This window comes from Podarcis melisellensis, assembly GCF_964234715.1.
Source record: "Podarcis melisellensis genome assembly, chromosome: Z".
Lineage (NCBI taxonomy): Eukaryota > Metazoa > Chordata > Lepidosauria > Squamata > Lacertidae > Podarcis > Podarcis melisellensis.
Window position 1 is genome coordinate 3,218,070 of NC_138547.1, and position 143,106 is coordinate 3,361,175.

General features: G+C 46.3%; 2 protein-coding genes across 7 annotated transcripts in view; one reads left to right on the forward strand and one right to left on the reverse strand.

Moving 5' to 3' along the window:
* Positions 1 to 998: 998 nt before the first annotated feature.
* Positions 999 to 103,379, forward strand: ABCA2 (ATP binding cassette subfamily A member 2). Of its 2 annotated transcripts, none has more exons than XM_081896236.1 (49): positions 999 to 1,552; positions 29,767 to 29,860; positions 35,172 to 35,283; positions 36,517 to 36,683; positions 38,124 to 38,251; positions 39,918 to 40,016; positions 40,729 to 40,914; positions 43,192 to 43,410; positions 45,458 to 45,786; positions 48,588 to 48,747; positions 49,407 to 49,535; positions 50,807 to 50,974; positions 52,372 to 52,468; positions 54,088 to 54,261; positions 55,316 to 55,418; positions 56,541 to 56,655; positions 60,021 to 60,211; positions 61,576 to 61,726; positions 62,532 to 62,736; positions 63,508 to 63,672; positions 64,279 to 64,459; positions 65,630 to 65,842; positions 66,718 to 66,914; positions 67,940 to 68,122; positions 69,369 to 69,553; positions 71,575 to 71,695; positions 72,313 to 72,603; positions 75,985 to 76,197; positions 77,214 to 77,316; positions 77,842 to 78,170; positions 78,906 to 79,119; positions 79,746 to 79,851; positions 80,776 to 80,887; positions 81,468 to 81,528; positions 83,486 to 83,660; positions 84,973 to 85,088; positions 85,746 to 85,893; positions 86,390 to 86,513; positions 87,732 to 87,864; positions 89,387 to 89,504; positions 91,111 to 91,289; positions 93,393 to 93,534; positions 94,257 to 94,391; positions 94,803 to 94,906; positions 95,122 to 95,214; positions 95,848 to 95,950; positions 96,789 to 96,926; positions 98,685 to 98,891; positions 100,243 to 103,379. In XM_081896236.1, the coding sequence occupies exons 1-49, from the start codon at positions 1,487 to 1,489 to the stop codon at positions 100,276 to 100,278; spliced, it is 7,518 nt and encodes a 2,505-aa protein (XP_081752362.1). In that variant the 5' UTR covers positions 999 to 1,486; the 3' UTR covers positions 100,279 to 103,379. The 2 variants fall into 2 exon arrangements, with proteins under 2 accessions (XP_081752362.1, XP_081752363.1); XM_081896237.1 differs by having other exon boundaries at positions 72,313 to 72,522.
* A 13,514-nt stretch (positions 103,380 to 116,893) lies between these two features.
* Positions 116,894 to 143,106, reverse strand: part of ODF2 (outer dense fiber of sperm tails 2) — a 35,872-nt gene continuing 9,659 nt past the window's right edge. For all 5 annotated transcript variants that reach the window (XM_081896385.1, XM_081896387.1, XM_081896386.1 and 2 more), the window contains 16 exons: positions 141,933 to 142,123; positions 140,631 to 140,760; positions 137,124 to 137,255; positions 134,719 to 134,793; positions 133,599 to 133,670; positions 133,287 to 133,403; positions 131,236 to 131,421; positions 130,297 to 130,406; positions 128,281 to 128,416; positions 127,581 to 127,691; positions 125,604 to 125,708; positions 124,250 to 124,408; positions 121,963 to 122,063; positions 119,875 to 120,037; positions 118,165 to 118,290; positions 116,894 to 117,837 (listed from right to left, as the gene is read on the reverse strand). In XM_081896385.1, coding sequence (XP_081752511.1) covers positions 117,664 to 117,837; positions 118,165 to 118,290; positions 119,875 to 120,037; positions 121,963 to 122,063; positions 124,250 to 124,408; positions 125,604 to 125,708; positions 127,581 to 127,691; positions 128,281 to 128,416; positions 130,297 to 130,406; positions 131,236 to 131,421; positions 133,287 to 133,403; positions 133,599 to 133,670; positions 134,719 to 134,793; positions 137,124 to 137,255; positions 140,631 to 140,760; positions 141,933 to 142,123 — 2,088 coding nt within the window. In that variant the 3' untranslated portion in view covers positions 116,894 to 117,663. The remainder of the gene's footprint in view (positions 117,838 to 118,164; positions 118,291 to 119,874; positions 120,038 to 121,962; positions 122,064 to 124,249; positions 124,409 to 125,603; positions 125,709 to 127,580; positions 127,692 to 128,280; positions 128,417 to 130,296; positions 130,407 to 131,235; positions 131,422 to 133,286; positions 133,404 to 133,598; positions 133,671 to 134,718; positions 134,794 to 137,123; positions 137,256 to 140,630; positions 140,761 to 141,932; positions 142,124 to 143,106) is intronic.

Below are 143,106 nucleotides of genomic sequence, written 5' to 3' on the forward strand. Positions count from 1 at the left end.
CTTTCAAGTCTCTTTCTGAAATTATTTTGTCCTAAGAACCCCAAGTGAATCATGCACATTCAATGGGTCTACTCTGAGCAACACTATCATGTAACACACACCCAAACCTGCACAGAAGCTTAAATATGGATCTGCACATTAAATTCAAAGCACAAGTCTCTGCTACCCCCCCCCCCGCAAACCTGGAAACTGTACAGTGGTACCTCGGGTTAAGAACTTAATACGTTCTGGAGGTCTGTTCTTAACCTGAAACTGTTCTTAACCTGAAGCACCACTTCAGCTAATGGGGCCTCCCGCTGCCGCCGCGCCGCCAGAGCTCGATTTCTGTTCTCATCCTGAAGCAAAGTTCTTAACCGGAGGTACTATTCATGGGTTAGCGGAGTCTGTAACCTGAAGCATCTGTAACCCGAGGTACCACTGTATGTGCTTCGTTAAGGATGTTGGGAATTGTAGCTCTGTGGATGGAGAAACTAGAGTTCCCAGGATTCTTTGGAAGGCGATGAGCAGTCCTGGTACTATATACAGGGGCCGTGGTTCTACCTCAACAACAACCTAAAAAGGTTCTAGCACCTTAAATGCGAACTCATTCCCTATTAGGGTAGAAGCTTCCTTGTGCAGCATCCCACGCCATCAGAAGCAGGATGGGTTATTTAATTAGCAGATTAATTGTGACATATAATCTTTCAGGAGAGAGGGAGAAGCGGGCGGCGGAGCAGCGGGTATCTGCAGGAAAATGCTTTTTAAACAGGGCTGCAGAGTGAGAGTCAATCTGTTCCTCTCCCGCCACCAGGTCTTTGTCGGGGCGGAGGGGGGTGACGCCGGCTGGTAATCCATTCGGTGATCCAGGAGCGCAAATCTTCCTTTATCCCTCTCCCAGAGTCCGTGCCCCCACCCAGATGAGCCGGAGCTGCTGCTGCCTCTTTAAGAGGCCGGGGCCTGGCGCTGGGATAGGGGCGGGCTAAGAGGCTCGCAAGGCAATGCAGCAGCAGCAGCAGCAACAGCAGAAAACCGGAGACTGGCAGGCACAGGCAGGCAGATGTGTGCTCGGTAATGAAAAGGGGAGATAGCCGGGGCCCCGCTTCCTTGCAAAGCGAAATGGACCGGCAGTTTCTCAATTGCATGTTAGCGGGGTCGTCTGTTTGGGTTGTTGTTGCTGCTGCTGGTGCTGCCTTGCACCGGGTTGCAAAAGACTGATTCCCAGTCCTCCCAGCCCCGCTCCGTTTTTTTAAAAAAGGGTGCCTGATAATATCCGCTTTCCTTCCCACCCCTGATCTGCAAGAGACAAAGCCGAAAGCTCGCCAGGCCGCCGCTATTGCCGCTGAATCAAAAGCCGGCTTTTATTTCAATTTCGGGCGGGGGGAGCCGGGGAGCGTCGGCTCAGAAGACCTCTCGGTAGGCCGGGCTGTGCCCCCCAACTTCTCTCCCCACCGATTTGCCTCCGCTGCCCGCAATGCTTTGCAGCTGATGCCTCGCCGGAGCAGCCAAGATGGGTTTTTTGCACCAGTTGTATCTCTTGCTATGGAAGAATGTTACCCTCAAGCGACGGAGTCCGGTTAGTAGAAGGGGGGGCCCGGGGGGGTTGTGCGGGTGGAGTTGGCTGAAGGGTTTTCTTTTAGGGGGGGGGAAGAGTTATCTTCAAAGACCTGGGACTCGAATGCTGGTGGGAGTGGGCGGGCAGGATTGGAACTCACCCCCCGCAACACCGTTCCTTTTATTTTAAAGCACCGGGGCTGCAAGGCCCCCGGAGGACCGGGCAGGCTGTGAGCACGTATGGTTTGCTTTTTTCTTTAAAAAAGACAATTTTCTACTGGGGTTAGGAAAGACCCCTTCCCCTAAAAAAGCCACAACTCTATTAAGGCCGCAAGTGGGGTAATGGGGTGCTGAGAGAAAGCCACCCCTTCTTGATTAGCCTGTGTTTGGGACAGGGGTCTCTCACCTTCCGCCGCCCCCCCCGCCCCCCCCAATTCTGGTTTGACTACAAGAAATGAAATTTGTAATGATGCTTCCATCTCCACGCTGCTTTGGCTGCTCTTGTTTTAAAATGAGAGGGGGTGATGTGATAGGGGAAGGACCCCCCCCCTTAATTGGGAGGTGGTTAGGAGCTCAGTGCTGTTTTGGGTGTTCTGGGGGGGGGCTCCTTGTTTCCTCAATAGACCCTGCCTCTCCCCCCCCCCCACTAATTTTTAGTTATTTCTTGCAGTTGTGGATTAACCTGCAAAAGGTTGGTGAGGTTGAATCTTCCAGTTTCGGAATGTGGTCATTCAACATTGCATCCGCATTTGGGGTGTGATTTCTCCTTGCTTCTCCCCCCCCCCACACACACTTTTCACCTCCTAAATGTGAGGCAGAAAGGTGAACAGGGCTGAAGAAGGCATTTCCTTGCACCACACATTGTTAGCCTGTGGAACAGCTTGCCCTGTGTTGCTTACGGGGCTCAAAAGAAGGGATAGATGGGGTTGTTTTAGGGAGGGGTATCTACTAACAGCACAGTTCAAAATGTATCTCTCTTAAAATATTTGTGGGTTAAAAAAAAAATAAACATCGTATCCAACCATTTTTACCCCACTCTCCTGTGTAAAAGGTATGAGAAGCATGTAATGGGTGCATTCCAGTTACTTAGCTCAGTTGGTTAGAGCGTGGTTCTGATGATGCCAAGGTTGTAGGTTTGATCCTCATATGGGAAAGCTGCATATTCCTGCATTATGGGGTTGGACTAAATGATCCTCGGCATCCCTTCCAAATCTAGAAATCTTATTTTTTGGGCAGTGCCACCCCCTGTGTGTGTGGTGAGAAGTTTTAATTTTTTAGGAAGGCTGTAGGGCTGCCCTATAACATTTTGCCTCCTTAAAGAGTCTGGCAGTGTCTGAATGGGGCTCTTTGGGTCCCTTATATTGTCTTGAAGAATACTGGGGTGCACCATTCAGATAGTTTCACTGACACCTTTAAAAGTTGGGTCATTTTAGGAGGATGGAGGCTAAGGTGAGATTTAAATCCAGTTTCCCCCCTGGACTGGGTCTATATTTAGACTCGCTGGCATGCAGAACTCCTTGCCACAGGAAATCTTGATTGCTTGTAAAATTCATGTGCCTCTTTAAATAAAGGTTAAAAGGAATAGTCATATCAGCAGCTGCTGGTTATGATAACCTTCCAGTCTCCTTTACCAGAGAGAGTAAATTTTTTTAGTTACTAGTTGCTGGGCATCAACAGCAGCATGGGATAGATATTCCCATCATGCTTTGCTTGTGAGCCTCCCTGGGGCATTTGATTGGCCAGTGTCTGTTGGCAGAATACCGATCAGATGGACTGCTGATCTGGCTTAAGAGTGCCTTTTTTTTAATGAGGGATATATAATTCTCCCTCTTTCGTTTACAACTCAGAGTTGCCTGGCCTTCTAAAAATAAAAAATTATAAAAATATGGAGGCATAGGTTCTGTGGTTTCCTTTCCAAAAGTGAAGCACAACCAGCCCAGATCCCAGGCAGTTGCCCTGTCCCTAGACAGAGCAGGATAGCGCAAGGCTATGGAAATTTTCCTGTGGCATGCCATGGCCGCCTTGGTTGAGATTTTGGCTGCGATCTGTTTCCCTCCCTCTGACGGCACAGCGGCCTGGTGGCTGCTTGGCCTCCAAAGCCCGTCAGGTGGTCTATTTATAAACAATATAGGATAAAGAGTGGGGGCAGGGAGGCTGCTATCACCCATCCATCCATCCCAGTCTTCTGTGGGCACCACCTTTGCAAAAAAGCTCCTGAAGCTCTCACCTGTGCATAGCCATGGTGCAAGTGTGCCCCTCCTCAGATTTATCAACATCCTCTTCCATATGTTGTTTGGAGAGAAATTCTTTCTGTTGCTGCACAGATCGGGCTGGCCGTTACCAGCTGCGGGTCCCTGCTCTGGGGTGCCTCTTAACTGACTCATCTCCCACGTGCCACCTGCCCAAGCAGCCAGGTCTCATTGCTCCGCCGCCCCCCCCCCCCAAATTCCCTGACTGTGACAATCTTATGTGGGTCAGGTCTGTCTCCCTCCCTCCCTTTCCATTTATTTTTTAAAGTCTCTTCTTTCCCTACTTGTCAAACCATCCAGTGCAGCTTTGCTTGATGTTATATATGAGAAAGATTGGGGGGTGGGAAATGAGTGGGGCTTTATCCTGACCCTTGCTAGGTTCCTCCTTCCTTTCGCCCCCACACCGCCAAGTGTATGGATTCATTTTGGGAAGGGGGGGGGGAGAATCTGTCTTGTCCCACAATACTTTAGTCGGCAACCAGATTTGCTGGTAGGCTGTATTGAGAAGTGGGGATTGTGGGAAGTGGGGTGGGGGAGACGAGGGACAAAGCCCTTCTCAAACAGCCCCCTGGCAAAAGTAGCCTGCCACTTTTCATACTTACGTTGATACCTCTGAGTTGGCGCCACCAACGTCTTTTAAAGGGGCTGGATTTGTCTGAAGAGTTTGTGACCTTTCATTTGATCCGAAGTATAGGGGTCTCGGGTTAGGAAGAAGAGCTCTGTGCATCTGCACTGGGCACTCGAATAACAGGGCAGGGCTCAGCCTTGGTATTTAAAAAGATTCTAAAGCTCAGGTGTTGGCCTTTCTTCCAGTGGTTTCTACCTGCGTCCTGTCTGAGTCTGGGGTATTGCCACATTTCCTAGTTCAGCTCTCTTGTCACTGCGCTGGAATGCTCTGCTGAAGCAAGGCAGCAAGGGGCATTGATTTTCCTTTCTTCCCTTTAATATATGTGCATTCTAATGAAGGACTTTTGCAGGATGAACCCAGATCTTCCTAGGTAGCCAGTGCAATATTTTGCTTCTGGGGTGATTAACTCTGCGGAGAGCTTGTTAACAAAACAAAAGTAGACTGGGGCCAGGCCCTCAGGGTTGGAATCTGTTTCTGGGGCCTGGGTGGTACAGAGAAAGTACCTCTGAGCATGTTCTGAGTACCTCCTTGGTTTTGTCGTTGAATAACTCCACACAGCTAGAATGTGGAAATGGTGCTTGTGAGTCTGACTGCGGCTTCTAGGAGGGTTTGATCATAGAATTGTAGAGTTGGAAGGGACCATGAGGGCAATCTAGGCCAACCCACAGCAATGCAGGAATCTTTTTGTCCCATGTGGGGCTCAAACCCACGACCCTGATACCAAGTCTCATGCTCCGCTGACTGAACTATTCCCATAATTTATTCTCTTGGAATAAACCAGTGGTCATAATTGCCCAGTGATGTTCAAGCTTGCCCATGTTGTTAGATAAAGAGGCATTATCACCGAAAGAGGTTCAGTTTCTGCTTCAGCTAAGAATACATGGTGGCCTTGTTGCCCAGAGATCTGATTTCTTATGATTTTTGACTTCTTCATAAATGATCCAGAGTTAGGGGTGAGCAGTGCAGTGGCCAGGTTTCCTGGTGGTACCAAATAGTTCGTGGTGGTTAAAGCAAAAAGGAATTGTGAGGTGGTCTTATCTCTCCAAACTGGATGAATGAGTCGTAGAATGGCAAATGCAATTCATTGTAAGGCAAGTGTAAAATGATGCACATTAAGACACACAAAAAATCCCTAATTTCACTTACACACTTGTGGGGTCTGAACTGGTGGTGACTGACCAGGAACGAGACCTGCCAGTATCAGAATTATATAAATCTAAATAATTGCACTTGGAATGCTGCATACAGTTCTGGTTGCCCTGCATCAAAAATGAGATTGTAGGAAAGAGCGAGCAAAATGATTCAGGGGAATGTTTGACACTTTTCGGTTTAGGTGTGGGGTGTAGAATGTTGAGTAAGCCTGCGGTGGAAGGTTGGAGGTGCATGATGTAAGTAAAACGATGCGTTGTGTGGAGAAAGCCAAGAGGGATAATATTAAAACCTAGCTGGGGCATCAATGAAATCAATTAGCAGTCAATTCAGGACAGGTGAGAGGAAGTTCCTCTTCACACAACACATAACTACAACTACAAGTAGAATGCGAAGATGCCCTTTTGCCCACATTGTGTGTTTTTGTGTGTGTGGCAAGGTGTATTTACCAGCGTTAGCTGCAGTGTAGAAATTGAGCCTTCCTGTGCAACACATTGCCATTGTGCAACACATTGCAGGTGGCCTACTGCTATATTGGGTTTTCTGCCTATTGGTAGGTTTTTATTCTGTTTGCTGACTCGGTGCGTTATTGCATCTGTGAGAGGTGGTGCGCTCTCCTTCCGTGGAGGTTTTTAAGCAGAGGTTGGATGGCCACCTGCCATGCAAAATCAAGTCGAGATTTCTGCATTGCAGGGGGTTGGAACTGATGACCCTCAGGGTACCTTCCAACTCTACAGTTCTGTGGTTCTGTTCTTCCTCCCTCCTGCAGTTTCCAGGAACTGGCATTCAGAAACACTACTGCAGGGGTCAGCAAACTTTTTCAGCAGGGGGGCGGTCCACTGTCCCTCAGACCTTGTGGGGGGCCGGACTATATTTTTTTGGGGGGGAATGAAGGAATTCAAATGCCCCACAAATAACCCAGAGGTGCATTTTAAATAAAAGGACACATTCTACTCATGTAAAAACACACTGACCATCTGCAGGCTGGACTTAGAAGGCAGTTGGGTCGGATCTGGCCACTGGGCCTTAGGTTGCCTACCCATGTGCTACTGCCTCTGACTTCAGAGGCAGAGCACAGCTATTGTGGCTAGAAGCCATGGCTAGCCTTCTCAGTGAAATTGTGCGATCCTCTCTTACAACCATCTGAATTGGTGGCCTTCACTGCTTCCTGTGGGAGTTCCATCATTTAACTATGTGCTGCGTAAAGAAGTCCTTTCTTTTGCATGTCCAAGATTCAGTTGCTTCATTAGTTGTCCCTGAGTTCCAGCGTTAGGAGAGATGGACAAAAACTCCTTTCTAGCTCCCCACTTTTTCATACAAATGCTTATCTGTATTCATCTCTCTCGTGCTTTCTACCCCTGGCTTTGCTTGCTTGATTTTCCCTTAGCTAAAAAGGCCCAAATTTTGTAACCTTTCCTCATCGGGGAGTTATTTCTGCCCCTCATATCATTTGGGCTGCCCTTTTCTGCACCTTTTTCAGCTCTATGATGTCTACAAATCCAGCTAATTGTGTGTGTGTGTTTGCAGTTTGGTTTAGGTGCTAATTAATTTCTGTGTGAGATATTTTCGCTAGCAAACATGTATAGTGGAGTTAGCATTGCAGGGTTGGGCACTAGCCAAGTAACAGCTACACCCCAGCAGGGGGGCCTTTTTTGCAAGAGTCCCTGGGATCTGCTTTAAAGAGCGCACTGACCCCCTGAGAGACAACACTGACCCCCAGGGAGTGGGATCTCTCGCAGGGGTCCTCCAAGCATGAGTGAACAGTGTTATGCAGCAGCAAAAAAGCCAGTGCTATTCAAGGCATCATTAATAGAAGTCTAGCACCCAGGACAAGGGAAGTAATAGCACTGCTCTATTTTGCCTTGGCCGGATCACACCTGGAGTCCTGTGTCCAGTTCTGGGCGCCACAGTTTAAGAAGGATATTGACAAGCTGGAATATGGGCAGAGGAGGGAGGCCAGGATAACCAAGGGTCTGGAAACCAAGCCTGAAGACCCACGGTTGAGGGAGTTGGATTTTGTTTAGCCTGGAAAAGAGGAGACCAATAGGTTGAGAGGATAGCCATCTTCAAATACCTGAAGGACTGTCACATAGATGATGGAGCAAGCCTGTTTTGTTTTGCTACAGAGTGTAGGACCTGAACCAGTGGATTCAAGTTAGAAGAAAGGCAATTCTGGTTAATCAGTAGGAAGAACCTTACTACAGTAAGAGCTGTTTGACTGTGTACTCCCTTGGAAGCTAGTGGCCTCGTCTTCATGGGAGGTTGTCAGTGATTCTTTGACTGTGAATCCATCGCAAGGGGTTGGACTAGATGACTCTGTGGGTGCTGTCCAACTCTACACGTCTGTATGGAATGCTGGAGCCGCCACTGGAAAAGATCCAGTATGCCCTGAGAGCAGGTGAATGTGATGGGGGCCCTCCCGAGAGAGTGCCTGGTTGCAGCAGGGCGGGGGGGGGGAGTCCAGCCTGTGCTTCTGATGCCTTTTGAAGGGAGCACCTAGGGCCTTGCCCAGCCTGGCCCTGCACCCCAGAGGTGAGATGGCTGTGACCTTGCTGTGCTGTCACTGTTTGTGCTGCCTCCTCTCCCAGAAGGACCCTGGGGCTCACTCCACGGTGGATTCAGTCACGCATCCTGCTGCAACAGCCGTGTCCTCTCTCTCTCCTCCAGCACCGAGGTGCAGCACTGAATGCATCAGGACAGGACAGGCTGCAGCAGCAACAGCCAGGCCACACGAAAGCATCAGCTTGGAGACTTTTCAGGGGTTTCCTCATACTTGAGAAACCAGGGAGTCAGGACGCCTGATTTAAGTGCAAGAAGAAGATGTAGTAGTAGCAGTAACAGTAACGGAATAATATTTTTTAAAAGAATTTTTATATTGCTGTTTCGGAAAATACCAAAGAAGTTTACATTACAGCAGCAAAAAAGTTCAAATAAAAGCAAAAGGTCTTAATAACACCAAGGGTGATGGCAGAGGTTGGGTGGCCATCTGCCAGGGATTCTTTAGTTGTGGTTCCTGCATTGCAGAAGGTTGGGCAAGATGGCCCTTTGGGTCCCTCCCAACGCTACGATTCTGTGATTTTAGGAGCCTGCAGCAGTGGGTCAAGGGGAAGAACACTGGTTGAATAGAGGAGGTTTTAGTGGGTGGCTAAACACCCAGCTGTTGGTGCTGGCTGAATCCCAGTATGGAGTGTTTTCTATGTTGCAGGGGCCACAGAAGACAAGGCCCTTCTCCAGCTTCCCACCCAGTGGACATCTGCTTAGGCGCAGTCAGGGAGGGCACCTGCAGACCGTAGTGGGTAATTTAGTCTTCCCCTCCCTCGCTGTTCCTACTCTCCAGAGATCCATAGCATCATGCAGAAAAAGCAGGGGCGTGCTGAGAGGTGTCCCTGGAGACCAGAGAGCGACTGGAGGCTCAGGGAGCTTAGTGGGGCTACGCTCAGTTTGGTCTGGAGGCTGTAGCAGCTGGTACAAAATACAGAGGCAAGGTTGATTGTGGGGCCCTACTATCACCAGCATAATAAACCATTGCTTGTGGATTTTCAATGGCTGCCAATTTGCGACCAGGCCAAGTTCAGGGTGTTGTTACTAACATACAAGGCCCTAAACAAATCAGTTTGCTTGAGAGAGAGCCTTATCCCTTTATGCACCCAGTGAATGGCTGTGGTCTGTGGGAGAGTCTCTCCTGCAAGCTCCAAAGACCTCAGGAGCCAACTCTGCAGTAACTCGGAGCAGGGCTTTTAGTGTGGCTGCCCCTGTCCTGTGGAACGGCATTCCTGTTTGAGATACTGCAGGTGCCCACTATCTGCACTCGCTAGAAAAAGTGGGACAGATTTTTGTTCCATCAGGTTTTCATCCCAACTGCTTTTAATAATCCCATGTGTTAATTCAGGCATGTCCTAATCTGGCCCACCAGTCTAGCCCCCGTGGCAGTCTACCTCCTGGGGTAAAATTCTAAAAAAAAGCTTAAGAACTTTGGTCGGCCCTCATGCATGTTCACTTCATCAAATCTGGCCCTCTTTGAAAAAAGTTTGGGCACCCCTGTGTTAATTACATTGAGAAGTTTAGAAAGCCATTATTAAATTAATTGTAATAATAGCTTTTAACAGGAGCTACAAGGAATGGCAGATGTGCCTTCCTGACTCTTAAAATCCCTTTCTCTCCATAAAAATAGTAATCAGCTATATCCCTGACCTTGCCAATGGCCCCACACACTCCCACTTTTAAAGTGGGGGGCGGCACTATGAAAAGATACGTATTTCAAACTCTAAGATTAAGGAGTTTCTGCACCATCTGCTTTTGCCTTTGATAGGGGAAGCTGAGAGCAGGGTCTTGGTACAAACAGCCCCTCCACCCCACTCAGTGTTCTCCTCCTTCTTCTTCTGTTCTTACAAAGCCTGTTTTTATTCCAATAGTCAGAGTTTGGTCAGCTGGTGCTAGATGTTTAATAAGCTTGGGACCCAGGACCATGACACAGATTGGTTTTGTAAATGTGCATTTGCTGGTTTAGATGAAAAAATAGGTTGAATTTTGGGGAGGGGGATAAAACCAAGATGCCAAGAGGATTTTCTGGCCCCAGTATGCTGTATGTGGTGGATTGGGCCCCCTGCCCCGCAGTCACTATTTTAGCCAGAACTACTAGTTACGTCTACAGACTTCCTCTGGGCAATCCAGAGGTCTCAATGGGCATCACTTTTCGTTTGCAATGCATCTAGTTACCCTGGAAGCATCTCACAGATGCCCACCCAACCTCTGTTCAAAATCTTCTAATGAGGGAGAGTTCACCACCTTCAAAGCACCAGAAGGTTCTTTCTAACATTTAGTCAGAATCTCTTTTCTTGTAATTTGAATCCATTGGTTCTGGTCATACCCACCAGAGCAGCAGGAAACTAGCTTTCTCCATCTTCCATGTGACAACCCTTCAGATATCACCTCTCAGTCTCCCATTTTCTTGGCTAAACAGACCCAGCTGCCTTGACTGTTCCTCTTAAGACTTTTTCTCCAGACCCTTGATCATCTTGGTTGCCTTCCTCTGCACGCCTTGCAGCTTGTCAATATCCTCCTTAAACTGTGGTGCTCAGAACCAGACACAGGACTGCAGGTGGGCCTGACCAAGGTGGAAGAAGGTGGTACTATTTCTTACCTTGAAAGTATTTGCTTCCTACCTGAACGTACTTAAGGATTAAACCTGGGGTTCTTTGCATGCAAATTGTATGCTCTTACAATGCACTTGGGCCCTTCTACGTCCATGTATCTTGCACTTTGGCCCTTGCACGTCCATGTATGTTATGTGTTGCTGTTTTGCATGCAACCTCTGAAAAGTGCCCTAGAAATAAATAGCAAAGATGGTAGAGATTTGAAAGTATTCAGCAGCTTGAAATGAGTCCCTTTGTTTGGTTATTGTTTTTATGAAGGTGTGTGTGCGGGTGTTTGCTAAAGTTGGCTTGGCAGCAAGGACAAAAGTGGATTTGTTTTTACTTGAAGCAGCAGTAACTGCGGCAGTGGGTCCTGCCCAGTTCTGCCAGGGCAGCTCGTGTGGGTTGTTAAAGGCACACTGTGTGTTTGTTCCGTGGGCTCTCTTCCCAGTCAGAAAGCCGAAAGCATGAGGCTTTGAAGCCATTAAGTGGAGTTCCTCTGTGTGGTCGCTGCCTGGTGAATTGTTATTTATTTAAGGGGTGTTCGAAATTAGCCAGCGCCAGGTGCATTTGCGACAAAGTGAAGATGCCTGGGTGTCAGGATGGTGCCTGACATCTCCACCATCTGGGGATCATTGGATCTGGACTGTTTCCAAACACTAGCGACACATGCTGTAGAATTCTACCAGTTCTGTTTTATCTGCACAATCAGAATGAATTTTTGGAACCAAAATGCTTTTTCCATGCAGCCTGAGCAAGAGCAATCACCATTAAGAAAAAGAGGTCGAAATAGGCCAATATATATATGCAGACTGGCCCTGGGTCAAGTGACTTTTCTTTAAGTTCTCAAAGTTCTCAGCCTAGCTCAAGGTTGTCATCTGAACTAGCCAAGTGTTTAACTCAGTACACCGAGCATCAGAAACAGCTCTCTGCCCTGAGGAGCATCCAATCTAAGCTCTGGTTTGAGGTGGGGGCGGGTGGGGCAAGTGCAAAGTCATGTTTCATCTGAGGGTGATGAATATGGGGTTAATTCATTGGTCCCCTAACTTTTTCAGGCCATCAGCCTCTTGGTTCCATGAACTCATCCCTAATGTCCCCTACTTTATAAAAAGCGTTGTTCAGAATACAGTCGTACATTGGTTGATGAACACCTAGCGACTCAAACGTTTTGGCTCCTGAACGCCGCAAACCCAGAAGCGAGTGTTCCAGTTTGCGAACTTTCTTTGGAACCCGAACGTCTGACACGTTGGTTTCGAAACGTTTTGGAAGTTGAACGGACTTCCGGAACAGATTCCGTTCGACCTCCGAGGTACGACCTTGCCTCTTAGCCCCTCACCCCCCCCCCAATTATTCCCCTGTCCACTTTGGAAAGCACTGGATTAACATATGTACAGTAACTGTCTTTAACCAGATCAAGCCAATTCACTTCTTTAGCCTGGTATTTTGTACCCTGACTGGCTGTGACTTTCCAGGACCACAGGCAAAGAAGGGTCTCTTCCTCCCCCGCAATCTTTTTACCTGGAGTTGCCAGGAATTGAAACAGGGACCGTCTGCTTGCACAACAGGTGCTCTGCCACTGAGCTAAAGCCAACTTCCTTACGACCACATTTAAAAGGTGGGGGGTTTTGAAGCAGGACAAACAGTGGCGAACCATTTCTGGTCAGTTCACAACTGGGGCAGATAGCTGGTTCATTCTCTCTTTCCCCCTGCAACCCGCTTCCCCAATTGCAGGAGCAAGTCACACCAGCGCTGGGCCCTATTGCCGTCTGAATGGTTTGACTTCCCTTGCTGGTAATGAACCTAAAGGTTGAAGGCAGTTTTAAAAACAAACAAAGGAATTTATTTATAACTCTTGGAGAGCTGATTGTGACAATACTTGGTCCCTGTGAAATAGAGGCACTGATTTCTGTGTGGCATACGTGTGTGATGTCACACATGCAACATGTGTGATGTCACACACATCAGAAGGAGGTTGTGAGGCCCAACAAGTCCCTCTGCTGCAGCGGGAAGGCCCGACAGGACCCGGCACCTCAAAATTTGGGGTGGTCTCAGCCCTGTCCCCACATACTGGGGGGGACAGATGGACTGAGCTGTCCTCAGCCCCATAGGGTTGTCCTGTATGCTGTGAAATATCCTTAGGGCTCCAACTGAACTTGCTTTATTAAATTGCTAGTGACACCCTTCTTGAGGTCAGCTGAAGTTGGTAGTCAGATGGGTTAGAGAACATTTCCTGGATGGTTTTGAAGACTGGAAAGCAGTGCGCAGGGCTGACTTGTGGGCTCTGGAGCAGGGGAAACTGCCTTATACCAAGTCTGACAATAGTTTACAGTGTGCACCGACTGCCGGTGATTCTTAAAAGGTTTCAGGCAGGGTTCTCTCCCAGCCTGGAAATGACTGGGGTTGAAGCTGTAACCTCCTGCATGCAAAGCAAATGTTCTACCACTGTACCACCGAGCTGCAGCTCAGGTTTTGGGTTACTGGGCAGGCAGCTGGAGGCGCTGTTTTGGAAGAGAAAATCCTTAAGCTGCATTTCCCCACCGGGGTCTACTTCTCACAAAACCTTTGTTTAGGCTGAATTATTCTTGGGACATGCAGCACCACCACATACACAAGAATCCTTGCATGTAGAAAATTAGCCTTTAAGAGGAAATGGATTGCGTCCAGTGTTAGTCCTCCGAGTAGACCCATTGGAGTTTATGGATGTGACTAACCGAGGTTCATTAATTTCAGTGGTTCTACTCTGAGTCGAGAACTTAGTTGGAGACAACGGAATGTTTTTGTTATTTTTTATGTATATGAAGAATTATTTAGTTGTGTGAACCTCCACCTAAGAACACAGCCTGGCTGAATCAAGCCAAAAGGGGTCTATCTAGATCAGTGTTTCCCAACCGGTGTTCCGCGGCACATTACTGTGCCGTCAGACATTGGCTGGTGTGCCGTGGGAGGGAGGCGGGCGAGTCGGGCGGTGAGAGGCGGCGGCGGCGAGGATCCGCGTCGAGCCGGGGGCGGCTCCGCGGTGGTGGTGCCGAGCGGCGGGGCAGCGCGTGCAAAAGGGAGGAGCGCGAGACAGCGGAGGAGGAGGAGGCCGGCATGTCCGGGCAGCAGCAGCAACAACAGCAGCAGCAACTCCCGGCGACGGCTCCTCAAGCCCCGCCGCCGCCCCCTCCTCCGCCCGCTATCGCCGCCACCACCACAACAGCCGCCGCCACCTCAGTTACCGCCGTCCCTCAGTCCCTCGCTCTGCTGCCTCCTCCCACCCCCAAAGCTTGGAGGTTCCCCGGCAAGGGGGAGGGAAAAAACTTTCACTTTCGTGCGTCCCTCCCGGCGTGACGCTGCGCGCTGACGTCACGGGGCGGGGCTTTAATGGTGGTGTGCCGTGAGATTTTTTTTCAGTAAACAGGTGTGCCGTTGCCCAAAAAAGTTTGGGAAACACTGATCTAGATGAGTATCTTGTTCCCCCAGTGGCTAACCAGATGTCCCAATGGCAAGCCCACAAGCAGGACCTGAGTGGGACAACAGTGCACTTCCCACTGATGTCCATTCCCTGTCTGCAGTCTGAAATGGTGCGACTCAGGCCACATTCACACCATGTACATAATTCACTATGTTGCCCCTTTAAACAGCCATGGCTTCTCCCCAAGAATTTTGGGAGCTGTAGTTTGTTGAGAGTGCTGAGAGTTCTTGGGCGACACCTGTTCTGTTCCCAGAACTACACTTTCAAAGTTACCCATGAAGAGAGATTGATACACTATTCTTCCAAACTGGAGTTACCAAACAACTCTCAGCACCCTTAACAAACTGCAGTTCCCAAAATTCTTTGGGAGAAACCATGGCTGTTTAAAGTGGTATCATAATGCTTTGTGAATGTGGTCCCAGAGGGGAGTATAGTCAACTGAGTGCTGCTCATTGAAATTTAATGGATCTAAGTTGGCCATGCCCATTACTCAAGAGGTTTGCTCTTGAGTAGGACTCGCACTGTTTGAGCCAACCGCTTTCTGCTTTCGCACAAAAGAGCCATTAACTTTTATTACCGTATTGGCCCGAATATAAGCTGCACCCGAATATAAGCTGCACCTTTAAAATTGCGGGTGGGGAGGGGGCGGGAAGAAAAAATATCCAAACTCCTGGTGCTGTTTGCCCCATACTCCTAGCTGCATACTGTAAGGTTGCGAATATAAGCTGCATTTTAACTTTCCATGGTTGGAATTTGGGGGGAAAGTGAGGCTATAAGCCAGGACAATACAGTACTTTAAAAACCCAAACTGTTTCTAGGTCGGGGTTCCAGCTAAAAGGCATTGAACACCTGACTTGTTTAGAGGAACAGGTGGCCTAGGGTGGGCACCAATCTCCCCATGCTGTTCCCATGGTGATGTGAGAGGGAGTTTTGGAAAAAAAACTGTCACTTATTAGATGTCCATCTCTTCTCCTCCTCCCATCTGTGTGGGAGCTTTGAAACCATTTCCGCACCTCACAACAAAAGTGGAACAGGTGCTGACTCTGGGCGTTGGTTGAGGGAGCAAAGGTGATGTTGTTTTGATAGGAGGGGGGTTTTCCCTGGGCGTGAACTGGCTTAGGAACAAGGAAGGGAATGTTTATCACAGCCCTGTCTGCAAGCGAAACGGGGTGAAAAGGCATGCTCATATTGCAAAAGGGCGACCTTTCTCCGAGTAGAGGTGACATATTGAAAATCAGGCCTTTGCCTTTGCCATGCATGTAACATCCACTAGAAAATACTTAAACGGAAACAAAAACCACTCAGCTGAATGAGACCAGCATATCTTGTTTCTCACTGCTATGAACTTTGAACCTCTGGGGAGCCCAGAAGCAGAGCAAAAAGGCATCGTCTCTTTTCTTGCTGTTACCCTTCTGCAGCTGGCATTCTGAAGTAGACCACCTCTGAACCTGGAAGTCTCATTTTCTCATCACAGCTATTTTCTCGTCTGTATCATTCTTTATTGAATTTATATCTCACCTTTGCTCCTCTTGAAGGCACACAACTATTACAAAGCAAAGACAAAGCAAAATCATTCTAAAACAGATCAAGAGGTTCTAAAAACAGTTACAGATATCAGGGTTGGCTGGAACACGCTTTTTCAGCTACCAAATGCCTGGGAGTGTTTTTAACACTCTACTCCTGGAAGTTAATAATGATGGAGACAGACGCGCAGACCTCACTAGGGGAGGGCATTCCACAACTAGGGAGCCACCACTGAACAGGCCCTGCCATGGGCCAGTGACAACCTGGCAGCCTCCAGTGGTACCTCCACCAACAAAGCCTCATCTGCTGATTGAAGGGTCCAAGGCGGTTGGTATTGAGAAAAGTGCTCTTTTAGGTATCGCTACAGATAAAGACTTCCTCCTCGGTTTGAATGCGTCCTGCACCTTTGCCAAAGCAGTGTGTTCCGTAAGAGAATTGACTGGAAAGGCCTTTCTCTTGGTTTGCCCTAAATCTACTGCAGGTAAATCTTGCTGGTGCTGAGCCACTAGTTAGAGTATTACAAGTTTCCCCAGGTGGATCTGTCTGGACCTTGATGGGGGACGAATGCAGAGCTAGATGAGCTTTTGTTTTAATTCCAGTGAATTACAGTACTACTATTATTATTTAACCACAGAGCCACCCTACCTCCTGTAGCCTCAGAAGGGGAGGTGGAGGCAGAGGAAATATCCCAAATCCTGCTATTTTCCTCCCCACCTTTCATTTTTTGTTTTGTCTTCAGAAATAGAATCCTGTCTAGAAGGGTTTCATCCTGCACCACCTATAGGGTTGACAACTTTTTACTGGCCACTGCTCCTCTGTAATTAATCAGCACCTCCATCTACAGCCATTATCCAGGCATGGTGGCATCTCTCTATGTGCCAAGAACAGCTTCACCTGATTTTGCACAATTCAAGCAGCTGTTGCAGGCACAAGAACAAGCCTGGTCAGTAATTCTTTTGGTCAGTTGGCAACCATGCCCACCTCTCTTTTCTGCCCTCCTTTTTTTGCCTTATAGATTTTTTTGGTAGTCTAATACCAACTTGACACACCATGTGATTTTGTGCGTGTGTGTGGTTGTGTTGTTGGTGATGAGTGTTGTGTGCTTGTGTGCTGCTTGCAAGTCTAAACCGGATTCTGTTGCTATGGAAACGCAGCAAAGAATATCTTCTTTATAAGGCTGGGGCTTGTTTTGCAGTGGGAGCCAGCAAGAAAAAGGGACGGGTGGGGGGGGGGGAGAGACTGGTGGGATGGGGAAGAAAACAGGGTCAAGAGTTGCTGTGACCTGAAACAGACACTTTTTTTTGTCTGGAAGGTGTATTTGTGTCCATTTCCTGCCAAAACAGTTTCACTTGAACATAGACAGCAATTATCAAAGTTAATCAATAAGATGATGGAAAATTCTTAGCTTTGGGTTTATGCAAAGCTCTACTTTTTCACATTTAAAAAAAAAATATGAAAAAGTTTCCATTCTCCCCCCTGGTTTGGGTCCTTGTAGTGCAGTTTTTTTTTGGGGGGGGGGTCAAAGAAGCCCAATTCCAAACAAACAAACAAACCCCCGACTAGACAAAGATCCCAAACACATCTAAATTCTAAAAACACACCTTATGTGTTTGTTTTTAGAAGTAAAATATTTATGGAAAGAACTGCACAATGTGGTGTTTTTCTTTTGTTAAAGCAGCCTTTATGAAAACTTGACACACATTTTGAGGTTGGCCTACTTGTTCTCTCTTTTGGTGCAGTGAAATGGCCTTTGTGGAGAACTGACATGTTTTCAAACATGGGTCCTAAACTGGTGATCTTTCCATGTAGATTTATGGGGTGGGTGGGTATTTGTACATATGCGTGTATCCACAAGTCCAGTTTTACCACATGGCTCTTGAAGGCTGGATTTGCCTCAAGGTTGGGAATGTGGTTGGGAACGATTGCTCCTCTTCACAGTTTTTTTTCTTCTCCCCATCAATGGTTGTGATAAGCCAGCCCTCAGGCATCCATTTTAAGGTGTAAAAATCATGTGAAATTAAACACATTCATGAGCTGCGACACGGTTTCCACATCCTGTGGAAATATTGCCTTGTGGTTTCTTCGCTGTTTTGGTTGCCACTTCAAAAATCGTACCTGAATCCTCCGCATTAAGAATGCCACAGATTTAAAACTGATTTAATAGTCATTTCTTCTTCTGTGAGAACTGTAGCTTTTTGGGGGGAGTGGGGGAGAGAGATTTCTGCCAGAAGAGTCTCAGCAGCCTCATCACCAGGGTTGCCTTTTACATTCCCAGAATCCTTTGGGGTGGAAGCCATGTTTTCCTCCCTCTTTTTATTTGTTTGACACATAGAGACATTGCTTTATGAGGGATCCCATAAATATGAAAAGTGCCATTGGAGCTGGCAAGGCATCTTTTGTGACCATTTTAGCAACTTGTTTTTCACTGCCCATGGCAGCCATTTCGTGCTGGCACCCACACCACTTTTATCAATACATGAGTACTGGCATCTCAAACCCCGACTCCCCCCAAAAAGCATAGGGAGCCTAGTATAAAAAGTACCAGCTGCACATAACTTTACCCATAACCACTACTTGTATTTTAATAGTTTTGTTTGTGCCTAGTACTTTGCCAGCAGAATTTTATCATGTGCTCGTTAAAGGGTTGACATAGTAAAAGCGGGAAATGCTGTATCAATATATTTAGTTATATATGGACAGGGTCAGATAACAAAGTTGTTGTGAAGAAGACAGAAATGATATTGGGAAATGTGAACCATAAATAGCTTTCTGTATAAACTGTTGCTTCATATAAACATTGTTTAAATTACTCATGCATCTGTGCTTAACAAATCTCCCCATAGTCGTTAGATCCAGCAAATTGTCATCTATATTTTTCTTTTCTTCCTGTATTGGGGGGGGGGGGGGTAAGCGATAAAAGCTTAAATTGTTTTAATTCTCTAGATGTGTTAAATTTTTCCTTCTCTGAACCTCGGATAAATTATGTCAGTCCTAAGCACTTCATTTCTCTTTTCACTTCCATGTAACTGGAATTTTTCAAGTACTGAGTTGATATTATTAAATGCTCAGCTTGGTTATCTCTGTTCCTTGCTAGGATGTTGCAAGGAATAGAGATATGTGATATGAGGCCATGATTATCCCCATATCACAGCTGAAGCTGACCCAAGAGGGGTTTGTGCCAGCAAACACACAGATTCAAGGCCTTTGCAGGTCATACTGCTTTGCAACTCCAGCTCTGGGGAAGCAGATCAAACCTTGCTTGCCACGTTGCAGTATATGGCAGATGACCCCATGGGGACTGTAACTACGTACACTCTCGGAAGTGTGCAGTTGGTTTGTTGATTTTGTTTATACCCCACCTTTTCCCAAGAACCAGGTCTCAAGGAGGCTTACAAAGAATTAAAACGAGCATGGCTAAAACGCAGAAAGCCAGAAACATATAAAAGATGGTCGTTTAAAAGTAATTAAGCTACAGTGGAAGTAACATAACGTAAAGCCTTCCCCCACAAATATATTAAAATACAGATAATAAAAACAAGTGGTGGACATTGCTTTAGTGACCATCTGCAACAACCAAAATAATCCCCTCCAGATGAATGTTTATTTATTTATTATTTATTCATTGCATTTATAACCCCCCTCTTTCTCCAAGGAGCTCAAGTTGGCGTACATGGTCCTTCCCCTCCTTGTTTAATCCCCCAACAACCCTGTGAGGTGAGTTAGACTGAGAGGTGGTGGCCAGCCCAAGGCTACCCAGTCAGCTTCATGGCTGAGTGGGGATTCGAACCCTGACCTCTCCCAGGCCCTATTCCAACACTCTTAACAACTACACCACACTGGGCTACAACTCCCATTAACCCCAGCCATTATGATCAATGGTTGTTGGGGGGGGGGGGAGTTGTAGACCGCTGAAACTTTCTCTGTCCTTCCAATATCATTTCCGTGTCCAGATTATGGTTCCTTGTGGGAGTGTTGCTGGGTGCTTTCAAGACATGGGAGCAACATGCCTGTGGCGTATTCTAGTTTATACGAGAAGGTGCAAGTTTCGGCTGAACCTTCTATTTATTTTTATTCCATAAAATTTATATACGAATTGATTATAACACACGCAAACACCGACCGCTGCCAAAGAAAACGCAGAGTGGTTTATGGAAAGAATTTTCGTGAGAAAGAAAATGAGAAACCCTGGCTTGTTGCTACCAACACATACCATTCAGTGGGAGGTGCTTTCAGGATTTTCTAGGTACACTGTAGTGGATTGGGCCCTCTCCCTCACCCACAATTTGTTGACAATAACCTGTTCCTTATGCACAAGTTAAAGCTGGAAGTCTTGCCTGGCATCTTAGCATGGTGCTTTAAAAGTTGAGGGGCAAAGGGACAGGATATCCAGAGCTCCACACAAAAGAATGGGGCTCTCCCTGCATTGGCCCTGTCTCCCTGCATCTTGTGACTGTGTAGTGAATTGGCTCTTCTTCCTCATACACCTGCCTGGACCCTTAAAGCCAAAGAAGGTAGGAGGTGAGGGAGGGCCTTTTCAGTAGTGGCCCATGGTTACAGGGTGGCCTCCCCAGAGACACTTGCTTGGTGTTCACATTGTTGTCTTTTGGGTGCCTGGTGAAGATCTTTGTATCCCACCAGACATTTTACTGAGGGTTTTTAAAAATTATTTGCACTGTTCTTGTTTTCTGTTTTAAGATTTCACAGGGAACCTTTTGTTAATGAGTAATGAATAACAGTGGGTAGGAAGAAAAACCTCTTCGGTCAGTGAATGAGGCTGTCCTTACGTGACTAATCACAGATGCAGCCACTGTATTATAAAGGATGGTGTTTGCAGTTCTGGTGACTAGGGGTAACCTTTTCCCAGTTATTCTGTGCTCTCTGTCTGTAAAATATTGGTCTGCCTCACAGGCTTGTGGATAAGTTGTTATCATTATTAGTCTTGGTGAAACCTTCTTTCTTGCTTTTTCAAAAGCTAGAGCAGAAATGCTAGTGACATCTCTGAAATCTCAAAGCAAAACAAGTTTACCCCACCCTGAACTTGACACTGCCTGGCAGAAGCTGGCAAAGAAAATGGGTGTTAATGTTTCATGGCACAGAGTGGCAATTGTCAGAGAACTCTCCCCTCCAACAACAAGTAAACAAGGGGAGGGGCAACCTCCAAGAACAATGGTTGACACCCAAGCTGGGCTGGTTGCAGAGAGGAGCAGATTCTGCTTCCCTGGAGGAGACTTTGGAAGGAGTTTGCCTCTTAGGATGAAGGCCAGTTTAACAATTATGCCAACCAATCTGCATGACTTCTGAGTACAGTTTGCTCCAAAACTAACATAATGAACACCAATAGGTACAAATGTAAGGTTCTATGTTTAGGCAGGAATAACCGGCTGCAGAAATATAAGATGAGGGACACCTGGCTTGACACCAGTGTGTGTGAAAAGGATCTAGGGGTCTTCACAGGTCACAGTCTTGACCTGAGTCAACAATGTGATGCAGCAGCAGAAAAAGCTGATGCTATTCTAGCTGCATCAACAGAAGTCTAGTGTCCAAATCAAGGGAAGGAATAGTATCACTCTCTTCTCCCTTGTTCAGACCACACCTGGAGTCCTGTGTCCAGTTCTGGGTACTGTAATTTAAGAAGGATGTTGACAAGCTGGAAGGTGTGCAGAGGAGGGCAACCAAGATGATCAAAGGTCTGGAGACAAAGTCTTAAGAGGCATATAAGATGGGGGAACACCTGGCTTGTCAGTTGTACATGAGAGAAGGATCTAGGGGTCTTGGTGGACCACAAGCTTAACATGAATCAACAGTGTGATGCTGTAGCAAAAAAACCCATGCTGTTCTAGTCTGCATCAACAAAAGTATAGTGTCCATATCAAAGAAAGTAATACTACCCCTCTATTCTGGTCAGACCACACCTGGAGTCATGTGTCCAGTTCTGGGCACCACAGTTTAAAAGGATACTGACAAGATGGAAGGTGTGCAGAGGAGGGAGGCCAGGATAATCAAGGGTCTGGAAACCAAGCCTTATGAGGAATGGTTGAGGGAGTTGAGGATGTTTAGCCTGGAGAAGAGAGGACTGAGTGGGGATATGATAGCCATCTTCAAAACTGAAAGGCAATCCCATGAAAGATGGAACAAGTTTGTTTTCTGCTGCTCTGCGGGGTAGGACCCAAGCCAATGGATTCAAATGAAAAGAGAGGAGATTTCAGCTAAACATTAGGAAGAACTCTCTGATAGTAAGAGCTATTCAGCAGTGGAACAGACTATCTTGGAAGACTTTCCTTAATTGGAGGTTTTTAAGTAGATGTTGGATGGGCAGCTCTCGTGGATTCTTTAGATGCAATTCCTGCATTGCAGGGGGTTGGACTAGAATAGTTTTGGTATCCCTTCCAGCTTTACAATTCTATAATCATATTCTATAATTATTCTATAAATATATTCTCCATGCACACATCTACTTTGTAATCTCCTGGATGTACAAAACATTTCCTCAGAGATGAATCAGGAAGAGATGGCTTTCTTGCGGCATTCTGCCCTTGCCTGTGCCCCTGCCCTTGCCCTCTGGCTGAACCTCACAATGATTGCATCGGCGTGGAGGGCAGCATATAAGATAATGCATCCCTTCCAGGCAGGCCAGGGAAATCTCCACCTGTGCGTTGCATCTGCACATGGGAGTACGAGGTCAGGGCAAGGAACAAAGTCACACGCAAAGATTCCACTAGCTGCTAATCTGGCAGATGTTTCAGAAGAAGCATGCAAGGGTTTCTGGTAATTTATCTTCCTGCCTCTGGCAAAGTCCTCTCAGATAAGAGATCACAGCACTTCTGTTGTCTTCCAGGACGGATAATTCCTTTACTCCCTCACAAGTACTGACTCAGAGGATGGGCAATGTGGTTTCCTGTGCCAGCTGTGTCATCAGTGGGAGGCTATATTGTTGGACACCTGCCTTTCTTTACCGTCCATCTTAACAAGTGCCCCTTCAACTGCCTCATGAGACTTGGCTAGATAAGAAAATAGGAAGCGAATTCGCCCTCTGTGTGCTATTGGTTTACACATTCCTGGAGCTTAGATGGCAAATTATTGCAGCACCTTATACATAGGGCTTCCTTTGAAGATGGTTCAGAAAGTTCAGCTAGTGCAGGATTTGGCAGCCAGGTTGCTCACCAGGGCAAGACGGGTTGAACATATGACACAGATTCTGGCCTGACTGCACTGGCTGCCGGTTAGTTTCCAGGCCGAATTCAAAGGTTTTGACCTGTGAAGCCTTCAGTGGCTCAGGACCACAGTACCGCAAGGACTGCCTCTCTCCATGTGAATCTACCCAGATCCTGCAATCATCCTCTGAGGCCCTTCTTTGTGTGCCCCCTCCCTAAGAGGTCCAGAGGGTGGCAACATGAGAAGGGGTCTTTTCACCACTGGCTCCCCATTTGTGGAATGCTTTCCCTAGGGAGGTTTGGCTGGCGCCTCCATTGTACACCTTTAGGCACCAAGCGAAAACATTCCTCTTTAACCAGGCCTTTGACTGATTAAACAGTCTATGGACTAGGGGCGGGGTGTTATTGTTTTTATTTGTTATTGTGTTACATATTTTTGTGCTTTTATATTGTAAACCACCCTGTGAACCTCTGGTGAAAGGTGGTATAATTTAATAATAACAACAACAACAACAACAACAACAACAACAACAACAACAATAGCTGTCACCTGTCAGCAGTCATTCCTTCAGCTCTGCTGAAAGACCAGCTCCATCAGATACCTCCTTCCCCCGAACTGTTTTTATACCACCTGTTCATTATAAGTACTACTGTTTAAGAACTGGAGCCTGAGCTTGCTTTTTTCCTCTTCCTTCTCTGCTCCCTTTTCCTTGTGTGTTGTGCTGCTTTAGATTATAAACCCACAGGCAGGGAATGCCTTGTTTTAACTGACTACACTTTAAGCCACTGACTGAAGGGGGGGGAGGCGTGTTGGCTGACTCAGTGTCTCTCCTGAGAGTACCTGTAGGTGTATGGGAGGGGATGCAATGTCTTGAAAAGAAAGCTATCTTTCAAAGTTAATCCAACAACCAAGCCTGGCGAATCCCCCAATGTCTCTTCACCCCACACACATACATATTTCCGGAAGGCATCTTAAAATCACCACCTGCTGGGGAAGTGGAGCAGGATTGGGAGGGGTGGGAGAGAACTTTCTGTATTAATTACAGCAAATAATTCTGTGGCACTCTTAGAGACAAAAGTTTATGCCATGATGAAATCTCTAAAGACCGCTTCCCAGCTGCAGCTGCTTTGCAGGTTGGATTCAAACTCACACCGGCAAAATCAGAGTGCCCAGCTGAAGTGCATCAAGCACTCTTTAAACTAAATCCATTATTTTTTAATTTGCACTTGTAACAGAAAAAACCCCTAATATAATAATTGTGATAAAAATAATGATTGACAAAAAGCCATTACCAGCTGACGTTAACCAGAAAATGTTCCATCAGTTACGTGAGAGCAGTAGAACTTTTGAGTTGGAAGGTACTCAAAAAGATTGCCTAGCCCAATGCAGTGCAATGTAGGAATTGCAGCTAAATAATCCCTGATAAATGGTGGTCCAATTTCTGTTTAGAAAGTTCTAGCCAAGGGGAGTGCATGACCTTCCAATGTGGTGTGTTCCACTGCTGAACAGCTCTTACGTTAGAAAGCTCTTACGTTAGTCTCAATTTTCTTTCCTTTTGTGTGTGTGTGCAGGAAATTGGGTTTGGGAGGGTGCAATTTAGAGGCTCCATTTTTCAAATGAATAGAGAGCAGTGGATGTAGAAAACGCACAATGAAAACAATTTTTTGTCGTTCAGTGTGGGAAGAGAGTTTTGTACAGTATATCTGAATTTGATGTGTAAGAAAAGAAATCCCTCCAAACGGCTTAGAAATGTTCCGAGTCTTCCTTACCCTTAAAAATGCGTGATTTGTGAGTTGCTTTCACTGCAGTAAATCAGAGTCCACATATTCTTTCACTGCACCAAGACCTTTTAAAGTCCAGCAGTGCTTTCCAATTACGGAGTGAAGAGGTTCTCTCATTATAGCCAACACCCACGTAAGAAGTTCCTTAGGAACATTGCTGTTTGATCATCCCACAAGTTGAGAAGGGCAAGTTGTGGGAGGCTTGAATGGGGCATGTAAAAGTTCATGATACCTCTTCAGAAACAGCAGCCCCAAATTTGCATGCCAGAGGACATTCTTTCCGTAAGTGGAAACGTGCCAAAGCAGCACCCCTTGCATTTAGAAATCAGAATTCTGAATCTCAGTAGGCATTAATAGGAAAGTGTTCTGGATTGCAGTGCAGAGATGGAGGACACCCAAATTGATCAGGTTGACAGTCCTATGCCAGGGTGTGGCTGATTGTTGTGAACCCCTGCTCCCCGGGCATATATAGTTGCTTTTTAAATGGGAAAAAAAAAAGATGCGCTGGTACTCCTTACTTGGTGAGTACTGTCACAATCTGGATATATGGTGGTGGTTCTTTGACGCTGTGCCTTGGCAGCACAAAGTGATTTGGATAAATGTGCTGAGTCATCACGGCAGTGCTCTTTAATGTGTCAGGATATTCTCCTCCTCCGCCTTCTGCAAAACATGCTCTGAATTATTTGGCCTGTGCCACACACAACACCTCGTTTACTTATTTATTTAGAAAACGCGTTCTTCTCCCCTCTGTTGCGACACTAGCTTCTCTGCTGTGGCTGGGCAGGGCCCCAAAACTGACCCACTTAACCAGTAGCTGTCATCATCCATTTAAAAACCACCCAAGATTAAAAGGCAACACAAAAGCCACATAGCCAGTGCCAAAGTGTGGGTCTTTTTTTTTTTTTGCTGTGTTTCTTCTTGTCCAGTACTGTACACAGCTGGAGATAGCCCTGAAGTCACGGGCATCCAAGGAAGCAAAATGCTGGAAGATTCAGGACAGATAAATCAGTGCAGAGTTGAACTGTCAAACTGGCTTCTTCAGGAGGCAGCAATGGCCACCAACTTGGGTGGCTTTAAAAGAGGATTGAACAGATTCTTGGATGAGGATTATTATTATTATTATTAAGTAAAATTACAATAAAAACATAATAGGGGGAAAGGGGGGCCAATTTAAAATATGGGTTAAAATACAATTTAAAATGTAGCCTCATTTTAACAGTAGCCCATAGATCAAAACCATAAGGGGAGGGAAACATAAGGGTCAGACTGAGTCCAAACCAAAGGACAGGCGGAACAGCTCTGTCTTGCAGGCCCTGTGGAAGGATGTCAAGTCCCGCAGGGCCCTAGTCTCTTGGGACAGAGCGTTCCACCAAGTCGGGGCCAGTACTGAAAAGGCCCCGGCCCTAGTTGAGACTTGGGACCTCCAAAGTGTTGTCATTTATGGACCTTAAGGTCCTCCATGGGACATACCCGGAGAGGTGGTCCTGTAGGTACGTGGGTCTTAGGCCGCATAGGGCTTTAAAGGTCAAAGCCAGCACCTTAAACCTGACCCTGGACTCCACTGGGAGCCAGTGCAGTTGGTAAAGCACTGGATGAATCTGATCCTGCTGCAAAAAAACCCCGTAGGGAGCCTCGCCGCGGAATTCTGGACCCGCTGGTAGGGTTGTTGAAGGCAGGAGGGGAGAAGAGGGCTAATGTGTCCAAGTCTAGCCTGCAGTCTTCCTATAAGGGCATCTGGTTGGCCACAGAAAGGATCCTGGACTAGGTAGGAGATGGCGTGGTGACATACTGTGCCCTCTTGCCATTGCATGTTCTTGGTGGGATGCAAATAGGGGTGATTCATTGCTGGCGGAGGTTAGGAGTGGTTGTGGCGATGCACTTGCCAAGCATTTTAATTTCAATAAGTAAAAGAAAGGAAAGGGAAAAAGTTGACAAAGTTTTCGTTTTAGCTAAAAAATGAAAGCTTTCTATCTTATTGGTTACCTTTGAATGTGTTGATGTTGCTTTGGGGCTGCGTAAACGATATGTCAGAAGCTTCAGGCTGGGAATTGAGATGGGATCTGTTAATTACAGCACAATTAAAATTAGCACTTAAGCGGGAGCTTCTGATGGTCCCAGCGGCTCAGGACTAGCTGGCGAAGCTTCGGTAGATGGCAAAAGAAGTGAAATCAGAACCACTGAGTTGGAAAAAGAAGAGACCAGGGTTTGATTGTCCTTGTACTGTGCGTGGACTTAGCTGTATCTTTGGGGGCAAGGGAACCTGGGGAACTGCCTTACACTGAATCAGAGCATTGGTCAGCCAAGGTCAGTATTGTCTACACTGAGCGGCCGTGGCTCTCCTAGGTTTCAGATGAGGAGGATCTCACAGTCCTACTTGGAGATGCCAGGGATTGAATCAGTGACCTTCTTCACGCAAAGTGGACATTCTACCACTCAGCTATGGCCCTTCTCCATAAGAGGGGCTTTCTTGCTATAGCAGCCACCATAAAGTTAAGGGGAAAGGGTAAAGATAGCAGATAGGTTCACCAAAGGTCTGTCTAGCCCGATGTCCCATTTCCCATAGTGGTCAGCCAGTTGCCTTGGAGAAGCCAGAAACTGGGCATGGGAAGCAACAGCCCTTTTCTCCAGCATCTGCTATTAGGGGATAGACCGTTCCTGAAAAGGGAGGCTCCATGCAGCTGTCAAGCCTAATACTCACAGATAGATTCTTCCTTCCTCCCTCTATTAATTTGTTTAATTTCTGTGAGCCAAAGGCCTTCACCATGACTTAGGTCACTGAGTTTTGCAAGTTAACAGTTTGCATTGTGTGGAGCAATTCAATGGTTTACTTAAAAAAAACAAAAACATTTTTATTGGTTTTTAAACAAATACAAACCAGTTGTATTAAACACTTATCCAGCAGTACATCTAATGATGCTTGTTCTATCCATTTTTTCCAAAAAAATATTCATTTTATAAGATTTTATAACACAAATAAAAAACACAAACAGAAAAGACAAACCATACAAACAAATTCTTGTCATAACCTTATTTTTCTAAACATTGTTATGTGGGCTTCCCGAAGTCCCACCTATCTGATTTTCATTTTATTTCATCTTTAGCAGTTTGTTGTTGTTTAGTCATTTAGTCATTTAGTCGTGTCCGACTTTTCGTGACCCCCTGGACCAGAGCACACCAGGCACTCCTGTCTTCCACTGCCTCCTGCAGTTTGGTCAGACTCATGTTTGTAGCTTCGAGAACACTGTCCAACCATCTTGTCCTCTGTCGTCCCCTTCTCCTTGTGCCCTCCATCTTTCCCAACATCAGGGTCTTTTCCAGGGAGTCTTCTCTTCTGATGAGGTGGCCAAAGTATTGGAGCCTCAGCTTCAGGATCTGTCCTTCCAGTGAGCACTCAGGGCTGATTTCCTTAAGAATGGAGAGGTTTGATCTTCTTGCAGTCCATGGGACTCTCAAGAGTCTCCTCCAGCACCATAATTCAAAAGCATCAATTCTTCGGCGATCAGCCTTCTTTATGGTCTAGCTCTCACTTCTCTCTCTTTAGCAGTTTACATATATCATAATTTCTAACCATCTTTTTTTTAATCACACTTAAAATAACTTCACATTTTATCATTTACAAATAATACTATTTTAAAATACCCTATGATCTACTTCTAACCCTACAGCCTATATCCACTTCCAAAGCTATTCTAAGCTTGTTCTATCCATTGACTTCGACATACACATTCAATGTTCAAAGATATTACTTAACCATTCCGCTGGAGGAGGGGAGCGGTCCAGATCCCCTCCCACTTGTGAACTTCAGTTGGGTGGCTTAATTCTGTTTCCCATACAGTTCAAAGGCCATGAGCACCCGCCGCTTCATGATCAATTAGATTGCTCTATATTAGGAAAGTGACTTGCTTCATAAGGATTCAAACAAAGCAAGTGTTCTAGACCACGTCCCCTGCTCTTTAAACGCTGTGCAAGAGAATGAGCCTGAGCTACCTGAACCCAGGTAGTATGAGTGCCTTTTAATTTACCTTGTAGTTCCTCTTTGGAAATTGCTTTCCCTTTGGGAAGCAGGTCACAGATGGTGTGAATGCCTATGTCTTCCCAATCCTAGAACTGTTGATATTTGTCTGTGTGTCTGAAAGCTGGATGATTCAGGAACAAGAACAGTGGTGAAGGGTCAGGAACCAGTGTTTTGCTCCATGTTCTCCATGCCATCACCACTGATCTTGTAAACAGGTTGTCTGCTTTCCTTACCTCATTCAAGGACAAATGTGAGAGTGGGTGGCCTCTTATTGAAGGTGTGGAAGGGACCATTTTGAGTTGGGCCCATAGTCCTCTGTTCTTCTCCTGAGGGATGGGATCAAGTATATTTGATTTGAAAAGCAGCATAATATAACATTAAGTTAGGCATTCCCGTCCCTCCTTTTGCTTTGTCTATAGAGAGTTTTGTTGCTTATCCTAGAATGCAATTGTTTACTTGAGATATTGTTGTTGTTTAGTCGTTTAGTCGTGTCCGACTCTTCGTGACCCCCTGGACCAGAGCACGCCAGGCACTCCTGTCTTCCACTGCCTCCCACAGTTTGGTCAAACTCATGCTGGTAGCTTTGAGAACACTGTCCCACCATCTTGTCCTCTGTCGTCCCCTTCTCCTTGTGCCCTCCATCTTTCCCAACATCAGGGTCTTTTCCCAGGAGTCTTCTCTTCCCATGAGGTGGCCAAAGTCTTGGAGCCTCAGCTTCAGGATCTGTCCTTCCAGTGAGCACTCAGGGCTGATTTCCTTCAGAATGGAGAGGTTTGATCTTCTTGCAGTCCATGGGACTTGAGATATAGGTATCCTCTATTTCTGGGTTTTTTAACTGCTTTCAGTTACTGCATCTTATGTGTAAATCCCCTCTACAATTAATAAATTGTCAATACAGTAGTAATTAAAAATAATTAATGAATAATGCTTTCCTTTGTCTTCTTCCAGGCAGTTTCACTGAATGAAAGTTATAATACTATATATAAGCTGGGATGGGGGTGGGAAGAAAAACCTGACTCTCTTTGGCTGTATCTCTCTTTTGTACAGACTTGCGCTGGTGGTATTTGGGGGGAAGGCCCTGGCAAAGTTTCGGGTGCTGCTACTCCTGCTTCTGGGTCTCTCTGACTTTTCTCCTCCTCCTCCTTTCCCCAGTGGGTGCTGGCTTTCGAGATCTTCATCCCTTTGGTCCTCTTCTTCATTCTGCTGGGGCTACGGCAGAAGAAACCCACCATCCCTGTGAAAGAAGGTAAGCAGCCCTCTGGTGTTGGGGTCTTTTTCAGCAGGGGACCGGTCCACTGTCCCTCAGACCTTGTGGGGGCAGGATTATATTTTGAAGTGAAAAAATGAATGAATTCCTGTGCCCCAGAGATGCATTTTAAATAAAAGCACACATTCTACTCATGTAAAAACACCAGGCAGGCCCCACAAATAACCCAGAGATGCATTTTAAATAAAAGCACACATTCTGCCCATGTAAAAACATGCTGATTCCCGGAACATCCACGGGCCTGATTGAGAAGGCGATTGGGCCGTATCTGGCCCCCGGGCCTTAGTTTGCCTACCCATGCTCTGTGGACCTGGAAAGAGACCCACACATGCCAACCTTGTAAGATTAACCACCCCCATGTGGAGCCCATCACCCTCAATGAATTTGGAGTGAAATTTGAGGCCTTTCCATTTTCTCAGACCCAGCTAATCCCTTAATCCACAGGTGCAGTTTCCCTTGAATGTAGCGATGGATAAATCAGCAGGATAAACCTTTCTCACCTGCTTGCTGGAGGGAGACGTGCACTTCATGGCTCCTTTGTGCATATGCAGTGGAGCTGTGCCAAAGTTGCCTGGTTATGACAGCGAGATATTTGTAGGAAGTAACAGAAAATACTGGGCTGTAAAAACAACCACCACACGAAATAGCATTGTTAGCAGTTGCTGGAAGCCCAAACCTTTGTGCTCCTGCTTGTGGGTTTCCCATAATAGGAATCTGGCTGGCCACTGCGAGAACAGAGTGCTGGACTAGATGGGGCAGAAACTTGATCCAGAAGGGCTCTTGTTATATATTCTTTCTGTAGGTATATTCAGTAGAAACAGCCAAAGGTTTATGATGGGAAATGTTTAATGGGTTACATATTCACGGCAGCTAGAATACAGATGGTTGGAAATTAGTGGGGGGGCACCAAAGGCTTTAAATGTACAAATAAAATGCTACTATGTAATTTGGGAGAGAGCACTTTATGTGAAACTGACTCAAAAATTTCATGTGGCTGTAGGGCAGAAAAGCTTTTGCGGCTGACTTGTGGCCACTTATCCAGCACGCAAACAAAGACTCTGCAGGACAAACTACACCTGCTGCATTGCCTAATAGATGGTTGTGTTCATGTCTTCCTTTATATTGACATCAACAGTGTTCAGGTTCCCTCCCTGTGAAGTTTATTATTATTATTATTATTATTATTATTTAGATCTGAAATATGCCTTCATATTGGAGAAAAGGGTGGGCTGTTTGGTCATTTTTCTTTTTCAATATGTAACACAAAGCGGCGTGGGTTTTCTTGCAACCATAAAACTCAATAAATGTGTTTAAAAAGAAACTCCAGGGGTAAACACTTTTTCACAGTGCTACGTCTGTGAAAGGTTTCACACCTGTTCAGTGTTTGCCTGCAAAAGCCCAAGTTTGCCCAAGGAGGGGAGAGGAGGTGTCAGTAGCAGCCTGAAGACAGAGGAGCTTGCAGGTTCCTGAATTTTGGTTGGAGAGGCGTTCTCAATCTCTCTTCTGGAATGCTAAAACTGATGAGGCACCTCTCTCGAGTCATCTGCACAGGTTAACGGCCCTGGGCCTAGATACTGAATAGAGAAGAGTGGGCAGCAACTCACACAGAGGCATAATGACCAGCCTTCTCCAAGAGCGGCTTGTCGAGCTGGTTCAACGTCTCATCATTCCACAGAGGGAACAGAAACACCCACTCTACTTGAAGTGGACTGGAAAGTGAGAGCACAGAGAAGGCATGAGAAGAGCCCTGCAGCTTGATCAGGCCTAAGGCCTCCCCTACTGTCACAGTGTGGTGCAGGAAATTATAAAACTCTGCAAGGCAAGGAGAGAGTGGATGGATAAAAGTTTTTCTCCCTCTCTCAGAACTTCATTGTTAACATCCAGTGAAGCTGAATGTTGGAAAATTCAAAACACTTTTTTTTTTAAGGACTTATTGGTACAGTGCATAGTTAAACTATGGAACTCACTCCCTCAGGAGGCTGTGATGGCCACCAGCTTGGATGACTTTAAATGAGGATTGAACAAATCCATAGGAATGTTTGGTTCTTGCCGCCTGGTATGTTTGCAGACCACTGGAGCGGTTGCCAGACCCTCAGGATGTCTGTTGCTTTCAGAGACCATAACATTCCAAGAAGCCAAACCAAATTGTGGAAGGTCATAACTTGGCAGTAGAGCCCCAGCTGTGCAGGCCCTCCACTTAAAAAGAATATCGTATAGCAGGTGACCAGGAGGAGCTCGGAGCTTTTGCCAGCTGAAACTGATCAGATGCTGGACCAGAAGAGCTCAGAGGTCTGACTTCCCAGAAAGAGTCGCGCATCAGTAGAAATCTCTTCATGTCTCAAGATCAGCATGGTGGGCAACCACAGCTGTAACGGTTGTCCTTACACGGAGTAAGGAGCCCCTTTGAGTTTAAGTAACGGCTTTGCAACAAATCTTTTTGGCACTACCTTCCATGCTTCAGTTGCTTGGAGAGCTGGTTTGCCAGAAAGCTACACATGCAGATAGATGCTCTGAGGTCAAGCAGGAGGGCTAGCTAATATCTCATAAGGTAGAACCAGGGTTCAATATGACAGTAACAGATTGGAGGATTGGGCCAAAAAGTAACAAAATGAATTTAAATAGGGACAAATGTACAATTGCACATGAGGATGCGGAATTCCTGACTTGACAGCAGGACGTGTGAAAAGGATCCAGGGGTATTAGTAGACCACGATCTTAACATGAGTCAACATTGTCATGCAACAGCAAAAAAAAAGGAATACTATTCTAAGCTGCATCAACAGAAATCTTGTGTCCCAATCAAGTGTAGTAATAGTTTCACTCTCTTCTACCTTGGTCAGACGACACTTGTAGTACTGTGCCATTCTACTTTTCTAGAAAAAGAGGAGCTGGAACTCACAGTGAACATCTCTCTTGTTCTCTTATGATGGCAATGCCGCCCACCTGAGAGGTACTGGAACTGAGTTCCAGCGAGTTCCGGCTGAAAAACATCCCTGGTACTGTGTCTCATTGTGGGCACCACAGTTTAAGAAGGATATTAACAAGCTGGAATGTGTGCAGAGGAGGGCGACCAAGATGACCAAGGGTTTGGAAACCAAGCCTTAGGAGGAACAGTTGAGGGAGGTGGGTACGTTTAGCCTGGAAAAGAGGAGACTGAGAAGAAATACGATAGCCATCTTCAGATATCTGAAAGGCTGTCACATCACATGGAAGATGGAACAACTTTGTTTTCTGCTGCCCCAGAGAGTAGGACCTGAACAAATCGATTCAAGTTACAAGAAAGGAGATTCCAACTAAACTTTAAGAATAACTTTCTTAGAGTTAAGAAAGTTTGTTAGAGAGTGGGATGGACTCTCTTGGAAGGTGGTGGACCCTCCTTCCTTGGAGGTTTGTAAGCAGAGGTTGGAGGCAGTCTATCAGGGATTATTTAGCCATTGCTTGCATTGCAGGGGGTTGGAATAGGTGACCCTGGGGTACCTTCCAGCTCTGCAATCTATGTTTCTAAGCAGCCATTGTCACCTTTCAGTTGTATCTCCATAAAGCCATTATTGTGATGTTTATGTTTTAGGATGTTTTACTTTATCTCATACATTTTTTTCTCTCCTCCCCACCCTCATTTTTTCTTTCTCCCCATCTTTGAAATATGCTTTGTGTCTCCTCTAGTCTGTAAGTTGAGTTTCCCTTTTCTTTTTCTCTCCTGCCCCTCCTTTTGCTTTGTTCTGGGGAAATGTGGCCATATTGACTCAACCCAGCTTTCACCAACCTGGTGTTCTCCAGATGTTTTGGACTAGAACTCCTATCAGCCTCTCCAAGCACACCCATGCTTCCCGCATCATCTAGCTGTGCTGCCTGAGGCTGATGGAAGTTGTGCTTCAAAACATCTGGATGGCACCAGATTGGCATAAGCTCATCTAACCCTTTGGACTTCTGCAACTAATATATAACTCAATTTAACCCTCATTTTTCTCACCCTTCCACTTCCTTCTTAACTTGTTGGGATGCTATTGAAATCATAGTGCTGTAAATTGTACTCCTAAGGTCTCTGCAGATTTTAATCTGCAGCAAAGCCAGATTCAGTCATCTGTTTGCAACAGTTTGATACCAAAGAGCCTTAAAAGTCTGAGTTGATGGGATACCATCAACAATGGTATCCCATTGTTCACAATGTGGTTTGCTCACCATACTCTAGATCCACCAGCCTTTTAGTTCCATTTGTGGCTTAGCTTTCCTTCCTTGCTTTGCATTCCCCGTTTTCTCTCCTGACTAGCTGCAGTTTGGGGAACTAAATACATATGCAGATCTACAAGTGATGGGCCAAAGACTATATGGAAGGCATAGGGTGGTTTGTGCTGGGCTTATTCATCTCTTGCTACTCACCAACCTTCTTTCTCTTTCCTTCTAACCTACCTTCACCCTAGGATGTTTTTAACTGGCCAGCCAGAGAGTAATGCTCCTTTGAAAGGGATGGAAGGTCATTGGTTGCCTCACTCTCCACGGAAGCAAACAGGATTTTAATTCATTAGGCTTCAGGGATCTTTTTCCTCTTTGACTTTAAACCTAGAGAGTAGCAAGTAAACTTAGTGTTGAGCTCCTAAACACGTTCAGTCAGAACTAGATGCAGACTGGAGCTAACAAACTGACACCGTCAGTGGTGTCTGGTGAGTGGATCTGTGCACATTGGCACAACGGCATCCCTTAATCCTCTTTTTCTTCCTTTGCGTCATGCTTGCTGGCGTCATTTGGCAGTTTCAGGATTGTGTGCTATTAGTTGAATTGCCCTGTGGATGCCTATAATCCAGCAAGTTTTTAAAATAATCAGTTTTGACATCAATTTCAAACATTTGGGGGCTGCAAATGCTCTTCCATTATGACTCGGAAATAAAGAGGTTTTGGAGAAATGTTAACCTTTGAAATTTGGAGAGCAGTGGGCTTAGCTTCTGAATAAGCACTGAATTCTGAAATGCAAGGGAGAATTTTGTCTTGATTCTATGCCCCAGTTTGTAATGAGTTTGCACCGTCACGCCACATGGGTTTTGTATGTGGGTGTGGGTGCAAATAGCCATTCAGTATCGGCTTCTATCTGTTGACTTTATATCATGAGCAAAGTGGAGAGGATGACTTCTGACCCTTCAACCCTCTGAGCTGCACTCTCTGAATACTGTTTAACTTAACTGAAGAAACTTAACTAGCTGGTACTGATCCAGCACGTGCGCTTCTCTATGAACTACTTGTGGGTCTCCCTGCCCTATAAATTCCCGCCTCCCCTCCTCTTTCTTCTCCCCTTCTCTAGCATACTACACAGCAGCCCCTCTCACCTCTGCTGGGATCTTGCCAGTGATGCAATCCCTGTGTCCCGATGGACAGCGAGATGAATTTGGCTTCTTGCAATATTCCAACTCCACGTGAGTCCACCTCTTTGTTTCCTAACCTACGCGGGAGTCGTCTTCCATCTGAAGGGGGCACCATGTTGGCAAAGACTGCATTATACAGTGGCCTGCTCAAATAAGAGAGAAAGGCTTCATATATACAGCAGATGCGCCTTCTCTGATGCCAATAGGCAGGGAGTTCCAAAGTTTGGGTGCTGCCGCATTAAAATATTCGATTTCTTACAGGCAGGACAGTATTGTGTGTCACCTGTAACAGTGTCCGTTCCACTGATTTATACATTTGAGTGGGCACATAGCCAATAAGGTTATCCTGCAATGATGGTCTTTTAGCTGGGGCATTTAAAATTCCATGTGCATAATGCAAAGTCTGTGTGCATACACACACACGCATTTTAGAGGAGTATTGACATAAGCAGCCAAGTGTCTGGTAGGTAGCAGCAGAAGGTTTCATGGGCATGGACTTTGTGCTACCAGATGCAAGGCCTGTTTTCCTAAGCTGACACATATGGGTGCAGAAGGTGGAAAAATCATAAGAGGCAGGATTAAATGATGATAAAAGGCAATGGTGATAAAATGTAAACAGCACAGTCTGTGCTAATTTGATGAAAGGTTAAATGCATGCAAATTAAACACAGTGATGATTTGTAACAGCAGTTCTTGGAAGTAACATTAGTATTGCTAAGCTGATCAGCACCTGTAATCAGTGGCGTAGCTAGCAGCTAGGGCACCTGGAGTGGCACACATGCCGGGCACCCGGGGGCCGCCCATGGGGGCGATCAGCGAGGTGATCTGCGGCGATCCCCGCCCAGGGGGGATTTTGTCACCCCCCTCAGAGATGGCACCCGGGGCAGACCACATCTACCGCACCCCCTTCCTACGCCTCTGCCTGTAATGGAGCAGGAAGTCACTGGTTTTTTTTTTATCCAGTGGTAACCCTGCTCAGAGTAGACCCACTGAAGTTAATTGGCATCACTAAAAGGCTCATTATTTACAACAAGTCTACCCTGAATGAAATTTAGTCGCACGCAACCCATTGTCTCAGTTAAGGCCTGAACACCCAGACCAAAATTTTATCATTCTTAGTTCCAAGCCAGCTGAATTCCTCTGTTAGAGAGAACTGCAGTGTCACAAAAAGTTTGCTCCAGGTGCACCTGTTGGAGGTGTGGTGTTGACACTTCCTCCTTCCCCGCTCAGTGCCCCCTCCTTTGCAGCTGTGATAACTCTTGGTTGGTTTGTCCTTTCTCTTAGAGTAACGCAGTTGCTGGAGAGGCTCAACGAAGTGGTGGAGAAGAGTAACCTGTTTGATCCAGATCATGCTGGCCTGGAGGAGGAGTTGGAGTCCTTACGGCGCCACCTGGAGTCTCTCAGCAGCAGTGAACCCAACACCATGGAGACTCATTTCAGCAACCGGGCAGGTGAAGTCCGAGGCTGGACCTTGCAGGGCGAATATCTGTAGCTCAGTGGCAAAGCACATGACGGAACCTAGATTACTGTAACGTGTTATTAGATTTTGGGAACTTCTGCTAGTGCAGAATTTGGCAGCCAGGTTGCTCACCGGGGCGTGATGCTTTGAGCTAATTGCACCAATCCTGGCACTAGCTTCCAGTTACTTTCCAGGCCCGATTCAAAGTGCTGGTTTTGACCTATAAAGCCTTAAAGAGCTCAGGACCACAATACCTGGGGAGAAAATAGTAAAGATCTGGTGAAGAGAGCACAGCAGAGGTAATATTTTCTGAGAATCCTCTGGAAAAAATAATCTCTCAAAGGACCTGTTGATGGCATTGTACGGTTGAGAGCATTAACTTATGGTCTTTGTGTGTGGTTTGAGAGCTGCACAGTCAGGGGAAAAACAATGCTGTCCAGGGTTGTAAAGACTACGGAGAGAATAATTGGGTGCACTCTTCCCACCTTAGATCAAATCTATGCTTCCAGGTGTCATAAGAAAGCTGCAGAGATAGCGCAGAATAGTGCCCACCCTGGAAATGATCTCTTCCAGCTTCTGCCTTCTGGAAGAAGGTACAGGGTTATAAAGACTAGGACTAGCCGCCTGAGAAACAGTTTCTATCCAAATGCGATTTCGGTTTTAAACGCAGTGTAAGGTAGTCTTTATGGGAGTACAGTCATACCTCAGGATAAATATGCTTCAGGATAAGTATTTTCGGGTTGCGCTCCACGGCAACCCAGAAGTAATGGAGCGCGTTACTTACGGGTTTCGCCACTTGCGCAAACGGTCAAAATGACGTCACGCGCATGCGTTGAAACGGCAAAACGGGACCCGCACACGCGCTGATGCGTCTTAACATTCCATTCGGGATGCGAACGGGGTTCTGGAACGGATCCCATTCACATCCCGAGGTACCACTGTATATTGTATTTAATTATGGGGTATCAGAGTTTTTAGGGGGTTAACCAGGCTGGGATAGCTGGGTTAGCAGGCTTGTTGGTTTTTGAATGTCTGACGTAGATTTTTTTGGCTGGTTAACGTTCTATGGCCTTTTAAATGTGTTGTGGAAACGGGGATTATTGGTTTGTGTTTGTTCTTATTTTTATTGTATATTTTGTGTTTTTTTATATTGTAATTTTTTGTGGTGAGCTGCCCTGAGATCTAAGGATGAAGAGCAGAATACAAATATAATAATATAATAAAATAACAACCTGAAAAATCTGCAGGTTCAGTCCCCACCATCTCCCATTAAAAGGGTCAAGTAGCGGATTAGAGGGAGGTGCTTGGGGTGGAACCCACGATGCCCTGCATACAATGCTGCTGCCCAACAGCTGAATGGCAACCCACTGGTGACAATCCCTGCCTTCCCTCCAACTTTATCATTTTTGCTTTTCCTCCCCTGACCCTGCAGCCCCCGGCTTCACGCTGGACTCGACTGCCAAGGACAAGCTGGAGTTCCAGCGGTTCCTCATGCAGAACCTTTCTCTATCCAACGAGACTGCTGAGCTGTTGGCAGGGTCCAAAATTAACCTCAAAGAGGTATGTCATTATTATTTGGCAGTGGGTGGGGAGGAGGTACCTGGGGGGGGAAGTTGCAGTTCCTGAAACCAGAGCTTGGCACATTGTTTGGCTGCATGTTAGGGTTGGTCAGGCAGTTAGAGCTGCACCTTAAATTATTGGCTGTTGTAATTATCCAGTGTGTTCATGTCCCACATTTCTCCCAAGTTGGGATTCAAGGCAGCTGGAGAACATTTTTAAAAAAGGTAATAAAAACAAAATGGTTAAAAGCGATAGTTAAAATGCATTAAACACATACATTAAAACATTTAGGTGGGTATATTCCTTCTTTTCTTGTACTCTTTTTTCTGATCCCTTGATTTGAAATTTTGTTATCCCACCCTTGTTTGTTTTGGTTGTTTTGCTATTGTTCCGTTGGTTTGATTTGTTCTACTTTTACGTACATTGTACACAATGATGTAAAAACTTAATACATTAAAAAAGGAATTCTGTTTAAAAACGAAACAAAGCAAACATTAAAACACATTTGGAAGCAGAATTGGAATAGAATTTGGCCTGACAGCAGCCCAGTGGTCAGCATGGTCTGCACCTTAATTTTCAAACACCTGTCTGAATAAGAAGATCTTAGACTGCCAGACTGAACTTTAGATAATTTTTGGCTTTAAATTTGGTATATTTATGGCCACCCCATTAGCTTACTTTGCTGCTGCTGTCTACATTACGGCCCTGCTAGGAATGGCAGACGTTGTTTTCTCTCTTCCCCCAGGATTTCCCCCCTCCCCCAGCAGCCTTCCCCAACCAGCTGCAACTCCAGTCAGTGGTCAGGGGTGTTGGAAGTCCAGCCACATTTTAAGGAAAGGAGGATGAGGGAGGCTGCCTCAGAGGAAGGGCCTGTGATGATAGAGTGTTGGTTCTGAACACCGTCTGAGTGAGAGTGGCGCTTCCTGCCTTCACTCTAGCATGACCAGCAGGTGACAAAAACAAGAAAAAGGGCAGTTGCCACAACTGCCTTCCAGTGAAAGGGTAGCATTGGGATAGTTTGGCTAACCTTATCCAATCCTTGCCTGTGAATTTTGGCTCTGCCTTACTTTCTTATTATAACTACATTTATATCCCACCTTTCCTCCAAGGAGATCAAGGTGGTGTCTGTGGTCCCCGCCTTTCTATTCTACCCTCACAACAACCCTGTGAGGTAGGCGAGGCTATGCTCTGTCTCTAGAGTCATGTCTCTGGAGCTGCAAAATTGATTCCATGCTCTCATCTTGGACATAGATTCTCTGCCAGAGGAGCAAGAACAACAGTTGCAAACCCCAGAACACCCTGATGTAGCAGTGGAAGGCGCAGTGTATAGAACAATTCCTGTCACCCCCTAGAGAAGAAAGAGACATGTATGGAGTGTATGGAGCAATGATTCATTGTTTCAGTTGTCTCTATACTAATGCACAGCATATGAGAAACAAACAAGAAGAATTCAAGCTCTTAGTACTGGATGACAAATATGACCTAATAGGCATTACTGAAATCTGGTGGAATGAGACTCATGAATGGAATGTAGAAATTGAGGGGTATTACCTATTCAAAAGGAGGAGAGAGGAGGGGAGACTACCCCTGTTGGAATACCAGCTCTGCCAAGAATGTAAGGTGCCAGAATGATGTAAGGTGCCAGCTAACTATTTCTCCACTCCAGGTTTACCGACTGTTTTTTGGCACCTCTCCGGTCTCCGCAGAGGGTTTCCATGAGCCATGGGACCAATTTAGCACAGCTGAGAAGCTTCTTCACCTGGAGGTGAGAAGGTTGCCCTGTGGTCTGGAGTAGACAGGAACAGACCACAGTGGGTTGCCAGTTGATTTTGGATGAGTCACATTCTGCCTGCCAGCTACCGGGGTTCTTACATAGAAGGTTGGGCTATCTGGGCCCTTTGGGGCCCCTCTGGGTGTCTGAAGCACGTAGCCAAGATCCACTCATTGCAGACTACCTGTGCCTTTAACTCAGTGATGGGGAACTATTTTCAGCCTAAGACCCGCATTCCATCACAGACAAGCTTCCAGAGTGGTTGCATGAGAGTGCTGGGTGCGGCCAGAGGCAAGAATGGGCAGGGCCAGAGGCAGAAATACGAGCAGAAACAGATGTGGCTCTTAACCATATTCAGTAGCCTGCATTTGAGCCATGCAAAACTCAGATCCATCTCTATCCAGGCGAACAAGCTACATGTTCACAATTGAAGGGCCCATTCCAGCAAGGCAAAAGCTCTCAAGGATGTTGTGGAACAAGGCCGGTGAAAAGTGTGGTCCTGGGGGCCAGATAGGGAGGCTTGAATGGCCTCATTCAGTCCCTGGGATAACCCAGCAGCCTCAGCTTTTGCAACTGGAGTCCATCCGTCTGTCCATCTGTCTGGGACCCTCCCTCCCCAGCCAAGTGAAAAGGAACAAGCAAGGCAGGGAGGTTTTGAGACTTTATTCTTCCTGATCATCTCCCTTGCCTCTTTTCTCTTTACCAGGAAAGTCTTCTCGGCAGCTGGAGGACCGTGGAAGATGGGCTGGTCCGCCAGGCCTTACGCCATCCTCAGAAGGGCTCCCACAAGCAGGCCTTCCTGCACCTCCTTTCTCATGCCTTGGGCCTTGCTAGCCCTACCACAGAGTCTTCCAGTACCTACAACCCCCAAACCTTTGTAAAGGACATGGAGGTGAGAGACTGAGGCAGGACTTTGTGTTGGTTGGTGGGAAGTAGCCAGGGGTGGGGGCTACTGGAACCTCCTGGGCAGGATAACCCAACAACCTACCATGGGCTGGAACTGAGTGGTGGACCCAAGTTGGTGGTTTCTATTTGGGGCATAATCCATATAATTCAGTGTGGTTTCAGCTACATCTTGTAAACTGCTTTTTCTTTTTCATGGGACCTGTTGCAAGGCCTTCCTTCCTTCCTTGTTTGTTTGTTTGTTTGTTGAGGTGCTTATTTATACCTTGTCCTTTGGCTCCCCAATGTGGAGGTGCTCAAGACAGCTTTATGTGAGAAAGTAGTAAAAATGACAGCAAAATAAATAAAGATCTGACCCCCGATAACTTGCGACTGGTTTTGTTTATCTTCCTCCAGAACAGAGTGAGATCAGTTTTTGTTTTCAAGCTTCCTACATTTAGGGAACTTGAAAATCAGTCGTGTTTTAGTTGAATACACAGAAAGGACAAAAGAGATTCCTCTGCAAAAATGTCATCACCGTAGACACACCTTAACCTTTTTCAACCTGTTGTCCTACAGATACTTCGGAGTACAACTCCCACCTGCCCCACCTTCACACACAGGCCAGGACTGATTGGAATTGTAGTCCAAACACCAGATTTGGCAGGTGCTGCTAGACAGCCAAATAATTGCAATAAAAAAATAAAATATCTGTTGCTCTATTTTTGCTATTACTGTATTTTTTTTGGGGGGGGGAGTTAATTGGATGGTATGCAGCGAAGTTTTACTTATTGAAATTAATGGACCTAAACATAGTCATGCTCATTAATTGCAGTGGGTCCATTCTGAGTAAAACTTCGTAGAATACCACCCCATCTATGGGCTCTTTGCAATGTAGTCACCCACTGTTTCCATACACACAGGTCTTTTTTACCCAACACAATGTGTTTCTTGGAAATGGTTTGTTAGATGAACGTTCGCTTAAAGAGTTGACAATTTCCTTTTATTCTGATGGGGAAATTTCTAATGCGTTGCCAACTACACAGTTTTAGCCCCAAAAGAACACACCCAGGAAAACCCAGGGAAAAAATGCTCTCTGATTTGTCTGATAGTTCCCCCTCCTCCCTCCATTCCTCAGCCAGCCAGCCAAAAGCAAACAAGGAAGTAAGAAATGCTCTCTCTTTGAATATCTGAATCTATGGTGTGTACTGTATTGTGAGGTTTGGGTACTACCGTATTTTTCGCTCTATAAGACGCACCAGACCACAAGACGCACTTAGTTTTTGGAGGAGGAAAACAAGAAAGAAAATATTCTGAATCTCAGAAGCCAGAACAGCAAGAGGGATCGCTGCGCAGTGAAAGCAGCAATCCCTCTTGCTGTTCTGGCTTCTGGGATAGCTGCGCAGCCTGCATTCGCTCCATAAGACGCACACACATTTCCCCTTACTTTTTAGGAGGGAAAAAGTGAGTCTTATAGAGCAAAAAATACGGTAATTCATCATGTTTGGAGAAGTGAATTTTAACTTAGCAAACATTTATAAAGCAGGATCTGGATGTATTTACTTAATCATTCATTCACATTGTTTTCATTACATAGCTAATTATTTTTAAAACCATAATCTTTTATATGTCATTAGTTCTGCGTGTTTCATCTGCATTTCTTTTAATTTTTCTTAACCTGCCTTGAGTCCCAGTTCTGAGAAAAAGCCAGGCTATCAAGAAATAGCAGCAGCAGCAGCAGCAGCAACAACAAATAATTTATTAATATCCTGCCTTTCTCCCAAGCTGGGACTCCTAGCAGCTGTTCTGTAAGCCTTCCCTGGCTCACCCTTCCCCAAATTTAAAAAGAACCTCACTGACATTCTGCGACATGACTGCCATTCTGTCAGGGCGGACCCTCCCATTGGATAGAGTGGGATAGCTGTATCAGGCAATAGACATGGGAGTGGGCAGGGATAAGCTGCAAGATGTTGGGAGAATTAGATTTGTGTGTGCCATGCATCTCCTGTTCCTTATCTCCTAAGCCAGCGTTCTTTCTGCCTTTGGGTGTGACGGAGGGCACTGTCCTGACTCCAGCACTGCCATTCAGCCGCCAGTCTGGTTGGCTTCTGTATACTGGCAGATTAGCAACGTGGGCCAGCCCTGAATCCTACTATTGCCTTCAGCTGAGGAGTTAAGGCCCAGGTTGTGCTGAGGGCTCAAAGTGGCATAACGTCCGAGTGCGGCAGACCAGAAATGGTTACCAGCATTGCAGGTAAAGATGTCCTTCATCTCTTCCCTTTCCCAGAGCATCCTTTTCACGGCTGCTGTGCTGGAGAGCCTCACCTGCCAGCAGAACCAGGATGAGCTGAGGCGCATCCTGATTGTTCCAGAGAGCCGGCTCCCCATTCTGCGCGCATACCAAGCCACCGTCTGCAATAAGAGCACCAGCCTGCGCAAGGAGTATTTTGGACAGCTGGCTGCCGAGTTGAAGGAGCAGCTGGATGCTCACAAGATCATCAGCCAGGTGGGTGCAGGATGGAGAGGGATCCTCATACATACACCATCCCAGGTTTCTGGCAGCAGTGACAACATGGGTCTGTGCCCGCGTGGATGAGGTGCTCAGTGTTTGGCATCTCATGCAACTTTTCTGCTTGTCAGCGCAGATGCTTGATTTCCAATGTGTTTCGTCAAGGGGGTTGCCTTCAAGCCGAACTAGGAAATTGTTCAGATCCGTTAGCTTGATTCTTGTTCCTGGCAGCCACTGGCACTGTGGTCCAAGGCTCTTCAGGTTTCATACATGCGCATTAATGCTCCATTTAAAAATAAACATGTGCTGCATGGATAACAGCGTGCTGGTGATCATGCCAGTGGCCTGTCTTGTCTGACACCCTCTTTTCACACAGGCCAAACAGATGCCCCAATGGGAAGCCTGTAAGCAGGACCCCAGTGCAACAACACGCTCACTTCCTGTGGCTTCCAGCAACTGGTATTGAAAAGCATTGCTGCCTCTGAGTATGGAGGCAGATCATGGCCATTGTGGCTAGTAGTCACTGACAGCCCTCCTCCAAGAATTTGCCTCATTCTCTTTTAAAGCCACCCAAGTAGGTAGTTATTGCTGCCTCCTGTGGGAGGGAGTTCCATAGTTTATGCACTGCGTGAATTTTCCATTATTCGGCTTCATTGGGTGTCCATGACTTCTAGTGTTATGAGAGAGGAAGAAACCCCTTTTTCTATCCACTTCTTCTATGCCACGCATAATTTTATGAATTTCAATCATGTCGCCTCTTTCCCTCAAACTAAAAATTCCCAAATACTGCAAGCTTTTTTTATAGAAGGGTCACTATATCCCTCTCAGATGCTGCTTGACTCCTATCCACCATGGCCAGCATGGCTAATGGGCACGGACTGCAGGAGTTGCAGTCTAATTTGGCTAATCTGGAGGGCCACATATCACCCACCCCTGTTTTACACTATCCAGCAGGATATCCCTGGGCAACTCATGAGCAGGGCATGGAGGCAGCAATTTCCCCTCCACAGACTTTGTTCCCAGCACCTGGTGCTTGAAGGTATAATGTTACCATATGTGGAAGTCCCATTAGCTCTCACAGTTAATAACCACTGGCTAGAACTTTCCTCAATTAATTTGTGTAATCCTTTTATATCATAAAATGTATATGTGGCTTGATTGTAAAAAAAAAACAAAAAACCTCAAAGCAGTTTACAAAACGAATTGAATGATAAAATTATCAGTGAAAACAGTTAAAAAGAACTGTTTAAAACATTCAGAAAACAGTGGTACCTCTGGTTGCGAGCGGGATCCGTTCCTGAGCCCCATTCACAACCTGAAAGGAATGCAACCTGCATCTGCGCGTCTGCACATGCGCGGGTTTTTATTCACTGCTTCTGCGCATGCGTGTGACGTCATTTTGCGCGTCTGCACATGTGTGAGTGGCAAAACCTGGAAGTAACCCTTTCCGGTACTTCCAGGTCGCCTCGGCACACAACCTGAAAAAACACATCATGCGATAAACTAAAACAGATTCAAATGCACAGCAGCATTCTGTATGCCTGGGTAGGCCTGTCTAAACAAAAATGTCTTGGGCAAGTGCTGAAAAGGGTTACAGTGAAGAGTCTGCCTGATGTCAGCAGGCAGGGAGTTCCAAAGTGTGGGTGATTCCACACTAAAAGATCAATTTCTTACAAATGCAGAACAAGTATTATGTGGCACCTGTGACAATATGCTAGTTAACATAAATCAAAGCAATCTAGCGGGCATACATGGGGTAAAGCGATCCATTGACAGATTTGTGAAGGATATGCCCATCAATGGCTATGTGGAACATCCCATGTTTAGAGGCAGCCTATTGCTAGGGCACTGGCAGAGCCTTAAAATAGTCCTGGTTATGGGCTGTCTGTCAAGTGGTGGTGGTCTGTGGGTAATGTCTGCGTCTCAAGAAGGCCTCATGAAGCCCTGCTGAGCTCTTATGGGATGGAGCGGGGCAGGAATCTGCTCTGTGAAAAGGCCAAAATCCTGTGGCAATGCTGACTCCTCCCTTGCCCTTCTCACGCAGTTGAAACTTGACGAGGTGAACAGCACAGCGGCCAGGAACCGTCTCCACACTGTGCTGGAGGACCTGATGGAGATGGAGAACATCTTGAAGGACGTGGACATCCTCTCGGCGCTTGCCAAGCTCCTCCCCAAGGGGGCCTGCACCTCCAAAGCACCCACCACCACCTCCAACAGCACCAGCTCCACCGGGAACTTCACCTCCAGCACCAATTCCAGTGCTGAGGAGGGCAAGGGGGAGAGTGAGGCACCCACAGAAAACCCCCAAGGGCAGTGCTCGGCCTTCGTCCAGCTCTGGGCCGGCCTGCAGCCCATCCTCTGCGGCAACAACCGGTAAGGCCAAGTGGCCCGGAGACTGGCAAGACTTTTCACAGGCTTCTAGAGGATCTGTTCTTGCCAGTTCTTCAGCCCCGCCTGTCAGCACAACTGTTTCATTTATTTTATTTAAAGGGCAATTGCAAGTTGTGCAAGGCTTACGTTATATCCCCAGGGGTTGCTCGTAAAGGAAAGTCTGAACAACCCCTGAAAAAGCCCTTCTATACTGAACGGCCCCAAGACCTCAAGACAGCCCCATGAGATCTCACGAAAGCCTCCCAGAGCCTTTGGGTGACTGTCGAAAGAGCCTCATAAGCAAGTTGGAGGGCTTAAGAACAGCCCTTCACAGAAGCAGGTATTGAAGCCTTACTTACCCAGGCTCTGGGACAGTTATGCAAGGCCTTTGGAGGCATCTGCGAGATCTCATGGGGCCATCTGGGATCCTGCAAGAGTCTCCAGAGGCCAGTAAGCCAAGTTTTCATGCCCCCTTTCTGTTGATCGAGTGAGTGATGATCTGTGTAAAGTTGCGATTGCGTAAGTAAATGCATTTCATAAAATTTAAATGCCACTTGATTATAAAAGGAGCAACCTCAAAGTGGTTCATGAAACAGAATAAAACAATGACATTGTCAGTTTAAAAAAGAGTTAAGATATTTTAAAGCATTAAAAGCCACGTCTGTTAATTTCAGTGGTTCTCCTCTGAGTAGGACTAACGTTGGTTATGGCCCTTAAATTGTTGGAACCTTCTGGGCTGTGATATCCCACTGAAATCACTGCACACACTTCTTCTTCTTCTTCTTCTTCTTATTATTATTATTATTATTATTATTATTAACAACAACAATTAATGTATTATCCACCTTCAAAACCACTGTCTCAAGGCGTTGTACACGTAAGATAATTAAAACACTGTTATGCAGTATGGCAACCATTTCATTTTCGCTGCATGAAGACCAAACAAGAAAGCCACCTCAAACTCACAGGAACCTATGGAGAGATCCGCTGGATTAAGAACTGAGGTTATTATTGTGTCTGCCTTTCACATGTCCATGGAGATACCAGGTTGCCTCTTGTGATATTCTCAACAGAATGCACAATCAAGTCGCTTCTGTTATGTTACATGGTTTGTGCTTATTTGTTATTGCACATATGTGAAAATGCAGCAGCAGCAACAACAACAACAGACGCTCCTGATAAAGACCCATTCATCCAGCTGGGATCAAAGCCTGTTTGAACAAAAATGACTGCATCCATAAAATACAGTTAGTGGGTGCCTGCAGTAGGGTTGCCATATTTACGGGTTTTCCTGGACATGTCCTCATTTTTAGAGCCAGCATCCCCTCTAGGGGGATTTTTTCATTTTAGATGAAATGTCTGAGTTTGGGGAGGGAGTTAATTCTTTAAAAATAAATTAATTAAATTTGGTGTGGCACAGCGCATGTTTGGGAGGGCGCTGTACCCCAGAAGTGGAAGCGCTACAGCAGGGCCTTGGAGCGGCCTGCCAGGACCCGCTCTAGCCCTCACATTGTCTCCGGCAACCACTGTGCCAAGCTAGGCCTCGCACAGTTGCCAGGGCTGTGCAAGGCCTCACAATGCTTCCGCTGGATGCACTAGGCCTTGGGCCGTTTCCACTGGGTGCAAGGCCTCCGCAGCTGAAGACAGCAAAAGTAAGAGGGTGGTGAGCAGGGGGATAAGGACGGGGTCACTGGCAGGGAAGAGGCAAGCGAGGGAGATGCAGCATGGTGGTGGTAGGGGTCCAGGTTTTGACTCTCTAAAATATGACAACCCTAGACTGCAGAGCCTTCAAACAGAAACATCATTCCACAGGACAGGGGCAGCCACACTTAAAGCCCTGCTCCGAGTTACTGCAAATTTGGCTCCTGAGGTCTTTGGAGCTTGCAGGAGAGACTCTCCCACAGACCACAGCAATTAACTGGGTGCATAAAGGGATAAGGCTCTCTCTCTCTCTCAAGCAACCTGAGTTGTTTAGGGCTGGCATAGGCAGACTCGGCCCTCCAGATGTTTTGGGACTACAACTCCCATCATCCCTGACCACTGGTCCTGTTAGCTAGGGATGGTGGGAGTTGTAGTCCCAAAATATCTGGAGGGTCGAGTTTGCTTGTGCCTGGTTTGGGGCCTTGAACTTTGTCTGTAACAAACTGGCAGCCAGGACAAGTACCACAAGCTGGCAGTAGTTGGACCCTGCAAGCACTTGTTTGCAAATCTAGGGTACAGTACAAACCAACCATCAGAAACAAGGCAATAAAGTACACACAAGTCTCACCATCCATCCGCTCATTATCCACTAATTTACTTATCCAAACACAAAGAATTATGCCCAAACCTTGCTACCTGTATGGCTGATTCAGATATCTGAACAGCCAGCGTTTGCCTACTTCCTTACTTGTTTGTTCTTTGCTGCTCAGTGGCAGCCGTTTTCAGCAACCATAGAGAGAAGGAGTGGGGAGAGAGATTGGGCAAAGCTGTTTTTCCTTCATTTTTCTTTTGCTGGTTGACGTAACCATTTTTGGAATAAGCCATGATGGGAGGGGGAGAGATCACAGATTAGAAATCACCGATAGGAATCAGTAGAAATTGTTGACTTATTAGGCAAACGCTCACCGAGGAATGCATTTTGTGTGTAAAATGGGACCTGCATGCACAGCTTAATTTGCAGTTCTGGAGGAATACAGTGTGAATGCATGATAAAAATGCGACAACAGCAGCAAAGTTCCCATGGTTTGCCTCCGTTTTCCTCCTTGGCAGCACATTTGTCAGGAAGAGTAAATTTCGATGTCTTTTTCCTCTTCCCTGTGCAGGACCATTGAGCCAGAGGCCCTCAAACAGGGCAACATGAGCTCTCTGGGATTTACCAGCAAAGAGCAGCGGAATCTGGGCCTTCTCGTTCACCTCATGACCAGCAACCCCAAGATCCTCTACGCTCCCGTGGGCACAGAAGTGGACAAGGTCATTCTGAAGGTGAGGCTTTGAGGGACGCTGGCATTGGGTGTGCTACTGAACGTCCCTCATTTCCTCCCCTGCCCTTTCCTTGTTAGGAAGCCTGGGGCTCATCTGCGTTGTAAGCCTGCATCGCTTGCATCCCAGTTTAACTGCCTTGTGGCTTTCCCCCATAAAATCCTGGGGAATTTGGAATTTGGCCAGGGTGCTGAGAACTCTGGGTCATTTTCCTGATCTAGCAGGCTGTTCTTACATGGCAAAATATCTGGAGTTTCCTGGATCTCCTACCTCCCAACATGGCTTAACAAAAGTCTTATTGGGACTTTTGTTGTTGAAAGTACTTTTTCACGTGGAACTCATGGGGGGGGGTTTGTCTTTAAACACCTGGCTGTGGGGCACCTCCTTTTCCTTTCCTGAGAGCCAGTGTGGTGTAGTGGTTAAGAGCGGTAGTCTTGTAATCTGGGGAACCGGGTTCGCGTCTCCGCTCCTCCACATGCAGCTGCTGGGTGACCTTGGGCCAGTCACACTTCTTTGAAGTCTCTCAGCCCCACTCACCTCACAGAGTGTTTGTTGTGGGGGAGGAAGGGAAAGGAGAATGTTGGCCGCTTTGAGACTCCTTAAAGGGAGCGAAAGGCGGGATATCAAATCCAAACTCTTTGCTTACTCTGGTTGTTCTGCAGGCCAACGAGACCTTTGCCTTCGTCGGGAACGTAACTCACTATGCCCAAGTGTGGATGAACATGTCAGCGGAGATCCGCAGTTTCCTGGAAGAGGGCAGGTTGCAGCAACGGATTAGCAGGCTGCAGCAGGTATGCTGTTAGAGGGTATGGGGTGGGACAGTGGAACAGGCAAGAAGTGTACCCATTCCACAGCTGGAGCAAAAAGGTTTTAAAAGGGCTAGACCCAGATGAGAGGACAGAGCAGTTCAGGGGGGACAGTGGTGCAAGCTCTGCTGCGGTCCCAGGATTCTGGTGCAGCTTGTAGAAAAAGGTGCTTCCTCCAGGGTCTGCATAGGTTTTATCGCTGCAGCCACAGGCAGGTCTGTGATGGGGCTGGTTTGTCCTTCCTGCGTCTGTGTGTGTTCAGCCTGCTCCCACTTTCTGCATCCAGTCCTGGGATATCTGGGAAACCTTCTGGTGCTCAGTTGTATTTAAGGCAGTTAAAAGGAAAAGTTGTCACCAACCAAGTTCCAATCAGAGTAGACCCATTGAAATAGATGGATCTTAATTATACACGTAAAACTCAGTGGGTGGAACTAATGTTGGAATGTACCCTGAGCTACTAATTTGACTTCTGCAGATTCCAATCTCTTCTATGTTGCCAGGAGCATTGGAAGCTGTTTTCAACCAGGGCAAACTATTTGCTCTTTTAGCCCTGCTTTAACACTTGTCTGGCAGTGGCCCTTCAAGGTCTCAGGAAATGAAAGACCTTTGTCACCAACATGCTGCTCAGTCCTTGTCACTGGAGAAGCCAGGAATTGAACCTGCGACCTTCTGCTTGCCAAGCTTCTGCTCTGCTCTGTTGAGCTACAGTCCTTCTCCAATAGAATATCTTCTGAGACACCAGATGATGGACTCCAAGTACCTGCGGGGAGTCTCTCCCCAAAGGATGCTACTGTTAGAGCCTCTACAGGGGCTGGGCTTCATGCTGTGCTTCTGAGTGTAGCATGGGTGAATGGGAGCGCCAAAAATGCAAGTGGAGCCCATGGCAGAGCTTCTCATAAGCCCCCTGGTCAACCACTGAAGCTCTGCTCACTGGGCTATCATTTCTAGAGACCAGGTTGTCCTCTGCTAAGAGCAGGGCCTCTTCTGCAGTGGCATCAGGACTAAAGGATCAATTGTCATCCCACAATGGCACATGTGTGTATGTGCAAGCACCAAAGTCTAAGAAGCATGCTGCTCTGCATCTAGATCATACTTGTCCAGATATTGTTGGACAGCAATTCCTACCACCCCATTGGCTGTGCTGGCTTGGGGCTGGTGGGAACTATAGCCCAACGGGGCCAGAGTGGCAAAGGCTGGCCTAGAGGTGGGAGCTCCTCATCACCCCTCTCCTTCCCATGTTTGTCCATTACCCACAGATTGCTACAGATCTTCGCAAGCACCCCGAAATCCTGAACGTGTCAGATGGTGACCTGCTTCACAACTTCTTGGACAGTAACTTCTCTTTGCCCAACGCCAGTGTGCTCCTGCAGCAGCTGGACACCATTGACAATGCAGCCTGTGGCTGGATTCAGTTCATGTCCAAGGTGAGTGTCCCTGCTGCCCTCTTGGGAGGAGAGAGAAACCGAAGGAACTCAGGGGGCTCATAGAACCCACTTCTTCTAGATTCTGCTCTGGACCTTGAGGTTCTGCTTTACTGGAGCAGTACCTAAAAGTGTTAGAAACCAGGGGCTTTCAAGAGATAATTTTTAGGACTAAAATCTCCCTTGCTTTTCATTCTTAAACTTTAACAGACTTACTTCTCAAAATTGCACAATTAAAAAACAACAACCTGGTGGCTGTTTATCCAGTACACAGACAAAGAATCTACAGACACAGTACCTGCCACATTCCACAATAAATTATTGTGCTAACATCTTCACATCAGCAAATTCCAGGCTCTCTCCACCTCAGGGCTCATACAAACTGTACTATCGTTATTTAGAATTGTAATATGCCTTCAGATTGGGCAAAAGGGTTGGCGGGTGGAACATTTGTCATTTTTCTCTTTTAAACATGTAACTCTAATGTACTTTTTTTCTTTTTTTGCAACTGTAAAACTCAGCAGATATATTTCTTAAATTGTTTTTTAATACTATTAAATACCAGAAATAGAGCATTTATTTCTCCATTTAAAAAAAGAAGAGTGGTTTGTTTTTTTCCTTTATCAAAGTGAGGGAGCATGCATATCATTCCTTACCAACATTGCAAAATCCATTGTTCCTGCCAGCATTCAAACAGGCTGGAACTGAAGAGATACTGGAAAGTTGGAAGAGCAGCAGAGTGGGGCTGAGGCAGTCAACCATAGAAATGTAGAATCGGAAGGTACCACAAGGGTCATCTAGTCCAACCCCCCTGCAATGAAGGAATCTTTCGCTCAACGTGGGGATCAAACCCACAGCTCTGAGAGTCTTGCTGTACCTACTGAGCTATTCCACGTACCTCAAGCTGGATCCACGTAGCCTGGTCCCCAGTTTCTCTTGCTGTAGCTACTCTCCAAGGCAGCCACACACCTGAGATTGTCACTTGTTAGGAAAACGGAGGTTCTACATTAAAGAAGCCACTAGGAGATTTTCAAAAATGCTTTATACAGTGGTACCTCGGGTTAAGTACTTAATTCGTTCCGGAGGTCCGTTCTTAACCTGAAACTTCTTAACCTGAAACACCACTTTAGCTAATGGGGCCTCCCACTGCCGCCCCCCAATTTCTGTTCTCATCCTGAAGCAAAGTTCTTAATCCGAGGTACTATTTCTGGGTTAGCGGAATCTGTAACCTGAAGCATATGTAACCTGAAGTGTATGTAACCTGGGGTACCACTGTATATTGTTTATAAATGCTTTAAAATAAATAAACCCATGACAGAAGCAGGGCTTAAGATGATATGATGTCTGCAGTTCTAAGCTGCTTTCCCTGATGAAATCTCTCTCTTTTTCCCCACCACCAGGTCAGTGTGGACATCTTTAAGGGCTTTCCAGATGAGGAGAGCATTGTCAACTACACTCTCAATCAAGCCTACCAAGACAACGTCACTGTTTTTGCCAGTAAGCTTCCCTTTTAAAAAGTAATAATAATGTTTTATTAATTTCCCAAAAATAACAAAAAGAAAATAACACCAGAAACCAATTTTTGAACCATAATTTTCTGGTTGACTTCCCTCCACTTGGTTCCATTGTTTAATCCTTGTTCATGCACGTCCATAAAACTTTATATTCCTAAGAATCCGATTTTTAAACCTTATTCATCTTTTTACAAATGAGTTTTAAAAGTTATACTAATGTAGAAGTCTATACACAAAGCTTGAAGAATATACAGTAACCTTTACCCCTTCTTCTTGGGTTTCAAATTAGCTAATTTGTCCTGCATATCAATAATTGATTTTGCCAGTCTTCTTCTTCTCTGGCGGAGGTTTCTTCCTTCTTAGGAGCTAGCTGCTCTTGGCCTGGGCCAGTAAACTTCCATCACCTCTGCATCTGTTCAGACAGGGCCCAGACTGGTACTCAGACCACTACTGCTTTTTGCCTGACCTGCTACTCTGGAGGCAGCTCCCAGAACTGTATGGGTATACTCTTGCACACATTACTCTTATTTTGTATAGTTGTGCAAAAAAAATTTTAAAAATATTTTTGCATATTTTAAACCGTCTTTGCTATCCTAAGTGAAACATGTATGACTGCCTCACCCCCAAAACTACTGCAAATATTTTTTCCCACCCCAGCAGTCATTCGTTGCCTGCACATTTTCCATTTTATCATTTGGGACTAAAATTATGGGGTTAAGGGCTATAATCTTGATTTTTCTTACAAAAACAGTAAGTTCTGTGTCCAACACCACATTCTGTGTTTTTCCTCGGCTTCTGCAGAGATCACAAGCCCTTGTTATGAAGCAACATTCACAAAGAATTTCAAGCCGTTAGGAATAGAAACCTGACATTCTAAGCAATTTGCATCCTGGTCCAATTGCTGGAAAACCACAGTGGGAGAGAGGGCTGTTGCACTCATGCCCTACGGGGATCTGGCTGGCCACTGTGAGATACAGGTTACTGTCTGAGATGGGCCTTTGGTCTGATGCAGCAGCCTGGCCCATCTCATGTACCATGCGGCCTAGGACCCACGTACCTACAGGACCGCCTCTCCTGGTATGCCCTGCAGAGGACCTTAAGTTCCACAAATAACAACACTTTGTAGGTCCCGAGCCTCAAGGAGGTTAGATTGGTTTCAACCAGGGCCTTTTCAGCACTGGCCCCGACATAGTGGAATGCTCTGTCACAAGAGACTAGGGCCCTGTGGGACTTGACATCTTTTCGCAGGGCCTGCAAGACAGAGCTGTTCCGCCTGGCCTTTGGTTTGGACTCAGTCTGACCCTTATGTTTCCCTCCCCTTATGGTCTTGATTTATCGGCTACTTTGAAATGAGGCTGCATTTTAAATTGCATTTTAACCTGTATTTTAAATTGGTTCCCCCCCTATCTTTTTCTCCCTATTATGTTTTTACTGTGATTTTATTGGTGTTAGCCACCCTGAGCCCAGCTCTGGCTGGGGAAGGCGGGGTATAAATAAAATTTATTATTATTATATTAGTCTGGTCAGATGTATCACTGCTGGTTTTTGTGGCTCTTATTATGCATTCTTTTCTGTCCTGTCATTCCCCCCCCCCCAATAAAGGTGTGATCTTCCAAACAAACAAGGACGGCACCCTCCCTCCTCACGTCATGTACAAGATCCGGCAAAATTCCAGCTTTACGGAAAAGACCAACGAGATCCGCCGTGCGTATTGGCGGCCTGGCCCAAACACCGGGGGCCGTTTCTACTTCCTTTACGGCTTTGTCTGGATCCAGGGTGAGCACATTCCCAGCCTCCCTATTTCCCCTTCCCATCCATCCTTGGGCCACAGACACGCCCTGTTCTCTCCTCTGTCCTCAAGCAAAGCTGCTTCTCATTAGATCATATGCCCTGTGCATGCGGCTGCAAGGTGATGGTGGCGATTTATATCTCACCCTTCCTCCCAGAGGGGGTCTCAGGGCAGCAAACCCATCACTAATAAAATATAGCTTAAGAACTTATTTATTTATTATTGCATTTATAGCCCACATTTTTCTCGTAGGGAGTTCAAGATGATGTACATAGTTATTCGTCCCCTCTTCATGGCTAATAATTTCAGGGTTTCCAGGAGCAAACCTTTTGGACATCAAATGCCCGACTCAACACAGATTTTTTAGGTTTTTCCTGAATAATGAGTGTGACAGACTCACTTGGGAGGGCATTTCAGGAAACAGGGAGCCACCACCAAGGAGGCCCTGCCATGGATCATTGGCAACCTGAAAACGCTCAGTAGCAGGGCCACCAACAGGACCTCCGCTGCTGACTATAAATCAACAGGAGGGACTGGCTCACTGAAGCTTTGCTTTGTACTCTTCACCTTGAAGAGGCGGTCCACTTCTCTGGGCCAGCTGCATTGCAGACTGCCTTTGTCAGCAGCAGCAGTAACCACGGTGGAAATGGCAAAACAGAAAACACAAAATTTTTGGATGTGGTCAAGTTTATGTGATGGTTGGACCACAGCCTCAAGAGGCAAATGCAGAGGATCAGGTGAAGCTGCATTGGCCCCTTGACACCACCTGGTCCCAACTGAGCCCCTCCTTGCAATATTGCCCACTAGCCATCTGCAGTGGTGTGGCTGAAGAGTCAGCAGACCAGCAGCTCCTGCCCCCTGGCCAAGTGGCCACAATGGTGGTCTAGAGCAGAGCAAAGCCCTCTGGTCTCCCTGCCTGAATCCCCTGGGTGCAAGGACCTTTTCCATGTCTTAAGCATGGCTGGTATGAGGTGACAGCCGAGAGGTGCTGTAAGCAAAGTGGGTGACAGATATTTGGGGTCTTTCTTTCTCCCTCGCTAGATATGATGGAGCGAGCCATCATCAACACCTTTGTGGGCCACGATGTGGTTGAACCCGGAAACTACGTGCAGATGTTTCCATACCCGTGCTACACCCGCGATGAGTGAGTCCTTAGAAGTGTGTTTGTGTGTGAGCAAAAGAGACAGAGAAGTCCGTTTTGTTTTGTTTTGTGCTTATTCTGGCCTCTTAACAACTCTCCTGTGTTGTGATAGGTGCTCAGAAAGAGCCAAATCTCAAACTTCCCCCTTGCCATCCCATCAGAGATGGCCTTTTGGTCTTTCCAGGGCAGGGTGTGTGTCGGTGTGTGATCTCTGAATAGTTGGTTCTGTATGTACAAGGGGAATGGTCCAGATCGCCCTCTATTGGCAGAAGGGCCAAAGCAAAGTTTGGGTCCAGTGGTTGACCAATAATGTTGGAAACAATGTCATAAATGTCTCATACTCTCACTGTCAGGGTATGAGGGTCCCTCTCTTCTTACGGCACTGGGATGAAGTTGCAAGGGTGATGCTAGAGGTCCTCTTATCCCAAGGTCAAACTGCAGCCTGACTTTCTTCCTAACTTTGGGAGAAACTTTGAGTAGAGTCAGGAGGCTGTGTTGCCCTGAGGGCAGAGTCATAAGCTGCTTCTGCTGGCTTGACTATAGCTTTCCTGCTATTATTATTATTATTATTATTATTATTATTATTATTATTAAACTGCCCTTCACCTTAAGGTCCCAGGGTAGGTTATAACACTAAAACACAATATTAGAAACAGCTTAAAACAGCTCACAATCACCAAAATAAGGTAGGGTCTAAAAATATGCACCCCTCAAATATCAAACGCCAGGGTAAAGAGGTGCATCTTTAGCATTCTCCAGAAGCTGTGCAATGAAGGTTCCAGATGCACCTTCATGGAGAGAGTTCCACAGATTAGGAACTGCTACAGAGAAGACCCTCTCCTGACCTACTGCTACCCTCAAAATTCAGAGGGGAGTGCAAAAACCAAGAGGGCCCTTACTGCCAATCTTAGCACCTGAGGGGTCTGTAGGGAAGGAGGCAGAATTTCCTTGATCAACAGGATACCTCAAGGACCCTTTTCCTGCTTTTATGTGTCAGGCTTCACCAGCCTGGTGCCCTCCAAATGTTTTGGACAGCATCTCCCAGTAGCCCCAGGGAAGCTGGAAGGCACCCAGTGGGTGAAACCTGTGGTAGGTTACTTTCCCCCTTCCTCTTCCTCCCTGCAGCTTTCTGTTCGTCATTGAGCACATGATGCCCCTCTGCATGGTCATCTCCTGGGTTTACTCAGTGGCAATGATGATTCAGCATATTGTGGCAGAGAAGGAGCACCGCTTGAAAGAGGTAAGCCCGCGGAGTTTGTTTCTCTGGTAGGTGGGCTGTGCCTTTTGCCAGGGCCTGGCCCCAATGGTAGCCGTAGTGGCTAATATTGAGCTTACATATTCAGAAGCAGTGTACCTTTGGCCACCAGATGCTGCGGGCAGTTGCCTTCACTCCCTCCTTGTGGTCTTCCAGGTGGCATGTGGCTGGCCAGTGTGGAAAGCTGCATGCTAGGCTCAGTGAGTGTTTTGGTCTGATCCTGCTCAGCTGTTGCATTATTTCCTATCTGCTCCAATATAAAAACATGTATAACATCCCCCTCCACAGGTATCATATAAATTATTGTTATCAATCCACATGTCCAGCATATAATGTCCCAGGACCAGCACAAAGGCTTTTCCTTATACATCACAGATAGTTGTTCCGAGAGAAGAATATAATTCAAGATGTACTCTTCAGGAAAGCATTTTCTTCAAAGATGCTTGGGAGAGTTTATACAGTTTCATTTGTATATTGAATAAATGACCACTATATTGGTTAAAACCTGTCCATATTTTCCCATTTCATGAATCACTTCTAAGCTATGAGTTATTTTCTCATCAATAGCCAATCTTATTTAGGCATTCAATAAACACATCAGGGGCTGAGAAATCCACAGGGCACAAAATTACTTTGGATGCTTCTGAGGAAACCAGTCCCCAAAATGCTTGTTTTCGTGTGGACACTGGTTAAACTGCATCAGATCCCCACAGTTGGCTTTAGCCAAAGTGGACTTGCTTCCTTTTGGCTTCCATCAGGGATGCAGAAGAATAGATAACAACTCCCAAATTAGCCAGTACCAGCCTTGGCTGACTGAGCAAATGGAATCCCCTGCCCTCCCTCCCGCTGCCCCGACTGAGTTTCCAGGCCTGGTCCCTGGCACTAAAATCATTCTGAGCATCTCTGTCTTTCTCTCTGACCTATTCTTCAGCACCATGCCCACCTCTCTACCAGGACCCTTGCCTGCAAGAATGTCGCAGCCTGTGCCAAAACCCACCTGCAAGCAGCTTCTCTGTTCCTTATCCTGGGTGTTAGCAATACCACTCTCTTGGGCAGTTGCTTATCCTTAGATAACACCTAAGTTTAAAAGATTGCAAGAAAGAGGAAGAAGAGAGGGCATAAAATTTTAGGCCGATTCCTTAATAAAGGAGGATCTGTTGTTAAGTACTTTTGTGTTGTTGTTGTTGTTAAATCATTTTTATTAGTTTTCCAATAAAAACATCCAGTTAACATATCAAATCGTAATCCAATTAAAATAAAAAACTAAATTAAAGAAGACCAAATTATCATTCAAATTATAATTATTAATTTTTCAGGGCTTCCCATAGTCTGGACCTTGAAGCATATTGCCAAATCTCAATCCTGCCTCTCCTCATTGTTTCCATGTTTTCCACATCTCGATTTTAACGCTTTAAAGTTCTCCGTCTCTATGATTCTCAATCATGTCAGACACCATATATCCTTTCATCCACCGAGTACAGCTTTATTTGCATATATATCTTTTTTCAACTGTCTTTTTGCCAGCTCCATTCCAATCCAGGCTGTTATCCAACTCTGTTATCTAAAGTTTCTGAAGTTTGATGACGCAGCAACTCCCAAATCTTTAATCCTTCCAATCCAGGCTGTTGTCCAAACCTCCTTTTGAGCTTTAATGTTAACATGAAAGTGGTTTTCTAATAAGGATGTGGTTTTTAAAAGAAAGAAAAAAAGAAATCCTGCAACTTAAGACGGCAGAATAAATAGCACCATCTAAACATACCTGTGAAATTGTGGAAGCCTTGGTCTGCAGAGAGACAGTAGTAGGTTGTTTCTTTTCCCAGGGGCAATTTGGAAGGCTTGCTTTTTGCGGTGTGGGCCCTTCTCCCACTCTTGTCTCTGGAGAAGCATATTTGGCAGGACTCTCATCTTCTGAACCAGGGTACCAGGGGTCTTCAGCATCTACCTTCACCCCTGACCATTGGCCACGCATGCAGGGGGTGGGGAGCAGCTGAAGGGCCACAGAAATCCCGCACCCCTGTTTTCAAGCCACTGTCAGTGCCCCCAAATAGCTCTTGGAGCAGTAAGTTCAAGCAGGTTCTCTGTGGCCGGCCGTGAAAACATCCATCGAGGCTGGATTGTTTTTGCAGTATATATGTCCTATTTTTATGGCAAACGCCAACTCAGCTGTGCTCCAGCAGAACATCCCGTCTCCTGCTAAGGAACTGCTGAGCTCAGCCACTGGAAGAGAAAATTAGGTGAGATCAAGAAGGGGGAGGTGGCAGACACGGACGCAGGTGGTCAGTATAACAAATGGTAGGTTAATGGCCTAGATTAGGATTTTTAGACAGCATTTCCCTTGGGATGGCAGAGCAAGGCTGAGCTGTGAATGCAATGCTGTGGCTTACAAATCTTGCTTCCTCCTGGCTGAGAAAGTCAGGGATGCCTTGCTGGTGATAGCAGCACTCAGCACTTGCTTCACAGATGTTAGATGTCTGTTCCTGCATCAGCCCTGGCCAGTATTACTATTCCCATATTACCTGTCTGGGGGACTGAGGTTGAAACAGCTGCTAGCCTAAGTGTGGCTCTGCCTCCTTCGTGAGGCAAGTGGTGACCCAGGAGACAGAGTTCCTGCTTCAAATGCTCTCATGTGACACCTACTCTAATCTCACTTCGGCATCCAGCAAAAACCTTCTTATTCTCCTAGGCTTTAAAACAACCAAGCAAACAAAACCACTTAAAGCCACCATGGGAGTTGCGTGTTTATCTGTTGTGCTGTTATTTATCATCTTTTTCTTGCTGTTTTTCTGTTTCTTAAGTCTCTTTATTACATATAACTGTAATAAATGAGTAGTTACATGATATATCTCAACTCTCTTCCAAGGAGTTCAAGGTGGCATACAAGGTTCTGTCCCCATATTATCTTCACAGCAACTCTGTGAAGTAGATTAGGGTGATGAGAGAGTGACTGGCTCAGGGTCGCCCAGCAAACTTAAAGATTAAGCAGGAATTTGAATCCTGGTCTGCCAGGTCCTAATCCCAACCCTCTTAACCACTCACACCATGCAGGCTGATTTGGAATCAGCGCTCCCTGGTGGTGAATACACATGCCTGCTGCCACATAACTGGAAGGTGCATAAAGTGGCATGCAAGAATTAGAATGCCTAAGCAGAATAATAAAGTAAAAATCCAAATTATAATAAATTCAGTTAAATACCAATATTGCAAAAAATAACTGCTCTGGTATTGCACGCATATTGTGTGCGCGCAGTACATGCTGTGTTTCACTAAACCGGAAAGGTGGTCGTGGCTCCTGTCCAGGGGCCATGGAATCTGGCCGCTTGGGCTGACAACATCTCCTTTCTTCCTCACAGGTGATGAAAATGATGGGGCTGAACAACGCGGTGCATTGGGTGGCCTGGTTTATCACAGGGTTTGTCCAGCTTTCCATCTCAGTCACGGCGCTGACTGCCATTCTCAAGTATGGGAAGGTTCTGATGCACAGTGACGTCTTCATAATTTGGCTGTTCCTTGCCATCTATGCTGTGGCCACCATCATGTTCTGGTAAGTTAAGGGAGGGAAGGAAAGCGGAGGCGGAGGGTGAAGATTGGATTTGAACAGGGGGCTTCCTGATTCACAGTTGTGTTTCTCAAGTGGGCAATGGGACATGACCAGGCAGGTTGTTTTCTCCCACTTGCTTGAAGGAGGCAGAAAAATGACCAGATGTGGGCTCCTCCCCTACCTTGGGGGCTCAGATCGTTTTTCTGCCTTGCTTGATGCTGGTCCTGTTTCCTCTACCGCTCTTCTGGCCTTAGTAATGAAAATCCCTGTGCATTTAAAAACTAGCAGGACAGGGAGAAGGTGAGAGTAAAAACATTCTCTCCGATATGCTAGTTTTCCATAGGCAGGTGTGGTTTTTCTTAAATTGTGGTGGAGGTATAAAGGAACCTTTAGGCATGAAAGTCCCATGCACAGTCAAAAAGTGGTGTGGTCCAAGCACCTCAGTAAGAATGAGGCCTCTCCCAGTGCGCCGTATTTATTCTCAACCCTGTAACCCTGGTGAGGCTGATCAGGGCTGCTGATAGTTTAAGAAACTTTGCTTCACAGGTCCTCATATAGCCCTTTGACATAATATGTGAATGTGTGTGTATATATATATATATATTTGTGTGTGTGTGTGTGTATACACACAATGTGCACAAGTAACTTTTAAATTATTAATTTTAATTTTAATTGCACAAATTTATCCATGTCTTGAATTCACCCCGTGGGTTTGTTATGTCCCGGCGTGGCCACCATGGAGAGGCAGAGCTGGTGCCTCAAGTGGGTGACAGGAGCTCCAGGATTTCAGCTAGGCAACTCCAGTCAGGCCCCTTAACCTGGGCATGCAAGTGGAGAGTCCCTTTCTGCTGTCTTGGGCATCCTTTCTAAAAGTAGAATCAATGGCATCTTCCTTGGGACATCTCAGAGGTGTACCTAGGCTCCCTCACACCCTTGGCACCCCCCACCTTGCTCCTTCGCCAGAGGGGCCTGCGTGTGTCACCCACCCACCCAGAACAGCAGAGGAGTGGCCCAGGGAGTGCGTGGAAATTCAGGTGGGCTGACTCCTAGCCACACCAAGCCAGAGGCGAGACGCACAATTTCCCAGGACCAAGCCTGACCAAGCCATAGTTATGCCCCTGGGGTACATGATGGGATCCAGCAAATGCCCAGCCTCACTTCCTTTTGAGGCCAGCCTCAGCAGTCTCAGGTGCTCTGCTGTGCCACGCAGGGTGCTAGAACAGGGGCGCAGCTTTGCCACCCGTTCTGATGGCTTGGCTCAGCTTCTGTGGTTGGTGAACCATCCCTGAGACTGTTTGCTTGCCATTTTCCCCCTTCAATGGGAGAATGCAGATTTGTGTTGCATGCCCGTCTCTTTCTTCCCTCAGCTTCCTGGTGTCAGTGCTGTATTCCAAAGCCAAGCTGGCTTCGGCCTGTGGCGGCATCATCTACTTTCTCAGCTACGTCCCTTACATGTACGTCGCCATCCGGGAAGAGGTGGCGCATGACAAGATTACCGCATTTGAGAAGTGCATTGCTGTGAGTAGCTAATGTGGTAGCCACCCTGACAGGGGTGGTGGCGGTGGTGATAGCATCTGTGGTCATGTAACTTGCTGGCAGGCAACCAGGGGAAGGGAAAGTGAGGCACACATATTTATGCCTGACAGCCCCATATGTGCTGAGAATGCCTTTCTAGTTTCTGGCTAGATTCACAGGCCATTGTTTGCTATGCAGGACATCTTCCAATTCAGACAATTTTTTTTGGGGGGGGGTATACAGGTGTTTGTTCCTGGCCAGCTTCCTTGTTTCTTAAGGAATTACTGTCCTGTTTTCCAAACCTGACCTTCATACAAGCAGATTTTGATGCTGGCCCCAGTAATTTTGTTTCTTGAGAACAGCTTTGCCATCATATTCTTTTTAATCGGTTTTCTAACTCTTACAATGGTGAGTTTGAAATCTCTGTGGCAGCTGCTGCTGAAACCTGCTGAAGAGTGGGACTGATCTGTATTTCCAAAAATTCCAGCCCAGGGTGGACTTCAGTGACCTCTTTACTCCCACTCCAGAAGCATAAAGAGGAGGATTAATTATGCAGACATGTGCATGATTTATGCTGGCTTCCACATTTCAGTTTTCAGTGCTGGTGCAGAATTCTGACTATAGTGTGGATGCAGCCTAGCACATCATATATCCTGGCTTAGCAGAAGCCTCCTAACTCATTAATTGTTGTGAGTAACTATGAGCTCCATTTAGTTGTTGGGAAAGCAGCGTGCAAATATTTAATCCAATAAAACCCTGCAGCATCTCTTAGTCTCTTCTCCCTCTTCCCTCCCCTGTTCTCCTCCAGTCTCTGATGTCCACCACTGCCTTTGGTCTGGGCTCTAAGTACTTCGCCCTGTACGAGGTGGCTGGTGTGGGTATCCAGTGGCACACCTTCAGCCAGTCGCCCGTGGAGGGGGATGACTTCAACCTTCTCCTTTCCATGATGATGTTGATCATTGACGCCGTAGTCTACGGGGTTCTGACATGGTACATTGAAGCTGTACACCCAGGTATGTGCGGGGATAAGGGGTGGGGAGACCCGGTTTTGCTGGGTTGCTCAGCCTCCTGCTGAGAGGAGGGTTGAGATCTGTCAGTCTCCTACTGCCATTGACTTAGGCTTACTTTCAAATCTTCCTCTGTTCATCCCATTTTATTGCATTTGCCCTCCACCATTTCCCCCCAAGGAGCTTAAAAAGGTGTGCATGGTCCCCCGCCCTCCCATTTTTTCCCCACACAACAATCCTGTGAGGTAGGTTAAAGGTAAAGGAACCCCTGACCATTAGGTCCAGTTGTGACTGACTCTGGGGTTGCGGTGCTCATCTCGCTTTATTGGCCAAGGGAGCCGGTGTACAGCTTCCGGGTCGTGGCCAGCATGACTAAGCCGCTTCTGGCAAACCAGAGCAGCACACAGAAACGCCATTTACCTTCCCGCCGGAATGGTACCTATTGATCTACTTGCACTTGACATGCTTTCGAACTGCAAGGTTGGCAGGAACTGAGACGGAGCAACGGGAGCTCACCCCGTCACGGGGATTTGAATCGCTGACCTTCTGATCGGCAAGCCCTAGGCTCTGTAGTTTAACCCACAGCGCCACCCGCGTCCCATGTGAGGTAGGTTAGGCTGACCCAAAATCACCAGTGAGCTTCACAGCTGAGAGGGGGTTTGAACCTGGTTCTTCTCCAATCCTATTCTGGTCACATCTCCACATCATTCTGCAGCACACAGTTTCTGCCCCAGTCCTAGCTCCAATTTCATGCCAATTCTTCTTCCTTCCCTATAGGAATGTATGGACTTCCCAGGCCCTGGTACTTCCCCTTTCAGAAATCCTACTGGCTGGGAAATGGGCGCACAGAGACATGGGAATGGACATGGCCTTGGTCACGAACCACCCGCCTGAGCGTCATGGAGGAAGACCAAGCTTGTGCCATGGAGAACAGGAGGCTGGGTGAGACAGAGAAGCAGAACCTCCCCGTTGGATGGCTGGGGACAGCGTGGAAACATAGAATACAGTACAATCACAACCTCAGCTTATGCAATTTAACTTGCATGGTTGAAGGCCGATCAGTTGAAATTGCACAAGCCAAATGTGTGCAGAGAACTTAAAAACCATTTCCATCCCAAGGAAACCTGGCGCTAAAGAGCTCTTAAGCTCTCCACCTTGCTTACCATGCAAGGTCCTCTCAGCACACCAGCTCTAGAAGATTTTACAGAAACTCGGTCACCCTGCCAGATCTCGCAAGAGCCCATGTGCTGAGTGGGCCTTTCCCAAATAAGCAAAGTGGAGAGCTCAAAAGCTTCAAAAAGTAAGGATGCTCGCAAGGGGTGGTTCCGGGGCAGGGGGCTTTGAGTATATGTGTTTTTCAATATACATATCATCCCTGAAACATAACCCCCACATAAAATGTGATCGTACTGTACCGGCTAGTATTTTGTTGTTGTAGTTGCTATTTGCAAGCTTGCAACTCATGTTGGGGTGGTCTTAGCACTCTGTGTTTTGTGGCATGTTGGCTAGTAACCAGCACACACACCAACGTTTTGGCTTTGCATACAGACGAGACTCGTGGGATTGAGGAGGAGCCGACCCACCTTCCACTGGTGGTTTGTGTGGACAAACTGACCAAGATCTACAAGACAGACAAGAAGTTGGCTTTGAACAAGCTGAGCCTCTACCTCTATGAGAACCAGGTGGTCTCTTTCCTGGGCCACAATGGAGCTGGCAAGACCACAACCATGTAAGTGTGTCAGCTTGGGTTTTGGTGAGCACCAAAATCACAAAACTGCAGGATGGCAGGGGCCGGGCGGCAGGGAGGGGCCAAAGTCCAGCAGATACCTTGCTAAATCTGTGCAGATTCTGCCAGTGAGAAAGGAAACTGCCCCAATTATCTTTCTCCTCCAGAGCCTTCACCAGCCTGCTTCATCTCTGCCTCTTGGCCTCCCTCTTCTCCTGCTTCAGCATCTGCCTCTGATTCTGGACTTCTCTCTGCCACAGACTCTCACCTCTCACTAAACCCTGTTACCCCTTCAGCTTCCAATACTTCCCCTTGCCTCTTTTTTCTCCCTGTGACCACTCATTGTTGTCCTACCACCAATCCCTGGACTCTAAGCCTTCCTCTGGTGGTTCCCCCCAGCTGGTTCCTGTTAGGGAATCATTCTTCCAGAAACAAGTAGAAAGTTTCTAAAAGGTTCCAGAGTTTTCCTGTACATATGGGAGTGGCACTCTGAGCTTAATTAGCATCAGCTGGAAGTGCCAATAAGAAGAAGACCACTCAGCTTCGTTTTTGCAGACGCCTGATGGCAGGTGTCTGACGAAAGAGTGCTGCTTGTAAAATCTGTTGAAGGACCGTTCCTGTAATTTACGAAGTGTGGGAGATAAGAGAGACTTTTGTTTGAAAGTGTGCTGTTAATTGCTGTTTATTTTAACCATCGAAAATGTATTTGCTACCATAATGCTTGTACCCGGTCTGGGAATAACATCTCTTGACCCAGACTTCACAGAGTTTGTGAGTCATCTTTAGAACAACTTTTGTTATTGTCCGCTGCTTCCAGGAAGATTGCTCTGCTAAACAGTTTAAAAGAGTATCTGTGCAGCGAAAGTGTGTGGACAGTAACCTCTAATAGTTCCTTCCATCACTCCTGTATCCAGCCAGTCCATGACATGCAAATACCAATAATAACAACAATATTAACAGCAGTAGCCCTTTCCAGTCCGCTCCCAAAGGCCTGTTGAAATAAAAAAGTCTTCACCTGCTGGCAGAAGGACATCAAGGAGAGAGCTAGCCTAATTTATCAAATACAATGAAATGAAATAATGAATCACCTTGTGGCCCCTTCTCTTTGCCCCTGTGTTGATGGGCTGTAGGTGGGTGTGGCTTGATGATGTCTCTCCCTCCCTTCCCTCTTAGGTCCATCCTGACAGGCCTCTTCCCTCCAACCTCTGGCTCGGCTACCATTTATGGCCACGACATCCGGACAGAGATGGATGAGATCCGGAAGAACCTGGGCATGTGCCCGCAGCACAACGTGCTTTTTGACAAGCTGACTGTGGAGGAGCACCTGTGGTTCTACTCGCAGCTCAAAGGCATGGCAGAAGAGGAGATACGCAAGGAGATGGACAAGTAGGCAGGCTCAGCCCATCCCTCTCCTCTGCACCAGACACTTCCTCTGCAGTCAACAGACCATTATAACATTTTATAGCAATTAATAGATTTAATGAAAAATATACATTAATTCAACTAAAAATGATAATAATGCTAAGCAGTATATTTTATATGTATATATGGCAATCATGGGTAGTCTAATGATAACGGCTGTATCCAAAAACATTGCCACTTGCACTGGGATTGGCTAATTGAAGCAGAGCGAGCCTAGGAGATTCAGCAGAGCAGTAAGGGAGGGAATGTGTAATGGGATATATAGAGAGACCTTAGAATTCCTATAACAGACTAGATGACCCTTGGGATCCCTTCCAACTCTGCGATTCTATGATTCTATCTCATGTATAGCAATCGACCCTGGCAGGGGAGGGAACCCCAGTGGCTGGCAGGAGCAGTGTCCCATGGTTATGTAGGTTGGGGTTGAAGACCTGCACATGCACCCAGAATTCAGAAATGGTGCACATATGGTTAACCTCATCCTCAGGTCTCCCATAGTATTATTTGTACAACCCCTGACATTAATCCTGCCTGCCCCAACCCAGTGCCCTTGATGAGGACGCAGATGTTTTGGCGTGCCATTCCCACCAGCCAGTTAGCGTGGCCATTTTGTAGCCTGAAACACCAGGTTAAGGGGCGGGGAGACACAAACCAGGTTGGGGTAGGCTCATTTAATCATACTTTGGGGTGGAGAGAGGGGAGGCCAGCATTTGGGAGAGGGGCAAAGGGAATGCTATCCTCCTCCCATCCCTTTGTGGAGGAGCCTACAAAGTTCTAGGGTCGGACTTGGCCACTTTGGAAGACTAAACCCCCCTACCCATGTCATTGTGTTCCTCCAGGATGATTGAAGACCTGGAGCTGACCCACAAGTGCCACTCCCTGGTGCAGACGCTGTCAGGAGGGATGAAGAGGAAGCTGTCGGTGGCCATTGCCTTTGTCGGAGGGTCCCGGGCTGTCATCTTGGATGAGCCCACTGCTGGCGTGGACCCCTATGCACGGAGAGCTATTTGGGACCTCATCCTCAAATACAAACAAGGTAAGTGAGATAAATGGGTGCTGCCTCACTTTGCTGGGGCTTGACAGGTGGGGTGTACCAGCTACCAACCCACATCCTTTAAAGCCCTATGTGGCCTAGGACCCACGTACCTATGGGGCCGCCTCTTCTGGTATGCCCCACGGAGGACCTTAATGTCCACAAATAACAACACTTTGGAGGTCCCAAGCCGCAAGGAGGTTAGATTGGTCTCAACTAGGGCCAGGGCCTTTTCAGTACTGGCCCTGACTTGGTGGAACGCTCTGTCACAAGAAACTAGGGCCCTGCGGGACTTGACATCTTTCCGCAGGGCCTGCAAGACAGAGCTGTTCCACCTGGCCTTTGGTTTGGATTCAGTCTGACCCTTATGTTTCCCTCCCCTTACGGTTTTGATCCATGGGCTACTTTTAAAATGAGGCTGCATTTTAAATTGCATTTTAAATTGTCTTGTTGTCTTTTCCCCCTATTATGTTTTTATTGTAATTTTACTGGTGTTAGCCACCCTGAGCCCGGCTCTGGCCAGGGAGGGCAGGGTATAAATAAAATAATTATTATTATTATTATTATTATTATTATTATTATTATTATTATTATTATCCTTTTTCCTTCCCTTGTGTCAGTTCGGCTGACCTTTCTGGAATGGGGTGGGGTGGGGTGGGGTGGAGCCAACACTGCAAAGCGTCTTGGCACTGCTTTAAATGCACAGTGTGAATGTGAGCCTTGGGGTGGACAACTAGTTCATATTTGTATCAATAAGGATCTTAGAGTCAATCTTAGAGTTGGAAGGGACCCTGAGGGTCACTTAGTCCAACCCCATGCAGTTTAGGACTCTCAGCTAAAACATCCCTGACAGATGGCCGTCCAACCTCTGCTTAAAAACCTCCAGTGAAGGTGAGTGCATGATGCAGAAGATTGTATTTCTCCAGAACATTGTGGTTAAGGAATGTGTCCTTTTGTGAGGGGCTGTTGCCCTGTCCTTTGTGACTCTGTGACAGCCCCTTTATCTAACCCTCACCCTTTCCCCACAGGAAGGACTATCCTCCTGTCCACGCACCACATGGATGAGGCTGACCTCCTGGGTGACCGCATCGCCATCATCTCTCATGGGAAGCTGAAGTGCTGTGGGTCCCCCCTCTTTCTGAAGAGCACCTACGGTGACGGGTACAAGCTTACCGTCGTTAAGAAGCAGTCGGACGCCCGAGCCAATGCTGGTCAGTGTTGGGCGTCGTGGTTTCAGGGGCTTCAGAACCAGACAACCGTTATTTGTTTAAAGAGCAATTTGACTCTGGCCACCCTTGTTTGTTGTGCTCAGTTTCTAATACTCAGGTGCAGACTGCCCCTGTACATGGAGGTTCCATATAGCGGTTTGCCTTAGTGGTTGCTGATAGGCTCCTCCTCCTCCTCTTCCTGTCCCATATCTTTGACTAGTTTCCACTTAAAGCCACCTCAAATGGAGGTCTTTATTGAACCACGCAAATCCCATAAGGCTTTTCTGTGTCGTGTGAGGAAGTACTTATTTTTATCTTTCTTGGTTTTATATGCCATCAGTTTTTTATTGGGTGACACTCCCCAACTATTCTTGGCCCACCAACCCATAAGGATGGAAAGCCATACTTTGGGATGGTTAACTATCCCTAAATATAGGAAGCCTTCCTCTTTGGCCAGGTTTAATTGATTAGATGGAAGATGCAGTAAAAACCCAATGGCTGTTGCCCTTGTGACAACTGCTCTATGTCCATTTCTACTGTAGTTTCTGTCAAGGGGCTAGGAAAGGCCTGATACATCCCATCAAACACTCCCTCCCCTGTTGCTCTGCTGAGTCTCTTATGGTCACTCTGCTTCAGGATCAACCACAGTGCAGGTGACAGTGTTTTTGGATACAGCTGTTCTCATTAGAGAAAGTGAATATAGTAGAGAAGTTTTCTCCCTCCCTCATGACACTAGAACTTGTGGACATCAAATGAGGTTGAATATTGGACCATTCATGTCAGAAGAAAGTACTTATTCATGCAGCACATCGTTATAAACTGTGGAACTCCCTCCTGCAGGGGACAGTGATTGCCACCAACTTGGATGGCTTTAAAAGAGGATTCATGGAGGAGACCAATGCTATGAATGGCTACTAGGCACAGTAGCTCTCCTCTGCTTCCATGGTCGGAGGCAATAAAGGCTTCTGAATCCCAGTCTCTGGAAAGCACAGGAGGGGAGGGAGAGGGCTCTTGTGCTCATGTTTTGCTCGCGGGTATCCCATTGAAGAATCCTCTTGACCACCATGAAAACAGGATGCCGGACTAGATGTGCCACTGGCCAGATCCAACAGGCTATTCTTATGTCCTTATGTGCTTATGATATGCATATGTGTATTTTTGTTAATGTTCCTGGTTGTAAACTGATATAAGGTGACAGCAAATAAATAATCTTTTTCTCCTTCTCCCCCGCCCCCTCCTCTTTGTTTAGACTCTGGGCAGACCCACAGCTCTCCCTGCCAGTCTTCCATCAGCCCTTGCTCCGAAGCACGAGTCACACAGTTCATCAAGAAGTATGTTGCTTCCTGCCTCCTCATCTCTAACACCAACACAGAGCTCTCCTACATCCTCCCCAGTGAAGCAGTCAAGAAGGGCTGTTTTGAAAGGCTCTTCCAGGTACCACCCAGCTGGTGAATAAACAAAAGGGGGTGGACAGGACTGGTTGGCTGGCATCCATCTGTCTCATGAGACAATGGAGGAGTGCGCCTTTGGGGGTGAAGTCAAACTGTTGAAGAGTTGCAGCGCCTGCTGTGGCTATGGGGACTAAAATGGGAGAGACATGTTTTGTTGCAGCTGGGGCAGAGGAAGGCATCTAGTTGTGCTGCTGCAGATGCACCATGGCGTTTAATCTTTCTGTGTCCCTCCCAGCTGTCATTCCTCCTCTGGACACTGCTGTGGATGCACGACCTGATTGTCTGTCTCCAGGCACTGTGGTCGTTTGCAAGTGATTCCTATATGGGGGGGGGGGCATTAATGTTGCCAGCCTTCATGTCCCATTTGCAGACATCTTTAAAGTGGGGCACATAGGGTTTGGTTTAAATTTTGGATCTGTAGTCACACCCTCATACCCTCAAAGGCCTGGGCGGTTGTTTGGTAGGCACTTAAGAAATGTTTTAAAACAATAATGGATTGTTCGTTGGTTTTCTTGTTTGCTTATTGCATAAAACCTAGATGCCGCTTGATTGCAAAAAAAAGCGCCCCTCAAAGCATTTTTTTAAAGATAATAAAATTATCAGTGAGAAAGATTAACTGCTATAAATCAAAGCTTTCAAAAAGTTAAAACAGTAGACTAGAAACAGAATTAAACTCACCTCAACTTTCTAAACATCTGGGTAGGCTTATTTTAACAAGAATGTTTTTAGTAGGAACCAAAAAGAGTACATACGGTGAAGGTGACTGATCTCCGTATTCCTGCGCTGTGATATCCACTCCTTTCTCCAGCAAACAGAAATTTGCCTTCGAGATTGCCTCGTCCCATGCCCACTCAACCACTTCCATCTGCAGAACCAGCACAGTTACAGTTCCCACATAATATTCATTCCGCACTTGCAAGAAATTGATCTTTTAGTGTGGCAGCACCCACACACTTCGGAACTCCCTGCCTGTTGACATCAGGCAGACTCCTCCACTGTACTTGTTTTTGGCACTCACTAACATCTTTTGTTTAGGCGAGTCTACCCAAATATGTAGAACACTGACATGTGTTTTAATGCAGTTTTTAGAGTATCAGTGATTTTAATTATTTTTTGAATGTTTCAAATAGATGTTTTATTCTTTTTGTGAACTGTTTTACAAGCTGCCTATGTGAACCCAATAATTAGGTCATGGGCAATAGCTCATCCCCTCTTTTACCCTCCCCAGCAACTGATATTCAGAGGTAGACTGGCTCTGAATGTGGAATATTCTATAGCTATCATGACTAGGAGCCATTGATAGCCTTCTCATCCGTGATTTATTTTATTTTTTAGCACTCAGTGCTTTTTTATAGAAAAAGGTACCAGTTCTCACTATGAAGTTGTTAGATTAAGTGCCACACCTTTAACATGGGGTGGGGGTGGGGGTACTGCATACCCTCAAGTACCCCCAGAAGAAGAGAAAGCACTGCTAGCACCCTTTAAATCAGTGGCTATCAGCACATCTTGTGGCTGTGAATTCCAAAAGGTAGTTGTGCATTGTCTAAAGAACAAGGAAGGCAAGATCAGGGCCTGCTCCAGTCAGGCTTTCCCCTCTTTCTGCAGAGCCAACTGCTACCATATTAAATGTGGAAAGGAGCATCTGATGGCAGCCAACACCTGCTTCAGTGTTCACTTTTGTGAACGTGTGGTGCCTGATGCATCTGTTGCATTTTTCCTAAATGTAGTTAGCTGCTTTGGAAGACTCTAGTTGAAAAGCAGGATACATATCTACTAAATAAATGAATGTGTAACTTTGTGTAATAAATGAATGTGTAAATTTTGCCCATCCCAACAGGACAGCTGTTCCACCAATAACATCATACCTGGATGGTGTGCTCAAAGAAGGATGCTCTTGGCTGATCAGAATATTTTGACTATTAGCAGTGTGTGGTGTCTAGTGAAGGTTAGATGGACACACCTGTGTTGACTCCCCTCTGGTTTCCTCCCATTCTATTTCTTTAGCACCTGGAGCACAGTTTGGATGACCTAGACCTGACCAGTTTTGGGCTGATGGACACCACCCTGGAAGAGGTTTTCCTCAAGGTCTCAGAGGAAGACCAGTCTCTGGAGAACAGTGATGTCGGTAAGAATCATAGAATTGTAGAGTTGGAATGGACCTGGCCTGGGGGTCATCTCATCCAACCCCCTGCACTGCAAAATCTCAACTAATGCGTCCATGACAGATGGCCTCCAAACTTCTGCTTAAAAACCTCCAAGGAAGGACACAACCTCCCAAGGGAGAACATTGAGAACACTATGAGAGCATTAATCTTATTTTCTTATCTGGCTTTAGAGTGAACCTCTTCATGTTCCAATGTCACATCCAAACACATACTGTGGACCTGTAATAGCAAGTCTCTACCTGATGCTTTGCTTTGTTTAGTTGTAAAGTATTTCACTTACTTTGTGAACTTAAGAAAGGTTTAAGAAAAAGGAATCTGCTCATTTTGAACAAACTGTAAAACCAAATAAAAAGGTTACTGAACTGTAGTTCATAAAATTGACTTTGTACATACTGTTGGGCTCAAACCAAACCCTATTTTCCACTACTCTGCTTTTTTTGTTGGTAATCCATCAGAACAAATTTGTCTCTTAAGGGCAATGGCGGAGGAAGCGAGCGGTTGTCTTGAGAGCCTCTCGGGGCATTCTTCTGTGACTGCACTGAATAAATAACCTTCACTCTTTCTCCATCCCTTACAGATGTGAAAGAGTCCCAAAAGGACAGCTTCCCTCTGCCTGACTCCCAACTGGGCCCCAAGGCTGAGGCTAACGGGGAACTCCTCCTAGGGGCAGAGACTCTCGAGAAGCCTGAGGCAGACCAGGGGAACCTGCGGGCCTGCTCCCAGCTCACCCAGTCTCAGACGTCACTGCAGTCGTCGTCCTCAGCCGGCTCTGTGAGAGGCGATGAAGGTGGGGCTTATTCGGAGTTCTATGGGGATTACTCTCCGTTGTTTGATAACCCGCAAGACCCTGATAACGTCAGTCTGCAAGGTTTGTAACACGTGAGAGACCTTGCGTGTTCCCCACCCCGGGAGGAGGGCACCGTGGTGTGGCGGTGGGTGGGTGGGGAAGAGATCCTACACTGTGGCTGCAGAGGTGTGAGGGGAGAATGTCTCACCTGGAAACCTTAAGGATTTGGTGCTGTGGGCCTAGAATCATAGAACCATAGAAGAGACCCCAAGGGTCATCCAGCCCAACCAATGCAGGAATTTCAGCTGAAGCAATGGAATTTTCCAGTTACCGTATTTTTCACTCTATAAGATGCACCAGACCATAAGATGCACCTAGTTTTTGGAGGAGGAAAACAAGAAAGAAAATATTCTGAATCCCAGAAGCCAGAACAGCAAGAGGGATCGCTGCGCAGCAATCCCTCTTGCTGTTCTGGCTTCAGCGATAGCTGCGCAGCCTGCATTCGATCCATAAGATGCACACACATTTCCCCTTACTTTTTAGGAGGGAAAAGGTGCGTCTTATAGAACATCAAAATACGGTAAAACTTCAGCAAAATACATAACAGGCATTTTCCATTTCAGTGTCCATTAAACCATTATACTTAACATGATGGGACTCAGCTACAAGTGCTTTCACCCTAACAGGGTGTGGAGCTAGCACTTAGAATCATAGAATTGTAGAATTGGAAGGGACCCCCGGGATCATCTAGTCCAACCCCCTGCATTGCAGGAATCTCAGCTAAAGCATCCTTGACAGATGGCCATCCAAATTCTGCTTAAAAACCTGCAAGGAAGGAGAGCCCACAACTTCCCAAGGGACACGATTCCACTGTCTAACACCTCTTACTGTCAGAAAGTTTTTCCAGATGTTTAGTCAGAATCTCTTTTCTTGTAACTTGAAGCCATTGGTTTGAGTCCTATTCTTCAGAGCAGTAAAATGAGCTTGTTTCCCCCCATATTCCATTTGATAGCCCTTAAGATATTTGAAGATGGCTATCATATCTCCTCCCAGTCTTCTCTTCTCCAGGTTAAACAAACCCAACTCTCTCAATCTTTTCTCATAAGGTTTGGTTTCCAGGCCCCTGGTCATCTTGATTTCTTCTTTCTTAAATTGTGGTTCCCAGAACTGGACACAGTACTCCATGTGTGGTCTGACCAAGGCAGAATAGAGTAGTACTATTATTTCTCTTGATCTGGGACACCTTACATTTATTCCTGTTTAAATTGACTTTGTTAGATTGGGCCGTGTTCTCCAATCTGTTAAGATCATTTTTAATTCCAATTCTGTCTTCTGTGGCATTAGCTACCCCTCCCAGTCTGGTGTCATCTGCAAATGACATCCCCTAAATTCCTTCATCATAAGTAGATTATAAAGATGTTGAACAACAACAGGCTCAGAACCGAACCTTGCAGCACTGCACTTGTCACCTTTTTCCAGGATGTCAAGGAACCACTAATGGTGGTTTGGGTTTGGTCAGTAAACCAGCTATGAATCCACCTAAGAATTACCTCATGCACCCCACATTTTACCAGCTTCCTTGCAAGGATATCATGGGGGACTTTGTCAAAATCAAGATTTTGAAATCAAGATACACTTAACTCCATCAAAAAAAGAAATGAGAATTGTCCGGCATGACTTGGTTTTGAGAAACCCATGTTGAAAAGCATCCCATGCTTAGAAAACCATCGTTTTCTGAGTGCTCACAGACCAAATGTTGAATTATCTGTTCAATGACCTTTTCTGGTATTGATGTCAAGCTCACTGGTTGATAGTTATTCAGGTCGTCTTCTCCCTTTTTGAAAATGAGGACAACATTTGCCTGCCTCCAGTCTGCAGGGGCCTCAACTGTTCTCCAAGAAGTCTCAAAGATCATAGGCAAAGGCTCTGAGATTTCACCTGCAATCTCCTTTAGTGTACCCTTGGGTGCAGCCAGGGGTGTATGCTCCCCCCCTGGTGGGAATGGAGGTCACCATTGGTCAGGGTGTGGAACAGGGCACCCTCAGTGCCCCATCAACCTCTGTGCTCTGTCCCCATGTGTGCCATCAGCCAGTGGGCAGAGGGCGAGGCTCAGGGTGTGAAAAGCACCCTCCACACCCTGCTCCTCCCTTGACTGGCACTCAGTCAGAGGCGGGGGCTGGATGAGCGCAAGGAGGGAGTCTGAGGTGGGTCTGATGCTGTTTTTTTTAGAGGGAGGGATCTGTAAGATAAGCTAACAGATTGGTTTGTGAGGCTGCTTCTGCTTGCTCCCCCTGGTGGGCAGGTGGGGAGTGTTGGTTATTTATGGACACCAGACTAACTGAAACATAAAAAGCCCAGACCTCTGCCCCAAGGGGCTTCCAGTCTAAATATATGAGAGACCACTTCCTGCTCTGCAGACCCTTCCAGGTGGCCCTCTTGGTAGTTCCACAGCCCTCAGAGGTTTGGAGTGGTGGCCCGAGAGAGGGTCTTCTCTGACCCTGAGCTGTGCAGTTCCCTCCCCAGAAAGTTGTATCTGGCACCCTCGCCATACAGCTTTTGGGGAATGCTAAAGATGCACCTCTGAACCCTGGCCTTTGACATTTGAGATGTGTTTCTTCAGAACCCACTCTGTTTATGTAAATGCAAAGTGCTTCAACTGTGTGTGGTGTTTTTTTATTCCGGATTTTAAATTGCTGTAATCCACCATGGGGGCTGCTGGCAAATGGTGGGTGATAAATAAAAATAATAATAATGATGATGATGATGATGATGCAGCCAACGCACATCTTATGCGGGGGTTACATTTCAGGGATGGCATTTAAGGCCAAAATTGTTCAGTATCAAAGCACCCACTTGGAACTGACCCTGCACAAGCAGACTTGCCTTCTGGAGCCAATGACCCAAACAAGTATTACCTTCCCCAGCAAGGCATGTAGCTTTTAAGCTCCCTGCCTTGCTTACTGGGCTCTTGGAGGCTTTTGCGGAAACTCGAATAGACCCTTGAGATCTGACAAGAGCTGACCATAGTCCGGTAAGCAAGGAGTAGATCTTAAAAGCTCTTTCTTCGCTGGGAAAACCCTGCACAAAAGAGCTTTTAAAGCTCTCCGCCTTCTGTGCATTTGTGATTTTGACCGGTCAGCCGTCCACCGCGTAAAGTCAAAATTGCACAAATTAAATGTGTGTTAAGTTGTATTAAGTAAAGCATTTTGACAGTGGGGAAGACTGCAGGAGGTGAGGGGGGGCAGGAGAAGGCACAGGACTCAAAGCACCACATGAATGCCATTCTGTGGGGTACCACTCCTATAGGCCCCGTGTCTCTGGGACTTCCATGTGGGCTCATCTTCTGCCTGTTTTCGGTAGGTGGGGGTCATATATCTGCCTGCAGCCTGTTGTTTTTGGACCCCACCCTACAAGAGAGAGAAAGAGAAGCCTCAGTCTCCCCTCTGCTCTTTCCCGCTGCAGACCCAGAGGCGGACCCGGATGAACATGTGCTGGTGGGTCAGGGAAGCATCAAGCTGGAGGGCTCTTGGCTCAAGCTGCGCCAATTCCACGGGCTCATCGTCAAGCGGTTTCACTGTGCCAAGCGGAACACCAAGGCCCTCTTCTCCCAGATCCTGCTGCCTGCGTTCTTCGTCTGTGTAGCCATGACAGTGGCGCTCTCCGTGCCCGAGATAGGTAGGCGCACTTCGTTCTGAAGCAGGCTGTGCCCCCAGCGGTCCCCCAAAATACAGAAGGCCAGATTATTAATTGATTGATTATTTCATTTAGCTTCATTTCATAATATTTATATGCCGCTTGATTGTAGAAGACCTTAAAGCAGTTTACACACACACAAAAAGAACAGAACACAGTAAGTTTCTTTAGTAAAAACAATTACAACATTTTTTAAAATAAGCATACCAGCATTCTAAATCTCTGACTAGGCTTGCCTAAACAAAAATATTTTTAAGCAGGTACCAGAAAGGGTACAGTGGCAGGGAGTTCCAAAGTGTAGGTGCTGCCACACTGAAGATTAAGCCTGGTATACTGTAGAGATGAGAGCACTGGGCTGTTTTAACGGTGGCACCTAGACTGTGGATCTCAGTCCCTTGGAGTAATATAGCTTCCATGGTTCAGATTTCTTTTGGATCTGTTTCAGTTTCAGCAGGGCCTTTGAATTATTGCTACCCTGGTTTTCTAGTTCAGCTGCATGGTCATCATATTTGTTGTTTGGATTCTGGATTTTAAAACACTTTTACATTGCAAGCTACTTTGAAGGTATTTGAGACGGGTGCACAGTGTATCTTCTGTTAAAACATCTGCCCTATATGCTGATATGCTGCTGGGCCAGGTTCAAGGTTCTTGTGTTGATATACAAAGCCCTTGATATACAAAGCCCTTGGGTCCAGGGTCTTGAGCACCACCTGGCTGCCAAATTCTACACCAGCTGAAGTTTCTGAACCTTCTTCAAAGGCAGCCCCACATAGACCGTGTTGCAGTATGACTGAGAGTTTCAAAATGAAAAGATGGTGTGCTTTGTGGAAAAACTGGAAGAGATCAGGAAGGGACCAAGAGGTGTTTAGGAGTGGAGGGAATCCATAGAATATTGGGGGAAGGATTCATATATCCCCACCCCATGCATTTTAGTGCTTAAATTGGGGGTATCTCTTAGAGCTTCAAAGCAGCTGTAACAAATGTTGTTTGTTTCACAGGAGACCTACCTCCTCTCATCCTCTCGCCATCCCAGTACCACAACTACACCCAACCCAAAGGCAACTTCATCCCATATGCCAACGAGGAACGACGCGAATACCGGTGAGAGCTCTGTCATTCCACCTTTTCCAGATCTGGACCCAGAAGCCATAGGGACTCTGGTGACGCTTTATTTTTCTGAAAGGTTGCATGCAGAGAAAGAAGAATTTTTTTCCAACTACAACTTTGTTTGTGATGGGAAAAGAAGCCTGAGTAGGATTTCCCGTGGGAGTCACCAAGGCAGTAAACGTTCCAAGGCCAGAATATCCAACAGATATTCGCTAAATTTTTGTACATCTTAGATAGTCATGAGGGGGTGAGGTACCATCTGTTCTGCATCTTTAATATATTTTCCTTGATGTTATAACATGCCGTAAATTTCATATTTGTTCTCCAAAGATTTCCCCATTCGGTCATGATTATTGGGTGGCCAATATCCTGTGCCCATCTAATCATTGTTTTAAAAGATCTTCAGCTCTCTCCCCCACCCACCTTGCTTTCTAACTGATATTACTCTTTTCTGTGAACCGCCCTGAGACCTCCAGGTACAGGGTGTTTAATAATAATAATAATACTCTCCTCTGGCAGGTTCAAGCAGTCAGCAGATGCGAAGCCCCAGCAGTTGGTTGAGACCTTCTACCGTCCCTCGGGGGTGGGGGCCACCTGTGTGCTCAAGACGGCTTTCAACAGCACATTGGACCAGCTGGTGCAGTCCCTGAACCTCAACAGCAACGAGTCGAAGATGCTGGCAGCAAAGTACTTTGATGCTATGTGTGTGGATTCCTTCACCCAGGGCCTGCCCCTCTCCAATTTTGTGCCGCCCCCTCCGTCACCTGCCCCTTCCGACTACCCCTTCTCCCTGGACGAGGACTTGCTGAGGGCCTGGAACTCCACCACTTACCCCTCCACTGTCAGAGGTAAAGTTTGGGAATCTGCCATGCTGGGTTGAAGCTTTGGGTTGAAGATTCAAATTGAGCGGTAGCACTATTAGGGTACCTGGAAGCAGGAGTAGAAAAGGGATTTCAGAGCATGTTGGCAACTGCAGCTAAAACGCCTTACTTACCGGCAAGGCCAGCTCTGGGAGATCTTGTGGGGCCATTCCAGAGCCAACACGCCACGAAGGTCTCGCTCAGTAAGCCAGGCTGAGCTCTTAAAAGCTCTTTTTGTGCCAGGAAGATCTTCCATGGATTTAATTTGCACGGTTTCGACAGCCTGCAACCGCACAAGGTTGAAATTGCACAAGTTAAATGCTCATAGATGTCACCGTACTATATAGATACAGATCCAGTGGTACCTCTGGTTGCGAATGGGATCCGTTCCGGAGGCCCATTTGCAACATGAATATAACGCAACCTGCAGCTGTGCGTCTGCACACGCGCAGTTTGCGATTTGGCGCTTCTGCGCATGAGCATGACGTCATTTTGCGCGCATGCGCGAGCCGCGAAACCCGGAAGTAACCCTTTCCAGTACTTCCGGGTCACCACAGGAAACAACCTGAAAAAACATATCATGAAGCAAACGTAACATGAGATATGACTGTATAGCTATTTTTAAAAGAATGCATGGAGGTCCCTTCGTACTTCAGTTGGGACACAGCACAGGAAGGAATAATCCTTGTGCATAACCCGGCTTCTTTGCTCTTCCCTTCACAGAGACGGTCACTTCTGCCCCATCACTGGCCAGCATCATCCATGAGCCCATCAAATGCACTTGCTCTATGCAGGGCACCGGCTTTTCCTGCCCCAGTGGAGTCGGGGGCCACCCACCACAGAGGAAGGTTGTGACAGGCGACATCCTGGTGGACATCACTGGGCGCAACGTCTCAGAGTACTTGCTGTATACGTCAGACCGCTTTCGGCTGCATCGGTAGGGATGGGTGTGTTGGGGAGGGAGGGGAAGTGAGGCAGCTGTCTGTCTCAAGACAGGGCCTTTTCTGTGGCTGCTCCCATATGGCAGGGTCCCCTTCCAAAGGAGGCCAGATTGGCTCCCTCCTTGTTATCCTCCCACCTGGCAGGCTAAGGTGTTGACAGTCAGAGCAAGCAGCATTTAAATGCTGGTTTTAAATGTGTTTGAGTGTAATTGTTTTGGCAAATGTGCTTTTTTTGCTTTGCATTTTGCAATGATGTTTTTATAAATACTAGAAGGCACCTTGAATTCCAACTTAGGAGAAAAGCGAGGTATAAATGCAATAAACAATAGTAATCTGTCTCTGCCATTTTGTTTTGGTTTGCTCAGGCTGAGCAGTGTCAGCCTAGGCAACAGTGGAGGCTGGTCCATGAGGTCCACCAGCTTTAGTCTGCCCTCACCTAGCTCCTCACCTGCCTGCCTTTTTACAACTAGCCAAAGGGTCGTTTTGGCCCTGTCTTCACCGCTTTTGACCCTTCCAGTCCCAATGGGCCACATGGCCCCACTACGCCTCAGTTTTGCAAAATTTAAACCCTTTGTACTGGTGTGAGCTCTGCATTTCTGCTCTCCTGTCTGTTCTCGCACAGGTACGGAGCAATGACCTTTGGCAATCTCCTGAAATCCATACCAGCATCCTTTGGGGCCAAAGCTCCTCCCATGGTGCAGAAGATTGCTGTTCGGAGAGCTGCCCAGGTATTCACTTTTAAAAAATAAAATAAAATTCTAAAGCTTGCTCTTCATCGATAAAGTAGCAACTACCACCATTAAATAAATAAAGCAGCTGCAACCAGCAGAGGTGGGACCAAAGGTAGGAGACCCTAGTTGTCCTTCTCTTTCATTTTGATCTGAATAGAGATCCATCTTCAGTATAGTAGATAAGGATGTTGGGCCAGAACCTGGTGCACCCCAGAGGTTTTGGACTACAACTCCCAGGCAGCACAGCCATGCTGGAGTAGATAATACAGCTTTGCTTGTTGGAGGGTGATGGGAATTGTAGTCCAAAGGCATCAGGTTGGAGAAGGCTGTAGTAGTGTGTGTGTGTGTGTGTGTGTGTGTGTGTGTGTGTGTGTGTGGTTTGGGAGCTGCACGGCCAGGGAAAAAACAATGCTGTCCAGGGTTGTAAAGACTGCAGAGAGAATAATTGGGTGCACTCTTCCCACCTTGGATCAAATCTATGCTGTCAGGTGCCATAAGAAAGCTGCAGTGATAGTGCAGGATAGTGCGCACCCCAGAAATTATCTCTTTCAGCAATTCTGGTTCTAAACGCAATATAAGGAGTCTCTATAGTATATTGTATTTTAAAATGGGGTTTCAGAGTTTTTAGGGGTTTTTGAATGTCTTACGTAGATTTTTCAATTTCATTGTTCTGTATGGGACAACGACAATAAAGATATCGTATCGTATTGTATCGTAGAGCCAGGATGGTTTGGGTTCAAATCTCAGATCAGCCATGAAGCTAATTGGGAGGCTTTAGGGCAATCACAATATTTTGCATAACCTACCCCTCCAGATTGCTGCGTAGATAAAATGTGGCTGCTGGTCTGTGCTCCTGTTAACAGAAGAGCAGCTTTGCTCAGAAATATTTAATCTCTCTCCCCCATATCTCTCTTTGCCCAGGTTTATTACAACAACAAGGGCTACCACAGCATGCCTACGTACCTCAACACCCTCAACAATGCCATCCTCCGTGCCAACCTGCCCAAGACCAGGGGGAACCCCGCTGCCTATGGTGAGCCAGTCAGCCCTTGTGTGTTGAAATTGGGGAGCAAGTTGAAAGGCAGAAGATAGGGCTGTATTTAAACTTCTGGATGTAGCTAGATTTCGTTTTATTTATTGATTTCCACTTAGTTACTCTTAACACTGTGATGGTAAAGGTCTGTTTAATATTTTAGGAGGCCTCTTGCAAGTGTGCCTCTCTGCTCCTTACATCGGTTTTGGATGGTCCATCTGTGGAAGATGCTCTTTGATCAGAAAGATGTTGAAAAGAAAAGATTCTAGTAAAAGAAGCTTGTGCCTGCAGGGGCTTACTCGAATGGCTCTTACTTTGCGGAATGGGAGACCAAGGCAAAGGAGTGTCTTGCTTGTAGGCCTTTCACAGCCTGGTGCTCCGCCCCCCCCCCAAATGTTTTGGACCACAGATCCCATCAGCCCCAGCCAGAATTTCCTGGTTGGGGCTGATGGGAATTGTAGTCCAAAACATCTGAAAAGCACCAGATTGGAGATGGCTGGTTTTGGCTACAGCTTCTTGCCATTCTGGAGTGCAAAGCAGTTCATCCAATTCCTGTTGTTTTTCTTCTCATACATTCCAGGTATCACCCTGACCAACCACCCGATGAACAAAACCAGTGCCAGCCTCTCCTTGGATTACCTGTAGGTATCCATTTATTTACCCTTGCTTCAAATTTTAAAATGAAATTGGGAGCGAGTGGGTTTGGTTCTTTAAAGCGAGAGTGTGCTACGTGCTTTTTCTTTCCTTTTTAAAAAATGATTAATAATTTTATCATTTATACCCTGCCAATCTGGTTGAGTTTCCCCAGCAGAATAATATAAACAAATGGGTAAGGGGAAGACCTGGCAGAGTTGCCTTCATCCCCTCCTTTGTTTATATTATTCTGCAGCTCCTCACAGCCCTAGTCAACATGGCTGTGGTCCCCTCAGCCATATTATCCTATGGCCATGTTGGCTCATGAGAGTTGTGGACCAAAACATCTGGAGGATACTAGGTTGGTAAAGGCTGAATTGAAGGGGTCGGCTCAGGAGTATACATGCTTTGTTTGCAGAAGGACATGGGTCCCATTGCCAGCAAAGTCTCTTGGATAGCAGGCAACAGGAAGACTCTTCTTTCTTCCTGAGACCCTAGAGCAGGGTGGTTCAACCCATGAGGCCTTTTTTTGGCAGCTCTTGGTGGGTGTGGAGGACTCCCTGTTCCTGAATGGGGTAACTGTGCCCCTGAAGGACCAGGTGTGCAGCCTGGGAGTCATTCTGGACTCACAGCTGTCCATGGAGGCACAGGTCAATTCTGTGTCCAGGACAGCTGTTTATCAGCTCCATCTGGTATGCAGGCTGAGACCCTACCTGCCCGTGGACTGTCTCGCCAGAGTGGTGCATGCTCTGGTTATCTCTCGCTTGGACTACTGCAATACGCTCTATGTGGGAATACCTTTGAAGATGACCTGGAAACTACAACTAATCCAGAATGCGGCAGCTAGACTGGTGACTGGGAGTGCCCGCTGAGACCATATAACAGCGGTCTTGAAAGACCTACACTGGCTCCTAGTACGTTTCCGAGCACAATTCAAAGTGTTGGTGCTGACCTTTAAAGCCCTAAATGGCCTCGGTCCAGTATACCTGAAGTATCCACCTCCATCATTCTGCCCAGACACTGAGGTCCAGCGCAGAGGGCCTTCTGGCGGTTCCCTCGCTGCGAGAAGCCAAGTTACAGGGAACCAGGCAGAGGGCCTTCTCAGTAGTGGCACCCACCCTTTGGAATGCCCTCCCACCAGATGTCAAAGAGAACAACAACTACCAGACTTTTAGAAGACATCTGAAGGCAGCCCTGTTTAGGGAAGCTTTTAATGTTTAATAGCTTATTGTATTTTAGTGTTTTGTTGGAAACCGCCCAGAGTAGCTGGGGAAACCCAGCCAGATGGGTGGGGTATAAATAATAAATTATGATTATAAAAAACATCTTAAAGCCTTAAACATTTACTTTTTGTGTCATGTGTTGTTAACAAAGCACATACATCTGTTTGTGCATAAAATTTGTTAAATAATTGATTATATTAAATCTATTACTTGTGTGTTTAGTTATACATATTTAACTAAATATATTGTGTATATTAAATAATATTAAATATATTGTGAACACTTTAATTTACAATATGGATGTTTAACTCGGTGTGTGGCCTCTGCAGGTTCTATGTCAAAGTATTCTTATAGCCCACTTGGTATGAAAAGTTGGACCACCCTGCCCTAGAGAGTTGCTGCCAGCCAAAGTAGATTATCATGGGGTAGATGGACAAATAGTCTGGCCTGCTCTAAGGCAGCTTCTGGTGTTGCTTAGCAGGTTGGCCCCCATCAAATAAACTACCTTTAGTCTGCAGTGCCAGTCACACGTATTGGAACTCATTGGGGCTTGCCCCTGTGTTGATGGGCAGGGCTTTGCACTATAGATTTGTCCTACCAATTAAGCAGATCAGAGGCCGTCACACTCATTTAGAAACGCATTTTTCTTGCTACCTAGTCCCCACAGCCTATAGCAGATTGCATAATGGTGCCTGGATTTATTGCCCTGTGTCTTTCTCCTCCTTTCTCTGGCCAACCATAGCCTGCAGGGCACCGACGTGGTTATCGCCATCTTCATCATTGTGGCCATGTCCTTTGTGCCGGCCAGCTTCGTGGTCTTCCTGGTGGCAGAGAAGTCCACCAAAGCCAAGCACCTCCAGTTTGTGAGCGGCTGTGACCCAGTGATCTACTGGCTGGCCAATTACGTCTGGGACATGGTATCTTCATAAAGCTTTTATTGTTGTTGTTGTTGTTGTTGTTATTTTAAATCTGATCCAGAAAAGCAGTTCGTGTTCTTGGTTGGTTGGTTGGTTGGTTGGTTGGTTGGTTGGTTGTAGCATTTCTACTCTGCTGTTCAGCCATAAAGACTCCTTAAGTGCCTTATATACAATCAGTTGAAACAAGAAAGTCCCTGCCCTGGCAGGCTTACAATCTTAAAAAGGGGGGAAAGCACAACACACGAGGGGAAAGGGGCAGGGAGAGAAGGTGGGGGGATTAAGCTCAGACACTAATTAAGGGTTTACCTCGCCTGGGCCAGTTCACTCCAGCAGAGATCCCTCCATGGGCCGGATTGCGCATGCGATTTCTAGCGTCTGCGCAGATGTGGTTTTTGGCACCATGGAAGCGAGTCCCCGTGCCGTGCTGCTCCGGTTTAGCGGAGTGCACTGAGACTCACTGAGCGAGTGGCTTGGTTCAGGGGCAGCTCATGGGCTGGTTAAACGATCCCCATGGGCCGCTTGTGGTCCATGGGCCTTAGATTTCCGGCCCCTGCACTAATTCTTCAACAGTTGTTCTTATAATGACCAGCTGGCACAGTTCAGTGGCAAGAGGTGTCTGGTGGAGCTGGGCTTTTGGCAAAGCTGCTTCCTATTCCTCCTGCTGAGGAAGCCTGATGGAGTGGCTGCCCCCAGGTGACAAGTCAGGGGAGAGGAGCTGGCCTCTCACAGCAGAGCCAATTCTTGTGTAGCCAGGTTGGGGAAAGCCTTCTTCTGGTATGTCTTGAAGTTGCTGTGAATCAGACTAATATTGTTATTTAATTAGTATGCTGCCCTTTGTCAGAAGGCCAGAGGCCAGTTTATAAAATGCAACACAAACGTTGCCACATAATATCTGTGCAGCTTAAAACCCAGGGCAATTATATAAACACAATTTATAGCAGTAAGAAATGTATTGTGAAATACAGATTCTCTTCAAAAGCAGCAGCAGCATAAAAATTAAGGGATCATCAGAAAATCAGCAGCAGGGTATCTAAAATACAAAAACAGTTGCACGAATACATAATCTCCTTTCTATGCAAAAGCGGCTCTTGGTTCTGGCTGCCCACAGAAAATGAGAGACCCTCCCGGCCTCTCACCCTGGGAAATATTCACTTCTTTGACTCTCACTCAGAGTCCTTCTGCTTTCTGTCTGCTGTTTTCATGTCAGAAAACTCAGGATTGAATAGCAGGGGTTGTGGTGGTGATGCAAAGCCTTCAGCTTCTAGAGACTCTCTGTTCTCATGCTTTCCTTACCTTTTCTTCCCTCCTGCAGTTGAATTACCTGGTCCCAGCAACCTGCTGCATTATCATCCTCTTTGTGTTTGACCTGCCAGCATACACCTCGCCCACCAACTTTCCAGCTGTGCTCTCTCTCTTCCTGCTTTATGGGTACGTTGGCACAAACAGCAAAACTGGAGCCTTGCGTTGTCCTTGTGGGTATCCAGAATGATCTTCAGAGAGAGGGAAGATGAGAGGTTATGCCTGTTCCATCTGTTGTGGTGGCACTACCATGTTCAGGGGCAGTCTACCTTAGAGAACCAGATATTGGGAACATGCTAGGAAGGGCAATTGCCTTCCTGCCTTGCTCACAGGCTTCCCATTGGGGCATCTGGTTGGCCACAGTGGGAAGCAGGATGGAGTTGCTTTGGTCCGATTGAACGGTGCAAATACTTAAGCTTTTTGGCCAGACTCTGCCTCTGTATATATGATTTCCAGTTGTACAAAAATATCATTACGACCAGGTTTCTCTGGCTGCATAAACAAAATGTTTATCAGATTATCTGAGGGTTTGCAATGAATAAAATCATCAACAGTGATTTAGATTGAATCTCCTTTTTCGATCCATTAAATGATGGTAATAAAAACAGGGCAGACACATATGCAGTCAGCTACTTTCCTATTTGAGAGAGTTCTTTATGGACCCAGAAAGGCTGTATATAGCAGTGCTCCTGCCAGAGGTAAAAAATTGCCTCCTTAACGGCACCACCTCTCAATTTGCCTCTGAATGATCTCTCTCTCTTTCCACTCTGCCCCACCACCCTCCAGCTGGTCCATCACCCCCATCATGTACCCAGCATCCTTCTGGTTTGAGGTGCCCAGCTCAGCTTACGTCTTCTTGATCGTCATCAACCTGTTCATTGGCATCACTGCCACCGTGGCCACGTTCCTGCTGCAGCTTTTTGAGCACGACAAGGTGAGCGGGACTCGGGCAAGAGTTGATGGAAAAGTTACAGCCTTGGCTCTCCCATGAGGCTGCCTTGGGGAGCCATTTTGAACAGGGAAATTCTGATCTACTCTTATACTTGCTCTTCGTTTGTAAGAAATTGACCTTTTAATGCAAAGGCACCCAGACTTTGGAATTCCCTGCCTGTTGACATCAGGCAAGCACGTTCATTGTGCCCTTTGGTGCCTGCTAAAAACATTTTTGTTTAGGGAAGCCAACCCAGAAATGTAGAACATTGATTGATGTGTGTTTTAGTCTGGTTTCACTTTATCGCTGATTTAACTTTTTTCAAGTTTTAAATAGTTGTTCTTAACTCTTTTTACTGATAATTTTGTTGTGAAATTTATGAAATGAATAAATAGATATACAAAGCATGATGGGTGGCTTTAAAAGTTATTGTTTACGGATTAGATACACATTTGTTCTGACCCGTCTCCGGCGACCTTCTTATGTCTTCTTTCTGTAGGACCTGAAAGTAGTGAACAGCTACTTAAAAAGCTGCTTCCTGATTTTCCCAAACTACAACCTGGGCCATGGGCTGATGGAGATGGCCTACAACGAATACATCAACGAATACTATGCTAAGATTGGTAAATTTCCCAGCCTGCTTAAGCACCCTTTGCTTAGTTTTTTTTATATGGATTAGTCCAGCCTTTGCTAACCTGGTGCCCTACAGATGTTTTAGACAATAACTTCCAACAGCCAGCACCCAGTGCAGGCATTGTGGGGTGATGGGAGTTGTAGCCCAAAATGCCTGGAGGTCAACAGTTTGCAAAAGATGGCTTGGCACCTTTTACAGCCATGACTTAGTCCTGGGACATGTGGACCTCCAGTGGAGGGGAAAAGAGTTTATGAACAGGTGCAGAGCGTCTTGTCTATCTGCCACCAATCAAGTAACTACAACCAGCATCGAAAGAGGGGCTTCCCATGAGCACATCCTTGCCACTGATTGCTTTTTAAGGAATAAAGCAGGCGGCTTTTGCTAATCAAAGCTCTAAACAGGCCAGAACAGTTGTTTGGCTTGAGAGTGGCTGAACAGGAACTGCTATATCTGATGTTACTCAGAAGAACATAGGAAAAGCCTATTAGATCAGGCTATCTAGTACAACCAGATGCTTGTGGAAATGGGCAAGTAGGACCCAAGCGCAAGACCCTCTCCCCTCTGTGGCAACTGGTACAGTGGTGCCCCGCAAGACGAACGCCACGCAAGACGGAAAACCCGCTAGATGAAAGGGTTTTCCGTTTTGGAGGCGCTTCGCAAAACGAATTTCCCTATGGGCTTGCTTCGCAAGACGAAAATGTCTTGCAAGTTCCTGCGGGGTTTTTTCCCTCCCCCCCCCCTTTTCCTAAGCCGCTAAGCCGCTTATCAGCTGATCCGAAAAAACCGCTAGACGAAGAGAATCGCGGAACGGATTAATTTCATCTTGCAAGGCACCACTGTATTTAGAAGCATTCATCTTGGCTACTGGCTATTGAAAGCTTTTTCTACATTTCGCCCCCAATGCTCTTTTAAAGCCATCCAGGTTGGTTGGTGGCCACCATTGTCTCCTCCGAGAGCAAGTTCCAAAGTTTTAGCTATGTGCTGTGTGAAGAAGTCTTTCCTTTTATCCATCCTGAATAAGAAGTGGACCCATTGAATTGGGTGGGGGTGTCTAACTTAGGACCATTGTTTTCAGTAGGCCCTGAGTAAAATTCAGATGGGGATAAACCAGGGAGTGTTACTTCTCAGATGATTGTGTCCAGCAAGAGGGAATTCTTTGGTGCCTCTTCAGCCATTAGCTCTGCTTTTGTGTGTCCCCTCACCTTAGGGCAATTTGACAAAATGAAGTCACCATTCGAGTGGGACATCGTGACCAGGGGCTTGGTTGCCATGACAATTGAAGGCTTTGTGGGCTTCTTCATCACCATCATGTGCCAGTATAATTTCTTCCGGAAACCACAGTAAGCATGGAGGAGGTGGGATGGGCCACTGGTGGCATCATCAATATGCCAAAGGTTCTTAATGTTGGTATTATGGGACATCACCCATAACCTGTTTGGGTTTGTGCTAAGCAGGCAAACCACCTGTTGGGTTTCTTTACAGCAAAACTCCTGTCTTTGGGTCCAGCACATTTCCAGACACCCAGTTAAGCAGAGTAAACACACAGCAGCAAAACGTGTAGGAGCTTCGAAGCCAGGCATGGAGCAATAATTCCATTACAGACAGCAATAATTTTACTGTCAGTTTTTAAGCATAATGGTTACAAACTATGCAAACTTTTACCGGAGCCCCTATAGAGGTCCTCTTTGAAGTTGCAGGCCTTACCCTAGAGAGCTTCAAGGCCTTCTCCTGCCTCTCTTATATCCTTCCCGTTCAAGAGACAGGATGAGGCTAAATATCTCAGTCCAGTCTAGGAGCTGCACATGTGTAAGAACAGTTTTCACAGCGTTGACTTTGACACCTGCAGTAAACAGTTCAGCATTCTGGCAGCTTCTGGAATTTCCACGAACTTGCTGTAACCTCTTGTTTCTGGGAATGATTGGATGACACTCACCCCAACACATGTGACATAATAGTTAGAGCAGGGTCCTGCCAGCTAGGGATGATGGGATTTGTAGTCCGACAACAGCTGGGGACCCAAATTTGAGAAACAATGTGTTAGAGTGTCGGTCTAGTTCCCACTCAGCCACGAAGCACAGTGGGTGAGCTTGGGCCAGCCACTGCCTCTCAGCCGAAGCTACCTCACAGGGTTGTTTTGATGATAAAATTGGAATAGGGAGAACCATGTTCACTGCCTTGAGCAGCTTGGAGAAAAAGATGTGATATAAATAGAATCAATTAATTAGTTTTGCATTTTAATGTGACCCTATCAAATTTCTATTCCCTAAGCCAATACATGAAGCTGTCCTTTGAAATTTGCAAATTGGCAATAATAATAATAATAATAATAATAATAATAATAATAATAATTTATTTATAAAGCCCCCCCCCCATCTGGCTGGGTTTCCTCAGCCACTCTGGGCAGCTTCAAACAGAATATTAAAATACAGTTAAAAGCTTCCCTAAACAGGGCTGCCTTCAGATGTCTTCTAAAAGTCTGGAAGGGCGTTCCACAGGGTGGGTGCCACTACCGAGAAGGCCCTCTGCCTGGTTCCCTGCAACCTCACTTCTCGCAGTGAGGGAACTGCCAGAAGGCCCTCAGAGCTGGACCTCAGTGTCCTGGCAGAATGATGGGGGTGGAGATGCTCCTTCAGGTATACAGGACCGAGACCGTTTAGGGCTTTAAAGGTCAGCACCAACATTTTGAATTGTGCTTGGAAATGTACTGGGAGCCAGTGTAGGCTTTTCAAGACTGGTGTTATGTGGTCTCGGCAACTGACGTACCCACAGATTTGGTCAATGAGAAGAGCCTTATTAACAGTTCTACTCAGTTTCTGCACCCTGAGCCTCACTGCACACCCTGTTCCCTTTCCTCTGATCCAGACGCCTTCCTGTGTCAAGCAAACCTGTTGAGGATGATGTGGATGTAGCAAACGAGCGCCATCGAGTCTTGCGGGGAGATGCTGACAACGACATGCTGAAGATCGAGAACCTCACCAAGGTAGGGGATGCCTTTCCGCCCATCTTGTCGGGGCTGTGGCGAGGATTGGCTTCCAGGATCCGAGAGGGATTTAATTGGGCAGGAATTGCTGTAACATGAAAGGATCAAATTCCACAAGCAGCAAACAATGACTGCTGGGATACTCAGGACAAGTACAGGTGAAACTTGAAAAATTAGAATATCATGGAAAAGTTTATTGATTTCAGGAATTGAACTTGAATGGTGAAACTAATATATGAGATCGACTCATGACATGCAAAGCGAGATGTGCTACTACTTCTCAGAGGTCCAATCTTGCTCGATTTGCAATCCTTGTTTTGCTTATTTCCTTGAATATTCTAATTTTCTGAGATGGTTAATTTGGGGTTTTCATCAGCTGTACGCCATGACCATTGCAATGATAGCAAATCAAGGCTTGACATATCTCGCTTGGCATGTCATGAGCCAATCTCATATATTAGTTTCACCTTTTAAGTTGGATTACCGTAATCAAGGACTTTTTCCACGATATTCTAATTTTTCGAGTTTCACCTGTAAAAAAATCAAGCCCTTCTTCACACAGCACAGAGATAAACTGTGGAACTCGCTTCCACGGGAAGCAGTGATGGTCACCAACCTGAACGGCTTTAAAAGAGGATTAGGCAAATTCACAGAGGAGAAAGCTATCGGTGGCTGTTAGCCATGATGGCTATGCTCTGCCACTGTGACTGGAGGCAGTAGTGCTTCTGAAAACAACCGGAGGAGAGAGTTTTGAGTTGTTGTGAACCGACTCATGATATTTGGATGAAGGGTGGTATTATAGGAGGAGGAAGAAAAGAAATTATTTATACCCCGCCCTCCCCGGCCAATAAACACCAATAACACCAATAAAATCACAGTAAAAACATAATGGGGGGGGGGCGCCAATTTAAAATTCAGGTTAAAATGCAATTTAAAATGCAGCCTCATTTTAAAAGTAGCCAATAGATCCAGAGCATGAGGGGAGGGCAACATAAGGGTCAGACTGAGTCCAAACCAAAGGCCAGGTGGAACAGCTCTGTCTTGCAGGCCCTGCAAAAAGATATCAAGTCCCGCAGGGCCCTGGTCTCTTGGGACAGAGCGTTCCACCAAGTTGGGGCCAGTACTGAAAAGGCCCTGGCTCTAGTTGAGACCAATCTAACCACCTTGACACTTGGGACCTCCAAAGTGTTGTCATTTGTGGATCTTAAGGTCCTCCGCGGGGCATACCAGGAGAGGCGGTGCCGTAGGTATGAGGGCCCTAGGCCGCATAGGGCTTTAAAGGTCCTTAAAGATATACAAATTGATGATGATGATGATGATAGTAATTTGTGTGACTCCACAAGTTTAAAATGGGGGAAGGAGAGCTGCTGCTGGATCAGGCGAATGGCCCATCTAGTCCAGCATCCTGACCTTGCAGTAGCCAGCCAGGTGCATGTGGGAAACCAGCAAACAGGATTTGAGGTCAAGAGCACTCCCGCCTCCTATGGTTGCCAGCTAGGAAAAGCAGGCCGTTTTGCCAGTTTGCTACAAGCCCTACTAATAGTACACCAGGTGACTGATGACTTCACTCCTTTACTGATGACTTCACTCCTTCACCGGGTTCCAGGTATACAAATCCCGCAAGATTGGACGCATCCTGGCTGTGGACCGACTGTGTGTGGGCGTCCGCCCAGGAGAGTGTTTTGGCTTGCTGGGTGTCAATGGGGCTGGGAAGACTACCACCTTCAAAATGCTCACAGGGGACGAGAGCACAACTGGCGGCGAGGCCTTCATCAATGGACACAGGTACGTCCATGGGGCAGGTGGTTGGGGGAAAGGTTCTGGCACAAGGTTGCTGTGCCACTTGTTCTGTTGTAAGAGCCAGGCAAAAAGTCGCAGTTGGTTCTGCGTAAGCCTGACCCATTCATGTACACTTGTGTGAACATTCCCGAGAGGTTAACAAGCACCGCTCTTGGTGAAAGAAAAGAAAAACTTGCTCAGAGCAGCCTCTCAGTTGCATCTCACCCAGATAGATTAAGTAAGATATGCCCAGCTTGTACTAATAAATACTGAGCTTCAGTTCTGTTAAGGCAGACTTCCTGCATCTGTTCTGGAGGATATCATGTGCAGGTGTTTGGGAATGATAGCCTGCATGAAATTAAATAAATGACGAGATATGATGTTCCCTTTGACACCTTGGGATACTTAAAGGGGTTGGGAGACTCGTATTGATAAACCCTTTACAGTGGACACTCGAGTTACGAACGTGCTGGAGGCACGTTTGCAACCCACAACGCCATGTCTGTCCATGCACGGGTTGCAATTCGGCGCTTATGTGCAAAGCGCGATTTAGCACCACTGCACATGCGCAAGCGCCAAAACCCAGAAGTAACCTGCTCCAGTACTTCCGGGTTTCGGTGCGTCCGTAACCCAAAAACACGCAACCTGAAGCGTCTGTAACCCGAGGTATGACTGTACTTGCAATTGCAAGCATTTTTATTGCTGGGCCCTCACAAATTCCAGCACTCTTGGAGTGATTAAAAACAAGAAAAATCTGGGAGACTGTTTTGTCAGTTGAAACAAACTTGACTTCCCATGAAGTTACAACTAGTTGCCAATTCTAAACATGATCTGGCATATTTTAGTGATTGTTTTTAACTAATTTGTTTTTATTACTTTGTGCTTCATTACATTGTTTTCAAAGTGGGTAAAGTGGCAGACTAGGGCCTGGAAGACCCGGGTTCAAATTCCCGCTCAGCTATGAAGCTCACTGTGTGACCTTGGGCTGGGCACACTGCCTCTCAGCCTACCTCACAGGGGGTGTTGTGAGGATAAAGTTTGTGCCACCTTAGAGGGAAGAAGGTGGGATATAATTGTTGGCTATTTGCAGTATGGTAGCGCTGCAGAGAGCTTGCTGGGGAGACCATGCATTAAAAAGGGACTCAAAAATAACATAAACAAGGTTTTAATAAGAAAAACAAAAACTCCATTTACACTAAATACATCAACAAACCAGACCCAACCACCAACCCATCCCCCAGGGTAATGGAAGAGCTAGATGTTGCTCCTTATATACTACACCCAATTGCTGACAGAGCTTAATCAATACAACTCAGCAGCACCTGCTATGTTTCACAGCTGTAAAGCTGGGTCTCGTTATTTAGCTCTGGCCCCTTAAAGACATACACATCGAGTGGAACAATGATGAACCTTTACATTTAAAGAAACCATTCAACAATAATTTCAGTTAACAGCAACAACTTGGGGGACAGATAGGAAATAAATACATTAAATAATAGCAATAATTGGGTGTCAAGGACTGGTTGAGCACAGTGGAATGGTGGGAGGAACCAGCTGAAAAACTCTCAGGGGGGAAAAGGCTCGGAGCCTGGGGATTGGTGGTGGAATGATGATGAGTGGTCGGAGGGAGAAGACTGAAAGGAGGAGATGTCAGAAACTGAAGAGGTAACAGGGCCTGGTGAGCAGAGAGAGTCTGTGGCAGAGAAAAGCCCGGAATCAGAAGCTGATGCAGGAAAGCAGGGAGGGCAAGAGGCAGAGATTAGTCCAGCTGGTGGAGAGGTGCAAGTGTCTCCCCATCGTCCTGCAACAAGGCCCTCTCCCCACTGGGTCTCCCAGAACCAGAAGAGGTATGAAGTGGGAGGGGCAAAGACAGGCATGCAGGTGGGGTGTCAAATAACCTGGGGACTTCAGTCTCTGCAACTGCTTCATAGAGGCAAGACGTACTGAAGAGTTCCTATGCACATTAGGCCTGACACTCCTGTGTCTTTCTAATAAAGAGTTGACTCCACTTGCTTGGTACGATTTACTGCTGGCTCGCTCCTGACATCGGGGCTCCTCAGAGGAACTGACTACTTTGCTTTGCCCCATTGTTCCTCTCTGTCTCTGTAGCATCTTGAAGGACATTCTGCAGGTGCAGCAGAGCTTGGGCTACTGTCCACAGTTTGATGCTCTCTTTGATGAGTTGACGGCGCAAGAACACCTGGAGCTGTACACCCGACTGCGCGGCATTCCATGGAAGGATGAGGAGCGGGTGAGCAAGCGTGTTGTGGAGGGGCTGCTTCCTCTGGGGGCAGTAGTGGAGAGGAATAAGGTCGGGAGGACTCTGGCCTCTTCTTTCCCATAGACGTCTACCGGGTGGCTGGTTTGCTGGTCAGCCTGGACTCCTAATGATTGGGGCAATGGCTAAGCTGTGCATCACAGCTTTGAGCAGCAGTAGATTCAGGGCAAACAAGGAGCTGCTGCTGCTTCACACAATGCATAATTAACTTGTGGAACTCATAGCCACAAGATGTGGTGGCAGCCACTGTTGCAGATGGCTTTAGAAGAGTGTTGGAGGGATTTACAGAAGGGGTGAGAGGTTTGCTAACGGCTGTCGTCATGGCCCTGACCATCAGTTGTTGGTGGCGGAGTGTGGGGTGGTGGGAACTAGCCTTCACGCCTTGCCTAGGAAGCTTATGGCTGGCCAAAAAGGATGCTGGGCCACGTGGGTGCTTCCACCAAACCCTGCAGGATGATTCTGATATTCTTAGGGTAGCTAAGAATGAAGCCTCCATGCCCAGAGACAGTGCGTCTCTTTTAGCATCAGTTGTTGAGGAGGAGCAGCCTGGGAGGGCCATTGCCTTGTTGCCCTGCTGAAGGAACTGCCTGGAGGCACCTGGCTGCTGGTTTAGGTGAACCTTTGGTCTGATCCAGCAGGGCTCTTCTCATGGGGGTACCAGCTGTGTACGAGCAATTTCTTCTTTGCCTTCTCAGGTTGTGAAGTGGGCACTAAAGAAGCTGGAGTTGGCCAAATATGCTAACAAACCTGCCAGCACCTACAGTGGCGGCAACAAGAGGAAGCTATCTACAGCCATTGCCCTGATTGGCTACCCAGCCTTCATTTTCCTGGTGAGGAGAGGAGGTGGGGTTAGGGCGCGTGGCACACAAGAGCAACCACAGCTTCAATACTGTGTAATGCTTTTTTTCTGTCCCTAGGTGCCTCTGTTGTGCTAGTGCTGTGTCTTTGTGTGTGTATATATATATATATATATACCAAAGCCTATAGTCCTCTAGCAGCACCTAGCAACAGAACCCTGGCAAAGAACCCAAACCAAGTCTCCAACCAAAAATGATGACCATGTAAATTGCAGGAAATGTGTGTTAAGTTAAATTGGGTTTCCTGGGTCCCTCCTGATGATTTATATCCAGAATCCATGGCAACTGACAATAGGCTTGCATGGAGCCAACCCGAATGACGGTAAGGCTTAAGGATGCCCCTGTGGGCAGCTAATTCTGCCATTTGCCCCCTTTTCCTGGCAGGATGAACCAACCACTGGCATGGATCCAAAGGCCAGGCGTTTCCTGTGGAACCTTATCCTGGACATCATCAAGACGGGCCGCTCAGTGGTTTTGACATCACACAGGTTGGCGGGGCCTTGGGGTGCCCTTTTCTGCTTCATGAGACCCAGGGCAAGGGGGCGGGGCCTGAACTGAGGCAATGGATGGTTCGTTGGAGTAAGGGCTTGTGATTGCCTGCTCACTCTGTATTGGGAGAAGATCATGTGGGCGACTCAGACCCAGCGTGATCTATCCATCCAGGCTAGCTTTGTGCTGAGGCCCTCTCCTTTGTCTCCCTCAGCATGGAAGAGTGTGAGGCCCTCTGCACGCGCTTGGCAATCATGGTGAACGGGCGCCTGAAGTGCCTGGGCAGCATCCAGCACCTAAAGAACAGGTGAGCAGGAAAAGGTCAAGGGGCTCCAGAGAGTGCATCACAGAGACGCTCTTCCAACCCCTGCTCATCCACGTGAGAACTGGGCTGGTTGCTGTGAGGCTGGCTGTGGATGCAGATCCCACGGAACAGGACTGGCTCTGTAGTTGAAGGGGTCCTGGCTAAAGCGACTCCCCCTTCTTCTGCCATCAGGCTTACCTGCCTGTGGAGGCCGTGTATTCAGCTGCATGGGGCAGCTGGGACCAGTCACTCTCATGACTTCCCACACTGCCCCAGAGGTAGAGAAGAAGGACATTGTGGGAAATTGAAGGAGGGCTGCCACCTGGTCCTGTTCATAGGAGGCCATGGCAGCTTCCCAAGGGTGCTGGATCTGGCCTAGCCAGGAGGCCCTGCTTCCATGGGTACCTTATCTGAAAAGGGTCTGGATCAGGCCCTGCCTTGCCCCGGGGCCTGACAGGAAGCGGTGCCGTAGGTTTCAGCTGCACTAAACATCACTTTGAAAATTGCTTGTGAAGGTGTGTCATGGTTGCAAGCCAAGGTGTGAGAAACCAGGGCTAACTTTTGCTGGCGAGGGGCATGTGCAGAGAGAGAAATGAGAGTGGCATGGTTGGTTTCCTGATCCCTCTGTTCCTCTAGGTTTGGAGACGGCTACATGATCACAGTGCGGACCAAATCCAGCCTGAATGTCAAGGAGGTAGTGCGGTTCTTCAACAGGAACTTCCCAGAGGCTGTCCTCAAGGTTAGGCTCCTTCCAGCGTGAGAATGCCCAGAGGCCCTGCTTCCTGCAAGCTTGGCCCCTGGCTGCCTCTGTGGGGGAGGGAGCAGATGACAGAGCTTTCTTTAAAGGGGGATTTCATATCTGTGTTCCTGTATAGGGGAAATTAGGAGGTCCACTTATTGGAGGTCAATAATAACAAGATAATGAGTTCAATAACATTTGTTGATTGAACGTGCAAAGAAGCAACCTCACCTGTGGAAGTTGCTACCTTGCAACCAACAACTGCTACTGAATTCAGTAAGGGAAGTTCCTAGTTTCCCCTACACCTTTCCCAACCTTTTTTTGGCAATGCATCTCTAAAATCCTGATTCCCTCCCCGCCCCTCGTGACATATGATTGTTACTATTCAAAAAGTGAACTCCTATTCACTTGGAGGGAGCCTAAAAGGCCATTAACTGTTAATAACTCATTCTCGAATTGCCCCCCTTAAAAATCAAATTGCCCCCTATGGGGGGTGTGCCCCACATTGGGAACCACGACCCTACACCTAAACTGCCAATAAGAGAACATAAAAAGAGCCTGAAGAAGTTTGTGTGGCATTGAAAACAGAACTATAACGAAATGACGTTCAGAGGGAGATTCAGCAGAGCTCCTACCTGACTGCCCTGCACACAATCTTGGTGCCAGATGAAAAATGTGAGGAGTTTGGCATCATGCAAACTCTTCTGAGCTACTCACTCATGCGGACATAGCACTGGGTATTAAAGTCCACCAGGAGACAGATTTAGAAGGGGGTGGGGTGCAAAAAAGGGAGAGGCCGTTCTGGTGCTGTGCTGATGTTTTGTCTCTGTTTTCCAAGGAGAGGCACCACACAAAGGTGCAGTACCAGCTGAAGTCAGAGCAGATCTCGCTGGCTCAGGTCTTCAGCAAGATGGAGCAAGTGGTGGACATCTTGGGCATTGAGGATTATTCCGTCAGTCAGACCACACTGGACAACGTGAGTGCAGGAGCCTCTCAGGGCCATTCCCTGACCTCTTGAGGGTGGAGCCATCAAGAGCACCCGGCTGTGGGGAGCCAAGGGGCTGATATTAAGTGGTTATGCCATGGAGGTTCTGTTTAGCTCTCATTCTTAATAGCCATCAATAAGGCCTCCTCCATTGACTTCTTCTATGAAGCCACCTAAGCCAGTTGGCTATTTCCATACCTCTCAGTGGAAGAGCATGCTTTGCATGCAGAAGGTCCAGTTTCAGTCCATGGTTTCTGAGCTGGCAGGGGATGGGGAAGACCAGTGACCCAGAGAGTCACGGCCAGGTGGACAGACAGCTGTCCCAATAGAAAGCAACTCCTTGTGATACATCGTACTTCTTGACAGCAAATTTCATATATCCATTATGCACTGCGTGACAATCTCAACCCAGGGGTGTTGTGGGACATAATATGGAAAAACTGGTTTCTTAAAAAGTAACAGCAGCACCTTTGAGGCAAATAGCAATTAGAGGCAGGAGTGAGGAGAGGTGGTTTTCAGAAGGTGCCTAATATGGGGTCCCAAGCCATACTGGGACCATTTTCCAGATCAGGGTCCCAAAAGGCTGTTTTCTTTAAATGAAAGTGGCCAATTTAAACATGTATTTGAGGGGGGGCATGTTCATTGAGACATGTAGTCAGTCTGCTGTTGTGTCTCTCCTGAATATCCTTGCCAATCCATTTCATGCAGAGCGGGGGCTTGGGTTCTCTTGTTAGGAGAGAGGGAGAAAAATTTCACTCTGTCCCATTCATCATGTTGCAGACTTCTGCAGTTGTACTCTCCCTTTTCCCCCTAAGCTAAACAGGCCCAGACTCATTATCTTTTCATCTTAGGGCAGGTGATCCAGCTGCACACCAGAGATGTATGTGTAGGGACATTGCAATGCAGGCATTTGTATTTTCAGTCCCTTTGCTAATAATACGCTAGCATGGAATTTGCCTTTCTCAAAGAAGTAAGTGCACTGAGTTGGCCTTCTCAATGAGTTCTCTGCCATGACCAGTTGGCACTTCTTACATCCCTGGAATTTCTGGTTAAAGGGTTTTTGGGGAACAGGAGTGGAGGTGACCTCTATCCAAAATTCTGGAGATAACTTGGTGGGGGTCAGGCAATTGACTCCTTGGCCTCTTTGTTGTAAAAGACAAAACAAAACAAAACCATCAAAGCAGTTTGCAAAGAAAAAGAGCAAAACAAAACAAAAAAATCAGTAAAAACAGTTATCTAAAACATTCAAATAATAATTAATATCACTGATAATGTAAACATTCTACATGTCTGGGGAGGAAACAAAAATGTTTTTAGCTGGTGCTGAAAGGAGTACCGTGAAGGTACCTGCCTGATGTCAATAAGCGCAGAGTTCCTAAGTGTGAGTGCTGCCTCACTAAAAGCCCCATTTCTTCCAAGTGTGGAACAAGAATTATGTGTCACTTGTAACTAGCACAGATTGAAGTGATTGAGTGGGCATATACAGGTTAAAGCAGTCTCATATATGGGGAAGGGATTTAAAAATTATCCAGTAGCATCTTAGAGACCAACTAAGTTTGTTCTGGGTATAAGCTTTCGTGTGCATGCACACTTCTTCATATACCCAGAACAATCTTAGTTGGTCTCTAAGGTGCTACTGGACAATTTGTTTATTTTTTTCGACTGCGTCAGACCAACATGACCACCTACCTGAATCATATATATGGTGTAAGACTATCACTTTGCTCTTCTCCTCCTCCCCATCCCTAGGTGTTTGTGAACTTCGCTAAGAAGCAGAGTGACAACCTAGAGCAGCAGGAGACCAGCCCAGCCTGTTCAATGGAATCGCCTCTCCAGCGCTTGCTGAACCTTCTGCGGCCCCGTGCAGCCCCAACTGAGCTGCGGGCCCTAGTGGTGGAGGAGCCCGAGGACTTGGAAACAGATGACGAGGGCCTGATCAGCTTTGAAGAGGAGCGGGTGAGAGGACTGCTCTCATGGCAGCCATGATACTATTTTCTTTTTCATTTAATCTTATTTGAAGTTTACACTTGCAAGATGAAAGGAATTGCATTTCGAGTTACGTATTAGAAAGAGAAAAATGATAAATTAAGCATCCCCCCCCCATATAGGTACTGATGAGAGAGTCCCTAATTTGTTGGTTTCTACAGACTGAGAGGGACGCGGGTGCTGCTGAGGGTTAAACCACAGAGCCTAGGACTTGCCAATCAGAAGATTGGTGGTTCAAATCCCCGCGACAGGGTGAGCTCCCGTTCGGTCCCTGCTCCTGCCAACCTAGCAGTTTGAAAGCACATCAAAGTGCAAGTAGATCAATAGGTACCACTCCGGCGGAAAGGTAAACAGCATTTCCGTGCGCTGCTCTGGTTTGCCAGAAGTGGCTTAGTCATGCTGGCCACATGACCTGGAAGCTGTACGCCGGCTCCCTTGGCCAGCAAAGCGAGATGAGCGCCGCAACCCCAGAGTCGGCCACGACTGGACCTAATGATCAGGGGTCCCTTTACCTTTTTTACAGACTGAGTGAGAGGTGTGAGCACTTGCTTTGGCTGGGTAATCTCATTTATATTAGGTCTAATTTGAGATAAAGAAAGTTTCGTCTCCTCATCAACACAAATGCTTTTTTCTGGTGCTACTCAATGGTACACAGTGCCGGCTCCCCCACCCCTAAATCTTACAATAATGTGGATGGAGGGTGGGGAGAGCCAGCATGCAACTGTGGCTAAAAGGGAGGTTGCAAAAAGCAGGAGCCTGAGGTGGCAGCAGCAAGAAAAAGGTGGCACTTGTTTGGGCTTGTAGTAGCTGCTCTCAGTCAACAGGTTGCACCATTTTCCTTCAGCTGCCCTGCAATGCGGACTTTCCCCTTGGATGTGCTGCTATGCTGCTGCAAGCAGCCGGGTGAGCATGAGTATCACTTCGCTTTCAGTTCTGCTCGCTCTTTCTATGTTGGCAGGGGAGGAGAGAGGAGGGAAGAAGAGAGATGAAGAAGGGGAGGAGGCAGCAGTCTCTGCTGCTAGCACCACCATCCTCCTTGAATCTTCCACCACACTTGGCATCCTCTCCTGCCACTGAATTAAAGAAAGGCATTAATGCAGCCAGCTCTTATGGAATGTGGCAGCTGCAGTTGGTCCTGCGATTCTTACCTGGCAAGACTGCAGCATCTGGTGGATAAATGGCCACCTGTCAGCTGTAGATGCCTCTTGTGTTTTTTTTCTTTTCTTTTCCCCCTCCCTCTAGCCCAGGGTTTTGCACCTGTTCTTCCGAAAAGTGCCATGTCCCAAATCATACCGTACTATTTTTGTATATCTTCCCACAGGCTCAGCTCTCCTTCAACACCGACACGCTCTGCTGAGGAGTGGAGAAGATGCAACCCCCTCCCTCGGCTTTTGGAACCGCCATGGACTCCGCCTCCCCCCACCCCCTCCTTGACATCTACCTTCCTTGGTCCTCCCCCACAACCTCCATCGAACCTCTGTCTAGCGGTAGTTGACAACTGCAAGAGGCAGGTGGTGAGGGGGCCCACCTCACAAGCATCTGATCTGCTGGGCAACTTGCTCTGGGCGGTTCCGTGTTGGCGGCTGGCAAGACCTGCAGAAAAGGAACTGGCCCAGTTGTTGGGGGTGGGAAGACACACTGCCTGAGTTGTGTCTGCAAGGAGAGCAGGAGGGCTTGCGTAAGGGAGCGTTTTTCCAGAAGCAGGAGAAGAGATGGAGACCCCCTGAGCCCAGAAGTTGTCAATTGGGACAGAACTCTGGTGGTTTTTTTGGCGGGGGGGTGGTGTCGTTAATGGAGGGGTGTTTCCTGACTCTGAAGCAGCCAGCTAATTAAACAACTTGCCTCTGGGATCTCTGGAGGATGTTTTTCGAAGAGGGCTAGCTGTTGAGGGGAGAAGCTTCATTCATCAGAATGGCACTCCAAATAGGAGGGCTGTTTGGGTGGACTGTGAGGGCTGCTTTCTCGCAGGGCTTATTTGTAGGGAAGACCCTCCTTCCCCCTCTTTCTTACTTCGTCACTTAACGCGGGACATAAAAAGAGATTGGTGGCACCACTTGCTTCTTACAGAGCTGGCAAATGCTGTTGAATCGAGGGCATGTGTGCACAGGATCACACACTCCCTCTGTCTCTGCTCACTCTAACTTAGGCCTGGATTCTTCTGGGTTTTTTACAAAATGAATGATCCAGCCGTGCTGCTCTCTACAACACCCACCCGCCCGAAGCACCCAACTAATGCTACTCCTCCCGGCTGAAAACCACCTAAAGCTTTCAAAGGCAGAAACCTCCAGTGTGGAGCTTTGCATAGTTGAGTGCTGGGGGTGCGGAGAGAGGGCTTCTTCTCAGCTGAACCTGGGCCCTGGGTCCTTCGCTGGAAACGCCCCTCTGCCTGCAGTTTTGTCTTGGGGTTTGTTAAGAGTCCTCTAGCGAACGTACTCTTGAGCTGAACCTGAGCTACACACTCATTGTGGCAATAGACCACAGAATGCAGGAAGTGTTGGACCAGCAAGTTTAGGAAGAGTTGCTGCTGGCTGTCCTCCCAGGTCTGACCTCTCTCACAGTCATGACTTATCAGTTGGAGTTTGCCTTTGAAGGATTGCAGTCCAGCCAGCTGAGTGCTGCATATTCTCTGAGTAACCAATGACACACACACACAGACACACCAGCTCTCTGGTAGTGTGGGCCTTTTTATCTTGGCCAGCTTCTTGTAGTCAATCATTTCTGGCCTGAGGCCCCTGGAAAGTTCACAGGCAAGGGCACATTTGAAATAGACTGCCCCAACCATGGGTGCTTGGTTGAGCCGCCATGTCTCATAGCTATTGTCTCCTGTCTCCTCCGTGAATTCTTCATGCCCAGTGAACCATCACCGCACCCTGCCTACAGAGGGAGTGCAAGGTTCCCTTTAATTAAAATTTTGGCTTGGAAAAGCGGTTGACCATACCAAAGAGAGTTGAAATAGCAAATTATGCAGGGAATATTTTCCACCTCATCCCTTGCCATGTTTCAGTGGACTTTGAAGACTGAAAGGGGGCTTCAAAGCCCTCTTGAACATGGCAAGGAATGAGGCCTGCTGCATCCCCAAAGGGGCAGAGTTCCACTGCTCTGGGGCCAACACTGAAAAGTCTCTTATTACAGCTGGCAATTCACCTGGTAAGTCTTTTTAATATGTAGATGCCTTAGCAAAAAAAGACAGGTAGACGACGCCTTAGCAAAATCTCTAGATTGATATATATAAATAGGTTCAGGTAACATCAGGGGATGGTAAAGCTCCATCTGTTCCTGAAACCCTGAAGGGCTTCAGGTCAGAGTAAATACTAGGCTAGAGGGATAACATGGCATAAGACACCTTCCTGTAAAACTCTTATTAATAGTTTAGGCGAGCACTGGAATAGAGCACACTGGGCTATACTGACTTTACTATAAAGGCACTTCATTTCCTCCCCCAAATGCTGCCCGCTGAGTCTTTACTCTCTTATACACACACACACACACACACACACACACACACTGTCTTTCTGGTTGGAGTCTGATGGCCATCCTTTGGTACCTGACAGCTTGCTGGTTCCTTACTCATTCTCATGCATACACGTGCATCTGTCTCATTTCAGGGTCCTTTCATTTTTGTCTGGTAGACAATACTGGAGAAGATGGATGGACAGTTGGATCTGGTTTAAGGCAGCTTCTTATCCTGCGCCCCCCCCCCAACCCCCAAGCAGCTGAGCAGAATTTGCCAAATTGAGCCACTTGACACACGGGATGTGTTGATTTACAAACTGCGTCTTGAAAAATCTGGAGGCTTTGATTTTTATAATTTATTTTTGGTGTATGTTGAGCAAGTGCAAGGTTTTTATTTATTTGTGTTAGGGTTTTGTGGAAGTTTGTGTGTGTGTGTGTGTGTGTGTGTGTGTAGGTTAAGGAGGGAAGGAAGATCCAAAGAAAGGGGACAACTGCACGCATGAGAGTTGGGGAGTGGGGCTTTTATTGCAGGTTCCCAAAACCTGAGTAGTTTCAGCTGCTACAGCTCAGACAGCTTTTGGTTAACAACCTGATCCCTGGAAACTTCTGTTTTTGAGCTCTGCCAAGAATGCACCTTGGAAGTCTGGAGCAAAACGTGAGACTTTCACCCACATCCACGAGGAGCAGGCAAACTGAGAGACTCCTCCGGATCCTGCCCTGGGTGGGTCTGCGCTCCTGTGGTTCTTGCTCTCCGGTGCTCTGCCTTAACACTCTGGGCTATCTTCTCTTTCAAGTCTCCCCCAGCCCCTTGACATGTGCCACCTCTTCATGTACTGTGCCTCACCGGGCTGGAGTCCTTCCTTTCAATTGGTTTGCATGGGAAGAACTGGCTGTTGGCGAGGGCCCTTCAAGAGCCTGTATATTGCAAGCAAAAAACAAAACCCAACAAACCAGACAAACAAAATGTGAATATAATGTTTGTTTTAATAAAAATATAATAACCAACTGGTGGTTGATGTGTTCTTTATAGCAGGGATGGGCAGGTTTTAGGCTGGCAGGAATATGCTTTGCTTCTCATGAGAACCCTTGAAGTCTGCCAGCTGAAACTGGCATTCAGCCGATTAATTAACATTCTACGGCTTTTTAAATGGGGGGGGGTTGGGTTGTTTTTGTTTCATTATGTATTTTGTATCTTCATTCCATATTTTTCTGTTGTCAAGCTCCCTGGAATCGTCGCATGAAAGATGGTAGACAAATTTAATAAATAATAACAATTTGGTAAGATAAGTGGCTCAGAAAGGTAGACAGTTGCAGGACAGGTTGCCTCCAAGCACACATTTAACCCAGGATTTTTTTGTTAGTACCAGAACTGAAGCACACTCTCTCCCTCACATACAAACACACACATGACCCTACTTAAGTTTTTTCCATTCTCTCTTCATTTCAGCACAGTGCAGAGGTTGCACTGAAATCAGTGCTTTTATCACTTGAGTAGCATGCTGGGTGGGGAGAAAGGGGTCCCAGTGTTTCCCCTGATACACTGCAATTTGGGGTGAAAAACACAGAGACAAACACACACACCATCAACTCATAAAAGATCAACTTGGTGATCAAGATATACAGTGGTACCTCTGGTTGCGAACTTAATTCGTTCTGGAGGTCGGGTCTTAAGCAGAAACTGTTCTTATTCTGAGGCGCACTTTCACTAATAGGGCCTCCCGCTGCGTGCACACCTTCCACACATGATTTCCGTTCGCATGCTGGGGCAAAGCTCGCAACCAGGGGCAGCTACTTCTGGATTAGCGGAGCTCGTAACCAGAAGCGTTCGTAACCAGAGGTACCACTGTATGCCAGTGCAAAATAATCACTGAAATGTTTGCCTGCTCAAAAGCAATTTAAACAGCTACGTTTGGCATAGAAAGGTCCGCGAGAGGCTACACACTGAGCTGCCTTCCTCTCCTAGAGAAGGAGACCCTTCCTTTCTCACCTCCTGGCTGGCTGGCTGGCTCCCTCCCTGACCTAGCTGTGCTCTGCTGTCCAGGCAGAGGGACGGATAATAATAATAATAATAATAATAATAATAATAATAATAATAAATAAATAAATAAATTTATTATTTATACCCTGCCCATCTGACTGGGCTACCCCAGCCACTCTGGATGGCTTCCAACAAAATATTAAAATACAGTAATGCAACAAATATTAAAAGCTTCCCTAAACAGGGCTGGGGGCGTGTTGCTAGTCAGCAGAACAGGCTCTATGACGGGCTGGCAACTACAAGCGGCCCACGGGGGTTGTTTAAACAGCCCACAAGCCACCCCCAAACCAAGCTGCCCACTCAATGAGTCCCTATGCATTGTGCTAAACCAGCGGAGCAGGGACTTGCTTCCACAGTGCCAGAAATTGCATCTGCACATGCACAGACGTGATCCAGGCCACGGAGCGATCTCTGCGGGAGTGAACCAGCCCAGGCGAGGTAAACCTTGCCTACCCCTGCTCTATGACCCTAGTGAGGAACTGTTTGCGTGGCGAGTTCCCGCCTCCCCCCCCCCAGGAAATAAAGACACAGGACAAAAGAATTCAGGTTAATGAGTCAAATTAGGCCACAACTTTATTGATTACAGGAATTGAGAGGTATTGGCTTAGGCATTGGTCCTAACTACTAACCGGCTTGAAAGCTGGAAGGGTTAATCACCAGTGGGAGGAGTCCTGCTGAGGCACGGTGTCCCCGCCCCCCCTGTCATGGCGTGGGGGCGTGCCGTGGGCCCACACCTCCTTAGGCTTAGGACAAGGCCACGTCCCCTGGAATCCTTTACCGGACTACCCTAGTTTGGGGAAGGTGATGGCGCTCCTCCCCCTTCATTTGCATAACAATAGGACAGCACCCCCCCATCAATGCCTAACCGCCAATACCAAAGAGTTGTGACGGTTTGCTATGAGGTAGGCGAAAACCAAATGGCTGGTGCCAATCTGCCATTTGGGAAAATTCCTACCAGGCCCCTTGACTGCGACCAACTGGAGTTCATAGCAACCTCAGAGAACCTAGCCTAAAGAGGGTGGGACGGGGAGGGAAAGCCGGGTCAGCTGCAGCAAGGAAAAGAGGAGGAGCCTTGGCTGTGGCCGTCCTAAATAGCCGAGGCCACGCCCCTGGAGCCAGCCGATTGGTTGGCCCAGGGTAATGATGCGGCCAGGGATTCCCTCTGGAGCCAGCCCTGCGGAGGGGCACCCACGGAGGGGCGTGAAGCCCGCAACCCCACCTCCTATGTGATCTCAGAAGTGGCTTTCTAAAGCCAGGCTTCTCCCTCCCTGCTCAAGAGGCCTGTCCCTGATGTTGGCAGAAAAGAGAGGCAGGTTGAGCTCCTCACAATGTGTGTGGGGGGGGGATAATAATTACTTCTTTAAAACCCCACAGCCAATTCTAACAATTGTAGGTTAAGGTTACCAGGTTTTTTTCAATGAATCCGGGGACACTTTAAATAAATAAATACTACACGTTCTGGACATTGATGCTGCAGAGGGACAGCTGTCACCTTGACCTCAACTGCCATGTTTCCCCTTCCTCCGAGGCTTCTATCTCCTTTCTTCATGACCCTGGGCAGCCCCTGAGTTGTTGGTTCTTCGGTGGTGGTGGTGGGGAAGTGGTGCAGGGTCACCAAACTTTTTCAGCCATGGGCCGGTCCACTGTCCCTCAGACCATGTGGGGGCCGGACAATATTTTGAAAAAAATAATGAACGGATTCCTATGCCCCACAAATTACCCAGAGGTGCATTTTGAGTAAAAGGACACATTCTACTCATGTCAAAACACACTGATTCCCAGACTGTCCACAGGTTGGATTGAGAAGGCGATCGGGCCACATCCAGCCCCCAGGCCTCAGGTTGCCTACCCCTACTGTAATGCAGTCTGACTCCCATCACCCACCATCTATTTTCCAAGCCGGGTCCTGAGAGGGGACAGTAGTTACTGTCTATGCTTGAGGGTCCCCTTGATCTGGGGGTGGGATGGGGCTCCCTTACCTGCAGCCTCCACTCTTCACAAGTCAAAAGAGGGTCCACCCTCTTTTATGGTCTACCCAAGTGGGCTTTGGGTGGGCATGACTGATTCCATTAGACCGGTCATTTGATCTGGGTCAGCTGAAAAAGTTACAAAGGCAGGAACCGTAGGGTTTGAGTACTTCCTACAACTTCCTCTCGGCTGGCCATCTCCAGAGTGCAATTCTCTTTCTCCAACATCGTCTCCATGGAAGATAGTAACAAACTCCAAAGGAAAATTATGGTAACTATGTTTAAAAATGTGTAGGGAGCATTTGTGAAGATGAATGGTCAACCAGGAAGGGTGAACTGATCACCCTTTTCTCATCCCCAGGCTGCTCTTCCACCGTCCATGATGACATCATCTGATTCTGATTCTAATATTCTCCTTGCCCCTTCCTCACATTCTGCAGGGTTACCGTAGAGACAGCAGGAAACAACTTTGCACCATCACTATTCCGTTGCTCACTTCTTACCGGACATCGTTCAGTAAGCAGTGCAAGGTGTGCTCTCAGATTAGATAAATGTGGTTTTTGTGTCAGCATTCCTATCAACATGGCAGGTAGGAAATTGTGCCATCTAGATGCTCTCCTGATCTGCTTCGTTGTCCCATGAAGCAGACAGAGAAGCCAGCTGAGAAGGTAAGGATTTATAGCCAGGGAATGGATGAAATCTTTGGACAACTTAGAGACGGTAACATACATGCAAGTGGATGTTGTGATAGACAGCAAGAGAGAAGGGAGAAAGGCAGATTCCCTTAAAAAGCCACCCCAGTTAGTCAAGGTCCCAGTGCCCCCCATGGGGCTTAGAGAAGCCATGACTAAGGCCCATTCAATGGCCTTCAGTGGGACTTACTCTTGAATATATATTTCACTAGATGTGCCAATAAAGTCTGAGGCTCCTTCAAAATCACATATTTTCAGTACTACTGTCCGTCTACATTGCGTTTTGTAGAACAATGTACATTTAAGCCTGAATTTGCAAAGAATAACAAATTTAAAATGCAGCTAAGAGTCAAAGCAGAGCAAGCCAAGATGCTTTCATTTTACAGTGCTTTTTAAAAAGTTGAAGCAGGAGTACAATAGCATGTTTGCCTGGCACCAAGGAGGGCAGCAGCAGCGGAAGCATCAGGAAAACCAGTCCAGGGAGAGTATTTCAGGCAAAGGCCGTAATTCAGTAACACAGCACCTGCTTTGCATGCAGAAGGTCATGGGTTCAAGAGAGGGCATCACTAGGCAGGGCTGGGAACATCCCCTGCCTAAAGCTCTGGAGACCTGCTGCAATCAATGTAGTAGACGGTACTGCAATAGACGGACCAATTGTTTGAGTCTCCTAGGATCAGAGAATCATTAGCTGGGCAAGACCCTTCCTTCTGTGTCAAAGCTGAGAAGTTTACTGAGCCGGCACAGACTCAACTTGGTCACTGGAGGGAGCCTCTCATCCCCTGACTCAATGTTTTCATTTTCCCATATGTATTTAATCCCCTGATGGGCTGGGGCTGGAGATTTTACTTCAGAAGGCTGGATGTCTGGCAACTTGGGGGGTGGGCAAAGCTGGTGGGTCAGGTTGGATCTCCCCTAACTTTCATCCCATGGGCAGGCAGGCAGGCTTTTTCTTAAACCTTCGGGGATAAGTTCCAAGGTCCTCTGTTCATTTCCGTTTGCAACCACTCCTGTACCAGAGAGGGCATTGCATAACTTGATTGCTAATGGTTCTAGAATTAATACAACTACCAGGGCTGACAGAGAGCATCCTTCCTTCTAACCTAAAAGGTCCCAATATTTCCATATAAGGGAGTTACTCTGAACCCTTGATAATTTTGGTGGTTCCTTTCTCAACCTTTCCAGGTGTCAGAGGTGGCCACAGGAGCAGGAGTGGTGGAGACCGCCTCCCCCATCTGACGCTTCCAGGGAAGGGGAAGAGGTACACAGTATAGATACAACAGTGGCTTGTGGGAGGTCGTCCTGCTATTGGATTGTGCCCTAGCGTCCGGTTGATCCCATGGGGAAGAATCTTTCCCCCATCTTCTCCCTCTCCTTGTCTCTTCCATGGATGAATAGCCCTGCCCGGCTGCTGTTGCCATAACAGATTCTGTCTGTCAAGATGCTCTGCTATTCCCCTTCTTTTCATGGTAAACATGAGGGTGATACCCACCCCCCACCCTGTGGTCCTCAAACGCACCCGCGCTCAGTGTTAACTCAGGGCAGCATCCCATCCTGGGAGCCCCTGGAACTGGCGTCACATGAGCCTGTTTCCTGCTGTCACCACGGTGACCTCCAAGATTCTAACTGGCCAGAGAATGCTATGATGCAAAAGGCAGTTGGCCGGAACTGAAGGTGCCAGGATAGAAAAAACGTCCGTTGGGGAAGAGTAACTGATGTTATGACAAGTTCATAACTGAAGTTATGACAAGTTTGAGTCGCAACAAGCCCATAGCTGTCAAGCATCCCTTATTTGGCGGGACAGTCCCTTATCCCAGGGCCATGTCCCGCTGCTGTCCCTTATTGATGAATGTCCCTTAAATAAGCTACTGAAGGTAATGGGGCCCTTTAGAATGATGTTGGAATGAAGCTAAGTGGTTTTAGCAGTAATGTTACAAAGGAGAATGTAAAAAATGGATTAACAGGTGAGAATGTAAAGTTATAATATATTAAGATAAAGGATTAAGATAAAAACAAAGAGGGAAAGGATTTGCTGAATTAACTAACTGAACTGGAATACAAAAAAGGGAGGTGTGAGGAGGTCAGGGAAACAAGTAAATGAAAGATAAGACATGGAAAAATTGATTTATTTTTAATTGTTTTTATTTTTCTGTATTTTGTATTTTTTTGTTTCTTTTTTCTTTCTTTTTCTTATTTTTGTAAGCTTTTTTGAAACTTTAATAAATATAATTTAAAAAACAAACAAACAAAGATCATCATTCCTCTGCCACTAGTGGAAGAAGAAGACATAACAGCCAAGAATAGTAGGAAGAGTGATACTCAAGAATAGTAGGAAGAGTGACACAGCGGCCACTAGTGGACGGAAAAGATATAACAGCCAAGAGACATCATCCCTCTCTCACTGCTTCCGTTTCTTCCCCTTCTATTTGCCAGGAGGTGATGAGACCAGTGGCCATTTAATAATAATAATTATTATTATAATAATTATAAGTTGTGTGTCCTTGTTTCTTAATTTAACCCTTTTACATTGTTTTGTATGATTTGTGGTATTTTAGGTATTGTGGTTTGCTGCTATTTTTGTCAATTATAGATGAGTAATTCTTCATTGTAATTGATAAGTGTAAACTGTTTAATTATTACCTGCCAATGTTTAATGTTAGTAAAAGGTAAAGGTAAAGGTTCCGCTGCCCGTACGGGCCAGTCGTGTCCAACTCTAGGGTTGTGCACCCATCTCACTTAAGCGGCCAGGGGCCAGTGCTGTCCGGAGACACTTCTGGGTCACGTGGCCAGCGTGACGAAGCTGCTCTGGCGAGCCAGCACCAGCACTGCACACGGAAATGCCATTTACCTTCCCGCCAGAGTGGTACCTATTTATCTACTTGCACTTAATTGTGCTTTCAAACTGCTAGGTGGGCAGGAGCTGGGACCGAACGATGGGAGCTCACCCCGCCATGGGGATTCGAACCGCCGACCTTATGATCGGCAAGTCCTAGGCACTGAGGTTTTACCCACAGCGCCACCCACATGTTTGATGTTAGTGTTTGCTATTGGATTCTAATGCATTATTGCATACTGCTTTATTTGGTATAAGTTGTTTACTTTAAAGTTATTGTGACTTTTCATGTAGGATCTGATTGTTACTATTAATGTTTGATGTTTTATTATTATTTTTGTGTGTGTTGGAAGCCACCCAGAGTGGCTGGGGGAACCCAGCCAGATGGGCAGGATATAATAAATAATAATAATAATAATAATAATAATAATAATAATAATAATAATAATAATAATAATAAATAATAATAATAATATAATTAGAGATAATAGAATCATCCTTGAATAAAGGCCTGTCAAGAACATGCCCAGGTCCTATCGACCTAAGCTGGTGCCCCCTTCCCAGCCCCACTCCCAGCTGAGGCCAGCACCCCACTTCGAGCCGTTACAGAATTTCCATGGGGGGGGGCACAGTTGCATTGTGGGTCTCGCCAGTCCCAGAAACGCCCCCCCACCCCCGTACTTAGGGCGCGAGACGATGAGCCCAAGAAAAGCCTTTCCATACACTGTTGCACCAAGCACCACATATATTTCATTAATAAAGACTCGGTTTCCTTTTTGTTTTTGAAACCCCTTATCAATATGAACAAGGACTTGTGAATGAACTCTGCATTTGCATACTACTGCGTCTAGACCAATCAAAAGCGTTGGATTTTGACAGGTAGCCAATAGCGTTTAGCGGATAGCGGCCTCTAGTGGACAGAATCTCTTCCCACTCAAGCTGCCTTTCCCCTCTGCAAGGTAACTCAGCTCGACCTTTTGCGCGCTTGGCTGCCCGCTGGGAGAACAATGGATTCAGTCTATTAAAACGTCATTAGCTAGGCTTCGATTGCTAAGTTGATACTTTGTTGCAATAAATGTGTCAAAACCCCTCGCCCATAGACTGTCAGCTTAGAAAAACCTTAAACCTTCAGAAAATCATATAAAATAAGTAGTTTGACCAATTCACTTCATTCTAACACCATTAAGGACTTTCTTCCCCACCACTTCCTGCCATAATCTCTCAAGCGTGAGGGCACGTGCACCCCCACCCCCACCCCAGGGAAGTGCCCAGTGTCAATTGCTGAGCAGTTAGCTGACTAAAGAAACCAAGAACCCACCACCGAACTTGCCCCCAGGGCCTGGGTGCGCAAAGGGATTTATAACGGATGGTGTGTACTTAAGAGGCGTTGAGACATGTTTGCCTATGTCAATCTTGTACCTGGACATGTTTTGCCTATGCTAGTTTGTAAATCCCTCTGTAACCCTCCCCTTTCATGACATGTCAGTGATGTAAAGATGACGTATCAATGATGCTGTACAAACTAAAAAAAATTCCTTCCAGTAGCACCTTAAAGACCAACTAACTTAGTTGGTCTTTAAGGTGCTACTGGAAGGAATTTTTTTTGTTTTGACTATGGCAGACCAACACGGCTACCTATCTGTAGCTGTACAAACTGTATTCTGGGATATTGTGGGAAGTTTTAAAAGTCAATGTCACCCCATTCTCGGGGTTCTTGCTCCTGTAGGAACCTGTTGCGCAACAATAAAGATCTTTGTCTACTGAGCGCTGCTTTACTCTGGTTTGTGGCTGGGATTCCCTTCCTTTCTGACAGCAAGTACCCGCAGGCTCTGCCCGAGGAGCTGGGCTGTTGAGTAGCCTCACATCCCATAAATTTTCCCTTTCAGTGCAGAGACTGACACCCTTCCAACCCATGTGGATTATCCAAAACCATTGCCAAAACCATCAGGCACACATACACAGGGATGGTCACCCACCTCTCAGCTCTCCCTCCCCAGCTGATGGGAGACCAGTGCCCAGCAGTCCTGGGAGGGTGCCCTCTACTTTGCCAGTTTTGCCAGCTCATACCTCCAGGTTCCCAGACAACATGAAAGTGTGATAGGAATTTTGAGGTTTTGGGTATATGTTAAATGTTCATAAGTGTACCAAACAAGCACGTACATAGATCAGCACAGAAAGACCGACCTGGAACCATTTTGATTCCCAAACTGAGCAAATGTTTTCTCTGCAAGGTCAGAGGAAAATGGTAAAGCCTCCCCATTGTCTCTTTCCTCACAAATCCTGTCTTAAGGGCACATTTAAGATATGAATAGGGTGTGAGCCGGTGACCTGGCCCAGGAACTAAGTATTTATCATTAGAAAAAACTGGCCAGGCTCCCCAGGCAATCTAATCAAGTAAGCAGGGCATCCAATCAAGTAACCTGCCAGACAGGAGATAAATGACAGGAGAAAAACTAATTTCTGTTGTAGACTGCCCTTTCTGTGATGTAGGTACGATGTATCTGGGGGGTGGTCTTGAGCTACACCCCTTCTATGATGTAGGTATGATGTTTCTGGGGGTGGTCTTGATCTACAGGGTGGCAATTTCAAAAGTCTATATAAGGCCTTGTGTGCCATTGTTCTGGGTTCCTCCTCCCTCCTGCGTGTGGTGAGTGAGGACCCTGTTGCAACAGCTTTAATAAAGATCAGGCTTACTAGCTGCTTTGCTTCTCAATATTCTGTAGTTGGCCTCTGTTATTTTCTCCTACCAATAGGGAACCTACGTAAGGACTCTATATGGGCTCTTGGATACCCCTTAAGGGGAAAAGGGCAGATTTTTGTTAACAACACAAGTTAAGACCATCAGCCTCTCCACCATCTGAAGAACAACAACTAAAGAACAACCGCCCATCCAAGGGGCAATGAAAAAGCAAGCGGGGGGGGAGGGAGGGAGGCAGCACATTGGATATTCGAAGGGAGGATAAAAAAAATTGTGAACTGAAAGAAATGAGCATATCGAGTCTCTATGGCTATCCATAGCATTACTGAGGGATCTATAGGTTTGATCTATTGACTAAGGTGAGTCATAGACTACTGATGACAGTATTGTTTACTTCCCCCCCAACATATTTTCTAGGAATAAGAGTAAGGTTATTCTAGAGCAACCTCACTGCTTTCACAGTGAGAGTTCATGATAGTCTGAATTACTCTAATTAAATTAAAATTCTCTAAACATATAAATGTTTACAGTAGAACTTGCCAGTTGCTTTACTTTGTAAATTTTAAGTTTTAAATATAGTTTGTCCATCTAGCAATGAATAAAATGAAAATGAAAACATAAATATATAAAGAGTAAGGCAGTATTGTAAATCAAGTATAAAAGGTGCTCTTCTAGCAGCGGGGTTATATATAATGAAGAGAGATATATAAAGAGTTAAGTACATCTTACAGCTATCAAATCAGGACAGTAATGAAATTGGTATGAATATGAAGGTATCAAGGGTAGCCATCAATGTTAGTCTGCTGTACATACTAAATTACAGATGTTCTCATTTTTAATAATGTTTTCACCCCAAGTAGCAGAGCTGCCACACTTTGAAGTCAGTGTCCCAGGGACATTCCACTGTTAAAAGCAAGAGCGAGATAATTAGAGTAGCACTTGGTATGCTTCATAAATACTGAATTTGAGCTTCGGAGCATGGTCACTCTACTCATGTGAGGATTTTAAAGAATCCCCCCAGGACCATTCAAATCGCAGCCTGTGCCAGTGGACTCCTTTCTTGCCAGTGCGCTAAGTAAAAGGACAGCATGCTTTAAGATGGCAAGAGATCACGAGGGCTGGGCAATACCTGCTTTCCAACATTGTGACTTCTCAATATGGCAGTATATTATGATGTGGGAAGGGAGGTGTGGAGGAAGAAAGCAATTGCCAGCCACAAAGATGATGAACATCACCATACAGAGCTTCTGCCTAATCCTGCGCTGACCTGGGCTTCCTAGAACAGCCAGCAGCCGTGCATTCCAACAGTAGTCTCACCATACAAGCAGCAGCTACCAGAAGCCACCGTTCCACTCGGAGGAAGCAGGCAGCCTGCCAGTGCTCACATGTCCAGGGAAAGAAACGAAGGCACTGGATGGCTGGCAGGCAAGCAAGCAAGCACCACTCCCAAGGCCAGCGGCTGGGCTGTTATAAGAATTTTAAGGTCTTAGGTATGTAATAGATAGGTAGCCGTGTTGGTCTGCCATAGTCAAAACAAAACAAAATCCTTCCAGTAGCACCTTAAAGACCAACTAAGTTAGTTCTTGGTATGAGCTTTCGTGTGCATGCACACTTCTTCAGATACACCAATCTGAAGAAGAAGTATCTTCAGATTGGTATCTTCTTCAGTGTATCTGAAGAAGTGTGCATGCACACGAAAGCTCATACCAAGAACTTAGTTGGTCTTTAAGGTGCTACTGGAAGGATTTTTTTTTGTTTTAGGTATGTAATGTTCATAAATGTACCAAGCAAACACATACATAAATATATAAATCAGGTGTCTGATTTAGAAAAAAAGGTAGAAAAAAGTCCTGAACAAATTGACCTCAAATATTTATCTGCAAGGTCAAAGTGGGAAACCTCCCTATTGTCTCTTTCCTCACAAATCTTGTCTTAAGGACACATTTAAGATGTGAATAGGGTTGAAGGGTTGAGCCTGTGACCTGGCTCAGGAACTAAATATTTACCATGACAAAAGACTGGCCAGGCTCCCCAGGGTATCCAATCAAGTAAGCATTAACAGGTAATCTGCCACACAGGAAATAAACAATGCACTCAGATTTCTGTTGTAGATCGCCTTTTCTGTGATGTAGGTATGATGTACCTGGGGTGGTGGTATTGGGCAACACCCCTGTTACTCAATGGATCTATGGTTTAAAATAGTTGTGCTTGTTGGCATTTCAAAAAAACTTGACTCATACAATACATTCTGCTAGGGGTGATGCGGACCTCTCTGACTTTGCTACTGTTGGGGGCTGTTTATGATTTATATGACCAAAAAATCTCATAGGGGTTTATTTGGCAACATTCATGAATGGTATGTTTGGTACAAATAGGAACTTTGTATTCCACTATGGAAAAGATTACCCTTCATTCTTTTTACGTGTTCTATGATTACCAGAAGGGACACGGGTGGCGCTGTGGGTTAAACCACAGAGCCTAGGGCTTGCTGATCAGAAGGTCAGTGGTTCGAATCCCCGCGACGGGTGAGCTCCCATTGCTCAGTCCCTGCTTCTGCCAACCTAGCAGTTCGAAAACAAGTCAAAGTGCAAGTAGATAGATAGGTACTGCTCCAGTGGGAAGGTAAACGGTGTTTCCGTGCACTGCTCTGGTTCGCCAGAAGCAGCTTCGTCATGCTGGCCACATGACCCAGAAGCTGTACACCGGCTCCCTCGGCCAATAAAGCAAAATGAGCGCCACAACCCGAGTCATCCGTGACTGGACCTAATGGTCAGGGGTCCCTTTACTTTACCTTTATGATTACCGTATTGGACCCAATATAAGCCATACCGTTTTACCATGTGTCTGTTCAGCAGTGATATCATAAAAGCCAATTTTTGTACGGTCACAAATTTAAGCCGCAGTTTTAACTTTTCATGGTTGGAATGTGGAAAAAACAGTGAGGCTTATACTCAGGCCAATACGGTAAGTACAGACAGGGTGAAACTACAGAATCAGCAGTTTGGTGCAAACAGCCCTTTGGAACTTTCTTCTCTATGAGGGCCACTGGCTATTAAGGGCTGGTGCTGTGATATTTTTATTGTAACAATCTGTATGTGGGCTTTTATATAAATTAAAAAATTGTCCCATAGCACCTTAGACACCAACTAAGTTTGTTCTTGGTCTAAGCTTTTGTGTGCATGCACACTTCTTCAGATACACTCAAGGGTCACTAGACCCTTATATATAGTGGGAGGGTGGGGTGGGGTTTTTCTCAGGAGGGTAGTGGGAGATGGGTGATTGACTCAATGGTAAACCTGTTGAAGACTGTTAAGGACTGCAATTAGTCCTACAGGAAAAAGCAAGGGATCGTATGCAGATGACTAGCATATGAGACAGGAATCCAATATCTCTATTCAGACCAGGTCTCTCCATAGTTTTCAGTTTAGTGATATGTTGTAATTCAGCAACTTCTCTTTCAAGTCTGTTTCTGAAATTCTTTTATAATAAGACAGCTGCTTTGAGATCCTGTATTGAATGTCCTGGGAGACTGAAGTTTTCTCCTACTGGCTTCTCTGTCTTGTGATTCCTTTTATATGGGCTTTTATATGTATATATTGTATATGCATATATTATAAAGTTATAAAACAACAATAACAACAAAACATAGACCTGTCCATCAAAATGACTCTCTTAATTTCTGGACAGTTTGACCAGTCAGCTTGGTTTCATTTCTGGAGGGCAGGAAAACAGAAACAGTCATTTTTCAAGGGGTAGTTGGTGCTAAGACCTGAAGCCCATCCAGCTCCCAGCAAAAGAGGCTGACTCTCTCGCCTAAGGTTGAAAATAGTTCACACCCCCAGATGCTGAAGAGGATAAGGCTCCTGAATTTGAATTAGCAATGTGGTCTTACAGAAACTCACTCATGAGTAACCGAGCAAGCTCATGCCCAGGGGTCAGCAACCTAAGGCTGCCCATGGGCCAGAAGTGGCCCCCAGAGGTCGTTTGACCGACCCACGAGCCACCCCCGAACCGAGCCGCCCATTCACACGCTGCACTAAACCAGTACAGCGCGATGCAGGGACTCGCTTCCACGGCGCTGAAAATCGCATCTGCGCAGATGCGAAAATAGCGCGTGCGCAATCAGGCCCATGGAGGGATCTCTGCGGGACTGATCTGGCCCAGAAAATATAAACTTTGCTGACCCCCAGCTCATGCCCCAATGTAGTGAGTATCAGTATGTGCAGCACAGAAGCAGGAACAGAGATGTTATTCATCACATAAGGAAGCCAAAAATAACAGACACACACAGAGCTTGAAAACAAAAAATCATGGGATATTTTACAAACGAAACATTACTGTTGAACACAAAAGTCACGCATGAAAATCACAAGTGATCAGAGATATGCAGCTCTGGAAAAATGGATCCCAGGAACCTTTACAAGAGTACAGATAGCATGAAACACCTTTCTTTAAAAAGCAGGGCAGGTGCTTTTCTCCTTCACATACACAATTACTGAAGTCACACCTTTAAACTGATATCCACCCCTAGAAAAACTGGAATAATGCAATTAAAAGAAAAATGAATGGTTTTCACACCAGCTATGTCTGGCCCAAGGCATGCTGCTAGCAGACACAACCTTTCATGGGTTCACAATTTTTCAGATGACAATTTTTATTATTATATATAAAAAAAAATCTAAATATTTTGTTCTGCATTCAACAAACATGATATTTGAAACTCATGGCATAGTGAGAAAATCATACATAAAACATTCATAAAATTAAAAGATGATTAAAACACTGCAGGTTACTTTCAAAACATGCAACCTCTGTAAGGCACTAAAAGACAGAAGGGGGGGTAAATGTGCCCCTTGTTGGCCCGCTTTAACATGGCTTATGATACACAATGCAGCCCTTAATGCCACCATATCACCAACATAAAGGGAGGATGAATCTCCCATGCCAACAATACGATGAAGATCCTGAGCTATTTAAGTTCCAAAATCAGATATGGCTTTGAAATAGGTCCACCCAGCTGAGCCTGTAGCAAGAGGGTCCTGGAAGTTAAGGAACAAGGTTTGATCACAGTGGAGATCGAGGACGAATCGGGGAGGTTGATAAGGCACTGTCTCCAAAGACATTGGCGTAAGAGGACTTGAGGAGCTGCACGTAGCTTTGCATGCTTCGGTTGGTGCTCTCAGACTGCTCAAGACGATCCTTCAGGTCATGGAGGCGGCTTTCATACCGACACTCTGCCTGCATGAGGACGGGGGAAATGGTTGAAGCGGGGGAAATCACTGCCAGGCTCACCTCGTTATGGATTCTTCACATAAGCAAAGAGCAGTTCACCATGCCTAGCGGAAATACCAGCCTGCTAAGCCCTTTATCTTACAACTTTAGCATATCTTCTATGCTCCCAATCAGTTCCCTGTGCTCCATCCTATTAAAAAAACCCCCAAAACCAACCAACCAATCCCCCCCACTCATCTACTTCCTTGCCTCCCTATCAAAACACAGGATGGGATGGACCTAAAAGTCCTTAAGAGAGTTAAGAGAGCTGTGCTGCTGCAGAAAGCCACTCACATCATCTTTGCTCCGCCGCAGCTGATTCAGTTCCGTCTTTGTCCTGCTCAGTTGAGTTTCCAAATCTAGCATCTTGGACTGGGCTGTTCTCTCCCTTGCTGCTGCTCGTTCCCTTGTTTGTTCCAGCTTTTGCAGGCAAAGCAATAGAAACAAGACAAACCAATGTTTTGGGTTTTAGCAAAAACAAAACCAAAAAAAGCATCCCTCAAGAACCTTTGGGGAAAGAGAGTGGCTCGATTCCAATTTTCCAAACCTTCTAAAGCCAGAAAACACTAAAAAAATGTAGCACTCACTTTCCTGTTATATTAGAAACAGGGTTAATCTACATATGCAATGTTAGCAGAAGAAAGAGCAACAAGACGGGAGGGAAATTTCTGTCCACACCGCCCCGCCCCCCCAGACTAGAGTTGCTTTACAGGCAACACACGTTCTTCACACACACAAACATGTTCTTTAAAATACATGCCCACCTCTCAAGAGTTTGAATGTAAAGTAACAGATGTAAAGAACTTGGAGAAGTAAAATGTGTGTATGTGTGTATTGGGGGCAGGGAGCATTGATTTTACTTTAAATATCTAGAGACAGTTCAAGTGGCCCAATACATTATTATCTTTGCATTTATACTTCCCCACCAAGCTCACATTTCTAATATGAAAGACTAAGAAGAAAGAAAGAATATCAAGTCACAAACACACACAGAGACAGGAAACATCCTGGGAGCCAGCAGGATATGTAATGGTAAAGTGTTTTGCTTTCACTGGAGAGAGCTGAGTGCGGGTCCCTATCCACCCACAATTTAATTGAGTGCTCTCTCTCAAGCTGAGCACATCTTCCAGAGCTGTTATAAGGAGAAAAGAGGCTCCTTGCATGGGCTGCTCTCAAGAACTCCTCAAAAGTAGGATGGGATGGAAGTGTATCAAATATGCATGACCTCCTACTAGGGCAATAGAGAAGGGCTCTTCAACCCAGGGGCTACATTCCCTGGTGGGCAGCCTTGGGGAAATCTGTGGCAGGGCTGGCCCAAGACATTTGGCACATGGGCGAACCACAAAATGGTGCTCCTCTCCCACCACCGGGGAATAAAGAACGAGTGAAGATCGATATCAAGAAGGGGGTTGGGGAGAATAAAGATCTACATTGGTGGGTGGGTGGGTGCCTGTTCTGTATCACGCTGGGTGGGTGAAGAGCCCAGGGGACCCCAGAGGGCAGCCCTGCCATTTTCTCCCTAGGGACAGGAGACTGGTAGTGCCTCCTGCTCACCAGGAAGCTGCTGCTGCGGCAACAGGAGACACGTTCTCTGGAGGCTGAATCTGCTGCCCCTGTGGATCTTGATGCCTCACCTCATGGGTGTGATGGCCAAGGCATGTGGAGGGGACTTTTGTACAGTGGGCTACATTTCCAGCCGCAGACACCTCTGCCTCCTTCCAGGTAAGTGAGGCATTGCCACATTTCAAGGACACATTCCTGCAAGGAACTGCTGAGCAAAACCATGCAAGGAGGACACCCAGAGCAGGGTTGGAAGAAGCATAGAGAGTCCCAAGGACCACATTTGGGATCCAGGGTTGAGATCCCCACCCCTTGTACTAAAGCATCTTCTCACTGATCTCCTGAAGCTGGTCCTCAAAAACAAAACACTTCAGGGAAGAGAATTCCGCTCCCACTGCAATGGCAATGCTCCTTCAGACTCATTGCCCAGTGGGAGGTACCAACCTGCTTCTTGGCATCGCCAATTGCTATCTCCAGCTGGCGAGCCAAGGCGCCACATTCCCGGGTCTTCTCCTCTAGTCGCAGCTGGGCCTGATGGATCGACTCCTCCCTTTTCGCTATGACCTGGATAAATTCTATATTCTGACCGCTTGCTGCTTCAAGCTTCCTGGATTGCAACCACAAGGAAGATTCATGGGTATATGCCAATCAAAACAGGGCTCAACATTTAAATGGACTAGATATGCCTGTAAATAAGCTTCGATAGGTGCTACTTTATACTGTGGTACCTCTACTTATGTTCACCTCCAGTTATGTATCCTTCGGGATACGCACACGGCAAACCCGGAAGTATTTTTCTGGGTTTCGCCGTGTGCACATGCACAGAAGTGCTTTACCGCTGTGCGTGCATGTGCAGAAGTGGTCCTTCCAGTTGCAGAAACCTCGGGATCCAACCGGAGCTCCGGAATGGGTCCTGTCTGCGACTGGGGGTACCACTGTGGTGTGTGGGTGTATGCTGGACAGCCAATGTAATGCCACCCAAGGGCTGCTGGACTCTTGAGTCTCATCCAGTATGGCCAAAGGTTGATGGGAACTGGAGTCCAGCAACATTTGGAGGGTATGATGTTGGCCACCCATCCCGCATAGGAACTGCAGGTGGCCAGCACAGTCATTGTTGCTTTGCCGATAAGCAATTTTCTGGAAACAACAACAACTTGTTTGAATGCAATGTCTGATCAAGCCAAAACTCTAGTGAAAAGCAAACACGGGCCTATTGACAACACTGATATTGCAAAGGAATGTGTTAAGCACCAAGTCAGACCATCATTTCTGCCCAGCATCAGCTGCCAGCACTGCCCGCCTGCAGTTCTCCAAAGCCTTAGGTGGGAAAAGGTATTTCCTTCCCCATCTTTCCCAGCTACCATGATTTTTTAGCTGGAGATTTGATTTCCAGACCTCCTTAATGTGAAGCCACTTGCCACAGAACATTGCATTTGTCTTGCTCTATGTGTTTGCTTTAGTTCCAGGGCTTCTGAAGAGGTCTGGCTGAATGAGCTGTCATGAGAACTGATCATTAGTGCTGCCCACAGGTGATTGGTCCTAGGAACCAGCAGGTATCTTAAGAGGCAGGTTGTGGAAAGCACATAGCTACATAAATTGCTACAGTTCCTTGACTCCTCCCTCTGGTCACCCCCCCACCCCCCAAAAAGTATAATGTATTGGCCTGAACATAAGCTGCACCTTTAAAATTCAAAGGGGGGGGGGGAGAGAAACACAATACCCGAATATAAGCCGCTCCCTTAAAATTCCGCAGGCACTCACACCCATTCTATTTTACCGTATGTATGTTTCAGCAGCAATATCGTAAAAGCCAGTTTTTGTAAGGTTGCAAATTTAAGCTGCACTTTTAACTTTGCACGGTCGGAATCTGGTGGGACAGTGAGACTTATATTCAGGCCAATACAGTATTAACCTACATTTGGAATGCAAGAGGCCTTTGCTTTTTGCCTTCCCAACACTGCCGGTAGCCTGATACGCATGTCACAGTAAGCGAATGCAGAAGTGGGGGGGCTCCTGAAGAGGAGATTGTGGCCATTTTGTTTCTCCCTTTTGCTGCTGCATCACACTGAATGAAACCATAGTTTGGCTTAGCATGTCGTGCAAACCCAGGCTTGTAGCTTAGCTCTTCCAGGCAATCCACAAGCCAGGAACTAAAGGACAAACCCTAGCTACCGCCAACAGTTAATCTGGAGAGAGTTAAAGTCTGACCCCAGGTCCAGACTTACAAAGATCACTGCAGGCAGCAGCAAAACTCTGCCGTGATTCAGTTGTGAACTCCTCTCCTGAGCTCCATATGTTCACGCTGAGCCATGGTTTGGGCTTTGCATGGTGTGCCAACCAGAGTGACTGTCTTCTCCACCATCACCACCAAGCCCAGCATCCATGACAAGACTACAGAGTTCCATACTCAACACTGATACAGCACCTGATTGATCTATACGCACAGGAAAAATTTGCACAACACAGCCTTTCAGTTTTGATCACTCTGCTCCCATCCTTGACAAAGCGTCATCCTCCCCACTTGCTCCTAACCTCTCCAGCTCTTCAAGCTTGAGGATCAGCTGCTTGTTCTCTTCTTGGGCAGACTGATACCTCTCTCTCATCATCTCCATCTTGTCTCCCTGAAGCTCAATCTGAAATTTGATTTGACTTGATTTAATATTTGTATTCCAGTTTCCCAACAGCAAGCGTTCAGCTCAAAGCAGCTAACATGGGCATTAACAAAGCAACAAAGACTGCAATCACTATAATATCAAGCACAGCATCATATAAATAAAGCAGACGGCAACAATAAGTCATCGAAACAATCAATACAATCAAATCAAACCATAGTAATTCAAGATATGAAAACGAAAGATTGGTTAAAAAAATAGGAAGGGGGAAAGGTAGAAAATGTGTAAAGTCTTTAAGGCCTTTCCAAGTTACCAGTGACAGGTGCTGCTCATTTTCTCCCCATTCTTTATTTCCTAGAGAAACAAGAATGGAGTCATGCAGAGAGAGACAGAAAGACAGACAAAGAGAGAAAAGGAGCAGAAAAAAACTACCATGTTCAGGACTTAAGTGGACCAGGGCTCATTTGGTGCTTATTTAATGTTACTATTTACATTGCACCTTTCTTCTTCCACCATGGAAGGTCATCCACATGCGGTTTTTCCAGGTACTGAGCAGACCCAAAGCTACTTAGCTTCAGCAAGGTGATGGCCTTGTGTGCTTTGAGACCAAACCCCAGGAGCAGAATCTGATTTCAGTACCAGGAGGTGGGACACGGAGTAAAATTAAAGACAGCCCTTCTGAGGTAGGGGTCTTTGCCTCACCACTAAGCAACTATAATCAGTAACCCCCTTCACATACACCCTCAACCCCACTGGTCAGAGGGCTGGCTGCAGGGCAGGGATGAGCCCAGGAACCTCCTGTTGCACACATTAAACACTGTACATGTTCCTGTTTTTGTGGCCTTTTCAGAGCCTATTTTGATCCAGCATGAATTTTTTTCTTCTCAGCGCTGCACAAATGAACCGCCAGCCACCTGCAAGCAAAGTGAAGCACACACAGATTGAGGCAAACCCCAAAGGAGAGAAAAATCACAATCTCTCTCTTTCTTTCACTCTTTCTCTCTCTCTCTCTCTCTCTCTCTCTCACACACACACACACACACAGAAGGAAAGGCTTATGGAGCCAAGCAAAATTAACCATGGATTGCTAAAAAGATGAAGTTGCCTTTGACAAGGAATGGAGGCACAGGTGCTTGTGGTCAGGCACATGTTATCCTCATGCTGGTTTGCACCCCATACAAAAAAAAAATCTTTGCAAATTAATATAAAAAAACAGTATTTGATTTAATCCACCAAGAGCTTATTTCACATGGATTTACTGTGCATAAAGATTTCTGGCTCAAAAAGAAAGGCTTTAGAAGAAGAATTTGGGTCAGTTTGGAAGCACAGTACAGCAGCTGTAAAATTAAGGCCAAAAAGGTCACACAGAGAGGCTTAGGGAACCAAGCATTGACTGTCAGAAAGACCAAAGGACTGGAACTTTAGCAAGCGTAACTAAACCAGTCACCATGAGCTGAATCTCAGAAGCTCCCCACCACCTACAGCTCAGGTCTTTGCTTTCAATTTTAGCACACACCACACTTACAAGGATGTGTGCATTTCAAGACTGAACAACACAGGAGGAGAAACTGAAGTGACTGCATGCTAAGAACTTCAGTTTCTATTTCTTTCTTTTAAAATGAAAGCAAGCAGTCCTCAATGGCATTACTTAAGTGTTCCATGCCTAGGTTGCACCTTCTCTCTCCCACCACAACAAGATAAATAAATTATGCAAAACAAGCCAACATGTGCAAATATTATGGTAGGCAGTTTTGATTCCTCCATCCCACTCAGTGCCTAGAGACCTGCCTAACCATATTCAAATTTTCATCCCTCTCAGTCTTGAGGACTAGAAATTTGACTTTTTGTTGATGAATTTAAGTTTCTAGCTTGAACTGCAATTACACAGAACCCAGGGAAACCTATGCATTGACAAATAAAAGTGTGAAGGGGGCTGGTGGATCCTAACTGCATGCTTTCACAAGGCTACCCATTTGCTAACTTGCCAGAGAAGGTGTTGGTGGACTGAGAAAAACAGCAGGCTTAAATGCAGACAGCAAAACAGCAAAACAAAGACATGCCACACGTCCTTTTATTCTGCAGTGCAGATGTTTAATCATTTCAAAAAGAGACGAGACAAGAGACAAAGATTGCATTTTCTTGATGCTAGAGGCTCATTTTGGTCCTCGGCTTGAGGTTCGTGTGGGCACCTTCTGCCAATCCCTTACCCGCTGACGGAGGTCTGTGATCATGGCTGACAGGTCCATATTTTTCTTCTCGTAACTCTTTAGCTGTTCCTGACACTCAGCCAGTTTAGACTCTGTGAGCTTCAAGATCTCAGGAAGCTTTTCTAGCTCAGCAACCTGACTCTGGAACTGCTTACGAGCCTGTGAGCAAGAATGCAAAAAGCAGGAATTACAGATAACAGAAAATAAAAGCACACATTCTGCTCATGTAAAAACACCAGGCAGACCCCACAAATAACCCAGAGATGCATTTTTAATAAAAGGACGCATTCTACTCATGTAAAAACATGCTGATTCCCGGACCATCCGCGGGATTCAGAAGGTGATTGGGCTGGATCCGGCCTCTGGGCCTTAGTTTGCCTACCCATAAATGGAGCAATGGTTTTATTTGATACAATAGCTTCCTATTTATTAAACTTATTATTTATTAAACATTTATGAATAGCTCTGCTGAATTAGACCTAGGCTCTAGCATTACAAAAGAGGATGAAAATCTTTTTCCTATCTGTCTTATCTAACTCATGCCATCTTTTTGTGTCACAGCATCTCTATCAAGTCTCCTATTCCTTGCCTTTTTCTAAACTAAAAAACTCCAAGCACTGCAACCTTTCCTCATAGGGGAGCTGGCTGTTCCAGCCCCTTGATTACTTTGGTTGTCCTTTTCGTCACCCTTGAATGCTCAATGTTCTGAACTCCACATCACAGCAAAAAACCCATCTCTATAGCAGTCCTACACATAAACTGTATCTATGGAGTTTCACCCCTCGACACATGATTCTCCAAGGTTTTTTCTAGCTCTGCTACCTGAGGTTTTCCAACTACAGATGCCGGAGATTGAACCTGCACCTTCTGCATGCAAAGCAGGTGCTCTACCACTGAGCTATGACCCCCTCCTAAATCTAGATCACCATTCGCCATAATTTTACAGTTTCTTCAGTAACCTTCTATGGAGCTAATTATGCTGTGAATCACTCTGACTGGACAAGATGCAGCATAATGAAACCTCCCGTTCTGTTTCTTTTCTTTTTTTCTTTTTCAAAAAAGCAGCAATGGAAAAGCCTTGGAGGAATGGGGACCCATGATGGACCATAACTTCCAGATTCCCTGCCTTCCCTTCTTTCTTTTCTTTTTTTTTAAAAAAAAGAGTGAATCTCTAACATTCGTAGAAACTGATAAATATGATCCAAAATGTACAAGCCGTCTTCCTCTCATGTTTTTATGAGGTACTAGTCTGCTCCTTCTCTTCCCCACCCCACGAAAAGTTCCTGTGCAGGAGCTACAACACTTGAAACCTCCCGATTTTATGGCTCGTCTACAGTTTGGACCAGACACTTACATTTTCAATCTCCTTGGTCATTTCTTCTTTCAGTGATTTGTTCTCTTTCTCACAAAGCTCCAGTTTCACAGTCACCTCATCAGCTTCCATTCGCGTTTTCAGCACCTGGGGAAAAGATGTTGGTGGGTTGTTGTTTTTTAAGGAGAAGACAAACATGTACAGCAGCTACACTATCAAATGGAACTGAATGAATCATGTTTCAGTTTGGGTTTAGTGAACGCAACTGTGAGAAATCTGAAGAGAAAGTATTAAAAGTCTTGCTCACATAGACACTCCATTTTTTAATCAGTCCTCAAAATAAAAGTCATTGCAGTTATGTTCTCACCTAAAGGAGTCAGAACTCAGAGGGAGACACACCCACCTGCCCTGCTGAACTGCTTTTCTCCATTTCTGTTAGAACACATAAGCTCTACCTCTAACCCAGGGGTCAGCAACTTTTTTCAGCCGTGAGCCGGTCCACCGTCCCTCAGACCATGTGGTGGGGCAGACTATTTTTTTTTGGGGGGGGGGGAATGAACTAATTCCTATTTCCCCACAAATAACCCAGAGATGCAGTTTAAATAAAAGGACACATTCTACTCATGTAAAAACATGCTGATTCCCAGACCGTCCGTGGGCCAAATTGAGAAGGTGATTGGGCCGGATCCGGCCCCCAGGCCTTAGGTTGCCTACCCATGCTCTAACCTATACAGGTGCCTTTGGTTCATATTCTAGAGACAATTTCCTCTCTAAATAGCAAGAGTGGAATATAATTCTGAAATCCACACCCTACAGCTTTACTCCTCATAATTCCACAGTGATGGGCTCATGACTGTAGGTTAATTCCACAGGGGCCATTGTTCTGTGAATCACTCTGACTGGGCAAGATACAACATGATGAATCCTCCCATTGTCTCTTTAAAAACAACACCACCACACACCCAGCAATAGAAAAGCTCTGGAGGCACGGGGATCCATGATGAGCCATAATCTCCAGGTTTCTAGCTTTTCTTTAAAACAAAAAACAAAAAACCCTAGCATCTGTAGAACCTGTAGAATCTGTAGAGGCAAAATGTATGGGGACCATTGTTCTGTGAGCTACTCCTGCATGCAAGCCCTTTATGCGTAGACTTTCAAACAGCCCAATTTCACTACAAGGTGAGACAAACCCCTTTCAAGTGTGACAGTTCAGATAATAAAAAGGTACTCTAAATTAGTGGACAAGGCTTTTATACAGAAGTGCTCCAATTTGTTGGCTTTCCTCCTCATTGGCCTTTGCCAAGCTGCAGTCCTCTCCAGCTGTTTTGGACTACAACTCCCATCATCTGCAGCATCATACAGCTGTGCTGCCTTGGTCTGATGGAAGCTGTAGTCCAAAACATCTGAAGGGTCTTGGTAAAGGTTGTCATTTATGAGCCTAGCCTAAGCCAAGGCATCTGCACCACCCGAATCTTTCATTGCCTCCAAGAACAGAGTGAGAGAAGCTCAAGCTCAAGTAAGAAAAGCCTTTGGAAACGCTTGAGAATCAACTAACCAGTTTAAGCCTATTTTATGTTCTGCAGCTCTCAAATCATTCTCTGTATTTGAGAATTTGTTTATTGCTTTTTAATTACTACCACAATTAGGCACCTCTCAGATTTTGAAATATTGTAATCCATCTTTGTTAGGGGTTGTTGTTTTTTTTTAAAAAAAGATAAATACTATTTCTACATTCAGTTTTCCAATAATAGAGGGCTACAAAATGAAACAGACCAACTTCAAATCCTTTCAGTAACGCAAAGGAAAAAGGGCAGGTGTTTATCAGGTACCCCCACCTCTTGCAAATATCTAGAAAAGAAATTGCCAAGTACTTGCTTAGACAAAAGACACAGAACGCCTGAAAACCAAAATGCAGCTCTGCCCCAATCTCCAAGTTCCAGGGCTTTGGAGCTCAGCAGGGAATTCCTGCCAGAAGACAGAGAAGGAAAGAGGGTGCCAAGGGTCTTTCGAGAGAAGTACCTGGTTCTTGTAACTTTCAATTGTCCCTTCGTAGTTCTTGAGGGATGCTTTGAGCATTGCTATTTCCTGCTGAGCTTTATTCAACTTTTCCTCCACCGGCAGAATGCTATTCTGGAGGAACCAGAAAAGAGACATGTTCAGTCAGAAGAGAAAGGACTGCTGGGCTGTACAGCAAGCATCTCATTCTCCCTCTCATGAGAGAGTCAGTGCGAAGCAGGTAGTTAAGAGTGTCAACTAGAACCTGGGAGACCAGGGTTCAAATCCTCCACTCGGCCACAAAGCTCACCAGGTGACCTTCGGCCAGACACTCATTCACAGCCTAATATACCTCACCAGGTTGTTATGAGGATTAGAGGAGGAAGGGGGAGAAGCATGTACACCACCTTGAGCTCCTTGGGGAAAAGATGGGATAAAAATGCAATAAAATAAACAAACAAATCCCATTTGGAACATCTCTTGCACTATCTCCACTGAAATGATTGGAAGTTATTTTTAAAAATGCTCCTGTACATCCCATCAGGATGGTGGAGATGCCCCTAGCAGACCTAGACCAGCTTGTGCCCTATGTATGTACGCTTTGGACTACAACTCTCAACAGTCCTAGCTAGCGTGACTGCGTTATGCTGGACTGATGGGAACTGTAGCCCAAAACATCTGGAAGGCCCCAGCATGGGGAAGATGAGGACTTTTCTCTACTAACCTTCAACCTCTCATTCTCCATTTTGAATGAGGTACTTTCTGTGACCTGCCGGTGCAGTTTGTCCACCATGGCATCTCTGTCTTCCCGCATCTTGTCTTCCATAGTGGTTTGCTGTTCCATCAAGTCTGAAATACGGCTTGAATACATGTCAGGGAAAGATACGTTAGCCCAAGGAAGAAAGAAGCAGCCTCAGTTCAAAGCAGAATTTCACAAAGATGACGGTCTTTTTAAGGCACATGATTCCCATATAGCAGACGAGGGAAATCTGTGGCCCTCCAAATGTTGGCTGGGGCTGATGGGAATCTAACAACAACAGAAAGGCAACAGGCAGCCTGCCCCTGTTAGAGACAGCCAGTGTTGTGTTAGGGTTAGAGTGTTGCACTAGGACTGGAAGAGATGCACATAGGTTCAAATCCCCACACAACCACAAAGCTTGGGTGACCTTGACCAATCATTATCTCTTTGCTTTCTTTTGCAGCAAAGAGAACAGATTGATGTTTATATATTTATCAATAATCTGGAAAAATTAGAGCAGCTTCCCACATGCAACCCATCCCCTTTCATTTGGCCAAGGAACTTGAAAAGAACCAGACCTAGGAATCCACACTAAGGTAAGTCCACCCAACTGTGCTACTATTCACATGGGAAGAGCAGTCTCAATCTCCCTATAGAGGTGGACCCATTATGTATAACGGCCAAACTATATCAAGCTTTGCATGTAACGGGCAAAGGATCTTTGGAAGACATGGGATTGGTTCACATCTAATGTCAAACTGAGGTCAAATCCTAGTCTACCATCCTAACTTGAAATGCAAAAAACAAACCATGGTATGCCAGCTCGGATATTATGAATTGAGCTAAGAAGGCTTGGTCACAATTTCAACCCAGGCCTCCAGGGGAGACCAACATCTTCTGACATCCCAAATGCCAAGGAGCAGCTACTGGAATCATTTCACTTCGGATTTCCTAATGGATTCCCCTTTGCACTCGAGCTATCTGGACCCCAGGAACAACCACTGTGCAAGACTATTCCTCAGTTTTGGCAATTGTATAGAATACTTAGATTTGCTCAATATTAATTAACGCACTTAGCTTCTTTCATATTAGGGAATTTAAACCCAAGTCCACAGTCAAAAATCATACTGATCTGTCTCATAATGTCAGTAGTGAAATACTGGATATTTTTATTTGCTAAGTTTTTTTTAAAAAAGTAATTTCAAATTTTCCATTTAAAAGAACATACCATTATAAAATACCTCACAGACATAAACAGGGGTTCAACTTCTTCTCTGTCTTTACTGGCAGCAATTTTTGTGTGCAAGGCTTTCGTTTGCCTGTTTCACTACACTGGGGTGGTTAATGTCAGGTCTGAGGGCCCACTGGCATCTCTTTCTGGCCCTCGGAACACTTTTCAGACCAGACTGTCCTCTCTGCAGGCAACTGTTGTCTTTCATACCTCACACCCCGTTTCATAACCTGATCTCCTGTCATTCCTTCAGCCTTTCTGCAGAGAAGTCCACATTCTTTGACAACTTAGGCCTTGAAAGCAGATTAAATGCAAAGAGGCCAATACCAGCATTCTGTGACTTAACGCAAACTCGCACAATTTGAACCCCCTTTAGCACAGAGCACCAACAGGATTATATGCTGTACACAACAAAGTTCTGAATGGATTTTTTAAAAAAATCAAAAAATCACAGAGCTGGCAGAATTGCAGTCACAAGTCATGGAGGAAACAGAAATGACAGAGAGCCAGGACATAAGGCCGTCATCTTCTTAACTAACTAAAAAGAGAGTAATGCAGTGATGGGGAACCTGTAGCTCTGCAGTGTTGCTGGACTTTAAATTCCCTCTACCTCAAACAATTGGCTATGCTGGCTGTGGCTGATGGAGCCCAGTAGCTTCTTCAGGAGCCCACAGTAATCTTTTCGCTCTGAGTGCTGTGCTGCCTCCCATCCATCCCTCCACGCGAGCCGTTTTGGGAGCCAGCTCCAAATGGGACAGCACAGCTCTCACCTGTTCAGCATCACAATCTCGACTTCCAGATCACTTTTGTCTTTCACCACCTGGTTGTAGCGGCTTCTCCATGATTCCAAGGTGGACAACGCCTCAGCAACATAGTTGTCCTGCCAAGCAAGGCAACAGGCAAGGTTAGAAGAGCAGCCACATTTTTTGGCATAGAAAACAAGAACTCATCTGACACCCCACACTCATGACAAACTGTACAAAGCAAATACAACGGAACTTTGGGTAACATAACTCTCAGGTTGTGAATGTGGCATACTTCTGGGTTTTGCCATGCACACATGCACAGAAGTGCTCTATCGTGCCACATGAGTGCGCAGTAGCAGCGCCTCATGTTGCGAACTTTTTGGGGTATGTAAGGACCCCCAGAACGAATTAAGTTCGTATCCGGAGGGTCCACTGTAGACTTTCACAGCAGCCCTGTACTTCTAGCCTCCTTCAGCCAAAGCCAAGCCTAGAAGATCAAGGCAAGTCCAATACAGATCAAATGCTCCTCAATATCCTAACCAAGTTAAGTGGTCAACAGCATGCTCATTCCCCCCTATGCAGATTCTCCCCTTTTCCTTTTCAGCTTTCACAAGGGTGGCACAGAGTTACATCTGCAGCGATGACTTTGATTATATCTTGCTTTAAATCAAGAATTAAAAGCTGTTTTGGTTGAGAACTAACCACAGTTGTCATTTAACTCCAGTGCATCATAACACTAAGCCATATTAATGTTGGACAGGAAGGGAAGGAGAGAAGAACAGAAGGAAGAAGAAGATGGGGAGGAAGTACATAAGCCTATGGGGAGCTCCCAGGTAACATGCTTCCGTCCTTATTGCTGGTGTCCTCAAATGAAAAAAATAAATGGTGTGAGGAGGCCACTCCACAAAATTTGGCCCAATAGTAAGCGATGCCCTGGCATGGAGGCACCAGAGCAGCCATCACCTTTTCTGCCAGCTGGGCATTCAGTTGATCTGCATACTCCTCGCTGCGCTCCGCTCGCTCTTTCTGGGCCTTGATTGCATTCTTCAGGGCGTCCTTGTCACGCTCAGTCTTCGTCTTCAGCTCTTTCAGCTGTTCCATTATATTTTCCACTTCTGCCTTGTGTTGAGCTGCAACACGCTCCAGATTCTGAAAGGAAGGCAATCAGGGTACATGAAGAAATTAATTGCGCTTCAGGCAGCCAAAGACTAACTTTTCCTCCCTGCAAGAGCTGAGAGCAGAGCAAGGCAACATAGAGAAATGTCTCAGGCCAGTCTTATACTATCCAAAGACCTAGTAAAACTAGCTCTACACAGTCTTAGTTCTGCATCTTTTTCTCAGTTGGTATATAGAAGGAAGATGTGTTCTGTCACCCCTTTCTTCACACTTATTCCTACCACCAAAGTTTCTACTATAATCTCTAGCTGTCTGTCTATTTATTCTGGAGGATCTGGGGCAAACCACTGCTCTGGGGCAGGATGCTAGAACAGATGCAGAACAACTGTAGAACCCCAAGTTTTTGTATCCTTCTTTCCCTACTTCTGACCTAAATGATATTATAAAGGTAAAGGTACCCCTGCCCATACGGGCCAGTCGTGACCAACTCTGGGGTTGCATGCCCATCTTGCTTAAGAGGCCGGGGGCCAGCGCTGTCCAGAGACACTGCCAGGTCACGTGGCCAACGTGACAAAGCTGCCATGGCGAGCCAGCACCAGCACAGCACACGGAAACACCGTTCACCTTCCCGCTAGAAAGCGGTACCTATTTATCTACTTGCACTTAGGAGTGCTTTCAAACTGCTAGGTGGGCAGGAGCTGGGACCGAATGACGGGAGCTCACCCCGCCACGGGGATTCGAACCGCCGACCATGCGATCAGCAAGTCCTAGGCGCTGAGGTTTTACCCATAGCGCCACCCGCGTCCCTTAAAATTATATTGTTATATATATTGTCATTCATGATATATCTGTTTCTGTAATTTTATTATTCTATCCTATTTTTCTTGCTTCAGGACCTTTTAGCGGGAAGTGATGCACAAATTTAATAAACCTAAAGACCAAAGTGGCTCAAGAAACTATTGGATTCTTTAGCAGAAAAAAACACCAACTAAAAGTTTATAAGTAGCTATGTAAGAGGACAGGAAGCATCCCTCAGCATGGGAAGCACAAGTAAACTGAGTGAGACCAATGGTACATCTAGCTAAGTACTGTCCTACATAGAAATACAAAAGAACCACTGTTTAACTGGGCAGTTTTTTATGAATTACGTCTAATATAAGAACTTATAAAAACAGCAGGCAGTAGACACTATTTTAAGAGGCTCCCTTTTGTCTGAAACAACTTCCTCGTTCTGAGACCATCACTTTGAGAAAAAGACAGGGCTTCCACAGCCTGGGCAAAGCTCAACTCACATGAATAAATGAATTCCATGAGGGCACTGCAAAATCCAGGTTTTAGAATTTAATTATTGGGTGTGGTATGCATAGAGTCTGGGAAAACTGGGGTGCAAGTTGGCCCACAATGTGACTGTATTCATGGAACGTGGCAAACTGCTTCCATTCATCGAAAAGTTAACCATACCCCTGCTGGAATAAATGGCCCGTCCCCCTGTTTGCAGAATGCATAGAATTCTGTGTGTGACCCAATGCCATGTTCCCATCCCCTCATTCACTACAATCTATTCTGAACTCGGGCCTAGTCTAAACGTGCAGCAAAATGAGGTGGCTGAATTTTGTGATGGCAGAATAAACTGTACCACTTTGGACTGTGTCAGAGAGGTAGTGACACTTTTCTTTCGAATGCGCTCCTCTGTTAAAAGCCCTCTGCACATAGTAAGTGACCACATAACAGAGGGGAAACTCTTAGTGTACTAACTAAAAAATGCACACACTCAGAGGAACACTGAAAAAATAATTGTATTCCTCCACCCCCCAACCTGAGAAGTCCACTGTACCACCTCATCTGGCTGACTGAAGAGCACTAGGCACTGTTTGCTCAATATCACAAAGGTACTGTACCCGGATCTGGATCTGCAGGCGGTTATTCTCAGCTTCTTTGTTGCGCAGCTGTGCCTGCAGGTGGCCCCTCACGGCTTCCATGGATTTGGAGAGTTCAGATGCGGTCTTTGCTTGGTCCTAAAAGAAGGGGGCGGGGAGGGAAACAGGTCCATAAGATGAAGCTCAGCTTCTCTAAATCTTCACCCTATTGCCCCCCAATTTCACTGTGAAGCCAGGTAGACGCTTCCGAGCCTGATGGGCAGGGTAGAAATAATAAATCAGCATCGTCACCATCATCTCACAGCATAAAATGCCTCGGGGAAAAAACCTTACCTTTTCCGTCTGTATCTGAACCATTAGATCATCAACTTCTTTTTCTTTCTCTTGCAGTTTTTTTACCAATTGCTGCAAAACAGAGAGCCCACAGTGGTTGACGATCGTAATTATTTGTCAAGTGTTCAAATTTTCCTTGGTGATGTGCAACAACCAAGCAACCCCAACGTCAATCTTGTATTTAAGTACTAGCCTGGTAGCCATAGGCGAGAAGGAACGCCATGTAGGCCACGGAGTGGGCCGGTGGTGGAGTGCCAGAGGGCTTCTTCCTCCCCTGTGCCCAGCACAGAAATGAAGCAGGCTGCGGGAGGGATGGAACACTCCACCCCCGCCCCCGGAAAAGCAGGCTAGTATTATTAATTTTCTTTTGCGGGCAAGTAACTGTTTTGCACTTGTTTACAATGCTGCCCTAACTGCTGGCTTATAATCTAACAGACGCAACAGCAAAGTAAAGGAAGAAACAGGAAAGTGAGCAAACTGAGGCTCCATTTCTAAACGTTGATGTAACCCAACCCAACGAGCCTATGATGAAGGGCGGATAACTAATTGAAATACGTAAAGGTAACTTGCAACTAACACATGCTTGACTTGTGTGCAAATATAAATTAAAAAAAAATTATAGAAAGGGTGCAGAACCTCGGGTGGCCGGGAGGTGGGGGGAATTTCACAATCCCACCTGCCATTGAACCCAATGCATTCTCCCTATACATGATTTTTGCTTTACCCAGGAACATAACCCCCATGTAAGCTAAGAATCACCTGTAACAAAAATAATAAAAAGCTTCATGAGGCAGAAGAACTGAACAAAGATTCATTTCCCTCTGGGGACTGTTTACAAGAGATGTATGTTAATTGATGAACTGGTCCTCAATTGTCCTTATAACAGCTCTAGGTGGATTATTTCCCCCATTTTACAGATGAAGGAACTAAGGCAAGTGCCATTTCTTCATTAGAAAACTAATGCTCCAGTTGCACCTTCAGGGCAACCTGGCTTTCCTGCTTCAGGCACAGCACTTTGTCCGCAGGCAAGAACCCAGCATTTTGTTTCAAGAACATAATCTTAAGTTCCTTCAATATACAGGCAAGAAACACAGAGAGCGAATTTCTGGCATATATTTACCGCTTTTTCGGCATCAGCTTCAGTAAGCCTCTTCATTAGTTGCGCCTGCTGCTCAGCCAACTTCTGAGAGTCTTTCTGCAGAAAGTGTTAAAGAGAGAGAGGAAGAAACCAAAAAGGAAGGTTTTTTTTAAAAAAATAATCCATCCCTTTTTCTATAGGGCTGGCTTTTGCAGAGCAATGATGGTGTTGCTTCTGAAAGGGCTCTGTGTGTTGCTGACTTCTGTACCAAAAAGAAAACTACGGTATATCGTAATGATATAAAATGATAGTAATGAGAATATATGTAAATAAAAGACTACAAAGTTAAGATAACATAATGTAAGCAGTAGTATTGTATGTACAAAAAGCCAGAAAGAGGAAGTTGAGGGAAGTCGGGGGGGGGGGAATGGGTTGCTTGAATTTTGTTTTTATATGATTTATGTGACTATGATAAATTTAAATTGTAAAACCTAATAAAAAAATTTAAAGAAAAGGAAGAAAAGAAAAAGAAAACTATTGCTTTGTGCCCCTTTCCCTAACGCTAGCAAACCCAGCATTATGAAACACTACAGTGGTGTACAAAATAAGCAAAATTGCGTCTGTGTGTTATTAATACAGTATAGGTAAAGGTAAAGGTACCCCTGCCCGTACGGGCCAGTCTTGACAGACTCTGGGGTTGTGCGCCCACCTCACTTAAGAGGCCAGGGGCCAGCGCTGTCCGGAGACACTTCCGGGTCACATGGCCAGTGTGACATCGCTGCTCTGGCGAGCCAGGGCTGCACACGGAAACGCCGTTTACCTTCCCGCTAGTAAGCGGTCCCTATTTATCTACTTGCACCCGGAGGTGCTTTCGAACTGCTAGGTTGGCAGGCGCTGGGACCGAGCAGCGGGAGCGCACCCCGCAGCAGGGATTCGAACTGCCGACCTTTCGATCAGCAAGTCCTAGGCGCTGAGGCTTTAACCCACAGCGCCACCTGTGTCCCAATTAATACAGTATACAGGAGACTAATAGGCAGCCCTTTTGATTAAAGAGCTTCCAAGATTATTCTAAAGTAATCAGAAATGAAAACAGCAAATTAGAGAAATGAAATGAAAACAGCAAATTAAAGAAATACAATTCAACACCACACACAATCATAAAATCTTTTTTGAAAGTTGGGAAAGGGTAATTAAGTCTTAAGGGCACCATGGAAAAATTGAGGTGGCCATCCCTAGGGGGAAGAGTATAGAAAGCAGGAAGTACTGTATTAACTGTAACCCAGAGATAGCCAAGACGGTGCCCTCTAGTAGCTGTCAGACTAGAGTGGCCCATATTCAGGCACAACAGGAATTGGAGTCCAGAAAAATGGGGGAGGGTCCATGTTGGCTACCCCTGCTGTAACCATTTCTCTTGCCAATTGCACATTTAAGTTTAGGTGGCATCTGGTGCCACATTTTGAATCCAAAAGCCTTGCCATTTGTGTTTTCGAACAGCTACTACCTCACAAATGTGCACACGCAAGTTAACAAAAGCTGCACGCAGGAAAGGAAAAGCCTTGTGCTCTGCATTTCTTTCCCTTGCTGTTTAACCATAAGGTCACCTGTCATTACCGTACTCCCTACCAAAAATATCCCAGCTTCAGACTTGTGCTTTTTTTGCAAACATAAAACAAGCAATCCAAGACACTGCAAGCTGACTGTGAGACTGATCAGCATTGCAATCTGCCTAGATATTTTGATCAGAAAATTTGTGTTTTCTTGGACCAGTTTAGGATTCTCTGGTGTAACATACCAGATAGTCAAACACAATCATAAGGCAGAAAATGTAATCCAGAGGTGCCTTCTGTCACACCAAAGGGCTGCTCTACACCTTGTGTATAAGCACTGCATCAAACAGGGCTCACAAAATCTGAAGACTCAGGGTGGGGATAGGGAACCTGCAATTGTCCACGTGATGATGGACCACAATGCCCACCAAACCCTGACCACTGGCCATGACAGCTATGGCTAGCAAGAGCTGGTTCAACAGCGATTTCCGGCGTCTGTACAGATGCGATTTCCGGTGCTGCGCAGGTGGCTCAGTTCAGGGGCGGCTCATGGGCTGGTTAAACAACCCCCGATGGCTGCTTGTGGCCCATGGGCCTTAGGTTGCTGACCCCTGATCTCAATTCTAGAGGCACCACAATACCTACCCCTAAGGGAGAAGAGTCAGATGTACCAGTAGGCCTACTCAGTAGAAGACAGCTTCCTAAAGATGCATTTCCTCTTGCATAAGCAGATTTTGAGAACCATATAGGAATGTACCCGTGACAGCACTATGCACTTCTACTACCCTGTTTGTGCAAAACTACTAGCAGGCATATTTGCTCCGCACACAGTTCTTTAGGTCGAGTCCAAAGAAAAGTAGGAATCAGTACCAAAGAGCAGGTGTTTCGGTCCTCACTCACCTCTCGACCATGTTGCTCTCTAAGCAGGTCTCGGAGCGTACGGTTGGTTTCCTCAAAAGTACCTAACTTCTGCAACAGTAGTTCTTTTTGTCTAGTAAGTGTGTTGATGTCCGAGACTGTCATGTTCTTCTCCTGGGGGGAGGAGGAAAAAAACACCAAAGCCAAGGCTATCAGATTTGCTATCCAGCAGTACAGCTTCCAAATCTTTATTCAACAAGGCTTTGCCAGCTACATGTGTAAACAGATTCAGGGCAAGTTTTGGATGGCAGAAAGATCCACTATTTCTGCTATTCAAGTACAGTGGTGCCCCGCAAGATGAATGCCTCGCAAGACGAAAAACTTGCTAGACGAAAGGGTTTTCCGTTTTTTGAGTCATTCCGCAAGACGAATTTCCCAATGGGCTTGCTTCGCAAGATGAAACATCTTGCGAGTTCTTGCGAGTTTGTTTCCTTTTTCTTAAAGGCGCTAAGCCGTTAATAGCCGCTAAGCCGCTAATAGCCGTGCTTCGCAAGACGAAAAAACCGCAAGACGAAGAGACTTGCGGAACGGATTAATTTCGTCTTGCGAGGCACCACTGTACTTAAAAATAAAGTTGTTGCACAGTGCTTTACATTTGCCACCTCACCTACTGTGAAATCTAAGATTAGCAGAGCAAAGCTGCAGATACTAACTGATCAATTCATAACTTGATTAAAGATGTACGATTGAATAAAGAGATGCCACTGTTTAATTAGGAAGCCAAGTCTGTACTTGGAAATTAATTTTTTTTAGTACAGTTATTGAGAACTGTGGGTGTAGAGCAAGCTCCAAGACATTTCGCTCCAACTTATCCCAATTTCACATACAAAAGTTGACTCTTACACCGGGAACTAAACAGTGTCCTCTGCTGTCAATAAAATCAGCAGGCCAGTTTCCTAGAAGGAATTAGCACCCATATTAATATGGATCTTGAGAACCGGAAGACATACTGAACTGCTGCAGTCAACTGTTACATCCATGCAAGGAGCACAATTTAGCTTGGCCAGGTTTTAACTCAAACCATGCTTGCCACAAGTTTTTCCACAAACTGTGCCCATCTACCCATCAGCTGGCATCGCTTGTGACATCAGCTAATAGGCAGGAGGACAAAGTTTAATCTTCTGTTGCTGCTGTAATGGGAACAGGATCACACAGCCTAAGCAGCAGGATTAAAGGTGGGAGCTTGAGATTGGGTACTTGAAAGGCTTTTGCAAATCTCACCTTTCTTCCCTTCTAAGCAAAGTCAGAGCACTGGAGAAGTTCCCTCCTTTGCTTGCAAGACTTGCCTCTCTTAGTCCCTTCCTGATAAGGATCTGGCCCTGGAAGCTAAAGAGGTCGCCCCCCCTCTTTCACACACACATACATTATGTAGGTAGCATGGTGCCCTCATTTGTGAGGGTCTGGTTTGTACACACATAAGAACAAGGTGGAAGGATGGATGAGCAGAGGAGAAATTATATACTTGGGGCTCCCCCTTCCTCAAATAAAAAACTACACTGTAAAGACCAGCACAGCAGGTAAAGGGCTGGGACTGAACCCCCCTCCTTGATGTGTATCTATTTGCAGTTGTTTAATAAAACAGTTCTGCCCATCGTTCTGCCCGGACACTGAGGTCCAGCGTCGAGGGCCTTCTGGCGGTTCCCTCACTGCGAGAGGCCAAGTTACAGGGAACCAGGCAGAGGGCCTTCTCGGTAGTGGCGCCCGCCCTGTGGAACACCCTCCCATCAGATGTCAAAGCGATAAACATCTACCTGACATTCAGAAGACATCTGAAGGCAGCCCTGTTCAGGGAAGTTTTTAATATATGACATTTTAGTGTATCTTTCATCTTTGTTGGAAGCCGCCCAGAGTGGCTGGGGAAACCCAACCAGATGGGCGGGGTACAAATAATAAATTATTATTATTGTTATTATTGTTATTATTATTATTATTATGGAGCAGATGATTCAAAACTTATTGAATTGAATCCACAGGTGCCTTCAGAAATCAGATGTCCTTCCTTCAGTTGAAGCAGTTCAGAACCAGCAGTGGCATTTGAAAACAAAAAGAGGAGATGAAGCAATTTGTACCAACTCTCTAGGGCTGGGTGATGTTAGGTTTCCAACACTCAAACATCTCTACTTGGTAATAAACTGCAATGTTGAAAGAAGCTATACTGGCCCCAGCCAGTGAGACTGCAGCAGCTCTCACCACGGCAGCTGAGGCGCTTTGGACTCCAGCACCTCACAGGATGAGGCCAATGCAACTGGCCCCAGCCTGATGATCAGCTGGAGGGTGGAAAGGCTCCTGCCCACAGTGGGCTGAGCAAGCTCCAACAGGGAGCAACAGGAACCTTGAGGGGTCCTTTGTAAAGCTCCCTCAGACACGCTGCCTCTTTGTGGGATGGTTGTTCACCCTGAGAAGACAGACACAGCTCACCCTTCTGGGCTAAATCCGCAAGGCAGCGGGGGGGAGTCTAATGGAGATGGGGACAAGTCTAACAGGCAAGTGGGAGCTCCTTTCAACATCTCCGTTAACGGGAACACAGCTATGCACCTGAGTGGAGAACTGTGATGGAGCCCGCACCTCCCCATCTGAACAGCCGCGATCATGCTCCTACTCACGGGCAAGCAGGAGCCGAAATGAGGCTCTCACAGCTGGAGAGCACATAACAGAGCCCCCACCAGTCCTGGCTCGTGTGAGCCGGTGACAGGTCAGGGGCTCCATAAAACTGATTGGCTGAGGCGAGGGCAGAGGCGCACTCTTCAGCCAAGCAGTTTAAGGAAGCAAACGGAGGAACAAGCTATATCATGCCTCGCTGATGCAGCTTGTTTCTCCCTCTGCCGGGGAGAGGAACAGACCACGATGACAGTTTCACCTGATGGTATATCACTGGTGAAACAGCCACCACTTTGGAGTCCCTCTGCCTCCAACGCCCAGCTGCAGTTTGTTTCCCCCTCAGCATGCTGGGTGCTGGTAGCAGAGGAGGCAGCAGTTTCATCCATGATAAACTGCTGAGTGAAACCACCATCGTGGTCTCCCTCTCATACCAGCCCTGAGCAATATATCAATATGTCACCCAGGCCTACAACTCTCCCTTCGGTTTCCCCTGCCAGGTCCTTTATTGTTCAGGAGGGTCCACCCAGTGCTCTGGATAGGATTTCTGGAGTGGGAGTGGGTGCATCAGGAGAAAAAGAGAACCAAGACACAAGGGATGCCCTGTCTCATGAGCAGAACTGTTTTCCAGGGGCTCCAAATCCACTGCACTCTGAAGTGGTGCACAATGTTGTGTTACCACCTCATCTTCCTTTTACATCTAGACAAGCTTAAGCAACACCACCTGGGAACAGCCAGGGGAGCAGGCTGCCGCGCTTTTGCTCTTTTCCCAATCAAGAGACCAAGGGAAGCCACCAGACTCCCCACTGAAACTGCCTGCTCCTCCTTGGGGATACTCCCAACCACCACCTTTTGAAAAGCTGCTTCTATGCACTACTCTGGACTGGCACATACAGATTTTAGTTTGCAGATAGCGTCCTTCAGGGCCTTAATCTGTTTGGCGGCAGCTGCTCCATCCAGCTCAGCCTCCACTAGCTTGGACATCAAGCATTCTTTCTCGTGCATCAAGTGCCGCTTCTGAAGTCTGGAAAGGAATAATGTGTTAATCCTTAAATATTATTATTATTTATTCATTTTTTAGCCTAAATTTTATTAAATCCCCTATGCCTTGTAAAAAAAAGGCTAGAAAAGAATCTAGGCTGGAGATTGCGCCCCTGATGTGCCGGTTTTAAACGTATAAGGAATCTTGAAACAATTATAAGGAGGTAAACAGGTAAAGGTAAAGGACCCCTGACAAGTCCAGTCGCGAATGACTCTGGGGTTGCTGCGCTCATCTCGCTTTACTGGCCGAGGGAGCCGACATTTGTCGCAGACAGTTTTTCCGCAGACAGTTTTTCCGGGTCATGTGGCCAGCATGACTAAGCCGCATCTGGCAAACCAGAGCAGTGCACAGAAACACTTTACCTTCCCGTCGGAGCGGTACCTATTTATCTACTTGCACTTTGAGGTGCTTTCGAACTGCTAGGTTGACAGGAACTGGGACTGAGCAACGGGAGCTCACCCCATCACGGAGATTCGAACCGCCGACCTTCTGATCGGCAAGCCCTAGGCTCTGTGATTTAGACCACAACGCCACCCACATCCCAAGGAGTTACTTAAAGTAATAGAATTCATTGCCTCTCACCATGAAGAAGCACAGCCTACCAACCTCAGGATTCTGCCACGTTTATAGACTGAGCTTGAACAACATAATCACAACAACAGCAGAAAGTGTAGGTCACACCACATCCTCCAAATGCTCTTAGCGGCCCAGGAGCTGCAGTCTATCATGAGAAGTTTGACCCTCTACTGACAGTTCTGCTGGTGCTTATGAGCACTTGTCTGGGACAAATGGGGGCATTTCCCCTGGTTTGACACAGGCCCCACAGTAGCAGGTGCAGGATTAACAGTGCATACAATACAGTTGCCATTTTCAGCGGCTTCCACCCATACTGCTGAATCCTGGCTATGTCAGGGATATTTGGTTGCAATGGTTCACATCAGTTATTCCAAGAAAGCCCTGCTGCTCTGAAGCAGACCGAGGCTACTCCCAACGAAAGAGGCCAAGTGTAAAAATCATAACCCTGCTTCAAAAGAGAGAATAAGAACCCACGACTACAACCACCTGTAAATTGTAAAGGGCCATGGGCTTTGCCCACAGCTGCTCTCCCAAACCCAGTGATATACAGAGATAGGAAGGGCCAAAGGCTTAATTACATGCTAAGGTCTTTCTCCTCCTTCATACGTTCAATATTGCGCCGGAGAACAGTGTTCTCATGCTCTGTCTCCACCAGTTCCTGAGTGACCTCGTCCAGCTCTTCCTTTTGCTCTTCAAGGAGACGCTTAGCCACACATCGCCCATCATCCCGCTTTGGCATTTTGATCTGAGGACAGATCTGAGGACACATCTAACAAATTCAACAGAGAGAGAGAAAAAAATTTCACCCACAATATATCAGAAAATAAAAACACGTTGGCCAACAAATTTAGGAAGATTTTAGTAAAAGAGGAAATATCACAATTCTGCCCATTCATCCAGCCCATTCAAAGTGGAACAAATTCTGCTTTGCCCAACAGGAAGGTGGGCTCTAATAATGCAGAAAGTGAACACTGGTCACCTGAACGGAACTCCTGTACTTGGAGCTGTTCAATTGTTACAGCGTACCGTAGCGTCTAGACTAAATGCCCCCAGGTCTTATTCTTACAGGGCTGCAATTTGGAGGATGTCAATTGAACAGGGCAACACACATCATACCAATTTATATGGTAGCCATTACTGAACATGAAGAGCAAGTCAATAATCCTCTTAATAAAGGTAAAGGGACCCCTGACCATTAGGTCCAGTCAAGACCAACTCTGGGGTTCCGGCGCTCATTTCACTTTACTGGCCGAGGGAGCCGGCGTACAGCTTCCGGGTCATGTGGCAAACCAAAGCAGCGCACGGAAATGCCGTTTACCTTCCCACTAGACCAGTACCTATTTATCTACTTGCACTTTGACATGCTTTCAAACTGCTAGGTGGGCAGGAGGAGGGACTGAGCAACAGGAGCTCACCCCGTCGTGGGGATTCGAACCACCGACCTTCTGATCAGCAAGTCCTAGGCTCTGTGGTTTAACCCACAGCGCCACCCGCATCCCAATCCTCTTAATAGAAGCCTGCTAATTTTGCTATAGCTGTTTTGTTCTGCTAGCTTTGGAAAACTTGTCATCAGGCACCTTTTCTTGTTCTCTGCTGTCTTTTTTAAACAGGGTAAAAAAAAAAGGCAGAATAGGTGGGGTGGGGAACCTGAGACCCTCCAGATGCCCAACTCACATCGCTCCCAGCCAACATGGGCAGTGGTTAAGGATAATGGGATTGGAATCCAGCAACGTAAGGAGTGCCAAAGGTTCC

What these genes read in the sequence shown, in the direction of transcription:
- ABCA2 (XM_081896236.1), top strand. Translation starts at nt 1,487, where the DNA reads ATGGGTTTTTTGCACCAGTTGTATCTCTTGCTATGGAAGAATGTTACC. An exon ending in CATTGAAGCTGTACACCCAG is followed by an intron (nt 62,737 to 63,507) that starts GTATGTGCGGGG and finishes CCTTCCCTATAG; the next exon opens with GAATGTATGGACTTCCCAGG. An exon ending in CTGTTCGGAGAGCTGCCCAG is followed by an intron (nt 79,852 to 80,775) that starts GTATTCACTTTT and finishes CTCTTTGCCCAG; the next exon opens with GTTTATTACAACAACAAGGG.